The sequence below is a fragment of the Colius striatus genome, chromosome 1 (genome assembly GCF_028858725.1).
Source record: "Colius striatus isolate bColStr4 chromosome 1, bColStr4.1.hap1, whole genome shotgun sequence".
Lineage (NCBI taxonomy): Eukaryota > Metazoa > Chordata > Aves > Coliiformes > Coliidae > Colius > Colius striatus.
The window spans coordinates 114,002,031-114,145,412 of NC_084759.1; the positions used below are offsets into that span (position 1 = coordinate 114,002,031).

Consider the following 143,382-nt stretch of genomic DNA (forward strand, 5'->3'; position numbering starts at 1 on the left):
TGCTTCAGTCTCCTCCAGGCTGAACAGCTCCAGATTCTGCAGTCTTTCCTCATAAAGATGCTTCAGTCCCCTGATCATCTTGGTGGCCCTGTGCTGGACTCTCTCTAGATATTACTTGTCCTTGAGCTGAGGAGCCCAGAACTGGCCACAGGAATCCAGATGAGACCTCACCAGGGCAGAGTAGAGGAGGAGGCTTCATCTGAAATCCTCAGATTTGTTCACGGGCTGAAACAGAGTTACTTCCTAACTCACCAATTTCCCTTCTTCAGCGTGATGAAATTGGGAACAGTCAGCTAGCTGTAGACCCCAATTTGTTGTCCCCTAATAAGTGTTCTTCATCCAGTCTGCACAAAGTCCATCAGCACACTGAGTCAAGATACTGGTCTTCATTGCTGTTGCGCAGAGCAGGGTGCTGGGCATCTAACTGCAGCTAGTGCACACCACGCATTTCTGACCATTCAATATTTATAGTGATGAGATACAGCTGATTGGTAGCTCTGTCATTCCTCTACCACTCTTTATCACACATACACATCTAATGTTTAAAACATTTAAGGAAGTCCCCTAATTAGCATGCTCATTATTCATGAGGGGGTGTGCATTTCAGTATTGTAAACACCTACATTAGTTGAGAGTATGTTCTTGTCTTCATTCCAAAAGCTGTGCATCTTGTCATCCTATGCCTGGATCAAAGACCGTTGAATGTATGTTGCATTGTTTCACATTTTTCTATTCTTTTTCCAATATCCTGGTTTATATTAGTAAATCTCCCCTGAGGCCAGGTGTTCTTTCCACTTAATCACGGGGTTCAGATGATCTCAGTTGGAACCATGGTAACTTTTTAACCTTATTCTTTTGACAACAGATCCTCTCCTTTGAGCATTATGGGTCTGTTGTCTTCACAGTCACATAAGTCTCATCTTCTTTTTCTCTTAAAATTTTGATAAAGCAATTGTCCCCGATTTTGGTCGTTAGTATCTGTTGTGGGTTTCTCTTCCTAACTGCTTATTTGCATATGTCTATACATAAGGGGAAAAAACACTGAATCATTCAGCAGCTTAATATCAAGATTACCACTATTAGGATAGCTGCTAGGAGTATTTGCTTTAACCAGTATAGGTTGGGTAACCAAGATACTAGTCAAGAGAAGCCTGTCTCTTTCACCAAATTTCAAGGCCAAATCTTTTAATTCTTGTATTTTCTCCTATTCCAATTGACAGTTATCTGCCCAATTAAAGCATTGCATTCCCTCAAATTTCTCACATCCATAATTATGTCTGAAGAGCAAGTAGTCAATTGCAGCTCGTTTTTCTAATGTAGCTTCTCTAATTTGTGCCATTTCTTCACTCAAGCTTGCTAAAGCCTGAGAGGTATAATTTATGTTTTCTCACTAGCGCACGTGCAATCGTCTTCATTGTATAATAGTTCATAGCTACTCCTACTCCTCGAGCTAGAACTGCTGTAGCTGTCATTTCACTTGGACTCCGAAGAGTTACTTGTGAATCACAGTCTTCTGGCAAGGTACGGATTTGTCTTTTTGTTCTCTTTCCTTCTTTTGCTCGACTTTAACATCTGTTCTGTCAGGGAATAGGGCTGTTAGTTGTCCTTCAGAAGAAAGTAATCTTGTGACATTAGCAGGAATATAGGTGTAAGCCTTCTTCCCACATTTATTCTGTCTTATTATATCTCCAGGAGGATTTGAAATAAATCAAGTTTTCCCATTTTATGGACAAGGTGAAATTTATAAACTCCACACAATTTTCTGTGGGGAAACGTTCCTTTGACCATAATTCTAAGGGTTCCTTTCTTCTTTAGTGGAGTAGTTTCTCCCCAGTTATACATACTGCTGTAAGTTACACATGTGTCTATGAACTGTAGCAGGGTATCATTTTTCAAATGAGATGCTGGGGTTGGTACTCCTATCAAACACAAGGTAAAAAATTCTCCAAAGGTTCCCCCAGCTAGACAGAAGAGGTATTTACAATATTTTTGACCAAATTTTTCCATACAATTTTTGACTGATCCCATTTTTAAAGAAACTAGTTGATCTTACAGTCTGGAAAATAAAAAAAAAAAGTATACACCTTGATTTTATAGCATGATTTATGTGATGGTATGTAGTCTTTAATGATCCTGCTAAGACAGCCCTCCACTTGTCTTCCAGTTCTGGCAGAAGGGTTGGTTTGACTTGCGTGTAGTGAATCCAAGAGCTCATTCCTTCCACCTTCATGGCTGTAGAGGTGGTCAGCAAAATAATGTTGGGTCTCTTCCACTTTTAGTGGCTCATATTCACAGGTGGAAAGATAAACTTTAGTCTCCAGGCTGAAAGTCATGCACTGACAAAGCCAGGGGCAAAGGAGCTCACTAGTTGAGATACCTGTGTAAGGATAATAGGAATGAAAGAGATAGCAAATAATTTCTTAATATTCCTTCCCCTTTAGCATGCATTTGATCACTTTGAATTGCCAGGCTTTTAGTTGGATATAGTCTTCCATATAGTATTTCAGAAGGGCTTCTCTGACTTGTGGAGTGATTCAAATTCTCTTTGAGGCAATTGGCACAACTTCTGCCTGTTTAATCTGAGTTTCCTGACACAGTTTTGAGAGTTACCTTTTAAGGAGTTGATTCATTCTTTCTATTTTCCTGCTAGACTGGGGCCTCCAAGGGGTATGCAAATTTAAATTGGAGAAATGTTAGTACTCCTTTGACTACTTTTGAAATTTTGTTAAAGCTTTACAACATCTCTAGCCCAATTGGTGCAGCAAGGGAAAGCTTCCAGCCACCCTGTGTAAAAATGGCTGCAAAGTTCTCTTTCCCTTTGCCCCAACAGCTGGTATTGCAGTTCTACTTAGGGGCCCTTTACAACTAGTCATTACTGAGGAGTAGGTTCACTCTTTCTTAAGAAATCTGTTGCTTTGTTCCCCAGCCTTATTGAAACCAAGGAATCTGTTGGGAATGCTTTAATGTTCTTCCCTGCTCCTCTTTATTTTCTGAATACTCCAGCAAAAGATTGACGTCTCCTGTTCGATTCTTTACTACAGGGACATTCATTTTCCCCATGCCCTTCCTGACTACAAATGGCATGTTGGTTTAGACCCACAGGAGAATCTCTTTGTGCTCTGTATCCTGGTCTTGCCCTGGGATTACTTCCCCTGCAACCTCCTCTTTACACCTCTTCTGTCTACAATTGCTGCAACTAAACAAGAGGTTTGTAACTTCATTTTTGCGTGTTCCTTCTTTTACACCTATATTTTTGCATACCTTACAAGCAATTTCAGTCAACTGAGAAACAGACATCCCCTTCACTCCATTCAGTTTCTGTAACTTTGTGATGATTGGCTGAAGTGCTGAGGCCTGAGCTACAGGCACCAAACCAAAGCTGACCTCTAGATGAACCTCCCAACCAAACACTATGTACAAGTAGTAGCTGATCATTAGTGAAATATGCATGATCATTAGCAAAAGATGTAGCTTAGATAAAATATAATCGTTAGCAAGGATGAAGTTTCCAATTGTCAGTGAAGGATGTAGTTAAAGATGTCTATGAATATGTATTTATCACTTTGATGTATCTGTTTCTGTGTGTACAGGGAGGCTGATGTTCAAGGCTGAGAGTCCAGATGTTTGGTCTTGGTTGGAAGTGCAGGAAGGAAGAACCAAGTAGATAAGGAAACTCCCTTGGTTACTCCTGGAGCCTTGGCCAAGCTTCAGGTGCTGTCTCAACAGAGAGTGAAACCAGATATTCTGCCGATGAAGTTGTGTTGTTCATTCAACAATATATAAAGCTGGACCCTCTTGCAGCAACTTTGAAGACCTCACCTTTGGGTGGATGCACCACGCAGGAGCTCCCAGTTGCTGGGACAGATTCTCCAAGTCCTCACTGCAGCCGAGGCTCCCCAGCAACTGCTGATCTGGATGATGGTAAAGTAGTAGAGTGATTGGTGATGTATATTTCTTAATCACTATCGCCATTCTCATGTAGTAATGATTAGGTGCATTACCTTGCTTATGCTCTTTGTTGCTTAGAAATAGTGTCACAGACTTATATTGTAACTGAATGCATTATCTCATTTGCTGTAATATTTTAAAGTAGGTAGTAAACTAAAGAGAATCTTTTCATTGGTGTCCGTGTCCTTACCATCGCCCCTATTGTTTGACTAAACACTGACCTATAAATAGCATGTTAAACACTTTCATATTTGCCGCCTCTTCTGTACTTAAGGCAGTCCACTTTTTTAGCTACTTCACTGGCTTTCAGCAAGCCTTGTCTAACTTCATATATTTTAGACAGACTATTTTGATTTTGGGACCCCATGCCATATTCTATACATTAATAGCTACTGGTATTGTTTCAGTTAGGTGGTCCTAGCCCAGCATTCAGGTCCCACTCTCAATCTTCTCTCAAAGGCAAACACTGACTAGGATTTCTGCTTATCCCTTCTTCCTCCCTCTTCTTTCTCATCTGTAATGCCATCCTCCTTTCCTCTTCAATAAAAAGGATATTCAGTAGAACCTATATGTCTCCCCAGTTAGGGCTGTGAGTCAGCATGATAGTTTCTAAAAACTAATGCATTCCCTCAGAGTTCTGTCACTACATTCTAACAGACTGTTTCCAGTTTAACAGGTCAGAAGTGGTAAATGGGACATGCACAAAAATTGGTATAGTGTCTACCTTTCCCACTTGCTTCAAGGGCACCTGTAGCACCAATTGGGAGTGTCCCAGAGTCCTACTTGAGATGAGACTAAATTTCTCATTTCCCATCTGCCCTTTCTCCCTGATTCTCTCACTCTTTATCTACTCCCATCCAGGTGTTACGTAGGGGTGAGGAAGAGAGAGCTAGCAATTTTACATTATCCTGTTTGTCCCCTGCGCAGCGTACAGATACATATATTTTTTCTCCTTTATCACATGGCATTAATGTCTGTCCTTCTAACTCACTTTTTGTTTTCTGAGTATTTATATATCTGTGTAAAGGCATCAACATCAGGGACTTCATCAAAACAATATAAATTGTAATGTAGTATTAAATTGCAAAGTCTTGTTTTCCAACTACTGTTTGCTGTAATCCAGTTTGTGATTTGGCCATCACTTGTTATAATGTCTCTTAATTTTATCTTTAGTCATCAGATCTCCCTCAAACTTATTCCAGTTCTTTAATATACAACCAGGAGAACTACAGGGATAAAATGTGGATTTGTTCAATCCTATTTCAACCTCTACCCTTTATTCACACTTGGCTTTGAATTTTTCAGCAAAGGTAAGCTATTTTTCCCCCTCATTGAGCATCTATGTGTGAGAGAATTTTAATATTCTGTGTAAGAACTAAAATTAGTTCTCACCAATTCAGGTGTTCTCCCCCCTTACGCCCTCAACACAAATATCTCTTGAGCATTGCACCTTTGGGTTGCTCACTGCCCTGATGCCAGAGGGGATCTGGACAAGTTCCCAATCATCTGATTGGTGTTCACTGGAGCCTGGTCTGTTCAGTTTCTGTGCTGCTGGGGAGGGCAGGACAATCCAGGTAATCCCATCTGGGTCATCAAAAATGTTGTCCCTAAATAAAGGTTCTTCATCTGGTCTGCAAAAAGCCAATCAACACACTGAGTCAAGACATTGGTCTTTATTGTTGTTCTGCAGAGTAGGGTGCTGGGCATCTAACAGCAGCCAACACACACTACATGTTTATAACCCTATTCATAGAATCGTAGAATGGTAGAGGTTGGAAGGGACCTTTTAGAGATCATCTAGTCCAACCCCACTGCAGAAGCAGGTAACCTCCCTGAGGATGTGTGCATTTTAGTATTATAATCACCTACAGTTAGTTGAGGGTACACTCTTAAGCTTACTTTGTTCCAAATGCTGCACATCTTGTCATCCCATGCCAGTTCAATTGTTTCCCATCCTTTCATATTAATAAATCTTCTTTCATATAAATAAATCTCCTTAGGCCAAATGTTCTTTCCACTTGATCTTGGAATTCAGATGATTGGAAGCTTGGTAACTTTGAAACCTTATTCTTTCAAGATCACATTCACATCTACCTCGGTCCTATCTAATTGATTACTTTCCTAGGAGTACATAGAAATGAGGGATAATTAGTGAGGCTGAATCATGCTATACTGAAAACTCCTATAGCTGTTGATGAAAATATCCTGCTAGTCCCAGACAGTGCCTGAGGGCCAGGGCCCGGTGCTTTCCTGCCTTCTGAATGGTAGTCTGGATTGTTCTGGTCACTGCTGGAAAAGTTAGGCACTTTTAATAAAGAAGGCATCCATTTCAGAATGGGAAACAAGGTAGTATGCTCCTCATTTTTATGTCCAGCTTCTGTTTGGATCTGTTATGCCTGAGGTCTTCATGTTAAACTCTTCCTAGGGAACAACTTCATGTCCCTGATGACGTGTTGCTCTTTAACTTGGGATTAACTGATGGTCTTGGATGAAGAGCTGGTGGTCAGCTGAAATATCTTGTATTGTTATGAATGATTATTGTGAATTAGAACCACAGAATCAAAATGACTGGAAAAGACCTTTTAAGATCATAGAGTCCAACCGCTGACCTAACACTGCTAGCCCAATGCTGAACTAAACCATAATTAAATTAGTTGGTTTTAAGAATGGTTCTTGGAATTAGCAAGAAGTCAGCTGGATCTATGCATATGTTTCACACTGACCATGGGTATCCTGTGTATGTGAATTAGAAACTGTCTCCTCTTACACCTGTGTGGCTTTCTAAGAGAATGTGTATGAGCATGACAGCGTGCTGCATTTTTTTTTTCTACTGGTATGTTCTCATCTAAACAAAAAGTTTGTGGAGAAAACACTGAAATGGGAAAACCATGTAACAAAACTAGTGGGGCAACTTTCTCTTTTGGCTTTAGATATTCTCAATGTCAACTAGGGAAACAAACAAACAAGATGGTGTTGGGCATAAAGCACCTAGCAGGGAGGAAAGAACTCTGGGTTCAACTGCTTTAGTCTTGCAGTGCAGTTTCTGGCTTATCTTTAAAAATGGACTGCACAGACAAAATTCGCCACAAAATTGGCAAGAAGTCTTAATGGCAACAGGAAGCATTTGGCCTGTTTGTATTGAATATGCATAGTGTTACGCTTGTAAAACTGAATTGAAAGCTGTTGTGCAAAGGCTCAGCTACCAGCATAACCTTGGGGAAAGCACGTATGAAAAATTTTTAATGTATGGAGGCAAGAAGGAAGAAGGTACAAAAGGACCTTGAAGTGTGTCTTGGAATGACCTGAAATATCTTCTCAGTCAGTACCCAATCCAAGTCCTGAAAGCAGCACGCGACGTGTGTGTGTATGATACAAACCTCTAGTCCTCATAAAGGAGAGCCAAAAGCGAGGACAGCATACGTCACTCAGGAGAGGGCATCGTAGCTCTTGTTGCTTAGATGGATGTTGAAAACACTGCTTGCTTGCTGGGCTTTAAAACACCTTTTCTTTCTAAAAAATGGAGTTCTAAGAAATGAACTCCAGTGTTTGAGAAACATGATGAAGGTGGCTTACACATTCTTTGTTGCAACACGGGAAGCCCATGCACACAGCCAGTACATTTGTTTCTTTTTCTTAAGATGTTACCACCACTGCTTATGCTCTGAGATAACAAAGGGAGAAAGCATAGGGAAAGTGGGGGACAATTAACACCAGATCCTAGAGACATTGATAGGCAAGGAAAAGTCCCATATTTCCTTGGCTAAGCTACTATAGTGTAATAGCTCAGTGTAGTTTGCTTTTAATGTGATTGGCTTGTGATTCAGAGCCTCTTAGTCCAGCCTATGAGCTGTCACTTAATATATGCTGATGAAATTCTGTAGGATCCTGTTCCTTTGGGTCAAAGCACATATTTGAAAAGGTTAACTCTGCACAGAAAACAAGCACCTCATAGTGCTGAGATCTCCCACACAGCAGAGATGGCTGCCCCTTGATTTAGCAGTACATACCTAAGCCTTTACATGAGACAGCAAATACTGTATTAGTAAAGTTTGTCTTCAGATCAGCTGAGCTAGCAATCCGTTTTATGGGTTTGCACTGCATTAAGTTATTAAGAAGTAATTTTGTAAGTAAGCAGCTGTTGTTTTGGCTCAGTTTTATTTCAGAATAATCTATCTGGGTGTATTATTTGCTCATATTGATACTCAAGTATTGCATTTCAGCTGTGTTTTACAGACAGAATGTCCTCCGACCTTTGACGGAAATATAAAGCTATTGTAATTTTAAAATCCAGAGGCTTCTGATAAGCCCAGGAAAAAAAAAATCTAATACTTCTCAATTACAAGGTATTTTGTTTAATCTTGGTTGGAGGGTGGGGGCTGCAGTCAGGAGCCATTTCTGCTTGTGTGTCTCATATCGAGTCCCTTAATTGTTTCTCTTTTTATCTTTTGAGGACAAAGCTTAGTAAAATCTCTCTGGTTTATTTTTATTGTTTATCTAGCATTTGGGAAGTGAATCTAGTTTTAAAAAATAGCCTTTGATTTTTCTTCCTTATGTTTAGGATGAAGTGAATCAATACAGCTTCTTTGTTACGGCTTTCCAAGTCAGCGGGAAATCTTGGAGAGCTATTGTGTTCATTTCAGTATCAGTTTAACAGTTTGCTTCACAAAAAACCTCCTCAGAATATACTTCAAGGTATTGTGCTGTTGCCTTGCTTGTGTCTGCAAAGACCAAGTAAATACCTCTACACCTTTCGCTGTCAAGAGCAGAAGTGGGTTTTATTGTGGAGGTGATGGGGAGTCTGTTTTTTTGTGTGTATGTGCATGTGTGTATGTGTGTGTGTGTGTTAATTATGTTGGAGAACAGCATCCTCTCCGCATATAAGACTATTGTCTGTCCTTCACTTGTTTAATGTCTTTGTGGCTGAAGTGCTGTATATTTTTAGTCATGGTGTGCTTACAGAGCACAGTCTTTGCGCTGGCTGATGCATACTACCCTCCAAGGTGACCGCTCCCCTGGAGAGGTTAACGGGCTACTCAATTCTGTGAAGTGCCAGAGGTTGCTCCTGCCTGTCTCTGCATGAGCAGAACATGACTGCAGCTTGTAACTGCTCCAACACGTGCTGCTTCTTAGACTATGCTTGGACACTTGTGTATATGTGAAGAACATTTCCCCATATGTAGCTATTAAGCAGATGAAGATGAAATATCTAACTTGCAGCCTTTCTCATTCCTTTTCTTTGTGGTACTTGCCATTCTGACACCTACATACAATTACCTTCACATTACTGACAGAAAATCAAGATGCAAATTGAGGTACTGAGTCTTAAAACCATCTTTCTTTTCCCACTTCTGACTCATAGAGAAGGCAGCTTGTGCGTTAGAGTGAAAAGGGGCATGCAGACAGCAGTGTCTCCCTCACCACCTGACTCTGCCTTCTCCATGCAGGCCGATCTCATGTGCAGAATGAGGCAGAGCCCCTGGGGGAAAAATAGCATCTAATCACATCACTGGAAGCAGAGCATTTATGCAGGCAGGTGCTGAAGCGAGGTCACACAGCCTCCAATTTTAGTTCTATTTCTGAAGCCTGGAGTATTCAAATTACATTTTTCCTTCCCCCTTTTTTTCCCCTCCTGCTCCCAAGCATTGTTTATTACAAATCTAACTACTCAAGCCTGATGATACTTTCATGTTTATTCATAAGCTGGCGAGAAGAAAGGATAGAAGATAGACCTAAAGTGCAGATAGAGTTTTATTAGCATACTGAGTCTGTACAGAAGGGTGAAAATCCTTTTGTCTGAGCCCAAGTGAGTGCAAGTCCTGAGGTACAGTTCTCCAGGAGATTACTTCACTGTTTGATGGGGAGTATACTTGTTAAGTTTCCACTACCTTTTTTTAATATCCTGTTGAGATAAAACTGATGTTTTATGTTAATAAGTCTCAGGGTAGGGGGAAAAGGTTTAAACTGACAGTTTGAATTCGGTCTTTTACCATCATGTGTGATGTGTGCAATGTAAAAATTATTATGCTAGAGCCACGGATACCCAGGACATAGGTGTGGGTTTTGCCTCACAAGCTGAGAGACATGGATTGGCTTTCGTTACAGAAATTGGAGTGTCTCCTCCAACATTACCTCCCCAAAATTCTTCTATTTCTCAGAACTTAAGATAGAAAATGATTAGGAGAGAGGTAGGAGGAGCAGTGCTAATCTTTGGGAAGTATTTTCCATTTGTTTCAGTGTGATAAAAAATTTAAATCAGGTAGCTGAAGTCTGGTATTAGTCTCTGTCTGTTGTTCAGTGATAACATTTTCCTGGATTTCTCCCAGACCCATTAAACGTTGTCAGTCCCAGTCAAATCTCACAAGGACATGTGCTTGGGTGACAACTCTGCTGGACTGAAATATTAAGCAATGACCATTCATATCACTGATAAAACTGGTCATTTTTTTTGTTGAATAGCTGTAATGATGCCTCACAATTTAGGGATAAGGGACTCAGTGGACTACTGATGCCAGCTGGGCTCTAGCAACTTCTGCACTTGAGCATAGCCCACTGTAAAGTCAAGCTCAGCAATATAGGCCTAACCTGGTTTACTGCTGACTAAAGTAAGTTGCTTTCCACAGTTCTTGCACATGGCCAGCTTCCCTTTCATTCAGTTAAGGGTCTGTGTAACTATTAAAAATATTGCAATAGCTTTACATGTTATTCCACTACACAAAGGTCTCTCTAATCTCTTCAGTGCTTTCTAGGGAGGGAGGCAGGATTTTGCCTTCTTCCAGGAAAAAGTCAGTAGTCTAAGCTGCCATCCAAACCCTTAATTTTATATATAAACACCACTATTTACTATAAAGAGCTCAACAACTAAAGAAGTACTTGCTGCATGTCCTTTTGGGGTAATAGTTGCTGATTGGCTCGGTTCTTCCCAGTACACATGTACTTCCTTCTTTGCAATGTTTTCGTTTCCATAAAGGGTAAGAAGGGATGTGTTTATTTTTACCCATTTAGAAAGGGATAAAGTTTAGATCAGATCTGAGTCCTGAGTTCAACACTTGGGTAGCAGCACTTACAAAGGCTGATCTAGGAAAGTGAAATTGGATTTTTGTTATCTTGTGTAAAAGGCTCTGGCATGCTTGTATCTTTAAAACATTAAAAAGTAAATGTCCTCAGATTTAAGATCCTTTAGACAGGCAAAATGCTGACATGAATGCTAGCTACGAACCTATTTTGCTGAACTCTTTGAAAATGGTTTTTCAACACCTTAAAATTATTAAAACCTTGACTGGGGAATTTGCTTGGAGATATTACTGCACATCAATGTTGCATTTTTAATAACCCTGTATAGCAAAGAGAATATTGGCTGGTTTATATAGACTCAAGTGGGTCGATAAGTGGGTAACAGATGCGTGTGACATGCTGGAAAACCACTTACAGAATGATAGTCAAGGTCACTCCATGTCATTTCTGCAGCGTGTGGCAGAACTGCGGAGCTAGGTCTCCCTCACCTACTCTTCCAACCAGGAGAAATGTAAACTCCTCTTTACAGATCCATGTATATATAGATTGACTACAGAAGAGAAGGAATACTCGGTGGCAGGAGCTGGTTACTATGGCTATATGCATTACTCACTCTAAATAGAGAAATCAAGCCAACAATCGCTGTATATATTAACTATATTTGTATATGAAGGGAGCTCATTGCCAGCAGCTGTGTGAAGGTGTCATGCTGAAAATCCAACTTTGTTCATGCCAGTCAAGGACTTGGTGACTTTCATGCATTTGGAGCAGTGCATTCTGAAAGCAGCAAAACTTAAACACTATGAGATCAGCTTGTTTGTCCTGCTTAAGCCCTTGTTTTGCTCTATGCAAAAGGGACCTCTGTGCCCATAATGATCATAGAACAGCCCAGGTGGTAAGTGACTATGAAACAATATCTGATCAACCTTTTATGTGTGGAAAAGGGAGCTTAGATGATATTATTCAGCAAATAATAAAGCAACATCTTCATCCTAGAACACTTCAGTGAGGGTGGCTCTGCTATGTCCTTGGGGATGTCGTTCCACAGTGTTGGAAACAGCGTGTCATGATGGTGGCTTGGAAATTACAGAGGTGCTAGCTGAGCCAGGGTCTGGTGCAGAGAAAATTTGAAAAAAAACCACTTCTGCCCATGTTGGCTTCAGAGTCCAACTTCTAGCCAGATACTGACTTGTAGAACTGTTACTGGAGCCATTTTCCCTTTTTCATATGTCACTGGAATCAATTAGTGAGGACAAAAGTAACAGAGTGGGGAGAGGCCTCTAGTATAACCACAGCCTTCTTTTTGTTGGTTACAAATTTAAATGTTTTATATTTCCTCCTTGAAGTTATCCACTGTGAGCTACTGTTTCTGAGAGGTACCTAGTAAATGCAGTTCCCTTATTTTGTTGCAGGGTGGCTGTCAGAGCTAGGCCTTGGTCTTTTGCTTTATGCAGTGCTGCACAAACAGGTAAATGTTGGGTAAGTGAGGGGGACTAAACCAAGGCCCTTACAACCAAAAACTCTGGCTAAAGCTCTGGATCCCGTTTCCAGTGCACAGATTTTCATGTAAGTGGGAGCAGTGGATGTAGCTTAGAACCCGAACTGATGGAGCACTTCTGTTACGTGCTGTCAGTTGTAATTCCACTGTTTAGGCTGAAGAGGTTTTTGCACTCAAAATAGAGACTGAATCTTTGATGTGAACAGAAAATAGAGCCTATTTGCTGTGAAGGCTTGCCTTTTGGAAATGGACTAGATTGTTGCAATCTGCAAATCTTTTAATTAGCCCAAGTTCAAATTAATTAAAAACTGTCATTTAAAGAATTAAGCATTTGTGGGTTTTACTGAGTTCTGAATAATCTTAATGGAGTAAAACAGATGCTTGGAACTTTCCATTTAATTAAAAATAATTGAAATCTTCTACTTGCATGTATCTGGAAAAAATCTGCTAATAATTAAGCCAAATTATTAGCAATGGCTGCATTTATTGTTACAGAGTACAACCAAGTTAAAAATTCATAAATAGGTCAACCATGATATCACAGATAATACAATTTGTTGCCAGTCTTCTGCAGTGGCTGCCACTCATATGGAGGAGACAGGACACACACAGACTTTCTCTGCTGAATTAAATGTGTTAATTAGCTTTAAAGGTTAAATGGCTGAATGATTGAGTCGTTTGCATGTTTCTTCTCAAAATATCCCCCATACCACCAAAATATTGGCTGCTGTTGGGAATGAGAGAGAACCACAGGGAACACCAGAAGTTTGCTCCTGGCAGGACTCAAGAGAATTGGATTTTCACACCAATTCTTTGTATGTGTGGTTCCTTTTAAAATAAATTCCTAAGCCCATTTTTCTACTGCAAATTAAAAGCCAAACCTGTGTGTGGAACAGGCTGCTTTGTGAGGCTCCAGTCATGCAAAATAGGTGGGAGCCTCTTTAGAGAACTGGTGACCACTAGTTGTCTTATCCTTCTCCAGTAGCTCTGCCCTTAAAATAGCACTCTGCTGTTTGGCCGTCTGCTCCTCCAGAAGGGCAGAAATCTTGTGCAGGAGCCCCAGCTGGTGCTCGTCATTCAGTCCCCACATAGTCATTTTGAAATGGAAACTTCCTGAAGGGGAGAAAAATAAAAAAGCCCTATTAAAATGAATGAATGCTAGTGATTACTCATTCAACGAATTCAGAAAGGTGGAATTAGCTTTAAAAACGCTTGTAGGAATACAAATAGTCATATGCCTTAGTCACAGTCTGCCTTCACTATACAGCAACATTAAGGCTTTTAAGAATTCCCTAACTATATGCTTCTTATTTCAATGTAGTTGGGTTTCTTTTTATCTGATATCTTAATTTCCTGAATCAGTGATGCTTGCTTCGAGATTGATGGCAGCATCGTTGTCATATTCTTAACTGTAATTCTGTCTTTAATTTGTATTTTTTTTCAAGTTGAATACATAAATACTGGCCTGGATTTTCTTAGACTGACTCATCAGAAATACTGTTGGTGTAGGAGGATGGTATAGCCACAGTGTATTTGCATTATTAATACTAGTGATCCGTTCCTATTGCCAGTTCATACAGAATTTTCATCTTTTTAAACTTTTATTTAAGGGCTCTAATCTTTATCATAGAATCATAGAATGGTAGGGTTGGAAAGGACCTCCAGAGATCATCTAGTCCCACTCCCCTGCAGAAGCAAGTCAACCTAGATCAGGTCGCATAGGAACATGTCCAGGTGAGTCTTGAAGACCTCCAAGGAAGGAGACTCCACAACCCCTCTGGGCAGCCTGTGCCAGGGCTCCCTCACCTGAACAGTGAAATATTTTTTTCTTATGTTTAAATGGAACTTTTTGTGTTCCAGCTTCATCCCATTGCCCCTTGTCCTGTCGCTAGATACAATAGGAAAAAAGGGATGCCCCAGCCTCCTGACACCCACCATTTAGATATTTGTAAATGTTAATAAGATCTCCCCTCAGTCTCCTCTTCTCTAGACTAAACAGCTCCAGTTCCCGCAGCCTTTCCTGGTATGAAAGATGCTCCAGTCCTCTGATCATCTTGGTGGCCCTGCACTGGACTCTATATCCAGAAGTTCTCTGTCCCTCTTGAACTGGACACAGGACTCCAGATGAGGCCTTAACAAATGCTGTATTCATTTTTTAGTATTACAGATCTCTAAAGAAATTCTTGAGAATGATAAATTAGATGTCAATCTTTAATATGTTTTTTCAGTTTGTAAAAGTATCCAACACGATGTGCCCATCATCTTGTCACAATGAGGGGTTTGGGTTTATTTGAGGGGAGGAAGATAGTCTTTGAAGATAGTAAGGAATAAAGGAGTGAGATTGAAAAGATATCTGATAATTAATCTTTCTTGGCCACATATGCTTGTCTTGTTTTGCAGATGCAGAGCCACAAGCAATGAGCTGTACTGGTACTCTCCTGCCATGTGCTTCCGCCAAGTCCAAGATGAAAATAGTGTGAAGGGAGATTTCGGGCCAGTTGCTAGATCATCTTGTCCTTAGGTGAGCATAAGGAGAGAAAGGAAGTGATACCGAGGAAAACTAGATCATATGAATACATTAAGACATGGCTGAACAACTGTCATTTGGCTGGGTCTTTGAGTACGTGCCGTCACAAGCAGCCTTCACGGCTGGCTGCAGTCCTTACTTGTGCCCTTGCACACACATGCTCTCCTCTCTAGGCCCAGTGGAAGTCAGACACAAACCCTATCCAGTGAAAGGGCACTGTGCAAAAATGTCTTTCCCTTGCTAATACCTTTTCACTTCTAGTTCTGATAATGGTGGTAGGAGGCCCTTAAAGGAGATAACTGGATTAAGGCAGGTGTTGCTGACTCCCAGAGCCTGGCTGTTGTGAAAGGACTTGGATGGCCCTTTTTTTTCCATGTTATGGCTTTATCAGTGACTTAGTGTGAGAGGTCTGGAGCTCAACTCAGCAGAGCCCTGTGTGACATGTCACATGCTTTTACTGCTAAGAAGTAGGCTGCAGTATGAGGACTAGAAAGAGAGTGGAAGATTTTGTTTCCTTAGTCCTTTTGGAACCTCCTTTCTAGAAGCTGTACAAAAGCACTATTCATACTTGCAGTTTTTTAATGCTCATTAAAGCACATCTTGAAGCTGTAGTCTGAAAGACTCTGTCCTTTCTGGTTAAGGGAGTATTTGGGCAGGGGTTTTTTTTCTCCTTTGAACTTTGTTTGGACATTGTGATCAAATCAGTAAAATTCATCTGCATTGCATGGGTATGGGATAAAATTGGTGCCCACCGTTGACCTCAGTCTTAAACAATGTTTGGTTTACTGTTTCTGGGGAGTGGATATGTACATCTGATTTCTGATTCTTCCTCGTATTGAAATAAATTCTACTGATTTGTCTCATCCTCCAATTTGCCTGCTTTTTGTTATGCTAAGGCACAGGCACCCTGTGTGGCAATAGGAAACATAAGTGGATCGGGTGTATTCAGGATAGTTTTATGATTACTGCAAGTAGCTAAAATTCAAATCTGTGTTTCCAATGAAGAGTGAAGCAAATTTCCTGGAGATGTAACTTGAAACATAGTGGACATTGCTATTATCTTTGAATGTACCCATCTACTGTCTTTTAAACAATAGACTCACTTAGTGCTTTTGTTCCTTATACTTTCAGTATCTGAACTCTGCCACTTTTTTTCTGGATCCAGAACAAACTGCTCAGGCAAGAACCACTTGCCATTAGTTTTTACACAGGTAAGCTTCCTACTTTTTAAACCAAGTAAGTGTGAAAGAGATGACTCAACTGTTGAGAAGCCTGTTTCCCCAGGGAGAAGAGTGAGACTTGCTTTGAGGGCTCTATCAGATTCTTACAGATCTATTGTCTGGTGTTTTATCCCAATCCAACACTGTGATCATGAACAGATTGCTTGGTCTCTCTCCTTTGGAGGTAATCAGCTTTGTAACTCCACACAGTAAAAGCAGTGGGAATGCCTCATTTTTTTTGTATGGTTACAGTCCTACCTCTGCCTCAATCAGCTTCCCTTTCCTAGAAGGATGTAAGTAATTTTTGTATCAGAATGATTATTTTAAATTTTTGTGTGAGGATAGACAGATTGCAAATCTTGAGGTATGAAGGTGTGTCAGTAATGGATCAATGCAGGTACCTAGACCATGCTGGCAATGCAATGGAAATCTTCGGCATTTCAGCTCTGCAATTCCTTCTCTGGTTCTGGTGCACATCTGAATGAGGATGGGAGGGGAAATTTGTCTCCCTGTCCTCTCCTGTTCATCAAATACAACATAACAAGGACCATATTTTCCACCAGGACCAGTATATCTTGACAGGCATGAGGCAGAATAATGCAACTTAAAAAATACATCTTCCTTTTTTTTTTTTTGTCCTCATAGTATATTTTCATACTCTGAAATACCCCATACTTTTGGTAAAGTTCTATGTTAAATTTTGCAGCTCAGCCTTCTGCTGGAAATTTGCATTCTCTGAAAAACACCAGTCATTATTAAAAAAAAAAAATCTGTACTACTTTCTATAGCTAAATAAATATATTGTTTTGTTGCCCTGCAGGAATTATTGTTAGGATTCCAGTTCTCTCCTCTAGCAGAGGCAAGGCACAGGCGCCAGACCTGCAGAACAGCATCTAGAAAGGTGAGAAACCATCTGCATCCAAAGAGCAGTACAACAACAGCTCTTCAAGCAAGACTATTTCAAAATGCTCTTTTCGTGAATAGGTTTGAAGAGATGGAGCTGCTGGTGAGACATTTCTGTAAGAAAGGCTGGATAAATCAAAACCTGAGGTTTTCTGTTGAGTGAGTTTTGGATGAAAATTTTACAAGTTATTCAACTGGGCTGGTGATCATGTCAAATGAACTGTTTGGTGTCTTCATGACACTGAGCTGCTGGTATTTAAATTGAACTCAGAAGCCCAGCAAGGCAGGCCACATTTCCCATTTTTGCTCAGTGTTTTTACAGCAATCTAGTTTTGACTCATCGTACAAGATGCATTATTTCATTTCTTCTTTCCCTTTTTTAGATCATTTTGTGAGACCTAAAAATATTTATGTGGTGCAAACTTCGGCTTTGTGCAATATGCTTTGTGTAAGCATATAATTCTATTTTCTTCTTCATCATCCTCATTTTTTTCCCTATAAAGACAAAAATGTATATTTCAATTACAAAAAAAAAATTACAATCAATTCTGTTATGACAGGATTAGCTGTTGCTAATCACTAGGGAGACAATGTGATTCTAAAGGGAGTTAGGCCTGTAGCCTCACTGAATCTCTGTTGCTGCTCACTGTTGTGGCAAAGGCAATCCTCCTCCACAAAGGCAATGCCTCAGTGATGATCTCTCAGTGGGTTTTAATCTAGACACGTGGCACAGCCTTTCCCCAAAGCGCTCAATGGGTTTCTCTGGTTGGTCCAGCATGACCTTTTCTCACCACGGCCTCCCCAACCCTCTCTCCTGTAGTTCTTGGGAGTCTCATCACTCCCTGAACAGTGATGAAGCAGCGTGAGTCCTCAGCAGCACCCGATGTGCTGCAGTTCACCCCTTTCTCATATCACCCTGCTGTGCCTTTTAGAAACTAATCTAGGGTTAGACATGATGTGCTCATCTAGCAAAACAGAAGTGCCCTGTGCAGAAAAGAGACTGAGCCTAAAGCGCTCCGGGCAGATTTTGCTGGTGTCAAGAAGTTAGCTCTAGCATCAGCCTCTCATGAGTGCTAGGCCTGGGTAGCAGGCACAGTGGAATGGTGCAGTGGGTGAGGGAGCACTAGAACAGGCTGCCCAGGAAGGTTGTGGAATCTCCTTCCTTGGAGATCAAGACCTGCCTAGACCTGTTCCAGTGCACCCTGATCTAGGTGACCCTGCTTCTGCAGAGGGGCTGGACTAGATGATCTCTAGAGGTCCCTTCCAACCCCTACCATTCTGTGATTCTGTGAATAGTGGAATGTGGCTGTGGTGGAGTCTGCTGTGCCAGTTCTAAGGATTAGTTCAGCAGGCCTGCAAAGAAAAGGTTTGTTTTATCTAGTATTAAGTGTAAGTGTTGGAGCTGGCAAGGGAGAGGTTAGAAAATAAATTTGGTTTCGCATTTATAAATATATCACTCTCTATATATGAAATGTATGGTTTTGATGGTGTTTAAATTTGATTGACATGAAACATCAAGCCACTACACTAGATGAGAAGCACAAACTTGTGCTTTTTCGAGCTGGTGGCAGAAAGTAATACCTCTGGAAATAGGGGGGCTTTTCTTCAAATACTGGCCTTATTTTTACAAGGGGCTTTGCTGACTGAGTTTTCCTGGTGGAGGTGGCCAGTTCATCATAGCTGTGCTTGGAAGGAAACGATGACTTGTCTTTGCTTACAGAAGTAAACGCTGAAAAACTCAGTCTGCTTCCTACAGTGTCTTCTTGCTCTTCAGAGTCATGCCAATCACATTGCTGGCGTTTGAAATGCTAATAAAGTAACTCCCATGGCAATTGCTTCACCAATTAAACTGTTGACACATTTTTTTAGTATAGTTTGCACTTGGCATAAAGTAAACACAAGATAACAAATAATTCTCAGCAGAAAAGTTGATGTATGGCACACAGAACCAAAAAATATGAAAAATCACTTGTGTCTAAAAAAATAATGGATGTTTTCCTTTCTCCTTCACCTCCTCTGAAAAATGGACCTTCAGAGCAGCAAAATCATGTGATCAGCAAGGACTGCACCTACCTCTGCCCACACCTGAAAGGCAGGCTCTCAATCCTTCAAGCTGAAATGTATTAAAAAGGCAAAGAAATACAAGTTGTCTTGCAGGAGCTTGGCACCTGAAGCTAGAGTATATCTGAAGGCCTAGGAGTATTTTAGGGCAGTGCTGCCTATTGAAATGGAAATGTGGTTTTCAGGCTGCTTGAGCAGAGAGAGTGCATCATAGTCACAGGCTGTTGCAGGGGTAATGAAGTACCCTGTCTTTGAAGTCAGATTGCATAATACAAACCCTAGAGAGACGTTTATTGAATTCATTTTTCCCCCTCCTGCATTGATCAAGGCTAAAATAGTTCTGACTATTAGCTTCAGAAAGGCATAATTGAATTGGTGAATGGGCTACAGTAATTCCAATGACGTGCTGTGAAAATAAATGCTTAGTTAACGAATACTGAAAAGATTAACCTGAACTACTTACATCCGTTATTAAGGCTTTTAACTCCCTGCCTTCTCCCAGTGGTTATGGATAACTGGAGTAGTTGAAAGTGGGGGGAAAGCCCCAAAACTGGCTAATGGCAATTAGGATATGTGAAGGCTGGGAAAAGGATGCACAGCAATTCTGAAAACATGCTCTTACCTACTGTGTGACCTGATGGACAGGAGAGGATGTTCAAGATCATTGGAGACAGAAAAATTTTCACAGAGGGGATGAAGCAATGTCAGCTTTTGGAGAGAGTGAGACTAGACATGACAAAATCTTTCTTTCCCTTCCCCAGTACATCTCGGGAGTCAAAGAACTGATACTAGTTATTTAATTGGGCTCACTCTTTACTGTTTTTGCCTTCCTATTTTTCTTAGGGCTGTGAGTTAGTTTGAGATTGGTTTATCAACACTGTTAATCTGCTCTCAAAGCACTGTCAGTCTCACTGCCAGAAGCTGAGCTCTCCCATTAAAACCCTGACCTATTTAAACGTTCTTAAGATACCATAATGATCGGATGTCAGCAGGGGAGAGGCAGCAATGACAGTTCTGAAATGTTTATTATCCTAGCTGGGGTTAGGAGGGGAGCGTGCCAGCACAGGCCAGAGCTGGCTGCTTGGCAGGGGATGAGAAGCAGGGGCCTGCTGGCAGCACAGTCAGGACGGATGCTGCTGTGCACCACCAACCTAAAAAGACCGGCTGCTCTCCTCTTGTGGTTTCAGGCACTAATTCTCTGCTTTCAGTGACGATTTCAAGCAGTTCAAAGCAGGAAGAGGTGTTCTGTTTTGAGGATCTGCATACTGATAGCAATAGATCATGGATTTCGGTGGCTTAAAAGGCACTTAAAACATCTTTGGTGGCTTAGAATTTTTTTTTCCCCAGGCATCTTTGCCTGAAAGCAGATACTTGTCACAGAGAAATGTAAATTTCCTTTATACTGCCACAGCAGTAGCTATCAGCAAAGAAATAGTTGGAGCAAACGATTTAAAATCATTATTATGAAAGGAGTGTGAAGAGAAGCTCTCCGTAGCTCTTTGGGTGGCAGAGGCTGTGCCTGGTGCCTGGCATGTGCACTGCAGCAGGGGGAGCACAGAGGCTTGCAGAAACACAAAGATCTCCTGTTCTAATAGCACAAATCTAGCTGTCATAAACACACTTTAAATGTACTGTTTAGTGCCAATTTTCTCATCCTTTAGAGACATAGCAGAGTGCAACTATTTTGAAAGCTGAGCTTCTCTCCCTCCTCCAATTTCTCTTTGGGCAGCAACGACTTGAGGAATTAAACCATAGCTCTTTACAAGAGAAAATGAATCTACTTGTACAGAATGGGCCTGGATTTGGTGCTGGGTATGATATTCACACTTTTTTTTCCCCACTGAAACTATTCCCACAGCAATGACCTTTCTCTTTCAAAGTGACTGACTAGGTCATTTTGGCTTTTTCTTATTTGTCATTTAAACAGAGACTGCAACAGTAGCAGGGACCAGTGACCAAAAAAACCACTCAAGGTAAAGAAGAGATGTAGATACCGTCACTTAGATGCATGTCATGGGGGATAGTCTTTCCACTTGCTTATGGTGCAGTCCAGATGATTCTGACTTGGATGACACTTTCTCCAATCATCTATATCATGCCCAACTCTGAAGCCTCTACCATAAGAAGGACATGGACCTGTCGGCATAAGTCCCAGGGAAGACCATGAAGAAGATCAAAGGTTGGAGCACCTCTCCTGTGAAGACAGACAGAGAGCTGAGGCTGTTCAGCCTGGAGAAGAGAAGGCTGCAGAGAGACCTTCCAGTACCTAAAGGGGCCAGAGAGGGACTTTTACAAGGGCATGTAGTGATAGTACAAGGGATCACGGCTTTAAACTGTAAGAGGGTAGGTTTAGATTACACTTTAGGAACAAGTTCTCTGCTATGAGGGTGATGAGGCACTGGCACAGGTTGCCCAAAGGGACTGTGGATGCCCCATCCCTGGAAGTGTCCAAGGGCAGGTTGCATGCGGCTTTGAACATCCTGGTCTAGTGGAAAGTGTCCTTGCCCATGGCAGGGAGGGTGAAATCAGATGATCTCTAATGTCCCTTGCAGCCCAAAACGTTCCATGATTCTACTGTATCTTGAACTAGTGTCCTTTTATCTCATTGATCTTGCATTTCAGAAGTGCCAGGTTATTAAGAGTGCACATTTTATTAAGAGTAGTCTAAAGGCCAGCTTTTGTCAACACACAACTGGCTGGTCAATCTTTTTTTCTAAAAAATAAGAGAGGGTTCATAACTGGGCTTTTACAGGTCCCAGATGCCAACTTTTCTATATAAGACCACAATATTGACACTATCTGTGTCTAGGGCTGATAAACGTTATTGCATTCCTTTCCAGTATGTAATGTTATTAAAAATAGATTAGCCACAAGGGCTTCTTATCAAAGTCCCTTGTTTCCCTAGAAACAGCGACCAGCATTAACCTTTCTAAAAGTAGCCCCTGCAACGGACAAATGTCTTTGGTTGTCACTGTTACAAATTTAATCTAGGAGAAACGTGCTGCAAATTCTGGTTCATATTAAAAGAAAGCAAATAAGCTCCAGAAAGGCAGGAATAACATGTGCAGTATCAATTCACATCAGGCCAGTAACGAAAATAAATTGACGGTGTTTGAACTAGTGCTGGCTGTATTCCTTTCTAAGTGACACAAGCATTGAAATTGCAAGACATCAGCTATGGAAACAGTTGTTTGCAGCCCCCAAAAGTAAAGGGAGACGTGGGAGTGAGATTGTAGTGTTCATGCAGGACTGATGAAAGCTGAATATTTGCAGAACAGAAAAAAATGTCAGTGATAACAGTGTATTTGTAAAAAGATACCTTCTTCTCAGTAAAGTAGGTGGTAATGGGAATATTCTGTTTAGAAGTAAAGCTACTGGCAATGTAAGAGAGGAGCAGCAGGGAGAAAGTATCAGTGTGTTTATATCTCCATGCTTTTAAATAATCATATTCTCAGTCTTCACAGCAGATTAAGAGCACCCATAAATCTTGGTGATGCATGCACTTTACCTTCTTTCAAACTACATGGTCGGGAGCATCTACTTGAGCTTTGCACACTCACTGTTCACCTAAGCAGCTGAGAGCACTAGCTCTATTTTGTTTTTCACCACATATAATGGAAAAAGATGGTGATTTTGATCCGAAATGAACATACATCCACACTGCAAGGCACAAAGCACCTCATAAAGCAGCAGACAGGGAGTGATGGGAAGCAATTTTCTGGTTTAAGGAAATAAGAAGAGCAGTGATCACTGGGCTGTCACACGTGCCTCTGGTTTTCAGTTCAAACACAGGTTCTTTTCACAGATATATTCAGGCCAGGACCAAAAGCTTCACCTCTAGCTTTAGTAGAGAGCACTCTCCTCAAAAGAAGTCTGGCTCGAGGTGGACATGTCTCTAGCAAAGCACTAGTGATTCTCTGTCTCTTGGTTACATTCCCCAAATGCTAAAAATAACAGGTTACTAAAGCACTCAGATCCTCAGACCTGCCACATCAATCCCATATCTTTGAGTCTACCACTTCCATAAATTCCTTTGTTTCTTACAAATACTTTGTACTTTGTGCAACTTGTCATTGTCCAGTCATCAGGACAACAGCTTTAAAAATAGAAGACTCGGCATGCAAACATTTTCTTTTTTGCCTGGTCACAAACCAAACCATTTGCTCCTGTGGGTATCTAAGAATTCAATGAAGCTATGGATAAACTCCCTCCCTACTCCTCCTTGCTTCCTTGGGATTGAATTTTCTAAAGCCCTAATATATTGTCTTCCCTTGTAGTCTAGAAACATCCCAATATTTCTTTTCTTTTGTGCTTTTATATTCAATTTATACTGAACCAAAGGAAACATATATAGAGATAGATATAGATATACTTGTGCTAGTAAAAGCAAATCAGTTTGGATGTGTCAGTTGTTTTGCTATTTATATACTGAAATGAAATGAGACCTGAGTTACTTATGGAGCTTGTTTTACAGGAAAAATGAGTTTATGATAAGAAGGCCAGACATTGCCTAAACTGTCCCATAAATGAGCCTCCTGAAGCAAAGCACTCACTAAAATTGATGCCTACTTTATTCATCGTCTATGATTTACTTTCCAGACAGAATCATTATGTTCTTAAATTTCTTCACTACCTTACCTTGTTCATAAATAGGAATACCAGTGTGTCCCAAACCTGAGCCTACAGGCTTGGCTTTTAACCTCTGCGTCCCAAGAATGTGATTTCAAGTGCTAGACTAGGATGTGAGAACTCACACCCCAGCTTTGTTGCTTGAAGGCAGTCTGGCTCATGTAACCAGGTCCACTTTATAATCACTTGCCCCTTGTGCAAGAAGCTTTGATTTTTTTAACCTAGGAGAGTTACATCTAAACAGTCTTCATTTCCACTGCACCTCCCCCAAGCCCACGGTAATTAAGTTGGGAAAGCAATACTTGCCCCTGTGGAAACACAGAAGCAGGAAAACCTTCTTCAATGAAGTCATGGAGCAAGAATGGTGTGGCGAGGGGTGACTGGTGATGAGTGTGCCGCTCCCCCCTGACATTCCTGCCCCCCCCATCACCAGGGTGCAGACACATGTGTCCCCTCCTCGGGTATTGTCTCCTCACCCAGGATCCGGTGGACAAATATAGGCATGGAGGAAAACTGCTGATCCTTTAAACAGCTATCACCAGTGACCTTGAGATAGGGGCATATAAAGCCTGGGTGAGGCAGAGTCGTGACACTGTCTGTGTGCTCTCCAGGGTGAGTACCAACCTCTGTCGCTTCTAAATGTCAGTGGCCAGCTGTGCTCTAACACCATTCTGTGGTTTTGGTGTGACTAAGGTTTTCATGTGCCTTAAGGCTTTAGCAGTAATATCACTAAACATGTAGCCTATATTAGTCATCCTAGGGTGCTGCTTGAATGCTAGGGTGGCAAATGCATGTTTCTCTTCTCTAACATCAGTGCATCCATTTAGCCAGTTAGAATATAGCCGCTTAGAGAACTGTCATGTCCCTTCTAATTGTGCATCTGGGTGGACTGATTAACCAGTATCTGCAAGTCATGTTTTCTGTCATCTCTGTCAGCTGCAAGAGCTGATGGCTTATGCAGTTTGCAAATCTAAGCAGCTTGTTGGTCCAAGGAGTTCTTTAATCCAACCAGAGTTACAACCTTGGAGAATGACTAGGTTCCCTTTCCAAGACAAGCGATGCCTGCAGGATGAGTCTGACTGGTGTCACTGCAGTAGCTCTTCCAGCAGCCTCAGCAAAGAAGATGAGATCCCTCCTTCCCAAGCCTGAACACACCACCAAATTGTTGGTGGTCCTGAGCACGCTACTTAACTTTGTTTCATAATATTTGCTTTCTACAGGGAGTAAGTGTTTTCAAGGATCTTCCAAAGTTTGTGTACGAGGTCTGGCTGTTTTTATTGTTAGCTAGAACAGACTGAAGGGAAAGCAAATGTCTTCAGCTTTGCCATGTCTTTCCCAACTACAATGCCTTTCAAAAGTAATTATATGATCATAAACTAAACAACACTTCCAGCTTCTCGTATCTGGCAGTGGAAACAACATTTCCAGTTTCTCATGTCTGGCAATGGATTTGCCTCACTGAGTTGTCTGCAGCCACAAAGTGCACGCTGCCTGGGCTCTGACCTCTGTTGCAGCTCCAAGCATACGAGACTGATGAAGAAAAAGGGATTCTGCCCCAGCCTCTATACTTCTACTTTACACAATGACATGCTTACTGTAATGGTTCACCCTATATATATATATATATATATATATATATATATATATATATATATATATAACAGTATAATGAGATAAGAAGGTGATAGATGAGTGACGGTCCCTAAGAGGTCTGCAAATTGAGTTAGGTCACACAGAAGTGGTTTAGAGTACTTTAGTGTGTACTGGGACTCGTGCATCTACTCTGAGTCCTAGAGATTAACATTGGACTGGTTCCACTGGCATTGACACAGTTAATGTGAAATGACACTTACATGCTCTAATGCCATTCTGTTTAAATGTATGAACTGATGTAATTTCATTGCTTCACCAGAGCTAAGGCACGGTGCCTGCAGGACAGAGATCTTGCCATGCTAGTTTTGAGTTATGTCTCCAGCTGGGAATTTTGGTCAGCTCAGACTATGTTAAAATAATTGGCAATAGTTGTGTTTATGTAGGCTTTTAATCTTTAAAAGGGAAAGAAGTTAAGGCTACTTCTGAGGAAGAAGAAAGCTTTTACTCTATAGGAAGAAGACAGAAGGTCTCTCTCAAGCTTGTACTGCAGCAGCAGGAAAGGCCTGAATGTGAAATGCTTGGCAGCTCTGCTGTCTTAGGGCTTTACATTCCCCCAGAGGAATGTGTTGAAAAAAATCTGCCTTCATTGATGAAGGGTTTTTATCCTTACCAAGACTTTGTTAGAAATAAATGTAATTAATTTTTTAAAGAGTACAGTGTCTGTTTTGATAAGTGAAGGGGTTTTATCCATGCCAGGGCTTTGTTAGAAAGAAATGGAATGGAGTGTCTGGCTGCTCTTGAAAATTTGTCCAGCTGCTCTGGATATCGCACAGTAAACAAAATAAGGGGTGGGGTAATATCTGAGGGTCACTTGTACAGCTTCTGATAGTAATCAAATGATGTCTTGGCTTTAAAGAAATTTGTCTGCTTGTGTGTGCACACACCTTTATAGCAGGGGAACGTCTTTCAGATGTTCCTGGGTAGTATCCTGAGTATTTTACATATGCATGTGTATGTGTGAGTATTTTTATATGCATGTGTATCAAAAAACAAAACCCCCAAAAAATGCCCAGATCTGTAGGAAAACTTTAGAGAGTGCATAAAAATCAAATCAATTACTTGTCAGTACAAACCAAACAAATCAGTCTCACTTATACCCATGTCCCTTGCCCCTTCTTTCATGATAAAAGGCTCCTAAACACTATGGCCTTGTCATCTGAGAAAACAAAGGTAGGTATTAAGCTGGACTAATAAGAGTCAAAACCATCTAAACTAATGAAGCCCTTGCACTGATATTGCAGATAAACTTGCCTTCTGCTGTACTTTGCTGCAGAGAATACCCAAGCTGCTGAAGTCAGAGGTACCAGCAACTTGAGAAGCCTCACCAGTGCAGCACTCTCCCAAGACTATTAGTCCTGATTTTTTTAACACAAGAATTTGTGTGATAAGAGGAGTGTGCCTCAGGTAACAGAGCTGTTATCAGCTCCAGTGCTGGCTCTTTCTGGCACAAGCGTGGGCAGAGATCCCTGAAGGCGCACCAAGGGTGTAAGGCACGCCCTTGCAGCAGTTCTCAGTTTGCAGCAGCCAAGGCTTGCTCCCTGATTCCCAGAAAATGCCTGCCTAAGATGATGCTTGAAGTGACTGAGAGGTATGGCCCCACGGAGATTTGCTGGAGAGCATACCCTACTCCAAGTGAATTTGAAAGGTGCCAGAACAGGCTCCCCACTAAGTGGCTTTTAAAGTCACAGCTTCAAGTGGTCTGTTTTATCTCTTGCTCTTAAGCGTCATTTCTGCCACAAAGAAGAGATTAAATTCTCCCAAGGAGATAACGCTCTGACCCATGTTGAGGTTTTGAACCACATAAAATCTGTCTGACTTTAAATAAGATGAGCCAGAGAAAGGTTTGACTAAGGGCACAGAATAGCCCAAAATCTGTATTAGGTACTCAAATTAATCACTGCTTTATCATCCACCTGATACATTGTGCCGAGTGTTTTATATTACCTCAGACCCTCTACAATATAGACTATTTCTTCCCCCCCACCTTTCTTTAGCAGACTAGATCCCTTTCTTTTTCTGCTTTGAGCTGTGCCACCGTGAACTCTTGCCAAGATGATGGACATGTCGGAATTCGGGGAGGCTGCTCCCTTCCTCCGAAAGAGCGAGAAGGAGCTGATGATGGCACAGACGGTTGCCTTCGATGGTGAGTTGCAGTACCCTTTATGTTGCCAGTGGCTGGTTAAGAGACATAAAGGTTATGTCCAAGTGTAGTTGTGGGAATGTAGAGCAAAGCAGGATACAAAGCCTCTGTTGTCGGTGCTGTGCTGCTGTTTGAGGTAGCTGGTTTAACCAGGTTCTGGTTGCTCTATTCTTCAAATCTATTAAAAACCTCCAGAGAGTAATAAATAAAAATAATCTATCAATTTATGGTAAATAAGTTATAAACAAGGTTTAGAAACAAGATGTGTTTTTACTGCTCTGCCCAGGGAAGCATCACCTTGTCTGTTTGGAAGAAAAAAGCCTCATGTTAATGTTCTACTAACGAGAAAGATCCTGTGGCCAAACTAGATGTCTCATTATGTTGTACCTGTACATTTGTTTGATTAGCATGCTGTGTGACAATCTGATGTTAGCTTTTAGTTTACCATAATTTATTTTTCATGGAATGGATTTATATGAGCACTGTAGTAAGTATAAATACACCAATAAGCACAGATTTTCCTATTTCGAATAGCTGCTGTAACTAAAGACCTAAAGTCTAGTGCAGTTTCTTCAAGTTCTAAAAAGCCACATACATATCTCTACGTGAGTTATTAATATTGCTATTTTTCAAGAAAACCTCGGAAGGATGTGCAGGAATAAGGTTAAATCTGATAGCTAGCAGGCAAATAATGTGGGCTGAATTTCTCGCTCAGATTGCAATTTTCTGTGTGACTTTAGAGCAAACGCCTTAATTTGGGCTTGGATCTCAGTTCCTCCATCTGCATGCTGGTGATAATGATTATGGATTTCCTGTGGAGGCTGAAGCTTAGCCAGCATTTGTGAAATATTTTGACACCTTGTGCTGGAAGAAGCTAGAGGAAGAAAGTGGTGGCTTCAAAGGCAAGACAGCAATTGGGAGCCCTACATCTTCTGCTTTGGCAGGCAGCTCTTCAGCACTGTTGATTTGCTGCCATCCCAGAGGTTTTGTGTTGCTTGTGTGAAAAAAGTAGCCCAGTAATCTTGCTTAGCTAGGCATGGTGTTACTGTTTGACATAAAGCTGTGAACTTTTGGTCTTCTTAATTTCACAGGGAAGAAGAAATGTTGGGTTCCTGATGACAAAAAAGCTTATGTTGAAGCTGAAATTACAGAAACCAGTGGTGGCAAAGTGACTGTGCAGACAACAGATGGAAGGGTAGGCAAATGCTTTTGTCTGATCTGTGACTAAGAAGGCTGGAGCACCAAGGTCCAGAAATTACCTGTCCTGCTTTAAGTTCAGTTGCCTGTTTCACAAAATGTGCTGTGGAATAGGAAGCCCCAGTAACTGATCCCATATCAGAATGGCACGTGAAAAACCACCAAGGGAAAGCCAGCAATGCGGTGGTGGGTTAAATGAGCATCAGCCATGGAGGTTTGTGAGCAGGGGTATGCAACCAGACAGCTCTGGTTTGGCCCCAAAATTAAAAGCCCAGGCTGTAACTAAATCCCATGGCTCCTTTTACAACCATACCACCACACTCCTTACTTTTATAATCTCTGCCTCCCCTAGTTCTTCTGATAGCTGTGAAAATAAACAGTTATGTACATCAGGTGCGTTTGAGGGGAAGGCCTTCCCTCTGCAGGGTGGGGGAAAAAAAAAATGTGTTCTCCTACAAGGTGTGTGAAAACCCCAGTGATTTATAGTGTTGTTGTGTTTATTTGTCTTTGCAGACCATGACTATAAAAGAAGATGATGTGCAATCAATGAACCCTCCCAAATTTGACATGATCGAGGACATGGCTATGCTGACCCATCTGAATGAGGCATCAGTGTTGTACAATCTGAGAAAGCGCTACAGCAACTGGATGATCTATGTAAGAGTCCTTACAAGAGTGTATTTCAAAATCCACATTTCAAATTCACATTTGAATCCGTGTTTTTCATATTCAGTCTACAGCTTCTGATAAGTCACAAAACTGAGGGTCTTGCTCATCTTTTCAGGAAAGAAGTTGTGTGGAGCTGGCTTGTGTCTGAACATAGACAAAACTGAATGAATAAGATGCCTAGTTCTTTGGTTTTGCTTTCCTAGGAGAGGGGTGTGTCATGGGACATATTTTCAGCAATCGAGGCGTTGGGGATGTCAATACCAGTGATGGAGATTTATTTTTCAAGAAAAAATGTCTCAAGCTTAGAGCATACACATAATTTATTTTAGTTCTTTAGTTCAGTAATTTTATTCCCTTAATTTTCAGTACTGACATTGGTCTTGTTTTGTTCTGCTTTTTTCCCTTGCTCTGTATGTTCCTCATGACATCATTAACATAACTTCTGTCAGCACTAGAGCAAGCTTCAGTAGCATCAAATTTTATGAGGCCAAGCTTTTACTCTTGGTTTGCTGAGTTCAATTGTGTCTGGCATCACTCAGTGAGATCTATAGATGTTCTAGCCAATCCCTGGTCTAGCTTTTGATCTTCATCAGAGGAGCAAATCCAACCTTTTCCCATTGTTAAATTGTTAAACTTCGAATTGTTAAACCTTTTCTGCAATTCTCTAATGGCCCTTGTATGGACATGTGTGCCCTAAAGCATCATCTTGCTTGCAGATCAGTAGAGGTAGAAAATTAAATTTGTCATCTTGATTTAATCCATTTACTAGTTGGGGTTTTTGTTTTCTTTGGAGAAAATAAGTCTGCTGACTCATGGCCGGGCCATTCTGGAGAGGGTCCTAATGTTATTTGTTGGAGAAGACACCTGGATTTCACCTGAAACTTTTCGAATGTAATTGAAATCATTACTCTATGTGCACATAGTGCTCGTGCCCGCAAAATAACTGGGTTACTTTAAACATTTTTACTTCAGTCTGGACTAAGTACCTGAGAAGTTACCAACTAACACCAGTTCTCTGGGGTTACATCTGAGAATGATTCTTCCTCAAACAACCAGGCCCTAACCAACTGATGTAGATAATGAAAAAAGGAATTGTAAAGATAGATTTTTACCAACTGTGCTTCTCCAAAAACTAAAGAAAGCTCCACAGCTTTGGGAAATAACACTGTGAAGTTGATTCCTCTTTGAACACCCACCAGATGTTGCCCTAAGGTGCTCCCATCAAATGAATAATGGGATATTGTTTCTCCTCATAAGAATAGAGTTTGAACAGGAAAGCTATAACTTTTATTTCCTTCATAATGTTTCCTTTGAAGGAATGTTTTGAAAAGAACATAGCTCTTACAAGGTAGCAGGGCAGAAAATCAGGCATGGGTCTATATTCACAGCTCCTTTGTTTTGCTGGAGGGGCTGTTTCTGGTTGTCCAGTTCTTTTCCTCTCCTTTGGAAAATGGTTTAATATCTGTAGTTTTGATATTAATTGCCAATAGGAAGTCACTTAGCAGACCACTAGCTTTAGAAAGTCAGGTCAAAGGCTGAAATTCAAGTCAGAATTCAAACTCAAATCAGAAGCTGGCAACACCAAGTCCTGCTTGGTTAATGAATGCTTTTTTCTTGTTCCTTGAGTGGTTTGGGTTGTTTTTTTTTTCCATTCTTGTTTTGTGTTCCTCTCTAGACCTATTCTGGTTTATTCTGTGTGACTATAAACCCCTACAAGTGGTTGCCTGTCTACAAGTCGGAGGTGGTTGCTGCATACAAAGGCAAGCGGCGCTCGGAGGCTCCTCCCCACATCTTCTCCATTGCCGATAACGCGTACCATGACATGCTGCGTAGTAAGTGTCACTCTTCTCTCTCAGAGAGTTGGCTTTGCTTTATTTAGCTCACATGATTGGTACCAAGTGTGATTGGAAGTGATTGGAAGTGTGTGAGACCTTTTACAAGTTTAAATTTCTTAAGAAGTGTTATTTTTACTTTTATTTTAAACTCCCCTGACTGTCCCTGTGATACTTCTGACACCAGTAAGCTCTCTGTGTGGATTATCTATAAGGTGCACATATCTAAATAAACTAGGTGAATCTATCAACTTAGAAATGGATCCATGCCCCAAAACCCTGTAAATATTTTCCTAACCTCAAAAATAAACTTACTGTCAGTTTATGCTCAGTATTCTAATGCTTATGAGATGTATGCATTCAAAACTTAGGAAGCCCACCTATCTTGGGTGCTGTGTGCACATCACTCATATGAGCTTGCTGTAAGTCAGTGCCACGCTGTCTGTCATGAATCTGGGCACCAACCCTACAGCAATGAAATCCTGATTTTCCTGTGAGTTTTTCTTGCCCTGACCCTCAAATTACTGGGGAAAAAATAAAAAGTTTATCAGCAGAGGGCAGCAGTGATGTGTTCACACCAGGTCCTTCCAGACTGCAGGGTAAATCCCAAAAAGACTTGGTGGGAACACATCCTTCTGTCATCTGGTTTAAATACAATGGAAAGTGCCACAGCTGTGAGGAATCGGAAGGCCTGGGCAAGAGAGGATGTGTATGTAGCTGCAGAGAGATCCTCTTTTATCAGGCAAGGGTGAAATGTGTCCAGGCTGCCCAATATGGAACCTGTTGTGATGACAAATTAAAAAACAAAAGAGGCATTTAGGCTCAATGGCTTGGAAAGCTACATTGATTTAACATTTGCTGAACTCGGTTAATAATATATTAAGGAAAGTTGCAAAGTGTTCTAATAAATGCCTGTTTGTGATCAGGCCATTAACAGCGGTGACACTATCAAACTTCATTCCAGCAGCATGGCCAACTAAGTAAGAGTATGTATGTGTAGTACAGAACAGCCTGTGAACCAACAGCAACATACTTGGATTGGTCTTGTGTTACAGGAGCAGAGTCAAACATGAGCAAAGATGTACTCAGGAGTATGAAAAGAAACCTTTTGATGATGGAAAATTATATTATTATCATTTCCAAGACACAGGGAGAATGGCATGACTGACAGATCTTTAATACCAATTTGGACAAAACATAAGAGGATTTAGGGCAGGCCAAGAACTTGCACTGCTGGAGGTCAGACTAGGTGATATTAGTTTTCATCTTTCCATCTCTGCTTCATGTGATTCTCTCTTGTCCTTGCAGGACTGATTCTGGAATGGTCATTACTCATTTGCAATTATAACAAGCAATTTGTACAGTTCACTAAATCAATCTCTCTTTTTTTCTGTCTGTCCACAGATCGGGAGAATCAGTCTATGCTGATCACGTAAGTGCTTCTTCTTGGACCAATCTGAGACTCTGTAGCTGTTGAAAAACTTAGAAGAAAAAAATCCTACTGAATTACAAGTTGACCCTTGAAAGCTCAGCTAAATTGTCTGAAACTTGATCCAAATTGCCAAATAACTGGCATCTGATGGCTGTCTTGAGCCTCATGGGAAAGATTTGATGGAAGCTGGCCCATATCTGATCCCTGTCTGGTGTTCATTCTGAGTAGGCATGAAAACAGCTCAGCAGGCAGTCAAAGAAGCTTTTTTCAGGGTTAACCTTGCTGTGGCTGCCTTCTCTGGATACAGAAGACTTCCTCTTTTCAAGGTGGTTGCTCTTGCTGCAAATGATATTTAAGAATGTCGTGTAGACATCTAAAGGGAGGGAGATGACCAAGTCAGAAAAGAAGAGGCCTGTCATTTACCAACAAGCATGGAAGATGGAGAATGGGGGCTGTCTCTACACAGTTCACACATGTGCCCGGATAACACAGGCAAATTACTGCAGCTTTTCCATATGTTTTCTAACTCATTAGCTGTATGTAGGTATACCTCACATCCTCATTTTGGACGTTAGTGATAAAACTTCATGCCCCTAAAGGAAGTGTAGTGTGAGTTTGTACTAGATTTCTGAGCTTAGTCATATGTAGAATTAGTTGCTGCTGTTACTGGCACTCACGTGATTTCCGCTGAAATGGCTGAAAAAGAAGCTGCGGAAATCAGAGTCAGAGAATCTGAGAACAGTGTGTGTGCAGGGAGGAGCTGGTAGGGCAGGGTGATGAAAGGATGAGTTACAGCTGGTTGAGAAATGACTCTGTTACCTTCCTCCTTCCTTTAGGGGAGAATCCGGTGCTGGCAAGACTGTCAACACAAAACGTGTCATCCAGTACTTTGCCACAGTGGCAGCCCTGGGCGAACCTGGTAAAAAGAGTGTAAGTTGCTGGTGACTATTTTGTTTCAGACTCCCAAAGCTTTTCTGTTTTGTACAACTAACCCCACAAGTCTGCACTGTGGACAGTGGGCCACGTGCTAGACCTCAACTGGCGTGGTTAAGAGGAGAAATTGTTGGGAAAAAATACTGATGCTTCTATACAACGTTTCTGAGAGCTTGCAGTTCTGAAGGTAGAAAAGCAATGCTTGCTTGAACATGCCACACTCCATGTGGAGCAGCAAAACCACTCCTGGTTGTGAACAATCGCTTGATGCTGCTGCTTTTTTTTCTAGGAGTTTTAGCTTCTGTGTATGTTAAATATGTTTCTGAGCCTATTAAAGCTGGTGAAAAGATGGTGAGACTGTAAAGATTAAGAAATATTTTATTTTCCATGGAAAACAGTCTTCAAAAGGACTAGGATTGTCATTTCTCATAAAAATGTCCTTTTGTCGAAAGGTTTTTTTGTCCACAAAAAACCAATGTTTTGACAAAAGATTTTTTTTCAATCAGCTTTTCTGTATTTCTCTTTAGATAAGTGCTGTTCTGCTTATAAGTGCTCTCAAAGGTTACAGTGAATACTGTATTCATGATGGCTTTTATCTTGCATTGCTATGATCTTATTCACTATGAGCTGCATTGTACTTGAAGCCTTAATTTATGGTGAATTAACTGATTCATGTGAACTGTATTTATAAGGCCAAAATTTCAGCTAGACTTAGATTCTGTATATATAACTCACATCACTAAAATCTAATATACACTCATTTGAGCCCTGCAAGGCTCTCCTTAATAAATGATTCAGTGGTCCAGAGCCAGCTTTCCGCATGCAATGACGTTGGTGTTCATAATGGTGTCTGAAACCTGGTGTCCTCAGAGTACAATTGCGCAAATAACAGACACAGCAGCTGGAAGATACGCCATGTCATTTTTCAGCTCAGGTTGCATTCTATTTTCATAATCATTACTTCTTTTTTCAAATAATCCATGAGTTCAAGTACAGCATGCTCTAATTGTCTAAAACTTGTCTGTCTGCATATACATCCTTTTATTCTTACCACCTGGCATCAATCTCTTTTCTCTGTCCTGCTAGTTAGTCTTTTGGTTCCTTGTAGAACATCTGCAGAGCAAAACCAGATAGATGTTTGGAGCAGGGGTTAAAACAACAGGCTGGGTAGAACAACACTTGGTTATTTTGTGATGTACAGTGAATGCAAAGATACACTCATGCATGCCTTTTGAAGGAAGGCTTCAGAAAAGTCCTATTGGTGTGTTGGTGGCCACTAGACATCTAACCTTGCTTAATTTTTGTCTTGTGATGTCCTTCATGTTAGTACTCATGTTCTCTCTTTTTTTTTTCCCCCTCTATTGTGTTCCTCTTTGACAGCAACCAGCCACCAAAACTGGGGTAAGTTATCAGTTCTGCTATTTTATCTTTTCCATGTGAAAACGCTACTGGGCTCTGCCAGTTCATGTCACAAACCTCAACACTTCACTTTGTGTGGTTTCCCCAGTGAAGGATCCCTGGACCCCAGGCAGTTAAAGTATCTTGTTTCAGCAAACTGAGGTTTGGGCGAGTGGCAGTTAATGCTCTTCTCATCTCCAATAATCACAAATATTACAAGCTTTGAGTGCTTTCAGTTATAAAGCATTTTAGTGCTTGTCACTGTCTTCAATAGCCCTTCTCCTACACACATTCACTTGGATGTCCTCACATGCTTCACAGTATGTGGGAAGATATGGTGATTTCTTTTATATGCAGATGGCACAAAATAGCAAATCTACAAAATAAAAAAAATGGTAGAGAGAAGAATGTTTGAGGCCTTTTAAGCACTCATAATATGCTGACAATTTGCTGTTATACCATTCATGCTGTGACACCCCTAGAGTGGAGCTTAATCACTTTGCTTCTCTCTGTAAGTGATTGCACAGGTATAGCAGACAGATGAGTTTGTGGCCTGCAGGTTTCTCAATAGCATCTCAACCTTGATTTCTAGGGAACCTTGGAGGATCAAATCATTCAAGCAAACCCAGCCCTAGAAGCTTTTGGAAATGCCAAAACCCTGAGAAATGACAACTCCTCACGCTTTGTAAGTCTGTAACATGACATAATGATGTCTTCCTCAACAATGGCCAGTTAAATATCCTTTTATAATAATCCCTTCTTAAGTTACTTCTCATTTTTTCCACTAAAATGGTTTGATTTCCACACAGTAGAAGAATAATAAAGTAGGATCTAACCAGGAAAAACTACTGAAAGGATTAAAGATAAAAGGAAGCAAAGAAAGATCTAGCCTTGCTAAATGTTTAAACTGTACATGATCAGAAATAAAGCAAAGCTTCTATGAAGCCTTTTGAACAGCAATGGCAGATTTTCTCCAGCAATGACTCTGCTGCATATCCTCATTTTCCTTCTGTGTTTCCCACTAGCCTAAGCCATTCTGTCTTGCTATAATAACTCTACTTTGTCACCAAGTGTCAGAAATACACCACAGTCCCTGCTTCCTCCCACATCTTCCCCCTCTGCAGACCCACCATACAGCAGTACTGCTGCCTTTGATCCATAGTCTCTAAGTTTTTAGCTGAGCAAGCTCTCCCTGCTTATTCCTCAGTGCTGACATGGCCTTGGGCCTCCCCTCACTTCCATTAGGCTTACATGAGAGCAATCCTCTGAGGAGCTCTGCCTCTGGCACATCTGGTTGACGTCAGCTCAGAGGTCCAAAAGGAGAGGCATAAAGCTCACAGCCTGAGTTGTAGCCTAAGCTTCCCTAACAAATCCAGTTAAAAATGAAAGTGGAAGAGTTGGAGAAGGTCAGAGGTTGTAAGCATCTGTGGAAAGCTACACAATTTTGTAAGGAGTTTGTCAGCTGGAATGGAAATTAATTACTTTAAAGAGTCGATGTGTTTGAATGCAATCAATTACAGGAAAAATACTCAATGTTAATAAAATTTGGGGGGATGAATACGCAAATGTAATGGTCAAAGCAGTGTAAAATCACAGCTCCTTTCTGACAAAAGCAGTTGCATATGTTAGGACTGAAAATGAGGAGTCAAAAAAGGAGCCTGTGTGTTTCATGCCCTGGCTTATTACTCCAAGTCCTGCATCGTGAAACTGGAACCTATGTGCATTTCCATATCTTAGCTTGGCATTTAAGTACACTGTTATCCTTTTTCCACAAGCTGATTACATAGCTGTATGTATAGATTTACACTTGGGAATGTGTAATATCATTGTTTGATATTTCTCATTGAAGATCTGCCTGTGCAAAGTCAAGGAGTTAGCATAAACTGATTCTTTGGGCCAAATGATTGCCTTCAAGCAGCATCCTTTGTTTCCCCTTTATGTATACTACATGCACTAATTAGAATATTCTTCTGTGTGAATTAGGGTAAATTTATTCGAATCCATTTTGGAACCACAGGCAAGCTGTCATCTGCTGATATTGAGATTTGTAAGCAGAAAACTCTCTCCTTTTTAAAAAAATACAATTGCTCATCTGAAAGCTTGGAGAGCCTTTCTCACTGATTTTTTCTTTGTGCAACTAGATTTATTAGAGAAATCTCGAGTGATTTTCCAGCAACCAGGCGAAAGAGACTATCACATCTTCTATCAAATCCTGTCAGGAAAGAAACCAGAGCTTCTGGGTAAGCATTACACAGATCTTCAGCTTTTAAGAAACAACCTTCAGCTTAATAAACAGTGACTGAGAAAGGGAAAGGGGCAAACCTGTGTTTAGAAAGGCCCTTATGCTTCCACTTGAGAAAACAACTCAAATACACTCTTTTGAAGATGAATATTTTCCATGATAGGCTGATGCAGCTACCCTGTAAAATGAGGTGACATTACAGATCAGACTAAGGGAATGAGACTGAAACAGCACTTTTAAAACACGACATTATAAAAGCAAAAAAGGTCACTGAATTTGTGTAATCCAAGGTCTTGAAACATCTGGAAAATGCTCCACCTGCCAAAGCATTTGTGGTAATGAAAACTTAATTATCCAAGCTCTTGCATACGTTATTTTTTTATAGGTCCATGAAGAAAAGCTAGCTCCCTTTTCCTGCCCCAAGTGCCAGAACTGGAATCCTAGCTCATTCTACAGCAAGGGAGAATCTACAAAGCTGCCTGACATTGATTGAGTGGCAATTACCTATTTAAAGTTTTCCCTGGCTGAATGTGGTCCTGTTGGCCTGCTGGAGAAAAGCAAGGAGCAGATGAGGTCTCTCTGCTCCTATCTCCTCATGCTTTGAGTAAAACCTTCACTAGTTTTTTTAAAGTGATGTGGTTTGCTGATTTTAATTTGTGCTCTGAAGAAGCACATTTTACAAAATACATTGAAGAGTCACTTTATTGCTGCACTAAACTCCTACTAAGCCTACAATCATAATCTGTTTTGAAGACTTATTATCCTGACAGTGTGTGGTCAAGTCCCTAACCCTCTTAGCTTTTATGTGGCCTAAATAATGAAGATTACGAGCAAGATTTCACTGAAATGTTGCACTGAAATTCCTGTGTGAATCCCTGTGCTGGGAAATTACGTTCTTTCTCATAAACCGTCTGTATACTCTACAACAGCACACACCTTTCTGGCTGGCAGGAGCATGTCTGCAGGCTCTTAAAGAGGCTGAAACCAATGGGGATTTTTGTTTTGTAGACAAGAAATGTATGTGTTTGTATACAAACACATACATATTTAAATATAGATAAGTATAAAGATAGAACAATATAAATGTAGATAAACAAATGCATAAAATGGTGACTACATAGCAAAGTAAGGCAGATCTTCAGAGAATATGATTTCATATACATATACATTGTTAGACATACGTATATTTATATATACACATGTTTAGACACATAGGTATGTGTATATGTAAATAAAAGATCGAAATCTAGACCAAGCTTTGGTTTGATGAATGTGAGTGAAACTTTCTGTTGATTTAGAGAAGGAGCCAGCTAGCTTTCTAGAAAACAACTACCTAGGGGGGGTGGGGAGTTATGAAAAGCAAAAAGAAAGAGGAGAAAAAGAGTGACATATTCAGACTTCCGTCCATCAGGGGCTAAAGCGTCCTCTGCAAAGAGTCTTAGAAGTCACTGTTTCCTGAGTCTGTTACAAAAGAAGGGAAACTATGCCTATTTTCACTGTTTTAAGTTATACTAAAATTTTCTTTCCTGTATTTAGATAGGATTTTCACTCATAGAGGCATGCAAGGCAGAAAATAAGGCTATCTGGAAATGATGAGTTCAGTGTACTGCAAATCATGCTCAATAGATGTGTGTGCAGTATTCCATATTCTTTTTATTCATGGTATTTCTAAATCTCAATCTTCAGACTGAAAGAGTAGAGTTGGGTGCAGCCCTGCAGTTGTAAAAAAAAAAAGCAAACAGAAAACAATTTTATGCAGTTGTGTAGATACAAATGTATGTCAGATTCTGTCGGTCAATCTCCATTTTTTGTGGATATCCTGAATGAATGGTGGTTTTGACTTTGGTAGTTCTTTTACAGATATGCTACTGGTATCTACCAATCCGTACGACTACCACTTTTGCTCACAGGGAGTAGTTACAGTGGACAACTTGGATGATGGAGAAGAACTGCTGGCAACAGACGTAAGCCTGTGTTGGTTTGACTTTGTGCTTCATAGATTAGGTGCATGTGCGGAGGCAAAGTGCTGGAAGGAGACTAACTTCTGTCGCTGAAACTATTGGACCAAAGTGAAAGCATAAATGGGCCTTGATTTCATTCATACGATGAAGCACGAGGCCTGATAAACTACTATCATTTTGAATCTGGCCTTGCTCCATGTATTGCCCATAGGCCCAATCTTCTCATAATTATGATACATAAAATGCTAGAAAAGGAGAATGTTCGAATGTTCTTCCTGCTACCCAGCCACTGCTGAATCTTCAAGATATTCCAGTGTCTACTTTCCGAGCTAACACCCATTGGCAGCTTAGTAATATCCACCACACAAAGATAGATTGCAGGGCTGCAAAATGCTGTTGCTTTTGAATAGAGAAGTGACAAAATGTCTGTGTTTCCTGTTCACAGCAAGCCATGGACATCTTGGGATTTGTGCCCGATGAGAAGTCTGGTTCCTACAAGCTCACAGGTGCTATCATGCACTTCGGGAACATGAAATTCAAACAAAGACCCAGAGAAGAACAGGCAGAGGCTGATGGCACTGAAAGTAAGAATAACACCTAAAATTAGTCCTTGCCTTAAAAAATCTGGCATGTATCATGCACTGTGTTGAGGAAGAAGTGTCTGTTTGCTTTGATCTTGCACAGTGTACCTCCCACTCAGACAAGAGTGCAGTGCTTTATTTCTTGCAGTGACTCATTCAGTGGTGAGTAACCTTTGCAGAAGGTGAACAGACACAGTCAGAGTAACCCAGTGAAATTCCATTTTTGTGGCTATTTGAACAAAATGGTTGTAAAAAGTTGTTGCCTTAGCTTTTTCTTGCTTCAGGTCTTGCTTCTTAATTTCCTCTCATACTTGAAATTGTCTACAACTGATGTGGAGATATGTTCTTTTCCCTATATCTGAAGAGTTTCTCAAGTGTGATTCTTGCAGCAATTGGGGTCTAAAGTAGCTAGATGACCTCTTCTACCACAACAAAGAGTACAGACACACCTAACACAAGTAATTAAAAAAGCAAAGCATCCATTTTCTATTTGAAAGTGGATGTACTTAATATTTTTTTCTTGGCTAGGCATGATTCCATGTAGAAGTTCAAAGCCAATTGAAACCTCTTTTCTCTTGATCAGGTGCTGACAAAGCTGCCTACCTGATGGGAATCAATTCCTCTGATTTGATTAAGGGTTTATTGCACCCTAGGGTAAAAGTTGGCAATGAGTATGTGACCAAAGGTCAAAGCGTTGAACAGGTAAGGAGAAGCTTTCTGGATATCTGCATACCTCTCCAACGATCCTTGAGGGTTAATCTATAACATCTGAGAGAGACAGACAGCTGCTAGAAATGCTAACATGTACCTCTAGTACCTGTTCTTGTTTTATAGCCCCAAACTTGGGGAATAAATAGTGAAAGTGCAGGGAAACTGGTAAAGAGATTGACAAGGGAATAGTGGCTGGTACTGCCTTTGAAAGAATTGGTTTTCTGATGTTGAGCAGTCACTTAATGAAACCAGGTGCAGTAAAACCACATGGGGATTGACATCTAATTCTGGATGAGTATAGTTACCTAGAAGAGTTGAGCCATGGATTATTTATTCACTCATTACTCATTCATTATTCATGCAATTTTAAGCTCTGTGTGACCTCAATCAGTTAAAGGCAATATCCACTTAAAGGTATCTCTTAATTTAAGAAACAAAGTCCTTGGGTTAGCACTGCTGCGTCTGTAGCAGTATTGTAGGAGATTTTGCAGCATTTTGGTTACAATGAAAATTGTTGTTTGAAGACAGGCTGTGGTACAGGCTCAGAAACCAGAAAACTGATGGAGAGAGGTCTATCAGTGCAATCAAAATCTTCTGTCAGGCTTTTTCCTATTGCTTGCTTATGCCTTAGCATCCATCAAAAATTAGAAAATGTCAATGAGCAACTTGAACACAGACTTCCTCTATTCCAGCAGTAGGTCTGCGTGTCATGGCTGGCATACCTAACTACCTACCTATCACTTTATGTACACGTTAGTATACATACATATACATAACAGCAATTTAAAGTCAGCATAGATAATGGTAGAGGCTGTGTGTTGTATGATGTATGTCATGGTGATTATAAGAACAGCTGTGAAATTTAATTTCAACCATAAGTAGGGGTTGAAATAGGCTACTGTACTGAAATCTTTGTATTCCACCGTGAAATCTGTTCCACACAGTGGTATTTTGAAACATGTATTTTAGGTTTTGTATGCTGTTGGAGCCTTATCTAAGGCAGTATACGATCGAATGTTCAAATGGCTGGTGGTCCGTATCAACAAGACCTTGGACACTAAGCTGCCGAGACAGTTCTTCATTGGAGTCCTGGATATTGCTGGGTTTGAAATCTTTGATGTGAGTATTAATGTGTGAGGATTTGGTGGAAGGACATCAAAGGTACCAAATGATAAGTCTTGTGTGGCTATTTCTTTTTCTACATGAACAGAAGACAAAGTACTGAGAAAGTTGTAAGCAAATAGTGTATATGATATTACAAGGTTTTTCCACAAACAGATGAAGAAGATACTCAGCATTTAGCACAGCTGGACATGGTGATAGTTCCTGAGGAGGAAGAGAGTGGTATTAGCAAAGACATCTCACATGCTTTTGGCTGTTTTTTAGGAGAGTGCATTGTGTCTCATTTTCTCTTTGAGAAAAAGTATATTTTGTAGGACATGATATTTATTCATCTTTGTATCTCAATGTAAGAGATATATTTTCATTTTGATGAAAAGGATTTTTTTACAGTGAGAACAATCATTTGGTAGAATAACCTCCCCAAGAACTTGGTAGAGACCCCATCACTGGAGATTTTCAAGATGTGATTGGGCAGAGTGCTAGACAATCTCATCTAGGCTTCCTCTCCCACAAAAGGTTACACCAGATGATCTTTTGAGATCTCTTCCAACCTGGGCTGTTCTGTGATTCTGTCATCATTGTAAAAAAGCCTATATAAGAAAAGCATGTCACAATCTCTGTTGCTCAGCGTCCATTCTTGAAGATAAGTGCATAATGATGTTACTACTACATGTTGCTCTCTGTATGCAACAGAACAAAGAGCATCTTGTCTCTGCTTTATAGGACTGATGTGGCCAGCTGCTGAAAGAAAGGGATATGTATCTGGAAAGACACCATATATCCTGAGAAAAATGAACAAAACTGGGTGTCCTCACTCTCTAGAGGACAGCACATGAGGCAGCCAACAGGCTGCTACTGAACTCTCTCCTCCTTTGCCTTCAGTGTTACTCTCAGTAGTTTCTCCACCAGTTACTGTTTAGGAGGTTCTGGATGCAAACAGTTTCCTTTCAGTTCTACCAAGCCCTTACCTGTGGTGCAAATTCTTCTTTTTATCTCTTTCTGCAGTTTAACAGCTTCGAGCAACTCTGCATCAATTACACTAACGAGAAACTGCAACAGTTTTTCAATCATCACATGTTTGTCCTGGAGCAAGAAGAGTACAAGAAAGAAGGCATTGATTGGGTATTCATTGATTTTGGCATGGACCTGCAGGCCTGCATTGATCTAATTGAGAAGGTATGTACAGGAGTGCTAAGGTTTATTTACTGAATTGGTTTCATTCATGATGCTCCCTTGAAGGTGTCATCAAGTCCCAGTGAACAGAGTAGGATAAATAGCAGGATGAGTTTCGTGCCTTTCTACAGAATCAAAGGAAAGTCAACATTTGTGGCATTCATGGCTACTTGGCTTGAGCTCTGTAAGTTTGCCTTACAGAGCCAACAGTAACCACAAGCTGTAACTGTTAAGTTGAATGTCTGTGTAATCTTCCTTGGTTTTTACTCTTGTCTTTCTCTATCCCTGCTGTTCTTCCATTTACTCTGTGCTACTTATACTTAACATCAAACTTACTTGTCAGCTTTTCAGTGCAACTGTTTCAGTCACATGCACTGTACCTCTCCCTGTGAGGCTCCTGTTTCTCGCATTACATTACATGTTGATGTGCAAAGTACTTTGTAGCCTTCCTAGCCTGGAACTATTGCTTCTTTCTCACCACTTTCCCAACATGGGAGGAAATGCTTTTCATTTTCTCTTCTTTGTGAGTATAATGGGGTCCTGGTGGGGACAGCTGTCCCTTGATCTCTTTCCGCCGTGTCTTATGGCATGGCATCTAACCCTGCTGATCTGTGAGGAAAAATGAAATATTGAGTCTTGCATCAAGACATTTCGAACAGATGGAGTAGAAAGGCTGATTATTAAGTACCTTTCTACTTGACGACTTTCTTCTCCAAGGACGGGATATCTGCGCATGATCCTAATCCCTCAAACCATCTGTCCAGTGCTAGGAAGTTCATTCATGTTTTCCTGAGACACGAATGGTAAAATGCTAGTTGGTTCAACTGCCCTGTAAGGTAAATCAAACTCTTTCCAGAAGTCTTCATAAAGCCTCCTAAGGCAGAAGTGACATACTGAATAGTCAAAAGTGTGGTTTCTGTTTTAACAGAATAGTCAGGGGCTTCCTCCTCAGAATGAGAAGAAATTTTGCAGGCTTCAAATTCCATCAGATCAGACTTCAAGGCTGCACAGCTACTGAACACAAGCAGCCTAGGCATTTTTCAACAAACATATTCTTAAATCCACAGCCACTGGGAATCCTGTCTATCCTTGAAGAGGAATGCATGTTCCCCAAAGCTACAGATATGACGTTCAAAGCCAAACTCTATGACAATCATCTTGGAAAGTCACCTAACTTACAGAAGCCCAGGCCTGATAAGAAAAGGAAATATGAGGCTCACTTTGAACTACTCCATTATGCTGGTGCAGTAAGTTCCTCTACTGGTGCGTAGACATCGTCTTAGTCTTCCAGGTGGCGTTTGACCCATAGCACACAACAAAGAAGGGAGGATGGGAGGATGAAGAGTGAGGAGAAAGGAACAGTGAGGAGTAAAAGTAGACATCTACTCTCTCTCTTCACAAGTATTGAAGTACAGCATGATGCCACCAGACTCCAGGACATCTGGTTCTTGGATATACAAATAAAACACAACAAATTGAGGAAGGCTACTAGTGCTTTTGCTGAAAATATACCTTACCTTTGTCACTTTTCCTATAATCAGATTCAGACTACTGATTAAACAGCAGCAGCAGCACCTGACTTTCCATCTTGGTTCCCTGTACAAATCAACTAATTTTGCATTAACTTCAGGGATGTTTAAATAAAAAAAGAGCAAAATATTTTACATCATTTTTTATTTACAATAAGATCTGTGCATCAAGGTAGCCATGGGAAATGTGACTAATTTTGCCATGAAGATTGAATTAACAGGTCTGATGGTGATGGGGTGAATGGGAATTCAACTCAGTGCTGTGACACCTGAGCCAAAACTTGGAGTTTCAAAGCTCTGTTTTCAGACCAGATGGGCAGAAAGAAGTTGAGAGGGACACAGGAAATTTTTTTATTAAACTGGAGTTGATATGAAGCCTCAGCATAGCAGAGCTAGAACCCACTTGATGCGGTTAATTTCAAATTATAATTGAACTTTAAAGCTAACTTTGTATTTGTTAAGAGAAATAATGCCTATTTTGCTCTTTATCTGTAGCTGTTAATGTATTCAGCATTAGTAATTGTCATTAGAATTTCTATCCCCTTGTGGTAATAATAATGGAATATATTTTCCCACTAAACGGAGCTGAGGCAAAGCCCAGGGGTTAGATTTTTAATCATTAAGATTTCCATCAGAAAATCTTGATTATTCCAGTGTACATGCTGTTATGAAGTGAAATCATTATTTGTACACTTTTAAGTTCGGTACTTGTTAGTAGAGTTCCTGGGACACTGCTGACATGCGGTATCTCTACAGCCAACCTCATGGAATCTCTGAGAAGATGTAGGGATCAGTGAGTTTGGAAGAGATGTGTGGGATTTAAATGGTAATTATTAGGGAGAGAAGTTTGTGAATTAGGAAGCAGAGAATTGGAGGGCAAGTGATGGAAAGCTGGGTGGCTAGTACTGTTCTGAGAGCAACACCTCACAAAACATCACTGGCTTCAAGCCAAACCATAAAGAACTACTGACTGCAACCTCTGTTTTGTTTTCAATGCTTTGCTGTAGGTTCCCTATAACATTATTGGGTGGCTTGAGAAGAACAAAGACCCACTTAATGAAACTGTGGTAGGTATTTTCCAAAAATCATCCAACAAACTCCTGGCAAGCTTGTTTGAAAGCTACATTGGCGCAGACAGTGGTAAGTGGAATTAGCTCAAATGGGTTTTCTTTCTTTCCTGGGAAGTATGCTTGGGAATGAATTTAAGAAAAAAACAAGGAAAAAGTCTCTCAGCTGCAACTGACTCAATGCTAAATGAGGCAGTGACTAATTATTTAGATGCACAAAGTGTTTGTAGGAGTTTGCCAGTTATACTAAGGAGGCTATTAAGTCAGCTAGTTTGAATACATGATACTCTGAGCAATTTTGGCAAGGAATCTGTCTGTTGTGTGAGTGCTTCAGTGGGAATTTGAGCATCCAGGTGTTCAGATATGCAGGCAAATGTTGCCCAAAAAGCTTTTGTACGTAAATGCTTAGGAACAAGTACAGCTCTTGTGTTCCATACTGTAGTCCTCCTTGCTAGCCAACCTGAATTAAGTAAGAAATACAAAGCTTAGGAAAAGCTTCGCGACCTGGGGCTGTTTAGCCTATAAAAGAGAAGACTGAGGGAGGACCTCATTAACACCTACAAGTACTTAAAGGGTGGATGTCAGGAGGATAGGGCAACATGTTTTTCTGTTGCCTCCAGTGACAGGACAAGGAGTAATGGACAAAACCTGGAGCACAAAAAGTTCCATTTGAACATGATGAACTTCTTTCCTGTGAGGGTGAGGGTGCCCTGGCACAGGCTGCCCAGGGAGGGTGTAGAGTCTCCTTCTCTGTAGGTTTTCAAAACCCACCTGGACACTTTCCTGTGTGACCTGATCGAGGTGAACCTGCTTTAGCAAGTGATTGGACTGGATGATCTCTAGAGATCACTTCCAACCCCCACCATTCTATGATTTTGTGATTCAAAGAGTGTTTTGGAAAATTTTGTTGGATTAGTAGCAAGCAGGCACTGAAGGTACTTGAGCAACATTACACATTGGCCAAAGTAGATGATTTTGTCAATACCTCTTCCTTTTGGTTGCTGTTAGTTTTTTGTTTGACAAGAGAAATGTATGTCGGAGAACATATTTAAGCTGTATGCAATGGACAGAACTGTTTTATTTATGAGAAGACAAGTAGCAAGCACCTAGAAAATTGATCTTAAGTAAGTAAGACTGGCATTCATTACAAAGATATAGCTCTTATGTCCTGAAGTTGCAATCACTTACAGTCTACTTATTAGTAACCTCATTTCTATAGATTTTGTTGTCATGAATCATAACATACTTTCTGAGGCTGCAGACTTCATAATGTGAATAAGAGATGGAGCTGCATGTAAATAACAAAAATGCTGCTACTAGCAAATTCTTGCAAGTTACTAACTGCCTGTTTGCCTGTGGACGTTCCTGTCTGTCAGAACACTACTGTGCCTTTCTTCAGTGTCAGAAGAAAATAGCAGCCTGTTCAGATTAGCCTCTTCCAGTCTCGACAGTGTCACTTTCAGAAGGGGGAAAGATTGGATAATTGCATCAAGCACATTACACTCTTCACATCTCCTTTTATGTTGACTATTGTTGACAGGTGACAGAATGCCAGACCTTCTGGGAATGATCTAATAGTCCAGTGTTTAGAAAGCTGCAGCAATTGCTGTAAATTTGTAGGTCAGGCTTGGCTCTTGTGAAACTTCGTAAAGGTCATGTCAGAAACTTGCATTCCTTTGGGTGATCTGAGTGATTTTGACTCTGAAGCTTTAAGCAAAATTTAAGGAATGCAAAGCTACTATATCTGAAATTTCAAAGCAAGTATTAATTTTCCTTTATTCTGGACAAATGTTACTTGCACAAATTCATTGTCTGCATAGCAGACACATGAGAATCAATGTCTATACAGTACAATGTGAAGCATAAATTTTCCCTAAGCATTACCTTTCTGCATCATCTCACCCTGTGGGCTTTTTAATGAACTACAAAGGACACTATTTTGATAAAAGTTACTCTTCTGCCTTATTCATATTTATGGGCTTTCTGTATAACAAGTGAGACTGTGTACATCTGAAATGCAAACGCCATTCAGTGGTCTTTGACAAAAATTCTAAGTATGGACAGAGAGCTGTAAACTTATGATATATTACCTATTCAGAATATTTTGTATAATGTTTGAGCAATCAGAGACATAAAGTCATTAGCTATGCCTTTCATTCGAAGGGAGTTGCACTTTTAGAAAGATTTGTTTGTCTCCCATGCCCTGCCTGCACCCCTTACTGAGATACAGATTGTAATTTTTGTTTATTTATTTTCATTTTTATTTCTTAGCTGACCAGGGTGGAGAAAAGAAACGCAAGAAAGGTGCTTCTTTTCAAACAGTGTCCTCGTTGCACAAGGTTTGTTTACTTCTCCCACTTGATGTTTTGAGTTAAGACAATGCATAGAAAAGGAATGTTAAAGATTGTAATGGACAAAGAAATTGAAATGCAACACTGGAATTTTATTTAGGGCTTGGGTTATTGACTTTGGCTAAGTCGATACTCTGTTATGTATGAGGGCCTAGTCCATTTTATCTTCTTTGAGGATTCAGGAGACTGGCTGTAAGTGTATTTGAGAAAGTATCACAAAATATCGCAAACAATCTTTACCTTTTATTTTTGTTGCCTACAGATTCATACATGTCTTTCAAACAGGAACTGATTACAAGTAATTTGCTTGTCTCTACCTGGTTACTGTTTCTAATTGGATCCTAGCATTAGAGCAGTCATAGGAAACAAAAGTTGTTGAATGGAGTGGTATATGGCTTCTTTTTTCCCGAGTAACTCCCTTCTGCTGAGGCCGATGTGTGGTCTTGGTGGGAGCCTTCACTAGGATCATGCCTGGGGAAAAATGCAGCCTGTAATTTACCATTAGTACCATTTCTAATAAGTAACATTGAGGAATGTAGTGTCGGTAAAGCTCAGGTAGTGAAGGAAGTAGTTATCTCCCACTAGTCATGTAATTTTATCTTCTTTGGTGGTTCTCATGAAGAGAAATCACAGGAAATCAATGTCTGTATCTTACCAACTGAAGAAGTGTAAAGATAGCTGAAGGATCACTCAGTACTTTAACAATCCACAAATAGAAGCCCACTTTCCAGCACACAAGAAGTTGCTAAGTACCCAGCTCAGGTTGTCTTATTTGTCATCCTGACTGGCATGTGAGAAATTTTCTATTTGAACAGTTGTACTGATGACATTATATTCCACCTCTAATGGTCTCTATCTTCTGCTTACAAGACAAAACATGTTCCACACAGCTTGGTGATAACTGGTAGGCATTGAATGTCTGGTTTCTTCCAAACTGTCTTGAGAGATGTCTGATTAAGATCAATAAAGGGAAAATGTTTGACCAGGAGGACAAAAAGACAGCTTTTATAAGGAAGAGATGGGAAAGGTGAACTATCATCACTGAGTGGGGAAGTGACTAGTGTCTTGGTTTTGTCTGGGATAGAGTTAATTTTTTCCTAGTAGCTGCTACAAGGCTGTGTTTTGGATTTGTGCTGAAAAACAGTGTTGATAACCCATGAAATTTCTAGTTATTGCCAAGTGCTTGCACAGCGTCAAGGCCTTTTCTGCTTACCACCTTATTCTGACAGCGAGTGGGCTGGGGGTGTGCAAGAAGCCAGGAAGGAGCATGGCCAGGACAGCTGACCCAAACTAGACATAGGGATATTCCAAACCACAGGATGTCATGCCCAGTATACAAACTGGGGGGAGATGGATGGGAGGGGCAAATCGCTGCTTGAGCATCAGTCAGCAGGTACTGAGCAACTGCTTTGGGCAACACTAGTTTGGGGGTTTATTTCTCTTTTTTTGTTACATTCCTTTTCACTACAATTATTAGTAAATTTTTTAACTATTATTTTTATTATTATATTTTAGCTTAGTTAAGTTGGTAAGCTGTTCATATCCCAACCCACAAGTTTCAAATGTTTCTTTCCTGATCCTTCTCCCCATCCCACTGGGGGAGCAGTGTGAGTCACTGAGTTGCCAACTGGGCTTAAACCAGGACACTAGGCAAAAGTGCAGTTGGCTTTACAGAAGTGCTCTACAGGATGATACTGCATCTTGCACACTGTTCATCTTCATTCTGACATTTCTGGGATCGTAAGTAAAACATGTGTCTTCTTAAGACTTTGCTAAAACTGATGTGCATTCCTATAATAAAGTTAATTTGTACTTTGGTTTATTTGAACACATTTCACTGTAATAATCCTGGTAAGCTTATAATTTTGTTTGGGACTATTTAGAGAGACGATGTCAACAAAATTAGCAACCAACAAGCCAAAGAAATAAGTGATTGGAATTCCACCAAACCACTAAAGCTAATTGTGTTTTTAACCATTCTGTTCTAGGAAAATTTAAATAAGCTGATGACTAACCTAAAATCTACAGCTCCTCACTTTGTACGATGCATTATCCCCAATGAATCCAAAACTCCAGGTATGGCAAACACAACAGTCTGAAAATGTTAGTATATTTGAACTATGTCATTCCAGTACTTCATTCCAAGCCACCAGATTGTATTTAAATACTGTCTGTGTTTTTCACTCTTAACCAGTGGTGTTGCTCTTTCAGGAGTGACACCACACATTTTCCAGTTCCCTCAGTTAAATGAAGATTAATCTCTAGGCAGAAACTCCGTTTAATTTAGCCTTGTTTTTATCCCTGAAGGTGAAATGGATGCGTTCCTTGTCTTGCATCAGCTCCGCTGTAATGGTGTCCTTGAAGGCATCCGCATTTGCCGTAAGGGTTTCCCAAACAGGGTGCTTTATGCTGACTTTAAACAAAGGTAATGCAGAGCTGTGTTGTCTCATGTCCTAACTCATCAGTCAAAATAAGCAAAGCGTGTCTTCTTATTTTTGTTTGAGTTTACTTTCTACTCAATTTGTGTGAACATGGAAGGCAGAATTCTGCTTTTGTTTGTATCTGTGTAGATGCTAAGTAGGAAACTATCCTAGGTGATTTTTTTTTTAAGTTTTGGGGGAAGAGAGGGGGAAAAAAAAGCAGAATCTAGGCCAGTTTTACTCACTCTTCATCTGTTATTAACAGGTACCGCATTCTGAATCCTGGTGCAATCCCAGAGGATAAATTTGTGGATAGCAGAAAAGCTGCTGAAAAACTGCTGGCATCTTTAGATGTTGACCATAACCAATATCGGTTTGGACACACTAAGGTAACCAGAAAAGACCATCACTGTTCATGTAAAGCAGAAAGTGATGGATCTAATATTTATTTTGCAGAATAGGACATTATTAAATTTCTAGTGGTGACAACAAACAAAGAATTAATAAAATAAGAAACCAGAAATATAGCAGCAAAGTGATGTTAATTTTTAAGCTATGATAGAGGAATTTTGTTTCTCTGGCTCACGCTCCCACAAAGCTTTTATTACAGCAGCACTACAGCAGCAGATGATGCTCCATGCCTCCCAGTAAAACAATAACTTATTTAATATAATGTAGGTACACTCAGACATAGACGGACCACAAGATCAGCTGCAGCCTTTGAAATGAGGCCATGTGCAATTATGACGTGATCCCATTATCAAGGATCTATGAGAGCTGAGAGTTGTGGTTCAGCTAACCTGCTTTGAACCCTGCTACAGCTGAAAAAAGTGCTCTGGCAATGAAAATGTGGCAATAAAATAGTCAGGCCTATTCAAAATTGAGGAGGTGAGGCCCAATTTTAAAACAAATTCGGAAGTGTACAGTGCATTCCCTGATGCAAATAATCTTGGGCTCTCTATGCCCTTTTACTTCATAATGTGTCAATAGAAATACCATTCTTCTGAATGATTTCAATAAGTTCTGTATAACTGTGGAATAAAGTAAGTTGTTATGGTGAAATTACATCTGTGTATGTACCAGGTGTTCTTCAAGGCTGGTCTCCTGGGCCATCTGGAAGAAATGAGGGATGAGAGACTTGCAAAAATCTTAACGATGATCCAGGCAAGAGCACGTGGCAGATTGATGCGGATTGAGTTTCAGAAGATAGTGGAGCGCAGGTATGAAAGAACTCCCTTAAATCTGTGTGGGTAATAGTCATTATCATTTAATTATATGTGGAATAGAGACATTATTACAGTCCCTAAAGCCATAGCTAACTTAAATTACTGGTTTAAAGTGGATGGATGATAAAAATAACAGCATGTAGATTAGTTGCCTGCAGCTCCAGTAAGAATCAGATATGGAGGGAGTTCCTTCCGTATCTTGGAACCTAGTTCTTAATATTACTGAGAACAAAGCCATAAAACTGACTGAAAATTACAAAAATCTCACTTTTTAAAATCAGACTAAGATTTAGGGAATTTTATTTTCTTCTTAAACCAGGGATGCCCTTCTTGTAATTCAGTGGAACATCCGTGCTTTTATGGCTGTGAAGAACTGGCCCTGGATGAAGCTTTTCTTTAAGATCAAACCTCTTCTGAAGTCTGCAGAAACTGAAAAGGAGATGGCAAATATGAAGGAAGAGTTCTTGAAACTGAAGGAGGCCCTGGAAAAATCTGAAACCAGGAGGAAGGAACTTGAAGAAAAGCAAGTCTCTTTAGTTCAGGAAAAGAATGATTTGCTTCTCCAGCTCCAAGCTGTGAGTAGACACATATATTCATATATTTACTAGTTATTCGTTGAAACTCAAAGGATTACAGACCAGGGTGTTAAGTAAGCTGTTGGTCTTGTCAGAGTCTTGCCCAAAAATTAAAGCAGATAGAGATCCTCATGTTCTAGCGTAACTAGGTGGGCTAGCAATGCACATCTTCACAGGTTCTGTCCAAGGCAATGTCCATGGCAGTTAGATATGAAAGTGATCTTATATGTGACTAGTAAAGCTCACTACTGTCTCATCCTTCTCTGTTAATTATTTGTTGGTCTTATCTTCTGAAATCAGGAGTAGGAAATTTTCCTTATGCTGCTCTATAGAATTGGATCAGGTTTGCTGAGCACTTACAGGATAGGGGACAAATGAGGAAGAAAACAGGCCAGGAATTCATTGCTTTCCTCTTCCTTGTGCCCCACCAGGAGCAAGACACTCTGGCAGATGCAGAGGAACGATGCGACTTGTTGATTAAATCCAAGATTCAGCTAGAGGCCAAAGTCAAAGAACTGACAGAGCGGGTTGAGGATGAGGAAGAGATGAATTCTGAGCTGACTTCTAAGAAGAGAAAATTGGAAGATGAGTGCTCCGAGCTCAAGAAAGATATTGATGATCTGGAAATAACACTTGCAAAAGTGGAGAAAGAGAAGCATGCTACTGAAAACAAGGTACATTTAGAACTTCACCACGTCTTCAAAAGAAGTTGGGCAGAGATTACCTTGAAGACGAGAGTTACTGGTCTTCTGATGGATTTGCACTGTCTGTTATACAGGCCACACTGAAGGATCAGAGTATACAGTTATTTGATCTTATGAGGGAAAATTTTTAACGCTGAGTCTCCCTTTTTCTGAAGTGTGTTTTGCTGCGATTCAGCTAAAGAATTATGTTTAGTTTGGGAATTTTTAAGCAAACAATGTTCTGCCATAACCACAAGTTCTTCCAGCTCTTCTTCTTAGATCATGTAAATGTAAAGTTCATCTCCTATTCCTCCCAGATATAGTCAGAAGCTGCAGACCACCACAATGAGAGTGACAGTGGAAAGAATTTAGTACATGTGAAAGAATGTACTAAACCCACAACAAGAACTGTCACACATTGGCTCCCTTGGTGGCAATTTCATTCAAAAAGCCATAAAAGGCTGGGGGGGAGGAGAAATCCCTTTCTTTCCATTTTCTTCCTGCATGCAAGTTCAGTACAGACAGTCATTTAAGACAGGTTATTATAATCACTTCATTCCAAGTCTTACAAATACTTCTTCCTTACTCACACAGGTCAAAAATCTGACAGAAGAAATGGCTACTCTCGACGAGAATATCAGCAAACTTACTAAAGAGAAAAAGTCTTTGCAGGAAGCTCATCAGCAAGTTCTGGATGACCTACAAGCAGAGGAGGACAAGGTCAACACACTGAGCAAAGCTAAAGTGAAGCTGGAACAGCAAGTGGATGATGTAAGCTGGCTCTGCCTTCATGTTCCCCTGCGCGTCCACCACTTAGAGTTTTCAAGAGTTTGAAATGTTGCAATGCTTTGAAATATATTCCTGTCCTTTGAGGATTTAGAAATACAGTCCTTGTTCTATCTGTAAAATGTATAATTACAGGAATGCTATAAAAACTCACCTGTTTAGTGCAGGCTTTGAAAGGGATGTGATAAGGACATTTGCATTTGCAGTGTAACTGGCATGAAATCAAACAGAGCTTTGCTACTAAGCTGTAACACTTGTAAAAATGTAAAGCGTGGACTAACCCTTATGTTGTATTTCTTTAGCCCATATGCCCACTGGCTGCTAGAAACCAAAAAACCTAAAATAGGATTCTTGTACTTAAGTACTTCTGCTTCACCACTTGGTAGAGCTCAGCACAAAGCTGGGCTCAGCATACATCTGATTTGTGAACCATCTGTGTTCAATATATTTAACGAGTGACTTTGGTCCTAAAGCTTGAGGGCTCACTCGAACAAGAGAAGAAAGTGAGGATGGATCTAGAAAGGGCAAAACGCAAACTGGAAGGGGATTTGAAGCTGACCCAAGAGAGTGTCATGGACTTGGAGAATGATAAGCTCCAGATGGAAGAAAAGCTAAAAAAGTAAGAGACTTACTCTGTTGTACAAAATAAAGCGGCACAGTTACTACCATCATTTCAGAGCCTTCAAGCGTGTCATCCTGCTCTGGTGGTGGCTAAAAGAAAATTTCATGAGGAGAGAGTGTGTAGCCAAGGAAGGAAGGAAAATCACTCTTACTTGTGCATGGTATACCAGAAACATTAGAATTCATTATGCTTTCTAGCACCTTCAAAGCGTTAATTATGTTTTTCATTGCTTAGAGGGGAAAGCTGAAGGAAGTCTTTAAAAAGTTGTTCATCCTAATGAGCTATGATAGTATTGTTGAAAGACCTGACTCTGTTAAATACATTTTTCCAATGGGTCTGAAAATAACTTTACTTTTGTATGACACAACCAGAAATATAATTGCACAAATGCATGCAGAGTCTTGACTTGCTCAGAGGAAGATGGGTTTTCATGCAAATAGCAAGACACGAGGATTGCTTTCATTTTTAGATACATTAGAAGTTTTATTGAACAACTCTGTAAGAATTACAAAAGCCTAACTTGAAGCTACAGGGAAAATTGTCACAGTAGGATTTTCCTTTCTGTGGCAGGAAAGAATTTGAAATGAGCCAGCTGAATTCCAAGATAGAAGATGAACAAGCTATAGTGATGCAGCTGCAAAAGAAGATCAAGGAGCTTCAGGTCAGCTTGCTTCTCTCTCATGTGTCTTAGGATGAGTATATCTTTGTGCCTCACTGAAGGGCTTTGCAGAAATTTCTCTGCAGCTTGATTTTGAGATCCAAAGTTGGTGTAACTCCATAGCTCCCAGAAATACTGTTTTTCTCCTCAGGATGCTTGTTCTGTAGTGCTTCCTTCCCTGTAGCAGGACCTACAACCATGGAATATGAGTGGCTTCAGGCCAGGCAGAAAGGCTCTGGTGTTTTATTTTAAGCAAATAATATTGTTCCAACCGTGGAGCTGGGGATAGGTTCAGCAGTGATAAACATGGATTTGAATTTTAGGGGAAGGGCTTGAACGTGCAGGACAATATCAACAGGATGAAAAGGCCAAAGAAAATCAACACAGTCTAAACAAAATGTCTTGACACAAAGTATCTGCTCTGCTTTTTTGTAAATAAAGAACATTTGCATAACTTGGACTGAAGCATAGTTTGGTCAAAACAATCGTTTCACAAAAGACTGCTCCCAAGGAAAATTCATTATTCATGCAATTTTACACACTGTTACATTTAAAATCTTGTCTTAATAGTTCTAGAGAAAATTGGCTTCAGTCACAGAGCTCTTAAATTGGGAACAAAGAGCCCCTTCAATGACAATTTGTTGCTGCTACTCCTACTATCAAGTAATTCTCTCATGTACTTCAGACGAGTGTCAAGTGACATACAAGGCCAATGCATTGACTTAAATGTCTTGAACTAGAGCTTATAGAGCTATCTACTGTGAGAAAGATGTGACTCATCATCCTTACTCTAGCTCAAGATCTGATTTACTGCCACAAATGGGCAAGTTCTTTAACAGCTGTGTTTCCACCTGTGTTGTAAAGTGTGGGCTGACTTCATGGTCTTCTCATGGCAGTCATCATGAAGGTGACCCAAAGATGCTCGTGTCTTTTTGATAGGCTCGTATAGAAGAACTAGAAGAGGAGCTGGAGGCAGAAAGAGCTGCTCGAGCCAAGGTAGAAAAGCAGAGATCAGATTTGGCCCGAGAGCTGGAGGAATTAAGTGAGCGACTTGAGGAGGCTGGAGGAGCTACAGCTGCCCAACTGGAGATGAACAAGAAACGTGAGGCAGAGTTCCTGAAATTGCGGCGGGACCTTGAAGAGGCCACACTGCACTACGAAGCCACAGCCGCCACCCTGAGAAAGAAGCATGCAGACAGCGTGGCTGAGATGGGGGAGCAATTAGACAACCTGCAGCGAGTCAAGCAGAAACTGGAAAAGGAGAAAAGTGAGCTGAAGATGGAAGTGGATGATCTGTCATCCAACATGGAGCAGATGGTTAAGGGAAAGGTAAGGGTCCTGAGGCGTCTCAAACCCCTAAAGGTCATGTGTAGCTAAGGCTGGTCTGAAAATTTCCCAGGACACCTGATAGGGCTGGCATGTTTTAGAAGGTGGTGTCTTGTAATCCAAGGGTGCTTCTGTACAGTCTACCTCCTTCCCCAGCTGGTGTGTAACCTTTCTTACTCGGAGATGGGACAACAACTGAGACGGTCTGTTGAAAACAGGTAGTGCTTCCCTAGTCCCAGGAATAATTTTTTTATCCGTGTATCTCAGAGCTCAAAACTGTGTCACTTAAATTATGCTCCTCCAGGCTGGCAATGACTAGGGTGATGCCATCCAAGGCAGGATATCCCTCATCCTAAGCAGAGTCCTCTCAGATCTTGCCCTTGCTTCACAGTTTTGACCTGTGTTAGCAAGGAGTGCAAAGCAAAGGCTTGCATGACTGCCATGTGTATTTTTCCTTCCAATGGCTAAATTGTAGATTTATCTCCTGAATAGATAATCTTGGTCGCTTTCAGAGCACTCTAAGGAGTTCTTTCAGTGTAAGTGAAGAAAAGCAATTTCAGTATTCTGAGAGTTAGAAAGCTGTCATCAAACTCAGTTTATGATAAATGGCAATTAAAGCAGAATCAGTAGAGCAATTTTCATTGGAGGTGATTTTCCTATCTAGCAATTACGAGGAGACTATGCCTGAACTTCATAGGCAAGTGATTGCTCTTCAAGTTCTTGCAGAGGCTTTTTGCACTGATGCTTCTGTTCAGAGCGCAGTTCAGGGAAAACAAATTGGGAAACTGGTGTGAGGAGGAGTCCCCTGGCCTGGGACTGTGGACACAGGGCTGCTATTCCTCACTTTACTACTGGGGTATTTGTGTTTCAGAAAAATGGTAGATAGCAAAGACTGACAAGAAAAAAAAAATGGATACATTTGGAAGGCTACAGCTTGCTTTGTCTTTACTCCCATTTCCTGTTAGGCTAATGCAGAGAAACTTTGTCGAACTTATGAAGACCACCTGAATGAGACAAAAACCAAACTGGAGGAAATGACTCGCCTCATGAATGACCTCACTACACAGAAGGCAAAACTCCAGAGTGAGAATGGTATGTGAATGTCCAGCCGAAATAGATTGTTTCCCAGTAACTTATTAGGTGTGTCTCAGCACTACATTGGTGAGATGTACTGTGCGATAAAATCTGCTCTGAAGGTCGCTAAATTAGGGTTGCTGAAACAGAGCAGTAGCTTTGTGGTTTTTGACATTCCTGTCTTCATTATTTTTGTAACCTTGGTGGGAGGACCTTGCCTCTGACTGGCTTTTAAAAAAAACCTATAACTATATTTACCAGCATATGGTGATACCATCTCATGAGCTGAAATGGATGTGTTGGCTAGGTACCCAGATTCAGGAACAAGGACATGTACATCTATTTTGCAATACTAGAGGGAAGGTAAAGGAGTTGGCATACTGCTGCTGTCTCTGTGAATACCATCTTCCTCAGCATGACCTTGGACATTGCACTCTAGAAGATGCTCATACCCAACTAAAAATATCACATATCCTCCAAGTGCTTGCTACCTTTTAAGCCAGAGTAGCACTCTTGAATCTTATCAGATACCATGTCTTCTCAAAGACATAATTTTAATTTCCAGTGTGTTTTCTTGTTAGTTCTATGTACTCCTACAAGGCTGCATTTCCCATCCTGCAGTGACTTCCCTCTTGTGATAAATGAAGTTTTCCGTATGTATCCCTCTGCTCTGCACATTGGTCACTGTGAGGTTCTCATGGTGCTTCGCAGCCCTCTGAAAAGAAGCATGTGGAAAAGCGATGTCAAGTAGTGAAGAAAAGTCTAAATAACACCAGCTATAACTGCACATGAAAGTAAGCACCAGTCTAGTCTGATCCATGAGCTAAACTAAAATTAATGAATCAAGGTATTGGCAGTACAAAGAAAAAACCAAACCAAACAAAAACTCTCCACAAAATAAAAAATCAAACCCCACCAAAAAAAAATCCACAAACAAACAAAAACATGAGAAAAAGTGTCCTGGTGAAGTGTCTGATGGTACAACTTTGTCTTCTTCCAAAATGTCAACCACAATCACTACCAATTCTTTTCCTCAACAGAATTGGACAGGTGAGACTTTGTCATTTCATCATCTTACTTTTCTGGTTGTTGTTAAATCCTGTGACAGGCGAATTTACAAGACAACTTGAAGAGAAGGAGTCACTGATAAGCCAGCTGTCTCGAGGGAAAACATCATTTACACAACAGATTGAGGAACTCAGGAGACAGCTGGAAGAGGAAACCAAGGTAATGCTTTGATATGTCTCATCCATTGGAATAGAATGGGCAAAACTGCTCATGCGCACTTGAAGCCTGGATAAAAGTTGAAATGAGACACGTGAATGAGAATGTTTCCTGGTAATTGTACTGATATAAATTCCTGCCCCTGGCTGAGGCAAAACACAAGAGAAGAGTTTGAGAAAATAATCAGCATCCATAATTGTTAAATAAAACGTACCCAGTAGGGTAGCCAAAATCTCAGATATCGCATCTTAAAAGTTTGGATGTTTCCCCAAAGGTGTTAGATTATCTTCAGTCTTGATAGCTTCCTCAGCATGTTACCAGTTAGAGATGACTTCAAACACTCTCACCTCACTTGACCTGGACTGTCAAGGCAAAAGGCAAAAAGAAGAAAAACGGTTTAAGCCTTCATTTGAATTTCTAAGTGCTGTCTGTTTAGGTTTGGCTGTAGGTAACCTGCAATGCTGTGACCTTTCTATCCCTGCAGTCCAAAAATGCCCTGGCTCATGCTCTGCAAGCAGCCAGGCACGACTGCGATCTCTTGAGGGAGCAGTATGAGGAGGAGCAGGAAGCCAAGGCAGAGCTGCAGCGGGCTCTTTCCAAGGGAAATGCAGAAGTGGCACAGTGGAGAACAAAGTATGAGACTGATGCCATTCAGAGAACTGAGGAGCTGGAAGATGCCAAGTAAGTGGATTATGTGGGCTTCATCATGCCCTTTGCTGGCAGGACTGTTCTCCCTGGGGCTTGTGACAGAGCTAAGGAAATAGGGCAACCTGGGTGGAAAAATCCTTCTGGCTCTTTGCTGTCATTTGTGCTTGACCTTCTTTGGTTCTTCCATTGCTTAAGTAATTAATGTTTCTGTTGAGTCCTTGTCCATGGGGTAGTGGATGTGGATACTGGAGTTTAAGAACAAATGGGATTAGGTTATCCTATTTGTTTATCTTGCACACTCATTCGTTTTGCCCCAGTTCAGTGTTACGTTCCTTTGATCCTGACTTCCCTTCCCAGCAGGAAGATGATGGCTGCCCTGGAAAGGTAGGGCAGACAGTTGTGTTGACTCATGCTATTGAGCTGCTCCCAGTTACCACTCTCAGGCATTACAGGGCAAGACCTCTAAGTGTCTCCAGCATCTGCCTCCACACATCTCTGATCTGCAGGATCTTCCCTTGCTTCCAGTCTATTTTCTTCATCTAGTGTCTTCACATTCTTTCTGGGCCCTGTTTTGGTTTTTTTTTTTTTTTCTGGGATCTCTTCTTGCTGGGACTCCCATTCACCTGCTTTCCCAATCTAAATAGTCTATGAGCAAAAGCCCAAGGTGTGACCAACTCCTCAGTTGGTGTTTCTGTCTCATATCTCTCTATTGGAGGAACACAACACTTTCATTTAGGCTAGCTCTTATAAAAATTTGCAACCAGCCCATACTGATTACAGCCAGGAAGTGTCAGGCTGTTGCTTGACAGTTCAAAAGTTCAAATATTCACACATGTTCACACTCGCACAAAATTATCTGCCACATGTCAGCATTCATAATTTCAGATGATTTTTTGCCTGTTGTAGTCTGTTCTCTCTTGATTTCCTCCTCCCTTCTCCTTGCCCCCCTCCCCTGTTTTCCCTTGCAAAACTGATGTATTGCAATACTACTTTGGTGTTAGTTCTTCTGGATAACATGGCAGTGCTAGCACCCAGTTATTTCACCGTATCTTTCTACCTGGCTTCTAGGAAGAAGCTTGCTGCTCGCCTGCAAGAAGCTGAGGAAGCCATTGAGGCAGCCAATGCCAAGTGCTCTTCTCTGGAAAAGACAAAGCACAGGCTGCAGAATGAGCTGGAAGATATGATGATTGACCTGGAGAAGGCCAACTCGGCAGCTGCCTCCCTGGACAAGAAGCAGCGTGGGTTTGACAAGATAATCAATGACTGGAAGCAAAAGTACGAAGAGTCACAGGCTGAGCTGGAGGCTGCCCAGAAGGAGGCCCGTGGCCTTAGCACTGAGCTCTTCAAGCTGAAGAATGCTTATGAGGAGACACTGGACCATCTGGAGACATTGAAAAGGGAAAACAAGAACCTCCAAGGTAGGCTTCATTCAGGCTCCTTGTCCAGTGCAAGAACCACACTAGTGCGCAGCTGGGGTGTGTAGGTGCCCCACAGCAACTGTAGAGAAAGGTGTTTATCTCATCCTTGAGGCAAGCTTTCTGATGTGTTTTGAGACACTAAGTTATGCTGGCAATTAAGGTTTTAAATGTAAAAACCTTACAGAAATTGTCATGTCCAAGGGAGAGCAGGCTTCCCTTTGGTCACTTGTCAATGAAGTTCACTGGCAGAAGTGCCAGTCTCAGAGGAGGAACAAGAAAGATGGCAGAGGTGCAGTGGATAAAGCCTAGACAGCTCACAAAGCAGAGCAGCACGGCATTGCTGGCCTGCAGATCACAGATAAAAACTAAACCACTTCAAAAAGTGTTTACTAGAAAGGCTCTAACTTCATGTTGGTCAGGTGAAAAAAGTTGCTGTAATTGAAAGCAAGGAAGCACTTGTGTACAGGCAAGCCCTTGAGGAAGCAGTTTGAAGCACAGGTCCTGCATTCATGCTCCGTGAATTGCAGGATGTTTGGGACACTCTAATTGCTAAATCCATCTGCTCTTTTTTGTTTCAGAGGAGATTTCTGATCTGACCAATCAGATTAGTGAAGGAAACAAAACCCTGCACGAAATAGAAAAAGTCAAGAAACAGGTTGAACAAGAGAAGTCAGAAGTTCAGCTGGCTCTGGAGGAAGCAGAGGTGAGGAAGTAAAGCTCAAAGGAAGAGGAAAGGGTGTTTTTATCAAGATATTCCTTCCTTTTTTGTCCTGTCAGCAACAAAGACAATGGGTTCATTGTTAGCAAGTGCAACCTCTCTGCATCCATCTTCTCTGTCCTTGCTAGCCAGCATTTTCAAGAGTGACTGCTGACTTTTGGAGATGTCAGCTCTAAGATCATCAGTAGAGACCCTTTCAAAGCAGGTGCCTTGTAGTTTTAGGGTTTTTTATTATCGGTTTAGGGTTTTTTTCGCTTTCAGGAAGTTCAGAAATCTTCTGCCCACCTCCTTAAAACCCAGTCCTTGCTCTCTTCAGCATGGAATATTTCATCCTGTCAGGAAACAGGAACTGCTGAGAATTATGGTCTTATACTATTTTATCAGATATTTCTAGTGTCTAGTTTCCAGCTGCAAACACACCACTTCCTGTTTTTGAGAATAGCAAAACAAACCTCCTGATGACTTCAAGTTTTATAAGGACTCAGATACTGTATTGGATACTGCAGTCTGCTTAAAAAAAAAGGTAGCCATCTCAGAAACCAAATTTAAGCAGGACATTTAGAAAAATCTTTCACTTCCAACAGGAGCTTGATAAAGACACCACTGCATTAATTTCTACAGTGACAAGTATGCACATACCCAAGGGGGATACGTCATCCCAGTTTCCAGAAACAAACCAACAATGTGGAACAAGCCCACTAGAAATCGTGGCTATTCACTTCAAGGGCTCGGTTGTCAGGCTTTTTTGAAAGTTGGCTGCATTGCTAAGCTAAGAAGGGACATAGACGTTGCTGGCTAGAAGCAGTACAGAACGTAGCAAGGAATTTTTAGTGAAGGATGCATTTATTTTGAACTGCACTCTAATATCTGCTAAAATGAACATCACCCAGTACTAGGGATTGGTTAGTACCTTAAATGCTGTGCAACTTCTTTTGTCTGTTACAGGATGCTTTATACTTTGCAGGGATTTCACGGCCAAACAAACAGGTGTCACAATCAGAGCAGAGGAAAGAGCATGCCTTTCTTCCATAGCTCTGAGATGTGGAGAGTGATTATATGCTCTGTCAATATACTTCTCTTGCTAGAAAAAAAATACATCAGTTCTTGAGGGATCTAAGGGAGACACTTTACTTTCTCAGACTGTGTGGAATGGCTTCCTCAAGCTTAGCAATATTAGGAACTAAGAAAAGTAAAGTGATGATGTATCTTACTTAATTGTAAAATGCAGATTTCCTCCCTTCCTTCTGAATTTGGGTCTCTGGCAGTCACTACTGGTGACACAGCACTTTGTGACTTTGTGTGCTCTTCCCATTAATACATTGCAGCTTCTTGACATGAAGCATGTGTTTGACTGACCTCTGGCTGCTGCATGATAGCCAGAGATTAGCAAGGAATTTCTACAGCTTTGCCTTCAGAACCTCTATTCTGTTTCCATTATCTCTTGAGGGAAGCAGAGCTAAACCTGTGCAATTCTACCCTTTAGAGAGCACTTCCAAAATATATATGGGGTTCAATTCTCTTTCCCTTCCCTGTTTGACGCTAGCAGCAAGGAGTCAGAATGTCACTGAGCTTAGATTATGCAAGACCTGGAAGTCAGAGGCCCTGTTATTTCACTATGGGCTGTTGTCAGCTTAGTTGTCGACTTCCATAGGAGAGAAATATAAGAACAAAGACATAGGAACAAATGTCTCTTGTTTCATAGAGTTGTCCTCATTAATGTTAATTATTAATTAACATTAATAATGTTAATTGGAAAGAGTGGACAGGATATTTTTGCGTTTTTTCATACAGAGCTGATGATTATAATTTCTTTCCTTAAAGTCATATTGCCTAATGTGATTGTATAAATGAGAGAATTTCAATACATCATGATTTGGTGAGATCTTTGTTTGCTGGGGGCTGTGTAGACCTCTTCACCCTTCCAAAAACGATCTTGCTTTAGCTTCTGCCTATTCCTTAGAAGTCCCTGAATTTCTGGAGGGTGTCTGTGCAAGGGTGCAGGGCAGGGAACATCTGTTGATATCAAAGCTGTGCAGGCAAGACCTAAGGTGTATTTTTTTGTGAGCCATGTCCTGTTTGACAATTTGTCCTCTGAGGAGTTTGCTGTTCAGTTTTCCAGCTGCCATGTTGCATTAGAAGGCAAACAAATGCATCGTTTTGCCATGTAAGCTCATGTCCTCGCCTAGAGAGAGGTAGGGAGGAAACAGTGCTATTGGGAAGGGGAAGAACAGTGTGAAAGGATCATCTTTGTGCAGCATTTTGTTATTTATTTATTTATTTCTAAAAAAAAGCAACTCCTGGCCTTGATGCTTTCTATTTCAGGGAGCTTTGGAGCATGAAGAAAGTAAGACCCTTCGTTTTCAGCTTGAGCTTTCTCAGCTTAAAGCGGAGTTTGAAAGGAAACTGGCAGAAAAGGATGAAGAAATGGAAAATATAAGGTATTATGCAGGAAGAAGCATGTTTCTTAGGGGAAAAATCTCAAAAGACCAGAAATATTCCCAAGACCTAAAACAGTCAAATGCATTACAGGTAGTTATGACAGCACAAGCAAATACTGTCCGTACTAGAAAACAAACCAGCTCTGATTATTTGCCAAAGGGTAGTCCTACCACAGTACTGTTTCTCAGTTCAAATATTCCTGTCAGTTCAGGCTCTGCCAACACAAATGTTAAGCCACTCACACACATCACGTAGCAGCCATAACACAATTGACTGGTACAACCAAAGTCACAGCAGACCAAGGGCCGCTGAGCCTGTGAGTTTACAGTGTGGGGACAAGCAGGTCTAGAGAGCTGTCTTCCAATCCTCTAGGACAGTTGCAACCCAAAGGAAACTAAAGGCAAAAATCAGCACTACTACCTCAGTGGTGCTCAAACCTCTGTTATCTGAGGGCAGCCTTTACCTCTGCATTGTGTTAATTTATGCAGTTTTAGCTGCATTGATTGTAGGAGGATGTGAGGAGCTTACCATTATGTGTACACCATTTGAGTAAGTGGTAACAATTGCAAAGGCACAGAAAGCATGAACATAAAAGGAGAGGAACTTGCAGGTGAAAGGGATAAACAATGGAATGCAATTAGATGACAGGAGGGTGATGTCTTCGATGTCTCCCCTCCCACCTAGCATAAACATTGGTGTGAAGAGTTACGTTCTTAAAGTGATGCCAGATTTTGACCAATCGCTACATGTGCAGATGTTCAGAAAAATCTGACCTTGAATTAGTGTTGCAGTGCTATTAAACCAGGAAACGTGCCATTGTTTGTTGGTAGGCTAAAGGGTAGGTAAGGGGAAGGCCAAGGCCCACATTGGCCAGCGTAGATACAGGTGCTGATATGTTAATTCTTTCAAAAACAAGAGTATTTCAGCCCTTTCACATAATATCTAGTGATGTCTTGCAGATGTCTGGATTACAGAGATCTCAGGATAAGCTCTCATAATCAGTGCTTTCTGTTTCAGCTTTGTTATCAATGTTTTGCTGCAAAGTTGCACGGCAGACATGCTATGTTGTTCCCTGGGTGTCTGGGGCATAGTTCAGTATCTCGCTGAAACAATAAGGCCGTCAAGGTTTTCCTTATTGGCTCTGATTTCCCGGAACTCACATGCTTGCAGCAAAACTTACCCAGCAGCAAGGTATATGTTTCCTTGTGTGAGTCATACTCTGCACTTTAAGTTACTTTCTGGTCATAAGAAAGCAAAACTTTCATTGTAGGACTTGATTGTTGCAGAGTCAATAAAATTAAGCACCTATTTGCATCTGCTTTGCCAGCTTTAAATTGGTACTAAGCTGCATTTCATAGCAGGAGCAGGCTGTTAGTTAGGGTGGGTTTAATCTCAGTTTAATCTCTTCTAAATTTAGATATCCATATCACAGATTTCTAGTCCTGAATTATTCCACTTATAATTGAGCATAAGAAATGTGTTTCAATACCTATTTTAAGACATAATACATTGTAGCTTACACATGCTGTTTATTATAAAGAGTACCTAGAATAATTAGCTTAGAATGTAGTTGCCTACCATCAGTTTAATTAATCCCTTCCACTAATTGCCTTCATAAGAAGGCTGAGATGTAAAACATCTCAGTAAATGATTCAGTAAATATCTTGGTGAGTGACTACCAAGCTTGAAGTGCTTCTTATTAGATTCAGATTTGTACTTGCTTGAGTTTACAAGAGATCTGAGATAACTCCTTGATCCAATATTGCCAAAGGAAACATGGCAGAAGGATGCTATAGGTACTTACAGATCAGGAGTTAGTTGAAGGTGTGAAGGACACCAACCAGTTAGATGGCAGTGAAGCACTAAAAAACTGTGCTATAGATGTCATTCATAAATACACTATTTCTGGAAATTAGATACTTTCATAAAGTTGCATGTTCTACACTCCTGCCCAGAGAGGAAGTTTACTCCATTCACTCTTCATGTGCTTTCACATTATTCCACAATCAGGAGAAATCAGCAACGTGCCATTGATTCACTGCAGTCTACTCTTGATTCTGAAGCCCGGAGCAGAAATGAGGCCATCCGGCTCAAGAAGAAGATGGAAGGGGACCTCAATGAGATGGAAATCCAGCTCAGCCATGCTAATAGGCATGCTGCAGAAGCAACAAAGTCAGCACGTGTCTTGCAGACACAAATAAAGGTACTTAGAGCTGCCAGCAGTAGGTGTGGGCTACGCTTCATTAACACAGAGCAAAACAGCAATGGTGATGGTAATTAAGATAGAAGCTGCTCTATCAAGATAGAAGAAGATAGAGGATGTGAAAGGAAAGCCCTTAGTGATTACATCTGATGTAAGAGAATGCTGGAATATGTTTTTCTTCCAGACTTGATAAAAGCTGGATAAGATCCAATCATAAACCCCCTTGCTGGCTACCACCTTCTGCCAGGGCAGAAAGCTACAGCTTGAGGATCTGAAAATCTACGATTTTCTTGTGAGCTTGCAAGGCCTGTAGAAGCAGGCTGCATATTGGTTGGCTGGAATACAGGCAGTGTGTATATATTCAGTTTTGTTGTTTGTTTTAACATAACAGCTTAAAAAAAAACCAACCAAACAACAAACTGTTTTGCTAAGACACCTCTTAAGTCATCACCTCTCCCGTGCCTAAGCAGGTAGTTCTGCCTTGATCAGAACTTCGAGCTCTCACTGATTCAAACACACAGGTTTTTTCCCCTATTGCATCACATAGCAGAAAAGCTATTCAGCTTAGAGTATGGAGGAAGCCTTTCTTCAATAAAGTACTGCAATTATTGAGCTGGGCCCTGTGCAGCCTCTGCAATCCAGGGTCCTTATGGGAGCACAGCAGGTTGAAATGGAGCTGCACTGGTGGAAAAACAAACTTCTCTCTTGTTACAGGAGATTCAAGTGCAGCTGGATGACTCTGGACACGTGAATGAAGATCTGAAGGAGCAGCTGGCAGTCTCTGACAGAAGGAACAACCTTCTCCAGTCAGAGCTGGATGAGCTGAGAGCTTTGCTGGACCAGACTGAGAGGGCAAGGAAGCTGGCAGAACATGAACTGCTGGAAGCCACAGAACGTGTGAACCTGCTTCACACTCAGGTTGGCTTTTTCTGTGCTCTCTCCCTCACTGTGCTAAGCTGAGCCTTGTGTATTAAGCACTGACACTGTCCATGGTCATCATAAGTCAGACAAACCTTGCTGTCCTTCAAGGGAAAAAATGAAGGAGGAAGTCAGTCACTTATGTAGATATGCGAACTCACTACAAGTTAGCTGGAACTGATGACTCAGACAGCTGCTTTAAACAGCTGCCAGGAAAAGCAATGACAGAAGATAATAAGAGTAAATTTTATTCCTGTCTTCCTTCTGTGCTGTAAAACCGGTTCCCTCCTTTAGTTAGGCCATGGTTGGGATGGTGTAGGCAGTTCTTTGGAAAAGCAATGCTTCAAGAGCACTGATGTTACTCAGCAATGAAAACTGCATAGGTTGGGTTCTAACAATAGGTGGTGTTGTGCAGGGCAGGAAACCACCCCAGAGCAAAGTGCTCCCTACCTTGTCACAGGCCTTTGTTAACATAGGTAGGCCTTCGGACTTTGTCACAACTGACACTGCAGTTTTTCCAGGGACGTGAAAGGGCGTGACCTGACCACCAGCATTCTTGCTACAAAACCAAATCGTCTCTTCACCAAATAATTAATGATCAGAAGGAAATGAAAACGTGCTATAGGCTGGCCATGTTTTGCAATCTTTCCTCTGGGCCATGATGCCGTGGGGCTTCTGTTTTAATCACCTCATTGGCTGACTGATTATGGATTGTTACTTTTCAAAAATGAACTGACTTATTCTTCTATTTCAGCCTCTTGCTTATTAGTTTATTTAAATCAAAACTTGAACGTTTTACAGCTTTGAGAGTGTTTTTAAGATTTTCTCAGTCTGAAGCTGAGCTATGTAGTAAAGGCCAGCCTTCACCATGTGTACGAGTCTCCCTTCCCAAATTTTACTCTCTTCAATCCAGGAGTTGCAAAAATCAGTAAGCCTCGGTGTGCTGTGATACTAAGTGAAGTCATGTCTCTAAACGTCACTTTTCCTCCCTTTCCACTCTTCTTTTGGGGAAAACGTAATAAAAGAACACAAGCCTGATCAACCAAAAGAAGAAGCTGGAGGGTGACATTTCCCAAATGCAGAATGAAGTGGAGGAATCAATGCAGGAGTGCCGGAATGCAGAGGAAAAAGCCAAGAAAGCAATCACAGATGTAAGTAGGCTGTTTCCTTGCTCACTTATTTTCAGTACCACAATGTCTTAGGACAACCACGGAAGTATATTTCCCAGGTCACCATTTCTGTGCTCGTTAACAAAGCTCATACATCCAAAGCACTCCACAGTTATCTGGAGGTGACTGATGAAACTACAAAATGAAACTACAAAACAAAAGACTTTTTACAAAGTAAAAAGGGAGGAAGGCCTTCTTCCTGATATTTAGGGTTTGCTTTGGGCTGTTTTGTTGGTTTTTGAGGTTTTCTTCCACAGGAATGCACTTTCCACACCTCAAAGTTTCAGGTCATGTCACCTTTGAATCAGGTAAATCACATACCTGGAATAGGCTAAACCAGTTCAGACTGAACTAGTGCTAACAGGTCTCCTGGTGTGCATAGAATCTGATGTGAGAAACAAAATTACTGAATCTCAAACTAGATACCCTGGAACTAGGTCTTTATTGAAAAAACGTGAGGTCCCGGGAGGAGACTGAGTGCATTCTTTCCTCTAGGAAACACCTAATTTGGGCAGGTGTTGTTTCATTTCCCACAGACCTGGAGAAATCCATGTCTTCATGAGTTCAGCTGATGTATCCCATTGTATACTTAAAATGAAAGCTAGAACTGGAATTTTCTAGGAGTTATGTGTCTGGAGTGCCTCGACAAAGCTATTCTACAGTCTTTACTGCATCTCAGCTGAGAGCATTATTACTGCTGCCAGCGAGAGGATGCTGATAGTCCCTGATTCAGCTCCAGCCTGGATTGCAATGACTGCTCTCTTCTAATGACTGCTCATTAATAGGTACAAAATCTGTAAATGGCTCTTGGTGGCAGGCACAAACACCAAAGCAGGAATGAGCTAATTGTCACCCTCATTACAGTGTCTTACAGAATACCCTGGGTCTATGCAGAAAGTGAGCTTCCTATCCCAGCACAGACTGCAGAAACTGCTCTGCTGTTACAGTCACTCTGACAGCTCTCATCTATGGCTGTGCAGGGAAAACTTTCTGCCAGTATTTTAATCTACTACCTTTCAAGAGCTCCAAGCACCTAGATTATATTTTGAATAAGTTCTAGGTTAAATGTCTGTAGTGAATGGCACAGGCTTACTTGCAGACAATATAAGTGGGACCGTTATATAGCACAGATATTAAAAGGGGGGAAAAAAAAAGTAAGGGGAAAATCGTAATTCACAGCATGAGAATCTGGGAGGAAATAAAGGCCTCTAAGTCCATTCTATGTTTTCTCTGTCATGGCAAAATATGCGCACACAAGACATTCTCTGAAGCTTTGGTGAATGATCTGAGTTGGGGATAATCCAAGATCGATCTCCCACCATTTTTTCTGAGACAAAATTCAATAGCATAAGAGAGCTTCTGTAAAATGTGGCTGTTTTTCAGGCAGCAATGATGGCTGAGGAGCTTAAAAAGGAGCAGGATACTAGTGCTCACTTGGAGAGAATGAAGAAAAACATGGAGCAGACCATTAAAGACCTCCAGAAGCGTCTGGACGAAGCAGAACAAATAGCCCTGAAAGGTGGCAAGAAGCAGATCCAGAAACTGGAATCCAGGGTAAGTTAGTGACCCAACTTCGGACCACTGTCTCCTGCTCACAGAAGAGGGACCAGGTAGGTGCCGTAGCACTGCCTGGTAGGTTCAGCAAGGCCAATAAGAGATACTCTGAACGCTTTCTCTTTTTCACAAAATGCAGATGAGTAGTTCTTGGAGGCATGCTTCCCTGTCATCGTCCGGCTACAGTGAGCTGTTGTAGCACAGCAGATGACCAGGCCCTTGATTAAAAAAATAATTCTAAAAACCCCAACCTCTAAAACCAGGAAAAGCCTCTTCATTGCTTTCTTCAGCTAAAGGTTTTTAGCCTTTGCATGGGTCTGTACCTTTGCTAGTGCAGTTTAAGTACATTTACAAAAAAGCAGAATGCAAAGGTGATATTTTGACCTGTTCCTGAAATTCGCCTCTATGAAGATGCTGAGAAAATGAGCATTTCTTGAACTGTGAACCAAATTATCTCCTGTTTTATATACACAGCATAATGGCAAGAGATTTTTCTTTTCATTTTTTTTTGTGCAGGTTCGTGAGCTGGAGAATGAACTTGAGACTGAGCTCCGTCGCAATTCAGATGCCCAGAAAGGAGCCCGCAAGTTTGAGAGGCGCATAAAAGAGTTGACTTACCAGGTATATTGAGGACTGTAGTAACCACCCTGGAGAGAAAAGTGTTCTCCCAGTGTCATGAGTTGCCTCAGTGTTTCAGATAAAGGATGAAGAACAGCATTACCCAGGGCTTTCTGACTGCAGGAAGCTTTAGGGATAGGAGGAACACCTCCCTAGGGCTGCCATCATCTTGCTTGACTCATTGTGACTAATGTTAGAAATCATCTGTTGCTGAGATTTGGACAGTTTTAGTATGGTATTAAACATGGAGCAGGCTTAGATGACTATTCAAACTGCAAGAGAAGAAAGAGCCCAATTGTCTCTCAGCTGTACTGACGTTGCAAAAAAATGGCCAGAAGGATTTAGTTGACTCTAATGCATCACTCAGTGTAGGGTTGCCCAGTCCCAGGGCTCTGTCACCTATTGCTGAGCAGAAAGGTCTGGTTGTGAGTCTCCCACAGCTTTGCTAACAGCTGTGGTTGCTGTGAAAAGGTCTTCAGAAAAGGTCTTCAGCACAGAGCACTAATCCTTTTGCTTTAAGCAGCATTCTTAAGAAGGTAATCCCATTCATCTGCTTTAGGAGATTATGTAGCCTCCTACCTGTTGCTTGACTTTTGTATGTAGAGGCTGAAGGTTGTTTTCTTAGAATACAGTGCTCTGGCACAGGCAGATAGAATTAGTTGATCCTTCTGCTTATAAACTGTGACAACTTAAACCCAGCTCCTTTTACCAGAAATGCCTGCAAACAAGGCTTTTAAATATGGAAATTACAGGCATTTTTAGGCCCACTCACTAAAAAATTACACACTCCATAATGACAAGCATGCTCCTCATTCCTGAACAAGGAACTCTCTCTGTTCTTTCATGTATACTTCTGAAACAGTGTGCATATATATGTATGTGTATATGTATACATATTTACATGTATATATAAATGAGAAGGGTAGCATCTTTTAGTCCTCAGCCTCCAGGCTTACAAACATCTTCAGTCAACCTATAGAAATTTGTTTCAGCTATACACAGAATGACCACGATGTGGCTTGTTTGTATTTTGAACTGTGTGTTCTAAAATCATATATCTGTCAGCCATACCCATTGCACTCCGGGAGATGCTTTAAGCCTTTTTACACTGCAACCCAATTAATGGTGTTTTGATGCAGTCAGAAGAAGATAAGAAGAATCTGGCCAGGATGCAGGATCTGATTGACAAGCTGCAATTAAAAGTGAAGAGCTACAAGCATCAGGCAGAGGAAGCTGTAAGTAAACTATTTGGGCCCCTTAACTTTTGAGGAATTTTCCGTCCTAAACTCACAATCTTTAATCCACAGAAGCTTTTAGTACAAATACACATTTTGAATGTGTATTTATATTTCTACTTATATTCATATAAACCTTGAATGTATAAATGCATTTGTAATATATATAAAATAAAATATGTAGCACATGCATTGATTATATTTGAGAAGAGGCATCAAAATTGTCTTAAAATTGCAGTACAATTTGCAAGGGAAAGGGAAAAGGGAAGGAATGGGAAAGACTTTTTTCCTCCTAGTCCCTCAGAAGGCATGTCATCCCTCATGAACCTCGCAGTTCAGTTAACATGGAGAGTGGCAGTGGAAACATCAACTGTATAAAATAACAATCTTAGTTCTTCAGGAGGAAAGTGGTTCCCATCCAGCTGTTGCCTAGTTGTGCTAAGCACTTTCCATCCCGCTTGACATTGAAAGCTTTGTCTCACGTGAACAAGAGAAGGAAATCAGCTGCACTATTTTCTCTTACCAGGAAGCTCAAGCCAATCTGTACCTTTCGAAGTATAGAAAACAGCAACACGATCTGGATGATGCTGAAGAAAGGGCTGAAATAGCTGAATCTCAAGTGAATAAGCTGAGGAGCAAGTCAAGAGATATTGGCATGAAAAAGGTATGGTTATACCGTATGGGGTAAATGTGCCTGTTTAATACACAGTAGCAGATGCTACGTATGCAGGAAGATCTGCTACGTCTCTTAAAGTGGCATTGGACTAGAGTAAATTCTTGTGCACTATTTTTGTTTTTAGTTTCAGTCTAACCTTTATTTCAACATTAAGGCAAGCCTTTAGGACACACAGCTGATGCTTAGGCAAAACGAATTCTCTGTCCTCTTGATGTTGTCATTTAACCTCTGTGCTCAGTAGCCAGAAGTTTCCAAAACTTGCAGTTTTGGGTTTGGAGTTTTTTTCAAGGGATATTAAAAAGCTTCATCTTTTTCTCCCTCTGATGATACAGATTTCTATGTATGTAATACAGCCTGGGGATTACTGCACTATCAGATTGCCAGATATTTTAACATTGCTCTTTCAGTGAACTTGTATTGATTTGAAGAGCTGGATGAAAATGAACTATTAGCGACTAGTCAGTGCTGGGAAGTCATTAGTAGTTAGAAATATATTTGTGGTGTTTTGTTCTTGAGCAGAATCGTAATAGAATAATATTGATGAAACTAAAAGATGCCTAAGAACTTGGTCTGGAACTGAAAGCAAACCTTCACTTGTCTACACTCACCTTGCAGCAACCAGGGCAAGTAAAAACGGGGTTGTTACTTCAAGGAATGATAGAGATAGGAGCTGGGTCACTGCTTTATTCATTTCATTTGCAAGTGAAACATAAACTGCAATGCTTAATGTCATGGAAGTTTTATGGTGGTGACAGCTCCTAAGTTCAGAAATAGGAGAAAAAAAATCCCTTTCTGGATATTTCTAGTATTTTTATCACAATCCAAATGGCTTCCTTCTCTCTTTTGTATCCACCATTCTGTGTGAGAAAACACTCCCATTTCTGCTTTTATATTGGACTAATAAAGTCACCTTTGACTGATATAAATGACTGCAGCATCCAGCATCTAGAGCGGAGCTACATTCAAACTCCATGAATATCTGCTCCCTTACATATTTACCTATGATGGAAGCAGTACTGTAACTAAACCTCGAAAGAGATTTTGCAGCTTTTAAGAGTAAAAAAAACTCCACATTTTTATTTTAAATATTTCAGTCCTACAAAAAAAAATGAATGTTCATGTAAGTTCACAAAGCTGTGGCATCACACAGACACTGAAACAGGTAAACTATGAGAGTCAATTATTTAAAAAATACTGTTAAGAGTTCTTTTTATTCCCTGTATCTTACTAGTATTGCCTTAAATATGCAAAAGTCACAGAATCACAGAAGAGCAGGGGTTGGAAGGGACCTTTAGACATCATCTAGTCCAACCCCCCTGCTGCCAATGAAGCAGGTTCACCTCACTCAGTCATAGAAAAGCCAGTGGCCCTGTTTTTATTAGTCAGATGCTAGACTTCTAACAGCAGTCCCAGCTTAAAGGAGAGTATTGTTCTGTCAAAAGGTGAGCTTGATGGTACACACAGAGGTGTCATCTCCACAAGAAGGGACTTGTGGCATCAGTGGCAGTAGCTGGCAATGGAATGGTGGGAGACATGTACAGGCAGCGAGTGCTGTCCTCAAGTCATGACACGACTCCTTTGGGAAGAAAAAGGCACCAAAGGGACTATTTCAGTTGTGTAGCATTAGAAATACCTTGTCTACTGCAACTAATACCCATGTTCCCGGAAACTCTGGGAAGTGTGTTTGATTCAGAATCTATTGAAACAGGGTTGTAGAAAAGTCATCGGCTATCAAAGGGATATATACTCTAGCATGAGGACAAGAAACCTGTACTGTGAGCTGAAGTAAAACAGCAAGAGTTGGCTAGACTGGAGCTTGTTTATTCCAGATACAAACCGGTAATATCAGGGAGCAGAAGTATTACTGAATTGAAGCTTTTGTCATTTTTTCATGAACTTACTCTAAAATCCCCTCAACACTTCAATTTTTAACAGTTGTATATTATCTCAATTGCATTTCAGGTTCATGAAGAGGAATAAGTACAGTCCGAGTTGACAGATATGAGAAGATGCTTGACATAATTAGGCATAACTGAAAGCAGATGTAGAGAAAAATAAGCACTTACAGAAATAAACATCAAGTGAAAATCCAAAGAGACTGTATAGTGTATTCCATCAATTTTTTTGTGTTTCTATTTTGCCAAGCCTCGAGGATCAATAAAAGATCACATCTTGCCAACAGCCCACTTCATTATGTTGGAACAAATCCTAATTGGCAGATCTCTGACAAAATCAAAAGCAAGGGCAAATCCAGTCATGCGTCACAGCTCCATGTATTTCATCTGTAGATCATTAAAGCGGTACAGATGAAACCCGTGCAGGAGGACAGCCTTTAATGTTGGGATAACCCCAGCTTTAAGTCTGTCCCGCCAGTGAGAGTTCCTTTAAGTTTTGGAGGAGGGTAGAAAGCAAACTTTTGCATACAAACAGTCAGTTTAGAAGTTTCCACTGCGATCAGCCAAAGGAATTTGTCCGCCAGCTGCAGGAGACACATGGGAGAGGCTCTGAATTGACACGTCCATCAGGACTGCCTGTGCCTCAGAAATGGGAAAACAGCAAAACCACTAAAAATACATTTTAAATCCCTCAAAATGGAATCTTCTCCCATGGAAACTTTTTCGTTGTCCCTTTATGGTATCCAAATTCCAAGTTTTCGTGCTGACTCCTCACAGGCAGGTGTGCATTGGCTTATTTTTTCCTACCAGTTCAGTCCTTTGTTACTGTTGCTCAGATAATCATGTGATGAAGCCACATTAACCATGTGGCTCTCAGTGTAACTCAATAGGGAAGGCGAAGAAACTCTTTGTTCTTTTTGGCAGCAGTCTCAGTAGAATCTGTGCGTGCATGCAGATGAGTTCTTCCAGTATGTCAAAGCCTCCATTTACGTTTCTAGCCAAAATAAAAATGTTTGTAAGAACTACTGATGTGTAAAATTAATCCTTTAGTGAGAACACAAGAAGTAGTCACTATAAAGATAAGTCAATATTTTCCATTTTAACATTAGCTGAGTAAAACAAGCATCCCTGTAACAGTGGAGAAACATTCCCGTTTCTTCCATCTAGACCACTGTTAATGTAACTGGAGCTGAGTTAACCTGTAAACTGTTCTCCTTTCTCTAATTATAATACGTTAAAGGTTACAACAGGTCCCAAGATAGATGAATCTTGCTTTAATAAGTTAAATTAAATAGCTGCATCTCAAAAGTATATTATCACCTCTAATGCATGTTAGCATTAAAAATAACTAATAAGAAGCACACAAGGGAAGGCTGAGACTCCGTCAGTGTTGTCTTTCTGCTGTGCTCTTGTCAAACTTGATGGTAACTGTCATAACCACCTGAAGCTTGCCAAATACAGGCTGTGACAAAATCTCGAGTCTAAAAGAATATCTCTCCAACAGCAGAAAGTATTTGTGAATAATAAACAACTTTTTATCTTCATATTTATAGAGCACAATAGGCCAAGGTGTCGTGCTTTTGCCCAGCCAGCACAGAAGCACCATGACAGTCTCTCACTCGGTGCCCCCCATCCACCCCCACCCTCCTTAGGATGGCAGAGGCCCCGGCAAAATGGGTAGAAAAAAAGACAATCAAGGGTGTTGTGGATTAAGACAAGGTCAGGGAGGGCTCGCTGCCAATTATGATTCCGGGCAAAACAGACTCGACTTAGAGAGGAAAGTAGGAAAGTTTATTCTACTATCTACAAGAAACAGAACGGAATAAAAAGCAAAATGAGAAAATTCCAACCAGCACTTTAAGATCTCCCTCCCCCATCCCTCCTTTCTTCCCTGGCCCAGCTCACTGCTCCCAATATCTCTACCTCCTCCTCCCTCAATGGTTCAGGGGGGCAGGGAATGGGGGATGTGGTCAGTCTCTCACAGATGGGCTCTGCTGCCAGGACGACTCCTGGCATTCTTCCCCGCTCCAATATGAGGTACCTCCCACAGGACATGGTCTCTGGACATAATTATAATAAACTTCTTTGGCATGGGTTCTTCCCCACACTTACAGCTTCTGTGAAGATGAGGTCCCTCACATGGGACACGGCCTCCTCTGGCCATAGTCACTGCCCCTGATGCCGGGTCTTTTAACAAAGAGAATCACTGCCCCTGATGCAGGGTTTAAACAAAGTGAGTCTCTGCCCCTGGTGCAGGGTTTAAACAAAGTGAGTCTCTGCCCCTGATGCAGGGTCTTTAATGAACTGCAAACAATTCTCTTCTTCACCAGTCCTCTCCACACAATGCAGGGGGATCTCTGCTCCTGCACACCTCCTCCTCTCTTCCCTCATTGGCTTTGAGATCTGCAACTGTCTCCCAACTAAGGAGTACAAGGGCACTACCAGCTGGAAAAGAAGAAAGGACAGAACAAAAAAGGAACAGGAAGAAGCTTCCTCTTCTGGCTTCTTCTTAAAAAGGGATTGTGGAGGCATCTAATTGGTTCAGCCCCAGAAGTGGGTCTGGCTTAGAGCTCGGGAGAGTTTTCAGCAACTTCTTACAGGAGCCATCTTTATGGGCCCTTCCCCATTAATAGAAATGGCTTCATGTCAAACCATGACACAAGGTAAGGGCATATTAACATTGTTAGAGTCAAAGTACTATTGCATAGATGTACCAAAGAGGGCCTTGTGAACACAGAAAATAGGAGGATGAGGACAATTTATTTACGCTGAGACTTATCATTCTACATTTTAAGACTTTTATTGCATGCTTTAATCCACAAAAATAAGATTTCTATTTTGGTCAAATATTCAAGGTCTGGAAGTAAGCTTAATAGTATCTTTAAAAGTGAAAGTAATATTTGTACATACCTTGTAGCAACACCAGACACAGAGTCCCACTACCACTGGAGCAGCCACCACTCCTAGCACAATTCCCACAGTGTTACCTGAATGCTCTTTAGAAATGCAAATTTAAAAAAGTTCATCAGAAGTGCTTATATCCCAAGTTCATGCTCACCATTGCTCAGTAAGTATATCAAAGCTATACTTTTCCTCTCATACATAATCTAAAAGCTATGATTTGGAGAGAATGCTTCAGTTTCTTTTTAATGTTACTAATACAGCAACATTCAAATTTCTTGACTTTTAACATGATACTTCAGTAACTTAAGTGTGAATAGCTGAAAGTAGATTATTTTACTTAATTGTGCTGAAAAATTCTGTCTATGCTCATGTAACATCATTTGAGGACTTCTTAATACAGGTCCCACGTAAAAGCAATCAGCTGCCCAGTATGGCAAACACTGCTTCCAGATACCGTGCTTGATGGCATTAACGGTACTGATAATTTTTAGTAGAACAACTCAGTAAGCATTATCCAGCCTGGAGGTGCCCTATATTAGTTCTCAGTCTTTTAGGTGGTTTTATTTAACTGCATAAAAGGCCTCTGTGTTACTGTTTGAATGGGGTGTTTTCTCCTCATTTTGGTCTGAGATTTAGAGCAGCTGCATCCCAAACAGCACACTGTTTTTTAACACAGATTTCATGATTTCTGTTGTGAAATCTTTGCAACTTTTATCTAAAACATTTTCCAGCTTCATGATGCAACCATGCAATCCAGATGGGCACAAGATGCAACAGATCCTGAGGTGGGTGGTTAACAACGGGTTCCATGGGAGGTAAGAACCCGTCTAACAGAAACCTCTGCATGGTGCCAAGCATCTCATTACTCCAGCCAATTTCAGTGTGAGAACACTCAGTTGCAGAGGACTCATTCTTTCAAGTATGGTTCTTCTACTTTAGGCTTCCTTTCCACTGCTGCACCTTGTCTAAAGAATTTGAAAATTCACTCCTCTGGAAACTCCTTATGAGTGTCTGGCAAATAGTTAAAAAATGTGAACTGACAAAACAGAGCATTTAATCTAGCCATTGCCTTTAGCTTGGCTCTGTCCCTACATGCAGACCTGTGCTTCTATCTTGATGGTTCCTTTGTCAGAGGAGCTTTAAGGTGCGACCTTTCTTTACACAGGAGGAGGCCTCTGAAATTATTGTAAATTCATCTGGGTTTTCCCCTTAAAGGTCTTCTCTTCAGTGGCACTTGGAAATCTCTCTGATGGTTGAGCAGCTGCCGTGCTACGACTGCTATCCAACACACTCATCTAGCATGTTCCCTTATGTCCTACAGTCTCTATCTGCTTATCTGCTTTCAGCCCATGCTGCCAGAAAGATGCTAATCTCTGATGTCTTTTCTGTCCTATGTAATAGATATAGGAAAGTTCTGAGTGCAGCATAGTAGTTTAGCCACTAAAGAGGGACTTTGTATCACCTATGGATATTTTAAGATCCACCCACAGACAGTACCAAGAGAAAGACATTGGTAGAGGATGATCCAGATCATAATTGGACTGAACTGAGCGTGTGTCTGCAGTAAATATACAGGGAGTCTGATGGACTTGTGCTCACAAGTTAGGAGCATCAGTTAAACGTGTAACTCCTTGGAGTTGTTCAGTGCTGGACTCTTTTCTTTAATCTAACTCTTCTCCTTTAGCTTGCATGTAGCCAGTGCCATTTAAAACAGCCTACATCAAGATTTTAGGCTGAACCTAAGCTATCATGGAGGAGAAGGGAGAAAGGAAGACAAAAATATGCAGCTATCATCACTTATTCTAGCCATTTTCTGCTATGTTAGCTCTGATTTTGACATTCTATTGGCTTGTTTCGAGTTTTCTTCTTTCTTAAAAAAAACCCCAATAACTGAAGTGTCCTCTGTTAGTTCTCAGTCTTTTAGGTGATCATATTTAACTGCATAAAATGCCTATCTGTTACTATTCGAATCAGGGTTTTTCTCCTCACATTGGTCTGAGATTTAAGGAGGCTGCGCCCCAAATAGCATATTATTTTTTAACAAATCTGTAATTGGTGTGCAATATAATTTTAGAAAGCTGGTTTACATTTTTTTTAACCTCTGGTAGGAGTTTTCACTAAATAGATGTGTTAATCCTAATCCTTGAAACTGGAGACAGTGAAATAACTGTAATTAAGACTTCACAGCTAGAAATTTATTGCAGTTCCTAAGAATGTAGACAAGGCATATAAACATTTATATCCCCAGGTCTAAAAAAGGCCTGCTATGTAGAATTAAAGCTTGGAAAACAACAACCTTGTCTTCTCCTCAAAAAGGTTTCTTCTGCAGGTAAATTTATACCACATCTTCGGGCTTTTCTTCATCTTCCTTCCATCTTTAAAGATGATACTTTATATTAGCAGAGCATTTAGGACATGATTATGAGAGTTGCCCTGTGCCCTCAGCTCTGACAGCAGTCAGTGGCAACTGAAGGTAGCGATCAATTTTGAGACCTTTGCCACAACAAGCTGCTGATTAAAAAATAGAAGCTGCTCTTGTCTTCAAATAAATACATTTTAGGTTTTGGGATTTTTTTTCCTGGGACAATGGTAAAACATCTCTACCTATCTGTACTAATTCCTCAAGATGACTGTTCTCAATATTTACAGATTTCTGATTGACCCTTTAGCTCTGCATTCCCCTTACATGTCCCCATCCTCTGAAATGCAAAGAGAGGCAACTTACCAACTTGCAAAGTTGTCATGGTAAGATGTGTGTAGAAAGGTGTTGAAATGTTGCACAGATATTCTCCACTGTCACTTCCAGTAAGATCATGCAGCACTAGTGAAAAGTCTTTTTGGTTAATCTGAACTCGGGGTTGGTAAGAGTGAGCTGTACCATTGAAGGAGGCCAGGACTGAAACCACTGCGTTTCTGTTTAATGTCCAGACAACTCTGAAGCCATCGGTGTTTGCAGTGTTATTGTTGTACTCACAAGGAATTGTAGTGCTATTTCCTTCCACGTTAGACAGTTGGTCTGAAACAGATAATTGAAGAACTCTCTGCAATTTTTTTTTTCAATACTGTGAAGATTATTTAGATATTTTCTGATTTTTTCTGAAGTCTGATACTAACGTGGGCAAATATAAAAACATACTATTTTGACATCATATGGAAACATCAGTGCGCTTCTAGAAGCATCTAAGCTTTTAAAAACAAACCTACCTTACTTTTTTAAAAATCTAATTGGTATTATCTATACTTATGAAAATTATTTTGTTTCCATTTGCCTATTTCTCCTCTAATTGAGGGGTCTCACTAATAAAGGTTATTCAGTCTAGTCCAAGTTACTGTGTAAAACAGCATGAAATTCCACATGTTGAGAGCAGAGAGAAAATGCAATTAATCGATACCTGTACAGTTAAAGCAAAGGGATAAAGCTGTTAAGACATAACAATTAAAAGAATAAAAAGATTGTATTTAGTTAGAAATAAATTTCAGCTAAAGTAGTCTTAAGTACTTTACCTGTTCGTGAGGAACACTTAGAATCAATGAACAGCTTTAATAAAATGGGGAGGAAGGAGCAGCTAGGTGTAATTAATGATTAATGTATAAAATGCTAATATAAGACAAATTAATATAACAGCATACCTATCAATTTGACAGAGTAAGGAGCATAGGCATCTATAGAAGCAGGTAAACTTTCACCTCCTTCATACAACCCACAGGTTCACTGAAGTTTCCATGTATTTTGTCCAAGTTGATTATTTTCTTGATAGAGTGTAAAGTCTGATTATTAGTTACGCCTTGAAACCTCAAACTGATATGGAAGAAATGTTCAGAGTAAAGCTAACTTACAGAAGTGTGAGCTACCCCCTCTCATCCCTACTTCTTGGACATATGCTGTCTTCTGATTGTAACAGATGAGTTGCAAAGGAAGGCGCATCCTTTCACACCATCCCATATCTGTGTTGCTCCACTGCAGAAATAATGTATTTAATTTGGCTCTGAAACAAGCTGTGACATTCAGTAGTGATGCAGGAAGAGATTTCCATTCATTCCTACCTTGCATCTTCCATTTAGCAGCCCACTCTTCATGGGGAAGATGAATACGACAGTAATAAGGATCCGCTGTGTTTATAATGTTTTGGTCACTTCTTACAGAATAGAGAACTCCGTCCCTGGTTTCCTCCCGATCTGTTTCTTGGATAGATGTATTGCCTTGTTCCCAAGATATATTTGGTGCTGGGTAAGTGAGAAAGGCATAGCACTTCAAAATCCTTCCTGTGTCTGTTTTTTGGTATTCCAGTGCATAAAAAGAGGAAACTGTAGATTTAAAAAAAATAATAATTTAAAAAAAAAGTCTATCCTACTACTTTCAAAATCCTTTATAACTTCAAGTGACTGGTCTTTTGAAATAAGATTGGGGAAATAAACGTAACTGAGAAGAAAAAATAATCTATTTGGTTTCAGAAGAAAGCATAGCACTACTTACTGTTTGTTAGTGCTTGAATCTCTACTGTTCTGAGAAGCCACATAATATTTTAAAACTTAAGTATACTATTGTCTTGGTTTTGGCTGGGATAGAGTCAATTTTCTTCCTAGTAGCTGGTACAGTACTGTGTTTTGGATTTGGTGTGAGAACAGTTTTAATAATACATTGATGTTTTCATCGTTGTTAAGTAGCACTTATCCTAAGTGAAGGATTTTTCAGTTTCCCATGCTCTGCCAGCAAGGAGGGGCACAATTTGCTAGGAGGGAACATGGCTAGGACAGGTGACTCCAATTAGCCCAAGGGCTATTCCATACTATAGAACATCATGCCCACTACATAAACCATGAGGAGTTGGCTGGGAGGGGTGGATCGCTGCTTGGGCATTGGTCAGCAGGTGCTGAGCAATTGCTTTGGGAAACACCTGTCTTTCCTTGGGTTTTATTTATCTTTTTGTTATATTCCTTTTCATTACCATTAGAGGTATATATTGTTTTTATTGTGGTTGTTACTACTTTATCTAATTTCATTTTAGTTATTAAGCTGCTGTTAACCCGTGAGTTTTACTATTTTTCCAGTTCTCCTCCCCATCTCACTGGGAGGAGTGAGCGAGCTGCTGCGTGGTGCTTAGTTGCTGTCTGGGGTTAAATCATGACAACTACCTAATTAACCCTTAGAAATCACAGTGCAGTACATTATGAGAACAAGTGCTGCACTGTAATTTTTCAAATCACCTTAACAACGTTTCACCAGTGAAAATTAATTGCTCAAAAGGTGCTCTGTTGGGTTGAAGGATTTTGATTCCATATGAGAAATAACATCAGAAAATCTGTTGGCATAATCCCATTTCCACTGGCATGATCCAATCACTTTCGATATCATACTGACCTCTTATGTGCAGGAAGACTTCCATTTCCGTTTTGGTTTGCTTTGTTCCCACGTAGCACTTGTAAGCTCCCTCATCAGTCAAGGTCAGGTTACTAAGTTTCAAGGAGGCATTTCCATTAGGAATGTCCTCATGGAAAAGATATGTTCTGTGTCTGTAACCTGGGTCTTGCCTTTCCAGCTGATCCCTCTTGTAGTAGTAGCTGTGCACAGTTTTGTCCTCGTTCTTCCAGTAAATTACCTCATCGTCCCCCGGTGGGAAGGAACAAGGGAGGATGCAGTCTTTGGAAAACAGCCCCGTTACTGTTTCCTGTTCTGTAAAACCTGAAGACCATAAGTATAAATGATTAATTTCAATCTAGTCTACAAGCATATTTCTGCCCCTCCTTATGCCTGACAGTCGAATGCTCTGGAAGGCAGTACGTTCCTACCAAGAGTGCCAGTGGCTCTCTCACAGATTTACTTGTAGCATGAGTCTCTGGGACAGCAAGGGTCTTAATTCAGTTTCATCAGTATTACCACACAGAGCTCTAGTTTGAACTTATAAACAGTTTAAGTAGATACCTGAGTAAGCATCTATGTATTCAAATCAGCACACTACCATCTTAGCATCTGAGCTTTGAATGTGTTTCCAAAAGCATCACCTTCAACCTCAAAACCTTTTGAGCTGTAGCTTGCTGATCACTCAAACTTTCATAGTGCCATGCTGCAATGACAGAGGTTGCCAATAACCCTCACAAGTGCCAAGCAGTTGTAACATCATGGGGAAAAAGGGACGGTGCAACTGACAGGAAGAACAGAACTTCTTGAAACAGCTTCATCACCATTGACAGTATCAGGGAGGTCCATCCCAGGCCCCAGATGTAATTAAGGTGCGCATTCCTCATAAGTAATTCACACAAGTGGTAGAATCTGATTGCTGCTAACATTTAATTTAGGTCTTGCTGGCACAAAAGAACAATTTTAAATTAATCTTTAAAAAAAACAACTGCACTAACTTGGCATCATCATATGGACCTTCTTGGCCATGGTTAGACAACCTATTAGGCTGATAGCAAGCATTTGGCTGCAGCTGTCCTATAACAATTTTTTATGCCCTCTCCAGCTCATCTGCCAGGGCAATCCATATGACATTTCCTCAGCCTCTTCAGTGTAAAGCCAACCAATGTACTGCAAATCGCTTTCTCTACAAACTGACAGCTACTTCCCACTGAGCAGCCAGATGACACACTCCGCTAGCTGGCTGTGGGGCTGAAATGTTGGCAGCTGACAGTATGGATGCTCAGCATGCTCAGTGGCCACAGCCATCCACACAGCCATGTTCCAAACAGTCGTCTTTTGCTTTGGGAGTGTTTTACATTATGCCAAATTGATTCTTTACAACTAGTAAAGAGTGTTTCAATTAATTCATTCCCTCCCTGTTAAAAGATGAGTAAAAATTGTCACCTTTGTTACTTTTCATAAATAATACAGCAAAAACCTACCCCAAAGTGTAGCACTTATATGAAATAAATAGATGAGAAGAGATGTTATTTTCTGTCCCTTCATGTCTTCTTTGGTTCATAACAGATTCATGTAAGACTGACAACATAAAAGGAAGGGAGAAAACATGTTTAAACAAAGGTAAAGACACACTCTAATTACATAATTTCCTTTGTACGGCTTAATAAGGATTTTAGGCCTGTTTGCAACAGTCTTGGACCAGATTTTTGGCCCTAAGGTCATTATGGAATACGATACATTTCATAATGGCCAAGGCCCTCTTGTCACCACATAATCCCTTGCAGATGGATACTTGCTGGGTTTTTTTTGTAATAAACCAAACGCATTTATCCTCAGTGTTCGTTACTACACTACACATGATACTACACATGATATTAGCCAAAAGGCAGAGAAGCGACCCAGTTCTAGGCTCCTCAGCTCAAGAGGGACAGGGAAGTGCTGGAGAGAGTCCAGCTCAGGGCCACCAAGATGATCAGAGGACTGGAACATCTTTCATATGAGGAAAGGCTGCAGGAACTGGGGCTGTTTAATCTAGAGAAGAGGAGACTGAGGGGAGATCTTATTAACATTTATAAATATCTAAAGGGTGGGTGTCAGGAGGTTGGGGCATCCCTCTTTTCTATGGTATCTAGAGACAGGACAAGGGGTAATGGGATGAAGCTGGAACACAAAAAGTTCCACTTAAATATAAGAAAAAACTATTTCACCATGAGGGTGAGAGAGCATCAGCACAGGCTGCCCAGAGGGGTTGTGGAGTCTCCTTCCTTGGAGGTCTTCAAGACCCGCCTGGACACGTTCTTATGTGACCTGATCTAGGTGAACCTGCTTCTGCAGGGACGTTGGACTGGATGATCTCTAAAGGTCCCTTCCAACCCCTACCATTCTATGGGAGAAAAATTATAACCATGGAGGGCTCACTGCCAATTATGGTTCTGGGTAAAACAGACTCAACTACTTAACTTAGAGGGGAAAGTAAGAACAATTTATTCTACTACCTACTAGAAATAGAACAGAAAGAGAGCAAGAAACAGAGCAGGATGATGAGAATACAACCAGCACTTTAAGATCTCCTTCCCTCACCCTTCTTCCCAGACTCAACTGCTCACTCTCAATATCTCTATCTTCTCCCCGCTTCAGTAGCACAGTGGGGCAGGAAATTAGGGATGTGGTCACTTCCTCACAGATGGGCTCTGCCGCTTCTCTCTTCTCAGAGAAGGACGACTCCTCACATTTTTCCCCTGCTCCAATAAACGGTCCCTCCCACAGGACACAATCCTAAACGAACCTCTCCAGCGTAAGTCCTTCCTGAGGAACCCTCCTCTTCTGGCTGCTTCTTCTTAAACAGCGATCATGGAGATGCAGAGTTGGCTCAGCCCCGGAAGTGGATCTGACTCGGATGGGGAAAGTTTAAAGCAGCTTCCTACAGGAGCCATCTTTACAGTCCCGGCCCTTACCTTTAAAAAAACTGCTCCACACAAACCTATGACAAATGGTCAAGAATGATTTTGAAATGGATGTAAGACATCCCATGTCAAGGCAGATTTTTCTGCTTTCAAAAATATGTTGCCGATTACTGCAATATTTGAATTTCTAGGATGAGAAATCTGTATTTGCAGATACTGCAGATAAAAAAAGCTTTTCACAGTTTACTTTTCCCCACGTCAAAAGGGCATCAGCTGAACTTCCAAAAATTGTGTATATGACAATCTAGAGTAGGAATGAACAGGAGGAGGTTCTCCCATCATATCTTCTGGTTTATCAGTTAAACAACAATGAACTGGGAGCTCTCATGCAACAAAAAGAATACTCTTATTCTAACCGATAGATTGCACTCCTTCTCCACCCAGGCACGTTATGCTAAAATGCAGCATATCACAGTGGAGAAATTACCTCATGAATCAAACAGCTTGAAAAGAGATAAAAGAGCTTCCCCTCGTCCTTTCTTTCTTCCCAAAGGACAGCTGTCATTACCAGTCCTAATTTACAAAGGGCACAAGTTTAGCCAGGCTTGCCAGACAGTTCTTTTAACACTTAGAGACAATTTTGACCAGTATGTGGGACTGTATTTGTGGTGGATATGAATCATGGAATCACAGAATCTTAAGGGTTGGAAGAGACCTCAAAAGATCATCTAGTCCAACCCCCCCACCATGGCAGGACCACCTAGAGGAGGTCACACAGGAACTTGTCCAGGTGGGTTTTTAGTGTCTTCAGAGGAGGAGACTCCACAACCCATTTGGGCAGCCCGTTCCAGTGCTCCATCACTCTCACAGTGAAGAAGTTTTTCTCTATGTTTCTTTGGAACCTCTGATGTTCCAGCTTGTATCTGTTGCCCCTTGTCCTATCATTGAACATCACTGAGAACAGGCTGGCTGCATCCTCCTGACACCCGTCCTTTACCTATTTGTAAACATTAGTGAGAACATCACTCAGTTTTGCGTGTTATTTTTTTTCTTAAAGCTACTGTGATTATGTTATATATTCTCACTTGTCTATTAGGGGGAAAAAAATCATAAGGCATCAAAATATTAAGCCTGAGATAGAGATGATGCACGAGTAAAGTAACCACTCATGATGCATAATTTTGTTCCACGTTAGCAACAATTGCCAGTATCTACCTTTTTTTTTTCCTTGCATTGGTAAGTGGTATATATGAAGTTTTACTGGATTTTTTGCTCATTTGACCATCATTTCCAACTTTATTGATATAATAAATCAAAGACATTGAGGTGCTGGAGCATGTCCAGATGTAGGGAAATGAGGCGGGTGAAGGGTCTGGAGCAGAAGTCTGATGAGGAGTGGCTGAGGGAGCTGGAGTTGTTTAGCCTGGAGGAGGCTGAGAGGAGATATGATTATTCTCTACAACTACCTCAAAGGAGGTCATAGTGAGGTGGGGGTCAGTCTCTTCTCCCCAGTAATGAATGATAGAACAAGAGGAAATGGCCTCACATTGCACCAGGGGACGTTTAGGTTGGAGATTAGGAAGAACTTTTCCATCAAGAGGATTATTAGGCATTGGAACAGGCTGCCCAGGATGGTGGTGGAGTCACTATCCATAGAGGTATTTAAAAGAAGCATAGATGAGGTGCTGAAGGATATGTTTTAGTGGTGAGCTTGGCAGCGTTAGGTTGGACTTGATGATCTTAGAGGTCTTTTCCAACTGAAATGATTCCATGATTCTATGAATATATTGTGCTTGATGTTTGAATTTCAGAAATTGCAATCAACTTTAAATTTCCCTTAGTGAGTGATGTGCCACGTTTAGTACACGAGCAATGTCCTGACAGTAACACCGTCCAACCTCTGCAATACCTTTGGAGGCTGCATCAAGGAGTGTAGCCTGGACAGCTCAGGCTGCCTCACATCTTCTAGCTGTATTCCATGACACTGTACTCAGATACAAAACTGTAACTAGTCAGATGAAAACCTTCACATTCAGCACAAATTTTAGCTTTGGATCTTCCCATCAGAGTGTGTTGAGAAAAATCTGTATTGGTCTGGGGGAAAATCTGATGCATGTAGGCTCTGGCCAGCCTTCTTTCCAGTAGGTCTGAGGGTCTTACAGGCATCAACTGCGCTGATAGAGCCACGTTACAAAGTATTGAAGTGTGTTTTTCCTGTTTGTTACAGACCTAAACCACACAACTGAGAAATCATACCCTAAGGCTTTGTAGTGAAATATGAACATGAAATTATTTATACAGACAACATACAACTAGAATTAAGATCACTTGGTCACTTCGGTTACTGATGCCCTAGTTTTCAGGAGATTTATTTCATACAGAACTGCCACAGGCTCAACTGGGTCACCAGGCCTTCTGAGAGCAAAGCAAGGCACTAAAACGCATTTTCCATGACACAGAGTGAAGCCAAGCACTGAGCAATTCAGATAGTGGCCAAAGCAAGTGCAGTGTTGCCCCAACAGCTAAAGGAAACATATTAAAAAAAAAAAAAAAGTGTGTGCCACTTGGTAAGTCAGTGATTAAACCATGTGTCATACACCTTAGATAATCTTTGAATTCTGATTTCAGTCTGAACCCTGGTCAGAGCCTTACCCTAGCATACGAGCTGGCATTGGGATCAATCTCTGATCATTGAACTTTCCTCTGGGACTCACTTTGAGAGCAGACGTATACATTGCAACAGTCTCTCAAATCTAATAAATGGAAGTTAATTATTACTTAGTAACTTACTTAGAATTCTGATTTCAAGCACACACACGTACTTATGAGGACTGTAGTTGCCTGAGGATTGCAAGTGTTGCAAACCAGAAAAACTAATGAGTCAATTTCTAAAAAAATCTCCAAGTTAATCTTACATTGCTAAAATCTTGTGCTAGCTACAATGATAGTAGCTTTCCAGAATTTCCCCACTGAATCTTCAGGAGGTATTTTCTATCACAGAGAAGATAAATAATTTCTCTGCTTTCTCTCAGTGAAATCCTTGTGACTTAAACGTTAATTCCATACTTCTGTTGTTGAGAGATGCTCCCAAAGGAAAATACTAAACATCCAAAGTTGTCTTAAGAAGTAGACCAAAACCCCTGTGTTTTACTTCAGTAGACACGTACCATATTCCCCACCTTCCCCATCCTGTACACTTAAAACCCCACAGAGCTCTTACAAGAATTTTGAGGGTTTTAACCTCTTCTGATTTCACAAGGTTGTAAAAAAAAAATCAGAATCATCTTGTTTCAGGTGTTTCTTGTAGGCTAGGCTTATATATACATCGAAAAATAAAGTGAATATACAGCTCTCCATAAGCTGTGGAACTTTGCTGCATCTCTGCTCCTTTCACAACCACAACTATACATCAGAGGACTATTTAACACGCAAGTTGATTCCTGTCCCACAAATCAGAGCAGTTGTTTCTGTAACATGAACCATATTTCCACACCCTTTGCATTATTCTTTTTTATTCCTTTGGGCTTAAAAATGTCCTCTTAACCACCCCCCCTTGCCTATCTTCATTGAACAAATTCCTGCATGCTGTAGCTAGTGGAAGAAATTATTTCCTCTGATGACAGTGCTTACGAATTGTGCTCAGGGATGTGCACCACAGCTGCAGTAGAGACCAGCAATTCTGTTACTAAGGCAGATCATTGGAACTCAATGCCAAGTAGGTTCTGTATGGGGACAGGGCAAAAAGAACATAAAATACAATTGTCCTGACACTCTTCTCAGCAAGCTGGTAATCTGAAACAAGATCAGTAGGTGCCTCAGGCTGTCTGCAGGGTTAAGTATTTTTCAACAATATTTCACTAGTGCTTCGTTTTCTCTGGATAACTGAAGCTTCGTGTGTGCTGTTTCCCGTAGAAGAAACTGCTATGAAGGACTCCAGTCTTTTAGGGAAGAGGGCTTATTAAAAAGGAAAAAAAAAAAACCAACAAAACCCAAACCCCCAAAAGAAATTGCAAGAAAAAGCAAAGGGAAGCCGTGTCTGTCCTCCAAGATCCCAGGCTGTTAGCAGTAGGCAGGCGAGGGGTGAGTGTCTCCTGTACTCATGAGAGAAGCAGCTTTCCTCCCCCTCCCTCTTTCCCACCTTCTCGCAGCAGCTCCAGCCGGCAATAGCAGCTATCTCCAGCCGCGGCTCCTTTGCTCGCAAGACTTACTTTTCCACACATTCCGCACAGCCCAAGGCCACGAGCTTTGCTATCCGCACGTACAGCTGCTGCTTCCTCTCAGCCTGCACGGCGTTAACGTGTTCACACCTGAAGCGGGGCAAGCCTTTAACCGGGGAACGGACGCGGAAGCCCCGTTCCTACAGCCTCTAGCCGTCAGGCAGAGGAGTAAAGCTTTAAAACAGAACGCCTTCACGGGCCAGGTCCCACTCCCGCTCCCAGCAGCGTTGACAAGCGCCCTCCCGGCCTCGCCTATGCCCAAGCCTGAGGCAACATACAGGCAACGCTCTCTGCCGTGGCGTGGCGTCTCTATGGTTACTGAGTGGCAGCCACGAAGCGCACATATGCTTTTGCATCCCCTTTCCCGCGGCGGCGTTTGTACGGGGAGCTGTGAGGTGAGACAAGGCCTGCGCCTGCGCTCCCCGCCCCGGAGCACTCCTGAGCTGCTGGGCGCGGCGTGACGCGCCGCCATTATTGGCTCGCGCTGCACAGGCTCGTCTTGTGATTGGCTTGGTCGGGAGAGGTAGGGATTGGTAGGGCTGGTTGCCTCGGTTACGGGCGGCGGCGCTGCTGCAAGATGGCGGAGGAGGCGGCGGCCGCGGGGGGCGGTGGGGTCCGGCGCGGGGCGGGGGAGCGGGACGAGGAGGGCGTGGCGGCGGAGCGGGGCCCGGGAGCTGCGTATCACATGTTCGTGCTGATGGAGGACCTGCTGGATAAGCTGAAACTGCTGAGCTATGAGGAGGACGCTCTACGGCGCCACAACATGCGGCCGCTCTCCAGGTGCCCCGTGGCCGCGCCGCCGGGAGCGCAGGGGGCTGCGGCAGGGCGGCTGCGGCCTCGCCTGGAAACTGTTGGCGCGGGTGCGGGCCGGGGGTCGCGCCGCGGGGTTCAGAACTCTGCGCGGTAGGGTCCGCAGCTGCCACGGCTGCAGCGGGAGGCGTCAGGCGTGTGGGCGGGTTTGGGCCCGTCGCTGCAAGGAAGGCGTTGAGGCGCTGGAGTGTGTGCGGACATGGGCAGTGAAGCTGGTGAAGGGTCTGGAGAACAAGTGTAAGATTTGAGGAGCAGCTGAGGGAGCTGGGTTTGTTTAGCCTGGAGAAGAGGAGGCTGAGGGGGGACTTGCTCACTCTCCAAGGGAGTTGTAGTGAGGTGCAGGTTGGTCTCTTCTCCCCAGTAATAAATGATAAGGCTTTACCTTGCACCAAGGGAGATTCAGATTGGAGATCAGGAAGAACTTCACTGAGAGCGTTGTCCGATAAGCGGATTTGTTACCCAGTGTGCAACTCACCAACAATAACACACTCGGGAGAGACATTGCTTATGCACAAACCCAGTGCAATCACAGTGGTGATTCCACAAATCAAGTACACCCTACACGTTTCTGTGCCGTGTTTCATAGATTCACAGAATGGCAGGGGTTGGAAGTGACCTCTAGAGATCATCTAGTCCAAAGCCCATATCAAGCAGGTTCTCCTCAATCAGGTCACACGGGAACAGTGTCCAGGTGGGTTTTGAAAACCTCCGGAGAAGGAGACTCCACACCCTCCCTCGGCAGCCTGTGCCAGGGCTCCCTCACCCTTACAGTGAAGTATTTATACACAAAGTTACAAGGTTATGCAATCCCATTCATGATGGTTTGTTAGTAATTCACATACAATTATAATATTGACGTGTCATGCTAAACATCCACTACTCATGCTCTAAAAGGGTCTTCAGTGGCTTCTGGTGATCCTTCATCAGTCAGTGGTTGCCATCTCCCCCTGCCTGAATTGCCATCCAGCTAGTCTCTTCATCATTTGGCAGGCATAGGCATATCACAGAAACAAAGAATGTTAAGGGTAGGAAGGGACCTCGAAAGATCATCTAGTCCAACCCCACTGCCAGAGCAGGACCACCTAGAGTAGATCACACAGGAACTTCTCCAGGTGAGTGTCTCTCGACTCCTCATTAATCCTACCCAGGTTTCTGCTTTTGACACGCATATATAATTGTGAATTGTTTCAAGCTTAATCATTGTTCTCACAGTATTCCAAACAAAGTTGTCCTCGTTGACATTTCAACATCAGTTGGGTTGTTAAACACTGGAATAGATCAGCACAGAGAAGTGGTAAAGTCCCTGCCTTTGGAGATATTTAAAACATATGTAGGTGGGGTGCTGAGTAACACAGTTTAGTGGTGGGCTTCGCAGTGTTAGGTTAGTGGTTTGACTGGATGACCTTAAAGGTGTTTTCCAGCCAAAACGATTCTGTGATTCACAGCACATGTGTGCAGTTCGAGGGGCAAACCTGGAGTGCTGGCCACCATGATACGGGGTTATGGAAGGAAAGCTGGCACTCAGATGATGAGATGCCTGGGTCAAATATGAAACAACCAACTTCACAGCTTCCTGTATGATTCTGAAGGTTTCAAAACGGGAAGTCGCTCTAACAGCAGAGATGTGATCCTTGCCCCTAGTGAGTATTTGCATGCCACTGTATCAATGCAAAAGATAATTCTACCTTAAATGAATTTCTTGTCTTCAGCCTAACTATTTTGGGGTACATATATTTGTAAGGAGGTTTGAACCTGTTTGGTTTAGGTCTGTTTTTTAAATATCTGATGTATATTTGTTTCATATGTAAATTTTTGAATAATTATGATGGGAGACAGGAAACTGGGAAAGTGTGACAGCTGTGCTCCCAACATCCACTGGCCCAAATAACTTTCAGATCCGTCAGTCAGGCTCCACAGCAGCGTGGCATCCAGTTAAGCTTTATATAAGCAATGGTGTGATTGATAGGGGAAAAAAAAAACCATAGTCAAAATTATTCTCTTGTTGGGAGGGAGGCCCAGGTATGAGCTATAAGCTGGTGTTAGCCAACTCTCTGACCATCAGTATATTTGGAACAAGGAAGCAAACCTTTGTCCACCGTAGCAAGCAGCCCTGTCTGTCAGGGGAAGAGTTTAGTTCCAAGTATCTGTTGTGCACACAGTTTATGTTTTGGAGAGACTGTGATGTGATTTTTATGGACTAAATTCTTGGTAAGACCACATCTTTCAATGTAGTGTGATCCAAAATAGATCTAGTTTGTGTACCTTGCTCTCTAAAGTGACCCAGAGTACAGTAGGTGAGGATGGGTGGAAGGATCCTTTCAAAGACACGCTCTTGATATGAGCTCATGCACTGATGTAGGTACACCAGCCTCTTGCCACTCTTGAGGAATATGGGAAAGGGAAGAGACTGGGGAACTTTGGACCAAAAGGAACTGGATGTATTGCTTTTATCAGTAAGAGTGTTTGGGGATTTTAAGGGAACACGAGCTGAGGTTACTGTGGTATAATGGCATGGTGGAGGCCAATATGCAGAAGGAAGACACATGACTTTAGGAAGTAAGGCTTCAGTAAATTTGTTCTCCCTTCCTCAAGGAAGTGCCTCAATTCATGTAGTTACTCAGTGCAAAATTTATTGTTTTTAAAGAGTCATAGTCATATACCCAAGTACAGTTACCCACATTTGTACTGTTTGTCTGAACTCTAACTGAGAGCATTATCCACTTCTAAGCATTTTTCATTGTGTTTTAAAGTAGATAAAAGATGAGGCAAATCCACTCTGGTTTCCAGCATCCGGGGTTAAGGGTATAAAGCTTTAGCAATGGATCACTTTAATTTTGGTTTTGAAGTAGGTTGGTTTCTGTATGATGTTGACAGTAATTATCACTTTTGCTACTCTGTTGAGAGGATGTTTTCCAATTTGAGTTTTGTCTTGCACCTGTCACTTAGCCTGTGAAAAATGCTTGAGATTTTGCAAAATCTTACCTCATTTATGACCTTCAAGTTATTGGCAATTGCAGATCCTTGATTTTAGATTCTTTTGATCTTGTAAATATTTCATGTTATGCAAGGGCCATTTGAATGAGTCCATTTCATAGGCTCTTAATTTGTTAGTGTTGGTACTTTATGAAATGATGGGATGGATTCTGTATCCCAAAAATTAAATGGTAACAGAATTGAGATCATCATGATTTGTGACTGCTCAGGTAAATAACAGGAGTAACTTGGGTTTATGCAGAAATGTTATTTTGATGGTGTTTAGCTGAAGCTGGATAATCCTGCAGGGGAGATAAGCACCCAGTTTCCACTTGATTCCTTGGAAGTCTAATGTCAATAGCTTACTCAAAGTGGGAAACAGATGAGCTGCATGTAGAAAACGTGGTCAGCTGTGTTTATGTGTGAAACTGGATGACTTGAATTCAGTTCCAATGTTTCACTCTTTGAGCGAGTCAGTTGAAACCGTTTTCTAGCCTGTGCTGGCCTATAATGCTATAATACCCCGGGACTAGGGGTAATGGACATAAGCTGGAATACAAAAAGTTCCACTTAAACACAAGGAGAAACTTCTTTCCTGTGAGGGAGCCCTGGCAAAAGCTGCCCAGGGAGGGTGTGGAGTCTCCTTCTCTGGAGATTTTCAAAACCCACCTGTGTGACCTGATCTGCGTGGACCTGCTTCTGCAGGGAGGTTGAACTAGAGGTCGTTCCAACCATTCTGTGATTGATACGATAATAATGCTGTCAAAGATTCAGGAGCTGAAAATATTTACCCTTTTTTTTCTTCTTTTTAAACAGACACTACTTTGCACTGCCCACTAATCCAGGCGAGCAATTTTTTATGTTTTGCACGCTGGCTGCTTGGCTGATCACTAAAGCAGGACATCCCTTCGAACAGCCACAAGAATATGACGACCCCAATGCCATCATATCAAATGTACTCTCAGAACTGCGATCATTTGTAAGTGTTGAAACGTGATGGTTTAGCCCTCACTGGGTGGCAGGGGCCCACCAAGTCATAATATGTCTTCCCCTTCTTAAACTGGACAGGGGAGAGAGAAATATAAGGAGAGGTTTGTGAGTCAAGATAAGGACAGGGAGATCACTTCGCAATTAGCATCAGGGGCAAAACAGACTCAACTTGGGGACAAAGGGGTTTGATTTGTTAATAAACTATAAGAACAGGGAGATGAAAAATAAAACCAAATCTTAAAACACCTCTCTCCACCCATCACTCTTCCCAGGACTCTCCTTCCTTTTCCCCCAGGCAGTGCAGGGGATGGGGCTTGCAGTCAGTTCATTACAAATGGCCTTTGCCACTGCTGCTTCTCAAGGGGAGGCCTCATCACACTTCCTCCTGCTATAGTGTGGGGTCCCTCCCACGGGAGACAGTCCCTCATGAACGTCTCCAATGTGGGTCCTTCCCATGGGCTGCAGTTCCTCATGAACTGCTCTGGCATGGGGCCTCCCACGGGGGCAGCTCCTCACACCCTACCCCAACGTGGATCATCCACGGGGAGAACAGTCCTTCAGGTACTGACTGCTCCAGCCTGAGTCCCTCACAGGATCACAAGTCCTGACAGCAAACCTGCTCTGGTGTGGGCTTCTCTCTCCTGATGGACTTCTAGGTCCTGCCAGGAACTTGTTTCCTCTCCTGTCTGGTTACATTGCTAAGGACTGAACAGGTTTTTCCTAGCTGTAAGTTCATGTTATGCTAATTAGTTAATTGCAAGTTTATATGTTCTATACCCACTTGCTAGGTTTTTTGCACTACAAAAATGACCTTACAATAATATATGTGATTCCAATTAGCTTTGTTCCACAATCTGTAACAGGGATTAAATCAGACTGGCTTCTTGTAGTGTCATATATGTTGCTCATTTGTAGTAGATTTTATCTGGAAAGTTTACGTGGTGGTTGAGATCCTGCCAAAGTCAATGGTAGAATTAATGGTTAAGGAAAGGGTTTAGAATTGTGTTCACATTTTGTTCTTTTTTTATTGTTGTTATTTAAAGAGTTAAAGTTTGCATAATCTGCCAGGAATTAATGTGGTTTTCTTATTTTTCAATATTAAAAACTAAACAATGGAAGGTCAGGAGAGTGTATCCACTTAAGGGAAGTGCGATCTTGTGGAAAGTTAAACTGTGGTACAGGTGTGAATGATGTTCAGAACACTGTTCCCTAAAGATGTTCAGCCATAACAAACTAAGATGTTTATTCTGCAGGAGAGCAATAAATACAATCTGGAACAAACAAGGCAATGTGGGCAAAGCTGGTGGTTATGTCTCAGTGCCTGAGTTTCTCCATAGCTGTTTTTGTCTTGCTAGCTTGTTCACTGGTGTTCTTGACCATCTAGGTCCCCTGTGGCTTCTGACTCTTCTGCTCCCTATGAGTATCCTTCGTACTGGGTGCTTTAAGATCTCTACGCTGCATCTGTTCCTTGGGTTGTTCTGTTTTCCTTTTGTTGCCTGACTGAAGCTGCAAGGGGGAAGAATATGAATTAACATTGGCAAAATCTTCATACACAATGGGCACTTTTATTTTAGTGTAAAAAATCTTGTTACCTCCCTGAGAGGAAGCTTGGACTGATGGATAGTCATTAGTAAACAGCATATCTCTATTTTAGGGAAGGCCTGTGGATTTTCCTCCCTCAAAATTAAAGGCAGGCCACGGAGAACAAGTGTGCTATGTTCTTGATTGTTTAGCTGAAGAAGCCTTGAAGTACACTGGCTTTAGCTGGAAAAGGTATAGTACATTTTTGAGCATCCCCCCTTATCCATTGCTTTCCAGCAAAGAAGTATAAAGACAAAACATGCTAGCGATAGGTTTATTTGATGTTTCATGAGATGCAGAATTCAGCTAGGCTTGAAGCCTAGTAGAAAGCCTTTTAGGGAGAACTTTTTCACTGAGAGGGTTATTAAGCACTGGAATGGGCTGTCCAGGGAGGTGGTGGAGTCACCATTCCTAGAGATATTCAAAAGACACATAGATGAAGTACTGAGGGATATGGTTTAGTTTAGTGATGGGCTTGGCAGCATGAGGTTAGTGGCTGGATTTGATCTTAAAGATCTTTTCCAAGCATTATGATTCTATGAAGCATTGGAACCAATTAATTCCTATTGCAGTTTCACACAATTTAGTCTATTAATTGATATTGGGACATTAATAGACTTAGCTAATTAATAAAATTTGACTGATAACCTTTTTTTGGTCATTTTCCTACGCATAACAGCTTATTAATCTGACAGTTCAGTTGAAACATTTAATGTCCTTTTAGGTCCTACCAATCAACAGTTAATTTCTCCACCTCTTCTGTTGGAGGTATACACAGTATGTGATCACATTACAAGTAGGCAGCAGTAACTTTGAATATTTAATCAGAAAGTAATCTTAGGAGAAATTGGATGACAGATCATTTCAAGTATACGTGTATGAAAATTTCTTTTGAAAGTTTTTTTTTGTTTCATTCCTTCCCTCTGATGGGTTTTGAAATAGATATAGGAAAGTAATTTCTACTTTGGAAATATTTTGCTGTTACTTTTGTTTATTACACAACTTCCACTGTAGGCTGAAAATAAGTGTGTGATGACTTGCACTTGACTTTCAACAAACTCTTATTTTTAAGACAAACCAAGATAGACAAAGACTTTTAAGGCTGAGTGTTAATTTTGTTTAAATATGTGAGATAGTAATCACTGTCTAGTCATATTCCGCATCATCCCTATTTCTCATGAAATGTTTTGTTCACGAAGGAGTAATTTACAAAGGTATTTCCAATTTACTATGTTTAAAAGCTCTGCTCTTCTTTGAACTATTTTCAGGCCAACATATCCAACAGAAGAGCTAGAAGAAGAAGAAATAACAGAAGATGATGCCGAGTTAACACTTAATAAACTGGAAGAGGATGTTGTGGTAGGTTTGCCTGACTGATTTTGATTAATATTAGTATTGGTCAACTATGAGGAAATCATTACTCACTGTTCATTTTGTTTGACTTTGTTTAAGAAGTCTTTTCTATTGGCTGTTCAGTCACTTTTTTTTCCTGCACCTTTATCCCTGCAACATTAGCTTCTCTGTAGAGTTTTTATTTCTTTTCAGATAAGGTTGTTAACTCTTTGTGACAGAGCATATGTTCTATGTGAACTTATAGTTAACATCAAGTGAAGTGGGACCTAACCATACGTTAAAATTACATAGGTTCAGAATTCCTTTGTTTTCTCCTGATACAAGCTGTTGATGTGAAGAAAAATTCAATGCTCCTTTACAGAACAGTCTAATATTTGCTTAAAATTTGTCCAGTGATTAATAGAGTGCTTAGTATCGTAACTCAGATTTCACTGCAACTAGGAAGCAGTAACTTGGTACTTGGTCTGAAGATTTGGGAACAGAGTAGATTGAAAAGAAGAACTAGAAACAGAGAAAGACCTGAAAAAAGGTTGCAGATTTTTTTTTTCTGTAGTCAAAGGTCATGGCAGCTCATTATATTCCTGTTACGGAATGGTATCCATCATCCGTTCTGACTGCAGATTTAAGTGTTTTTTTGTGCTTTGAAATACCTTTTACCAACAAGATGCCAATATTTGAAGATCAACTCTTTTTATTCATTCCTACTCTTTAACTATTACAGTGAAGTTGGCCTGTTTATGAAAAAGCCTATGAAATACACCTGTATGCTTTTACAACTTACTGATAGATGCATGTCGGACAGACATCTTTTCGTGCTGATTGACTTTCTCAGGAGATTATTTTTGTGAGAGTTGGAGTCTAACTGTAAACTGGTAGCATAATGGGATCACGATACATTTTCATTTTCACAGGCCTCTGTCAGTCTCCTCAAAGTGAGTCTTTTTAGTGCTGACTTAAAGGAGACCTTTCTGGAGAGGGAAGTTAATTGAAAACGATTAAAGTTAAAATTACAAAGATAAGTTAGTTTCTCATCTAATTTCTGCAAAAGCTGATGATTTTTGTACAAAATAAATGTAGATCAAAGCCAAAATATTGAAGACTGTGAGTCTGGAAGTGCTCACTTTTGTGTCAGTAAATGACTTGAGAAGAAATTGATTTTTTGGAGTGTTAAGTAAGGCCAAGCAATACTGGATCAAAAATGCCACAACTATCTCATTTTTTTGTTCATATTTTTCTAATGCTTGAGAAAAATTAAAGGTCATAAAAGTTGGAAATGGAGTGCCAGTAATGCTATCAAATGGTTCTGATTATAGTCCCTATTTATGTACCACAATAGTATACAAGAATGTAACAGTGGAAGAGTTTGCTTCTCTTCTCATGGTTTTCCTAAATATTGTATTACTGTTTTTATTAGCCAAGAAAACAAATCCAAACTTCTGTTCTTAAACTTCATATTATATGCAAGTATTTTTATATAGATGTCTTGTTATCAACTTTGAAGTCTCCACAGAAGAAGTCTTAAATAATTCTGAGAAGCGACGTTCTGTATTGCATGTTTGACCAGGCCTCAGAAATGTAAGCTGTCAGCTAAAAGCTGTAATTATGAAAGCAGTCGTCTGTCTGCTCTTTTATATGTCTCATTAAGGCCTAAGCTATTGAAATTGGGAAGCAGGGATGAAACAATTAACTAAAGCACAGTTGAAACCCTTCAAATAACCTCTGGAGTTGCTCCCAGGTAGTATCTTAGGCCATGATTTTTCACAACTGAGATATTCTGTCAGTTTGTCCGAGTTTATGTGTTAATAAACCCATTGAGATAGGTTTATACCAAGTGGAAAATTGCTTTTTAGAGCCTCTAATGGTTCTACAGGGATGAATTGTACTCTGATGTTTTGAGGCTTTTTCCCCCACTGTATTGTTGCTGCCAATGTATCAATATGTCCTGGTTGTATTAGTTGTATCTATAATTGAATTTAGCAGTACTTCCAGTAGTTGAATGCTAATGATGAGGTTCAGTGATTGCTTTTCTAGGTTTGATTCTCCTGAATAACATTGATGAGACAGACAGAGACAAGCCTACTTCTGTAAACCTTGGGGAACTGAGTAGCTCATATTAGGTAGCCAACAGTAGCCAGGAAGGTGGGATATGCAAGGGAATCTGCACCGTTTAGTTTCTCAGTTCTGATAGCTAGTCTTATTGTTGTGGTAGTTTTGTAATACATTGTTCGAAATGCTGCACATATACATATTGTCCATTTCTTGCAAGTATTCTGAGGACTTAGGGGCCAAACATGCCAGAAGAAAATAAAGTGGTCCGTTAGTTAAAAATTAGGGATGATTTTCACTAACAAAGTCTTGAAAGGTTCTACACTAAGACCTGTGTAATTGCAGCATTCATGATTTACCTAGAAAGGAAGTGGATAATGAAATGTTTGTTTGGTGGAAAAGATGACTAACAGAAGAGCTTCAGAAGGATAAGGTGTATAAGGATGAAGTGCATGGGTGGTAAGATGGCAGGTGAAGTTCAGTGAGGAAAAATGGAGATTAACACACAGAAAAAGCATTTTTGGCTTTACTTACACAGCGATGGGCTCTAAACTGACCATAGCCACTGAGGAATGCAGTTTTGAGGCCAATGTGCAGTGTCATTGGCAAGAAAACAAATAGATTCCCCTAATTTTATTTGTTTCATTCCGCACACTTAAAATGTAGCTTCGTTCTGCAACTCCAACTATGTAGAACAAACAAGATCTTGGAAACTATGTTCACATCTGATTGTTGTTTGGCTTTTTATTTGTTTTTTTGGTTGGGTTTTATTTTTAATGCAAACCTTTAGGAAACCCATATGAAAAAACAGTTACCATACAATTTTTTATAATAGTCCCCTTGATGTGAGAAGCCTTTGGTTTGGGGGTTTTGTTGGTTGGTTGGTTGGTTTAGTTTTTAAATACTGTGGCACCCTGAGGGAAACATGGGGTAGCTTTCATCTTTCAGCCTGCCCCAGATATTGTGTCTCCTCAGAAGATTTTAAGTAAGTACAAGCTCCATTATCATAAACTCTTCATGTCTTCTTTTGTTCAGAAATATAGAATTTAATATTCCTTGTCCCGTACCCCTGCAAAGTAAATTTACAGAGAATGATTGTGCCATACTTACTGAAATCTTACTTTGCAATTTTCCTTAAGGAAGAAGAGTCGGACAATGAAGAAAATTTTATTGACCTGAATGTCCTAAAGGCACAAACGTACAGATCGGTAAGTTGTTACCCATCAGTCCTCTCATGAGAGATTTTTACATTTGTAGCGGCAGTTTATTTCTGGTGGATTTAAGTCTGAAAATCCTTGTATAAACTTGAAAAAGTATTCCAATTGAAATGAACCAGCATGTTTAAAAAAAAAAATGTAGCCACTTTCTAAACTGGTGTCACTGCAAAGTTGCTGCAAACATTTGCAAGGAACTTTTGCAGAGACTTATAGAAAAATATGGTATTAGTTTCTTGAATGTATGTTAATACCTGCCCCATCCCCCTGCTATTTCTGGAATGTATTTTAATTTCTTATTGTATACATTTCATTCTTTTCAATTTTAAATATGATGAGAAGATATCATTAGTTTAACTCCTAATCTTTAAGAATTCAAAGGAAACCATTAATCTGTTACATCTGTAGTCTAGATAATTCTGGATATAAGGTTTTTTCTGAATATGAACACTGTAAGCCATTGTAACATGATTACTAACAGTTCTCACTGTTCATATCAGTGGTATTTTGTGTATAAACTTTGTGATTTTTGCACAGGACATGAATGACACCACAAAACAAGAAGAGATTTTGCAGTCCACAACAGATGCAGCAGAGTGGAATCTGGAAGTGGAACGAGTGCTTCCACAGCTGAAAGTTACAGTCAGGACTGACAATAAGGTATGTGAGAATGGATTTGTGTCTGTGTGTGTGTGTGTGTGTGTGTGTGTGCGCACGTATGGTGAATAAAGTGTGGTTTCAATCAACGTTGTTTACTTACCATTTGCTTTTTTTTTCTTTTGTTGTGACAAAAATCATGAATAATGGGCACTCTGGTGCTATATTGTTGGAACCTTTGCCACTTACTTTGACCCTAGACGCAATAAGAGTAAATATTTGCTATTTCCAAGGCATCTTCTTTCTATATATTTATTTACATGCATTTATTCAGTGGAAACTTCTTAAATTGTCAAACATATCCAATGTATTCACACTTCTAAAATATTATACCCTCAGTTTAGCAGATATTAAAACATCTTCCTGCAAGAGAGCTGATGAACTTCTTATCTTTCAACTGTTTCATTTGTCAACCAGATGAGAGGTTGATTGTATGAAATTCATCTTGTTGAACTTTACATGACAATAAAATAGGTCTGTACCTCTGATCTCGTCATCATGGGGCTTTCCTTATGTTTAGCAAAAAGTAGTATTTTTTTTACATATTTCACTTATCCAGATAACTACCTTAAGATGAAATTCATAATTTCTTAGAAGTGTGTCTTTGTCTCCATAATCTATTTCAAGGAATGTAGAATGAGCAGCTTGGAAGCAGACATCTGTCTTTGATAAGTCCAGACCTAGGACCTACTCCTGGCATTGCCATAAGCATTCTTGCTAGGAGCTTGGGTAGAACACACAGATCAACGCAGTATTGAAATTGCTCATTTGTAGTGACCTAACAAGTTAGGCTGTTGGAGCATTCTACAGCAGTGATACAGAAATCAGTGAAAGATAATTATCTTGCCAAAAATAGGCTCAGCTCTCATCTGTCTGCTAAATTGCTTGCCTGTCTTACACTGTACTGCATTCTTCTATGTGAAAAATTGAGCCACCTTTCTGTCATCCTCAGCAAGCCCATCTGTTACAGAGAACAGGATGCTTGATTCTCACAGTAGGAAATTAAAACTTGATAAACACATACATTGAAAATTAAAGCCACTGTAGGAACTGAGGTTTGCTAGCTTCAAGTTTAATGCACTATCTCTTAGCTTCAGGGAATATGACCAAATGGACATTAAAAGAGGAATCTTCTTTTTCTAGCTCCTGTGCTTTCAGAAATAACAGAAGTGTTTGGCACTTTTTCAGTCTACAAAAAAAGCATCATGTTCTATTTCGTAAGCTGTGCATGTAAACATTAATGGTTAACAGTTAATGTTAAATGTTAAGGGTTAATGGTTTAATCAATAGCATTAGAAACTAGAATTTGTTTGTAAAGTACTCGGCACTCGGGTTTTGTTGTTTTTCTTTAAACTCCTAAGTTTGACAAATTGTGAACAATTGTCACCAGACCAACAAAAGATCTTGAGTGTGCTGCAGACTTGAAACCCAACATCAGCACATTTTCTCTACTGGTTTTTGTTCCATTCCGGAAGAGGATATTGGGCAGCAGCACAATTGCAGGCAGGGGGTGAACCTCATGGGCTCAACAGCTGTTGGAGATGCTCCACTGTGCTCTTCTGAGACAGTGAGACAGAAGCACTCAGGCCTTTGGTAGTTGTGTGTATGTCCTCTGCAGGGGAATGACCTCACTTCAGATCAGTGGAACTGTCTGAGGTTGAAGAATGGCAGATGTTTAAGTGTGCAGCTGTTTTAAGCCAGAATTTGTTTTGTATCTGTACACTGTAAGTGACTGTATCCTCCAGGAGCTCCAGGACTGTGCATTCCTCTTGCTCAGGTTCTGCAGCCCAGCCCATGTGCCTGGCGAGCTGTGGGTCCTCATCCCAAACTGATGGATGCAGCTGCTGCTTCTTTTCTGTTTGCAGGTGCAACCAGTAGTGAAGTTACACTTGTATCACACAGACCCACAAAGGACATTGATGTGGCCAACTACACAAAATGCCATACACAAGACCCTGTCTTCCACAGCACTTGTGAAAGGACTCCCATGAAATAGAAGTAGAGACAACCAGGCCCCCTTCCTCTTCTCCAGCTAACTCAAAGTTCAGTAGTAGAAGCATACACCCTGTTCTCTTTAGTTTGATGAGCACATGCACGTTCATGGATCCCTCAGCTATTAGCATTGTCCTTCTGTCTGTCTGATTCTCCCTGCCTGAATCCTGTCCCCTCTTAACTGTTTCAATGCTCTTCTGCTTCCCAGGTAGTCCGGCTTGATGCTTGCCAGCAAACAGATGCACACACTCATGTGCTTATCTTAAGGACACTTTACATTTGTGAGTCCCCCTGAATACCCCTCTGCCTGCCTCACACCGAGGCCTGTAGCTAGGGCCTACTACTTGACAGCTCTTCAGTTTTAAGTCTGCTGTTGTAATTTACACAAGCATTACTCACAGTACTTGTAAAACAAGAAAGTCTTCTAAGGTTTGGTTTCAAATGATATATATTTATTTATATTATATATGTTTATATATATATAAATTTAATATATTTATTTATATATATTTATGTTTATTAACATCACTTGTTTTTTTTAGCACTTAGACCAATACAGTGCCAAAAGCGTAAAAATCTTTAAAATGTTTTTTAGCATGTTCAGAAACACAATACTGAAGTAGCAGGAGTTCTGCAGTGCTGCTACTCTTCTTCAGTTTGGACTCACAGTCTGTCTGCAGTTATACAGGTCTGGAAGATGTAAAAGGTTTGCATTGATAAGGAAAAGTTTGTGATAAAACTTTGGAACAGGAATTGATTTCTAACTAAAAGATGCAAACCTATCAAGTTAAAATGACATGTTTTCTCATCCCCTATTCCTGAGTCCGTGTATGTTTCCTGTAACCTAAATGCTGCAAATAACTTCCTCCCTTCTAATTTTGTCCCACAATCAAAAACAAGTTTGAATATTTCTGCCTCCTTCATTTCTTTCTCTTGTTCTCCTGAGAATAATAAGGGCTAAGTGGAAATGGAAGATCTGTTAGACTGGAACCGGTAGATATTGAGCATTTGCACCACTTATTTTGTCTAAGAATAAGCTGAACTAGTGCAGCTATAATCGATACTTTTAGTATTTGTGCCCAGAGAGGTTTCTAGCAGAAATAGCTCCATGAAGATCAGAGTCTAAAAAGCATAGCTACTATGGTATCAGTGAGAATGTCAGTGTTTGTTTATGGATCCGAGTGTCACATGTGACATTTAGGAGATTTATAAATTGTGTCACATTAAGCAAGTGCCTCTGGATATGAACCTGGCAGCGGCAGAATGATACACAGCAATAATATAAAAGAATTGACCTTGGCTTGCATACCAACCTTTCTTTAATAAACAGAGAAAGGTCAGAGTTTTATTTACCTATGTTTTACTTTCTGGCATCTTTTATAGGATTGGAGGATTCATGTAGATCAAATGCATCAGCATAAGGATGGAATCGAATCTTCTTTGAAAGAAACTAGGGTAGGTCGTGTATGTGCAGAATATTTCATTGATCTGTCAGCATTTTTATTTTCTCTTTGATATATGTTAAGAACTAAATTGATTTTTTCCCCTTCATTTTATTTGTGCCAGTGCTGTAAAACTGAAAAGGGAGATGTGATAATGGTGATTTGGGACAATGGGACTGGCAAAATATCTTGTAGCAAAGAGTTGTGTGTGTGAGGATTAACAGGGATATTAGGGTTGATTAACATAAGTGTGTGGAGTTGGACTAGATGATCTTTCGAGGTCCCTTCCAACCATTAAGATTCTGTGATTACCATAAGTACATCCTGACTACAGAGGGCAGAATAGAATAATCCAATCTGAAATTAAGTGCTGATAAAAAACTCAAAATACTGTGAAATGCTATTGTTAAGAGTAACTTATTGACATTGGCAGTTGCAGTTAATCAAGTGAGGGAAAAGTGATGCAAGCAATAAAGCTTCAAATATGTGTTTTGGAGGTAGGCAAATGAGAACACATTGGAAATATTTTTTTTGTTGGCCAAAGACAGCATTTCTGTATTTTTTTTCTCCCTCATTTGTAGGCTTCCATATCCTTTCTTAATTACAGCACCATTTTAATACTTTTTGCATACTATCTGTACACTGTCAACTCACAGAATGTGATTTTCTAGGGTTACCTTGACAAACTCCAGAATGAAATCAGCAAAACTTTGGAAAAGATCAATAGCAGAGAAAAGTATATCAACAGTCAGTTGGAGCACTTGGTTCAAGAGTACCGTTCAGCACAAGCCATGCTGAGTGAGGTAATGCACTGATCTCTTGTTCTTGCCTTCTCTGGTATTAACTTTCTATTAAGTGAGGGTGAAGGCAAAGAAGACTTGAAGGAGTTATCTGTGAATTCTGCTGTTGGATATGAAGTAGTGGAAATGTTGGCTGGCTGTTAAATTATGTAGTTTTTAAGCTAAACTGGCAATTTTTGTTCAGCCATTCTCCAGGGGAAAGTAAATGTTTCGTATTTGGGGTTTTTTCCTGAGTATTATGTAAATCTGTTGCCAATCTTGAACAGCTAGTAAATTGCTAGTTCTGCTTTCCCTGTGAAGTTCATACATCTGTGATGAGTGGAAAAACTACAGTCTCACTCCAGCAGTCATCTCTATTATTGATTACTTGTGCTAACGTGCACAAAGCACTCTGATTACTTCTTCATTTAGTTTTTATGCCAACAGAGTGCTGTTTGAGAAGCTTTTTGATCCCCTAGTGAGGAGGCTCTGTATAAGCTGCCACTTGGCCAGCCCTCCTATTTGTGGGCATGACATTAAAATAAGACTAACAAGATTTGACCTCTGTGCTTTCAGACTACCTAACTATTAAACGTTAAGAAATTTCAAGATAATAACTTACTGTTGATGAAGAAATATTCTGGGTTTCAGGATTGAATTCTGTGTCTGCATTCTGACAAATTTTCTGTCTGCCTTCTGACAAATTTTCTGTATGTTTTCTTCCTTACGTAAATGATTAGAAAATATCTTTTTGTGTATTAGGGCTATTATAATTTTTAAAACTGCTTTAGAGTTTTGAATGATAGTCATTACAGAGGCTGATGTTTCAAGCCTGTCCTCGTATGTACAGCACTGTAAACGTCATTGAGACTTTGGGGAGAGTTTCTGGAATTGGGACGTGTGAGAGCAAGTTTTGGTGTTCTCTCTGAGCTATCTGCATACATCTTTTCAGCATTGTCATTACAGCAAAAATATGTTTCTTTCCAGGCTAAAGAAAAGTACCAGGAGGGAAGTGGAGGAGTAACTGAAAGGATTAGAGTGCTTTCTGAGGTAAAACACATCTTCATATTAATTTGTTTTGCTCGCTTTAAAACGATCTTCAGAGAGTTTCATTTAGTGCTTGCAGTTGTATGAACCCAGTTCTTTCTGAGTTAAAGATTAATCTGTTTGCTTAGTGCAGGAGACCAAGTCCAGTCTCTTAAGTTTTAAAAAACAACAGCAGTCTGGGTTTAACTTGTGAATTCGTGCAAATTATTGTGAGCTTTAGCTTTCCCCAGTGTGTAAAAGAGGATAAATGTTCTGTGTTTTAAAACCTCTACGCTAGAGCTATTGAGGATTAATCAAGTCATGTCCATAAATTCTTTGGAAAAAAAAAAGCTTAACTCTTACTTCTAGTAGAAAATTTCTAATTGTTAATTTTATCTTCAAAGCGCTTAAAAGCAACATTTGACTAAATGGTAACTTTTCCATACCTATGAAATTACCTTAATACCTGAAACTGCTTTTCTAATTTGTTTTGTTTTGGATTTTTTTTTTTAAATCAATGCTCTGACAAATTCAAAGAAAAAACCCCAGACTCCTAACTATCACAACTTGTTGAGTGTTTCTTGGCATTTCATTTAGGATTACTGCCTCATTTCTGATTTTTCAACCTTTTGTCTGATTCAGGAAACTTTTTTAATGATTCTGTTGTTTAGGTTTGAAGAAACCCACTTTATTTGTTAGATGATAAAAGTGTCTGGAAGGGTCACATAAAATAGATCATGCCATCAGAATGTGCTGGAAATTGTAAACGAGATTTGAGGCTTTTTAGAATAGAATAGTTCAGTTGGAAGGGACCAAAACAATCATCTAGTCCCACTGCACTAAGTAACAAATACAGCAGTTGAGTGAGAGTTTTCAAGCCAAGATTTCTGAGTGCATGGATTCTGTGGGATTAGAGCTTCTTTCTATTTCACTCTCAAGGAAGCAAGATTAAAAAAGAGAGTATTTTACAATGACTTCAGAGTTATAACACTCTTGTGCTTTGGAAATTATTGACTGATTAGTAATGATGAATGTGTTACTAGCTGGCAGCGTTCCAACTCTGTAGACGCAGTGGTGCATATCTGAAATAGACACATTGAATATTACTACTGATCTGCTTTCAGGCACGCAATCAAATCCCAGCACTTGGTGAGACCAGTACCACTGTAGGTATGCATTAGCAATGCAGTGATGTTTCTTTTTGGTTACTGAAAAGGCTTATTGAAGCCTTAATGAAGGGCTATTTTTATACTATAGACAAAATATTATATTATTACTTAGACTGTACCTTAGAATCATATACTTGCTTTTTCCTCATTGTCTACAAAGACAAATTGGTCAATAGAAAGTCAGTGCTGAAGAACGCTGTTTTCCTTCATGCGTGCATTTGACTTACCTGTGCCAGCAGACTTGACTGCTGCACCATCTTTGGCTGCAGAGCTGTTTCTCGCGTTTCCAGCGTCACCTGCTCAAATCCTGACACTTCCAGAAGGGCAGCTGGCATTGTCTTTTGGTGAATCATGGTCTGTGGACATATTGGTTCCTGTCTTCCATCCAGCATCATACTGCAACAATTAGACTCTTTTTTTAATTGGTTTGGGATGCGCAGACTCTCAGTAATGTTGTGCTGTTTGGCCAGCGTGTTGGTAAATAAACCAACATTGGTTTATTTATAAAGTTAAATTAAAATTTAATTAAAGTTTGGGGAAAAAAAAGTTCTTCTATAAATTAACTAAGGTAGATTAGTTCTGTTTTGGTTGTTTGGTTTGTGTTTTTAAGTTGACAACTCTTTTAATTAAGAAAAAAATATCTATTTTAAGATTACAGAAGTACTAGAGAGAGTAAAGCAAGAAACGGATGAGAAAGGGAGCAGTATGACTGATGGTGGTAAGTATGGTTTTACCTCAAACCAAACATGTGTTTTCTCAGTGATAGGAACATAATTTGTCCTTTATTAATGAAAAATAAAACAGACCAGAATGAGTGACTAGTCTGAAATATGGATATTAAAATTCTAAAAGGTGTCTAAGAAAATCTGTTTGAAAAGGTTACATAAGTCCACAGAAGACAGAGGGTCTAGGGTTTCTCTCCTTTGTAAATTACTTGTAAAAATTTTAAAAAAATGCGTTTTATGTCTGCATTGAATAGTTATCAGCTCACTGGAAGAAATTCACACATTACAGGTTCGAGCCCTTTTTAGTGTGAAACGGTTGCTGGCAGTAGCTGTTAGATTCTTTAACTAAAGCTGGCTGGAGTCAATGAGAAAATCCATGTCGGTGTTTTGATGTTTGGACTCTTTTAGTATTTTAAACTATGTACCTATTTGAATTAGTTTATCTCGGGATCAGATTTGGTTGTTTAAGATTTTTCCTGATAAACTCATTCTGTTGTGAACGTTTAAGGAATATGAATGAAGAAATAAATTGATGCATGTTACAGTTAAGCTAAATATGGAAGCTATATCCATATTGAACTGTAACCATTACAGCTATTTTTCTTAAGTAGTTCTAAGGGTTATTGTACAAGGAAATTTTGTGCACTCTCACTTCACTGTGAAGGAGCTCTGCATTTGCCTCACAACACCTTTTCTGTATTATGGCATGGCCAAGGGTCAGGATAAAATCTCGAGCCCCAACTTACAAGGATCAATATGATGCAGCAGCAGCATCCCTAGGGTGATGTTAATGGGAAGGGAGGAGTTAGAAACAAAGTATGGAGCGCAAAACATTTTAACAGCCTTCTGTTGAAGGTACATCTAGTTTGCTACCAAACCCCAAGTCAGCGATTGGGATGAGGCCTTCAGCTAAGCAAAACACATCACTGACAAAACTAGCTTAATGTTGCTGCATGTCTTTGTGCAGATCTTAGATGTGAAGACGACAGCAAAATTGTTATTGCCTATTTCTGTCTTTAATGTGTCTTGCATATTAAAAATGATGTGTCAGTACAATCATGTCTTTAGAGTAGAACGCCCTTTTGTTCATTCAACTCTTGAATTTTAAGGAATGAACTATAGAAAATAGTGCTTTTTCTGTTAAGTAGCTGACACAGAGTTACACTGTTTGTCTTTTTTTAACAGCTCCTCTAGTGAAGATTAAACAGGCCTTAACAAAACTGAAGCAAGAAACCATTCAAATGGACATACAAATTGGTGTAATGGAACACACATTACTCCAGTCAAAGCTGAAAGAGAAATCCAATATGACTAGAGATATGCATGCAACAGTGATTCCAGAAACCACAGTACGTGCCTATTAACATCGTTTGAAACTGATTTGGTTTGCCCAAAATACTGTTTTCTACCATTTGCTTTTTTATTAGTTTAGAAGATTCCTGTTTGGGGGGGGGAGTAATTATTTTTTCTCTTTTATTTGAAAAAAAGATGCTTGTCATGCACTTCTAAGAAGTAATACGCACACATTGGACTCAACATGAAGCCATGTTTTGTTTTGTGCCATAAAGATTTACTGCAGATCCTCTCCAAAGAGACTAATAAATTCTTCCTAATGAACATGTCTCTACTTCATTGGAGAATGTTATATAGTATGAAAGTCTATGATGAATGATACTGAAAGCCTGTAATCTTGTTATTCTGCGGCGCTGAAAGAAAATTGCTTGCGAAGGACTTGAAAGGAATGTAAAATGTCTGTTATTGCCATTTACATACATTCAGTATAAAGTATTTAATTGAAGATGTTGAAATAATACAGCATTACCCTTTCTAAAAGACTCCGTCAAATTGGTGTCAGCTGCAAGTAAAAGTAAATTGTTGCTTTGAATTTAAGTTTATGAATTAAGCAACAAACTAATATTTCAAGAATATTGGCACGCTCCTAGGGCAGCCCTACACAAATCTGTAAATGGACAAGCACCCTGTTCCTCATGGTTTTTTGGATGCTTTTTTTTTTCTTTGGAGTGGTCCTTTAGACAGACTGGTATGGACATGGTTTGTAACTGCTTTTAATTTTACATTGCCTCTGTTAGAAGCAATAATAACAAAATTTCTACTAGACTAAAGACTGTGGAAAGTACAGTCTGGAAATTACTGTTGGCTTTCTAAATTTTTTACCACGTGTCATCACTCTTTCAGAGTCACTTTATATTAGTACTGGGTCAAATGCTGCTTTCATTGATAGTATGTAGTAGAGCTCCATGGACATTATTTGGATTATTTGTATTTTCTGTCCTTGTGTCAGGACACCTCATTTGGATCTCTGTTAAGGAAAAATGTTGCCAAATCTAGTTGTATAATATGGAATGAGAAGAAAAGCGTAGGAGGAAGGGGTTGGAAAGGTAATGGCAATGGGGAGCTCCCTTTGTCTTGGTAGATGTGTAGGTAGGGAGTGATTCTAGATGTTATTTATAATGCAGGAAGGTGGAACAAGAAATAACCTTATTAAAGTTCTAGTACATTGTTTCAGTTACCATTGTTTGTAAGCCATGGACAGCATTGGTAGAACTCCAGTGATATTAAAATGCTCCCCTAACTTCCATAGGCAACTCCATTCATCTTGCAATTAATTTCACTTAAAGGTGAGCAGTGTTTTGCAGAATCAGTGGACACAGTGAGTACCATGTGGCATTTTCTTAACTTTATTGTGCTCCAATATTTAATTTGCAAAAAAAGGAAAAGCCCTAAACCCATCAGATTTTCATAAGTGAAAATCTATATGTAAATGTCAACTATTACAATTCACCTGTGCAAGCAACTGCTGAAAATCTATGAATCACACTGGAAATCAGTTTCCAACTTCTTTTGCTGCCTACCTATATCCTCCCACATTCAGCTTAAATTAGAAAAGTTATTATTCATCTTCCCTTTGTTAAGTGGTGTTGCTACTGCATATTTACTTTAACAGTGGGTTTACTTCAACTTGAGATAAAGCAACCCCCTTCTGCATTGCCTGCAAAGCAGGTCACTGGTGCTTTTGGATTGCAAATATGCTGTATAAATGCTGTTTATGTAAATACTTTCCCCAAAAAACTTCTCCTTCATGCTAATATAACAAACACAATTAATCAAAACCCTTCCCTTATGAATTGAGCCTCTTATTCTATTAGGAGTGAATCTGTTGAGACAAGCATGGCCAAAACCTCTCTAATGTAGCAGAGAAATCTCCAGAAGAAAAGCTGACCTCCTTTATGCCAAAGTAGTTTGAAAATAGTGCACTAATTATGTGTAATTAATCTACAGTAGTTTTCATGGTGCTGTCTGAAATTGCATGAATCTAAGAAGGACACTTCTGTTATCTCAAGAGTGATATGTGGCCCATAATTGTATGGCAGAGAATGGCATTTTCCCATTTAGATGATAAAACCACTTGACTCTGCTTTGAAAGTGGCCACACCACCATCCTTAAAAGCATGAGGAGAGTGATGAGGTCTGTCACAAACAGCCTGAAAGGCTACTCTAAAAAAAGCAATTATCTGTGTAATTATTCCATTGATGGATCAATGCAAGGAAGCAGAAGCTACATTAATACCAAATCCCTTGATTCACATTCTTTCCTATATTGCCTATTTTCTAACACAATGTCAGAACCAAAGTCCAACAAAATTAAGGTGTTTCCAAGTCAGCAGGGTGCATGTGAAACTGTGCTGTGCTACAAAACAGTCACTCTTTTTCTAAGGAAAGCTTGGGGCAAAAGGACTGCTCATAAGAGTTAACTTTCATATACAGCTCTCCTCTTCCAAGGTCTCTTAACATTTTCAGTCGTCTGAAAAACATCCACATGGAAGCACAGCATCAGTGTTACATGTCATCTAGAAGCCAAGTAGAACCTAGCTGCAGGCAGATCCAAAAGTAGCACAGAGAGAGGCTCTGTGGACTAGTCTCTTTGAAACACGTGGCTGAGGAAGGCTCATCAGTAGCCAGCTCACTCTCCTAGATACTCCTCAAAGCTCCAGAAAAGTAGCATTGGCAACATATTACTTCTTCGGGTTTCTGCAGCTCTGAGACTCCTCTGAATCTTGTAATGTGACTCAAGGTCTTGTTTCCCTTGGCTATGTTACTTCTAGGCTAGGATGTAACAGATTCAAGTGCCCTGCTAGGAAATGGAAACACCCTTACTGCTCAGTAGCCTGTTAGGGATGCCATTTACAGGCTATTTGGGATGTTTGAGAATGATATTGCATGCAGTATCATCCTACTTAAATATACATATTCTAATCCCCATTCTCTTTTAATGTGAGCAGACTGCATGATCTACTGAATATTATTTGCTCTGGTGGTAAAAAGTGCAAGGTAAGGGCTGGATTTTTACCTCAGTCCAATTCTCACATAGAGAACCTTCTATGTAGTTAGGGACTTGCTGTTGAAATTGCAAGTGTTTTATTAAACACTTTATTAGTGGCTTTAAGTCACATGCCAAGAATTCAGTATTTTGGTAATTTCATAAGTTAATAATTTGAACTTGCATCAGGTAGTGCTGTGCAGGAAGGTGAACTTGAAGTTCCCATGAACTTGAGAAATTGTCAGCTGTTAGACAGCTCCCAGATCTGATAGAAATATGATCACTCTTTTCTGCTGATGGCATTAAAGGTCTTCCCCTCTTCCTCCATCTGAAGGAGATGAACTTGGGAGAACATTCATTCTTGAAAAGGAAAAAGAATAGCCACCCTTTTTTTTTGAGTAGCTCTGCTATGTACATACAAAAAGAAATGGCTGTATTGCTAATTGTAAGTTACAGTAAGAGCAATGAAGCCATCTCTGCATGACCTATAAAAAAAGACTAGGCATAAATGAAGAGCCTCTGTGTGAACATTTCCAGCTTCTGAGCTCTTTGAATTTTGTGTCCAAATTTTGCATCCTGGGCTTCTCTCCAAGTTTGACAAGTGTTAATTTAAAAGGAAAAAAAAAAAAAAAAAAAAACAACACGAAAAAAAAGGAAGCAAAGAGTGTGCTGCAGTTTCTGTTGCCGCTGCCGGGATGTCAACGCTGCGGTGTGCTCCCGCACGGCACCTGCACACGCGCCGGCCACATGCTGCGCTGGAACCAGCGGTCGGCTTCCGCGGCAGAACCACCCCAGTCTCGCTGCTCCCTGCTTTCTCGTTGATGATTTAATGCTTTAAGGAAACTGTTGAGTCTGATAAAGGCTTGAACTAAAACTCGGGAAAGTCCCACCCTATGACATCAGCACCTGTGAACTCAAGTAAACAAGAGGATACAAGTACCCCCATTTGTGCATGAGGAGTTTCTACTGGGAGTTTCCACAGGTGGCTCTGAGATTGCAAAAGCTACTTTTGTCTGTCATTTCCTCCTCTCAGTGTATTTCTCTCACCGGCAAACAGCTTTATCAGCTTTCTCAGGCATTAGTAGCTCCAGGGCTTGGTGTTACTGGAAATTTCTGTCAGCCCTACTGTTTTCCAAACAGTTATTCCCAGGCAACACTGCTTTTATTGAGATTAAAAGACAATTCAGACAGTTCTGGTCTTTCATTTACCGGCTAGTTTTACTCTGTTTTTTTTCGTTCCTGATCTTAAAAGTGGTAGTATCTGAGTACTCCATCCTGGAAGTGGCTGAGACATACTAGTCACATGTCTCAGCTACCTGCTCTAAAAATCAACAAAGCTGAATATTTTAAGGACAGAAGTACAGAAGAATTATTTCTAAGAATATTTCTCTCAATGATTCTCTACTTGCAATTGTTCATTCGAAATATTTTCTTGTTTCTGTGCTTCCAAAGGGTAGCAATACTTCAAATGACATCTTTGTTAATCAGTAGAAACATGAAGAATTAAATTCTGGATTGGAGGCATCCCCTGGACCAAAAGTTCTCCATCCCTTCTCCAGTTTTAGGGCTGAAGTTTCTCACTGCACCTTGGGCAGGGAGGGGGCTCTCGTAAGGTTTTCAGGAGTTCTCTCTATCCTGCTGTTAGCGTTGTTGATTCATGATCATTTTACCTCCTTTCAAAGAATTCATTTTGGAAATAATACAAGCCAGTAGTGAGACCAAGGGACATAGACCGTTTGTGAAATTTTGCCAGTGATAACATTGGTGCAGAAGGTTTCAAGAGGTTTAACAGCATCTGTTGGTCATTGTTTCCTTTGTTAGAGGAAGTGCACAAGTTCCCAGTATGATGGCAGGAGCGATTTCTGCTGAGTTTAACAAATGTTGTTCAACAACAGTAAAAACAATGAAAACTCTGTGACCTTAAGGAGTGTCATTCATGACTTTTGTACTAATCTGTCAAGCAGCCATTTCATGACAGCCTTCTGTAGAATGCCCATATTATAAGCTCAAGTAAAACATGCTTGAAGATTTTCATCACCTTCAGCTATATTGTACTGTCAATAAAAAAATACTGTTCTGAGAAGACTTTGTTCCTGGGGCAGAAAGCTATACTTTAGGTATGGCAGGCTGGGAGAGTGTTTTTTTGCTTTAAATACTCTGACATAATATACTTAATACTATGTTTGAATTTGAGAGATCTCTATTGAAAAGCAGAATTGTATGTAACTATATTAGAGAAGATAAGACAAGTGAAAGTCTAATTTTCTCTCAATTGTGGACAGGATTAATATACAGGTAACAAATTCAAATGAATAGAATGAAAAAGCTTCCTTTAAAAATCTCTTCCATGTTACCTTTGCTTAAATATCGAAAACATGCCTTCACTTAGTTATATTCCTTCATAACTTCTAGTTGATCCTCATCCTTCTCAGGTGCACAGTGTACTCCTCTGTGATAACATTCCCACCAAATACTTGAGTTTGAGAACATGACCTGTATATTAGTGATGATATATTAGTCTGTCTGAGCTTCTGCTCATCTGGGTGGAAACTATCTAGAAACTACCTGGTGTGTCTTCTGTAGAGTCCTAGTCTAAGCAGCCACTGCCTGGAGACCTGCTGATACCAACTCAGTGTAGGTGTCAAGAGGAGCACAGATGCAGGAAGCTGGCCCTACCTATCCTGTCATATGAACCTCTCTACAGAGTGTTTAAGAAAATTCTGTAGGAGACTGTAGAAGGCCAGGCAGACTGAATTTGCTATTACAGCTCTATACAGGAGGAAAGCGAACGCCATGGTGTTTGTCACACTTCTGCCAGAACCAGCTTATCAAAACTCACTGTCTCATTGATTGCTCTAATCAGGGGGAGAACAAAGTGATGATGAAGCTAGGTGGTAACTTCTGTGCCCTGAATGAATCCAAGGAAAAGCATAATATAAAACACACAAACTACTTGCAAATTCAAGTCTTTTACTGGTAGATGCGGTCTCTTGGCTTGTTTTTGAGCTTTCCTACCTTACTCATTTTCTTCAGATCTTCACCACCTCTTCTCCTTTATGCCTAAAGCCTCAGAACTCTGGATGGATCTGCTTATCTTTTTGTCTGGCAGAGAGACATGTTTGTGTTGCAGCTTTTAAAACCCTGTTATTTTTCAAACACCTGCTTCTGCAAAGAAATGTCCTTCCTATGTGCACCTTGGAGAGCTGTATTGATACCCAGAGTTTCAAAGCAGCTCAGTTTGACCTCCATCAGTGTAAAGTTTGGCTAGGAGGAGGGAACCTTTCATTTGAAAAAAAAAAAAAAAGATGTTCTGTCCAGAGGTGGAAGAAAAGGAGAAATGTGAGAAAAATATGGATAAGAGATGTAGCCTTTAGAAAGCTATAATATTCCCTGTAGGATCCCAGATTTTTATCCCATGTCCACATGTTGTGAGCTGTCTCTGAACACTTAAATGTGCCATTCCTGATTCTAGCAGAGTGACCCCCGACATAAAGCTTCAATATAGAAATAAACGGAACCCACAGCATACAGAAAGAACTCTTGCTCCACAACAGTAAACTAAGTCTGCACATGGCACTTATTTTTCGCTCAGAATACAAAATACTAGTTTGTCATAGTGAGGGACCTTCTGACAAGCCAAAGATGGAACTTTGCTGCAATGTAGAAAATGCATCAACGGTAAAGGGCTATGAAGTCTTTTTATGACACTCCATTTTATGTTTTGTTGTGGAGAATGCTGCTACCTCCTTTACACTCTCTTAAGTGTGCTAGCCCCATTTTACAGATCCTCATCTTTAAACCATGCTTTGGCAAATGTATCCTTTGTGGCACTTCTGTGATCGATTATGCTTTACTCAGTGCCATAATTGTTTACAACACGCCCCAGTCTTCCACTGGGTGAAGACACATTTATTACAGACAATGGTGCCAGTGCTGATCTGTTCTTATTAGCCATTTGAAAACAAAAGCCAGACAAAAAGGCATCTGTTTTCAGTGGCTGGTCAGGTTAGTACTGGAAGTCACTTCTTGGTGCTTTTCATCCTGTGCTGGAATCCAGCTGCCAGCACTCTGGGTCCCCTTTCATTCAGGACTGCGTCCCTAGAAGATGTGTCATGGTGCACTTGGTTTGGGGCTAATTTTGGTACTGACCTCACTTTTTCACAAATTGTGCAGGCAAGTTTTCACACTGAGTCATTAGAGCCCTACAAAGGGTTTATAGAGTTAAACCAGCCAAGAGTGTAAAAATGAGTCATATTTTTCAAGTGACAATTACTATTTTGAGTGACTGCTTTGCATTACGCTTACCAGGACACCCAGGAACCAGCAGTGTTTAAGCTTTGCTGCAGCTCTCTCTTCCCACTACGTGATCAGCCGGGGTGGTTACATCGCTCCTATCACAGAGTCGCACCCTGCTCTCCTTCCAAATCACACTCCTGGGTGTGTGGCAACCCATCAGCAGGAAGTGCCCGTGGGTTTCTATGAAAAGTTGCTTCAGGCAGGGAAGGATGTTGCTCTCAGTGGCCACCCCGAATAAGGCAGACCTCATACACAGTGCCTTTGCCTTTGGAGAGAGCTGAAAATGGAACTGAGACCCTACCAGCGTCTGCAACAGTACCAGCATGCAGTGAGAAAAAGCAAGGTTAAGGGCACAGTACTTGCAAACGTTCCCGTGGAGGATGAACTTGGAGGACAAAAGCAGGGGAAAACAAGGAAACAATTGGACATACCCCTGTAGAGAAACACTCCCAGAAAGGAAACTGTAAGGCTGCAGCATGGGAAAAGTTGTCATTAGCTAGATGAAGCTGTTTCTGTGATGTAAAGGGGCAAAGGGTAGCTGCAATTACAGAGAAAGCCAGCAAGGAAGCAAAAGCACCAGAACAAGAATATTTGCTCTGTGAGTGATGGGCAAGAGAAAAGCACAGGCGAAAGGAAGAAGGTGCAGCTTGCTTAAAGGAAGAGAGAAAAAGAGTTATTGAGGATGAGGAGAACAAACAGATATGAAACTAGAGTTTGCTACAGCCTTAACAGAAATCACTGTACATTTTCCCCAGCATACCAGCACGCACAAACACGCCAAACCAACCAATCAACCTTACATTTACCAGAATTACCTCTGATGTCCAGAAGCCACAAGAAGCAATCAAAGGAAATAAGGAGAGGTGAAAAAATGAGGGCAAGTCAAAAGGTTAGGTGAGGACGGAGGCTAAGCGACTTCATAAACAGACACACAAGCAAAGGAAATGATAAACGGAAGGAGAAGAGGAGGGGGGAGGAGGAGGAAGGCAGAGCCCAGTGAGCTGAATATGCCGGAGTAATGCTGGGTTTTGCATAGACGTCCTTTGTTAGCAGCTCTCCCAGTTCTGTTCTCTGAATAGCTGGAGCTGTTCCAGCCGTTATGTAGAGAGATATTACATTATCTGCTGCAGCCACAAAGAAACAGGCGCAGTGTAAACTGTTGCAGGAGTAAAAGCAAAACCCTACTTGTAACAGCTACAAGTTTATAAAATTGACATTGTTTGGCTCCTACCATGAGGGGAAAGGGTAATAAAATTTTTACGGTAACCCTTTCCAGGGCACTATTTTTTCCTCTTGCTGTTTTATTTCTTGATCCCTCTTTGGACATGAATGGCATCTGTAGTTATTTGGTAGATAAACAGGATTTCATTCTTGACTGTTGTATGCCCACTAAAATTTTTACAAGCAATAGAGAAATTTCAAACAAAACTGAAGTCATTTTACAGTTTTTTCAGTTTACCAGTGGTAACTCCCGTGGAGTTCTTGTTGAACACTTCTGGGCTTTTTTTTTCCTGTTTACAGGATGAACTTTGGTGTCAAAGTGCAGAGCCCACAATTATCACTTCAGGCAGGTTTAAAAGCTGTTACATGTAAATAAAAGTTAGTTGGAAAAACAACTATTGGAAATCTGATCCTTGAGGAGAAACACAAGCTAAATTTCAAGTTGCCTCATACAGCTCAGAAAATAACTTCTTCATTGTTTCTTTGTCCCAACTCCAAACTAAATACTTGTGGTGATCAGCTGGTTGAAAATAACCCCATGTAACCAAAATCAGGTGGAAAAATGCCCACATGATGAGGCCAACATGCTGTTCTTGAAACAAGGTAGTTGTAGAGCTCAAGTCAGGGTTCAGCTGGAGTGCTGCCTGCATCCCTGGCATCCTGCCCCAGAGCCACAGACCAACCATATGTCTCCATGCCCTGGGACTGGGCCAGTCTGCCTGGGAAGACTGCTGGCTTCATGGTGATCCACCAAGCTGGAGATGGCAATAAGGACTCATGGACTGTCTCTGAAAACCTCGTAAGGCCCAGCTTTAACAGCCACTGGGCTGTACAGGTGGCCATTGGGAATGAAGCCTGTCCAGAGATATAACGCTGTGCTGGCAGTCAGAAGGAAAAACCAAACATACGGCTCTGGGACTTGACCTTTACTGCTGCCTTAAGCTGATCTAATGGGAAGTTGTTGTGGGTAGGTTCAGTTGCCTGTGTGTGTTCCTTTATTTGCACTTTTCTACCACTTCCACTGCACAAGTTGCCAGTGTACAGAAGTGTGATGAGCTGGGACAGCTCACAGATCAGGCTGAAAACCAGTCCTGTAGGAGCCCCTTGGGAGGACAGAATGGGATACAGAGGAAAAGAAGACACGGGGGAGCTTTTTGTTGGCAATCCACACTTAAACCAGCCTCAGAGTCTGTGATTCCCTCTTAGCCATTAATGGCTCCTTGCCAGTACCAAAGAGTTTCACCAAGCAGGCAGGCCGACAGTACGTAATAACTAAATCCAAAATACTTTGCTAACTATTCCAGTACTTGGTGTTTCTTACATTTTATTTTGATCTTGAGAAACAAATGATCACATCTCCACATCGCAAAAGCTTTTCATTTCAAGAGAGAATGCATTCCTTGTCCCCTGTTCCCCTCTAGACTCTCTTGAATATAATTTTGAAAAGGACCTTCATGGCTAAATTAAATATTGGACAAGTGAATAGCAGAATGCCAGCCACTTTATCTCATAAGATTATAATAATAAAGATCTCGTATATTATTACTCTTTTATAGTCACTCTAGCCTTTTCCCTGTTGTCTCAGAAAATCTCCTTTGTCATTCATTGATTTTACTCTTAATAATAGCATTACCTTGAAACACAGGCTAGACTTGAGGCTCACACACGTAACCGTACAGGAAGACAGAGAAATCACATTCACCCACGGTAGCTTTCAATGTTGTCTTATGTGGAAGCTACACCTCCTCCCTTTCTCCATTGTGGGCTCTAATATACGCAGAGACCCAGAGCTCGGGAAGCCTGAGCTAAAGTAGACTGGAGGCTGAGGAAGCAAGAAAATAAGAACTAATGTATATGTCTACCCTCTTCCCCAGGCATCCACGTGTGAGCACTGTCCTTACAGGACATAGGGCAAAATTGCTCTTAGGGCACACCCAGGACAGATACGTTTCAAGTATTATACAGGACTTGAATTTCTCTCTGGGAAGTGGTAGCAATTAAAACCTGAATCTCATGGAATTTTTGCCATGGATGGAAGCTTTGTTATTTGGAGGCTACACACCATCACAAATTACATTGCACATTCTCTGGGGAAACATTCCTCACTCGGTTCCATTTCCCTGTTCAAGCAGCTTTATGTGCTATTCATAATGCTGTATTGAAATGGCATACATGACATTACATGCACATAAAAATTCTTTTAAAAAACAAAACACTTGCTATTCTTGGGGGAGCATTGTGCTAAAAGTGGTGTATCCATCAAAAGAAAACCAAATTCCATTTCATGCAAGCTCATCAGGAAAACATACATAATATGAAACCGTTTCACAGCTGCCAAAAGACATCAGTCTAATTTCCTTTTTTAGCTAGAAGGGGAAATCTAACCAAGCAAAGCTGTTGGGAGCTTAAAAAAAAAAAAAAAAAAAAAAAAGAAAGTAGAAACCATCCACCATTTCATCCAAGGGAAGAAGAGTTTGTCAGTGACACGCGTGCACTGGGCTAACTAAAGCAGTTGTGACATTAATGTGGCTGCACGTGAGGCATGTCAGTTGGTGAATTGGTTGTTTGTAATCCTGAGAACTAGAGCTACAGAACACATTTTGTGCAGTTTTGTTTCTGGTATTCCTCTGTCCTTATCTCTCTCGTACTTCCACTTCTGCTCTCTTCTCAGCCCTCCTCTATACAACAACTGGTTACATGCTAACAATATTTTTCTTTGTGCCTGTGCAAATACCATTAGACCCAAGCATATCTCATGGAATTTGAGGCTATCATCTGTTCTCATGACTGAGTAGTCAACAACTTCCACAGGACAACCATTCTCCTCACCCAGTTTTAATTTTCTCAAAAATATCTCAGGAATTCTAAGAATTGTTGAAATGTTTTAAATTAGTACCAAGAGACACTCTCCCGCTCACCTCCCCAAGCTCTCAACCTATGTGCCATCAGAAACCCCGTCAGCCCAAAGAGAGGGGCGTTTGGGGAAAAAAAAGAGTATTTAGACTGTGGGCAGACTGTGGCTGGATTATCCTGCCCTGCTGGATAATTAGAGCTACTGGGCCAAGATGGAGGGAAGACAGGCACTGCCCAGTCCTTGCCCAGGCTCCACAAGAAAGCGCAACAGAGGGGTCACAGGCTCCTCTCAGGGATGGCATGAGAGCTGTAACGCCAAGGATGCTTCCAGGTGACTTTGTGCCTTGGAGATACACCTAGGAATCAAAACTTTTCCACTCTCTGGGAGAGGGCAATTAATTACTTATTCCAAGAATAAGCAATCCAAATGCAAGTACACTTATATTTTTCTGTGTCTGTGGTGCAGTCACTCCTCAGTATGCTTGGGACTGCTTGGGACTTTGGTCACTGCCTCTGAATGGGGTGATACATCCCTAATTAGGTATTCCTCAGATGAAAGAAGTGATATTATAATTACTACAGTACCATTCTGCTGCAAGCGGACTGCTTGTGCTTGGTTACCTACCTCAGATTTAATCCTTGAGCATAACAGTCTGCTCTCTGTGTTCTCACAGCCTGGCCCTTCAGAGGAAGGCTCTTTGTTCTCAACTAGGATGATAAATTGGGTTTAGGTTTATTTTCTCAGAGGGAAGCTTATGTGATAGTGCTGTCTGTCATCTGTCTATGCCGATAAATTTTTAACTGCCACAGCCAATTATAATTATTTCCAAAGAAAAAAATCGCTAGAGGCAGACATCTCCATAATAATTATATTTCTACGGATTTTGTGAAAGACGGCAGCAGACTGGGTTGGGGCTAGGGAGGAGGAAGGAGAGGATGGAGAGCAAGACCACACTGGGAGTATGCCATGTCAAGGAAATCCGGAAGGCCTCAGTTGACCCTCAGGCCATCCTGGCTGAAGGCAGGCAGGCAGCCAGTCAGTCTGCATACACCAGAGAGTCAGTCGGCGTCAGTGTCTCTCCAAAGGGCTCACAGGATATACCACCTCCTTCTCCTGGGTGTTATTTCACAGGGGAAATCACTACAGCTGCAGCTGCTGCAGTGCAGAGGGGGAGCAGGCACAGACCTTCTGATGGCTGTGATGGAGGGAAAAGGTGGTGTTGGTTTGATGCAGGTGCTGGCACTATTTTGCCCTGGGCCTGTACTTGCAGGTTGCAAAACCTGGGTGGCGGATGCTGGGGGTGGGCTGGTAGGTACCTCCAGGGAGGAGGGATAGGCTAAGTGCAAGATATGGATAGAATGTGCTCCATGTTGTAAGGAAGGGAATGTAACAGGTGGATTGGTAACAAGTACTTGTAATATGGGGGACAAGGTGTTCTCTGTGCTTAGAGACCTGCCAACATACTCAATGAAAGCTGCCAAGGCCAGGTTTGGAGATGCATTTAGGTGACTAGGCCAAGACATTTGAAAGCACGTAGAGCCTAATTCTCTCTGACATCAAAAGCGATTTTGACTTACACTGCGTGGGAAGTCATGTATTTAAACAACTTTAAAGCTATGAACCTTTCTTCTTAAATATTTTAGAATCTACTCTCTCTCTGAGAGAATCTTGTCTGAATTTAGAACTGGAACTGCCCTCCAAAACCGAGTAGAAAATGCCATTTTTTGCTAACTGAACCGTTCCCTGGAATAACACATACTGTCTCACCATTACAGAACTTTCTTGGAAGGGGCAAAATGCCTACGGTGAAAGCAGCTCACCATCTTTACCACCTAAATACCATAAGATATAATTTCTTTAAGCTTGTTGATAATCAGATCCATTTCTCCAGGAGTCTCAATCAAGTGGAAGGCAGCTGCAGGCAGTACCCAAGCCAATTGTTCTACCTATCTGTCTTGGGCAGTGGCCCACAGCGTGTTTGGTGGCCTCAACTGCAAATCTCACTGAGATCAAACCCTCATGGCAGGAGAGTGTTTTCAGTGGCCACTAAAGCACTTAAAGGAGTAAGTCATATGGCGAATCCCAGTAGCTACAGTAGCAGGTAAATAGAGAACCAAAAGAAAAATGGAAATGCAAAAAAAAATAAGCATTCAGATACACAACAGGAGCTGAAAGAGAGTGAGGAAAGGGAGGGGTGAGTGTGGAAGAAGCATAATCCATTTCCCTAAAACAATTAGCTTTGAAATGGAAAAAAAAAAAAAAGACTGTATTTTAGCCCTATCAAACAAATGTGAAGGGTTAGCACTTTTTCATAGCATTGCTTTGTTTTTTTACTAGGTCTCCAGCAGCCATTACTCAAAAGTTAATTTGGGCTTTTGAAACTTTTCTAATGTGCTGGTGCTTAGAAGGCCATTAGTATTTATAAGTGTCACTTGAATCCCATTTTTACCCTCTTGCCCTGGCAGGATCTCTTATAAGACGAAAATAGTGTTGCTTTTATTTTCCTTTTTTTAAAATAAAAAAAAAAATCAACCTCTTTTTTCTAGAACTATAGTAAGTTCAGGGTTGAGCCTGATCTAAAAATGTCATATTCTATAAAGCTGTGATGTATAGTTTTGGTAGCCCGCCTCTGCCCCCGAGATGGGTCTGAGAGTTATATCCTAGGCTTGGAGAAATGGGTATGGAGTCTATTCTCAGCTCTGCCACTGGCTAATTATGCAACCTTAGTCAGTTCATTTAACCTCAGCATGCCTTGGTTTCCAGATCAAAAGAGAAAGCAATAACAGGCTCCTCTGTGAGTGCTTTGCGGTGCTTGAAGCAGAACAAAGTTATTACCCATCATATTGCTACTCCATTGTGAAGCTGGGTACAAAAGGTTTCTGTGAGTGTTGTATGTACATCAAGTGAGGCTGGGAACACAGATGGAGGTCTGGTCGTTGCACTTCTCACTCAGGGAGATGGCTCTCACAACGTTTGACAAACCACAGCTACAGATACCCTTCGCTTTAGGCGCACACTGTTTCCTGTACGTTAGCTTGTATATGTGATTTGTGCCTGTTGCAGCTTCACTTGCTGACCCAAACTGTGATCAATGGCACTCCAAAGAGCAGTAAAACAGTACAAAATGGCAGATCAGCACCTAGTAGTGGTAATGAAATAGTTGCTTAATTTAAAGACCAAAAGTGTCATAAAGGAGGGAAGTAATAAATGAGGGACTCGTGCAGAGTTTTGAAAATACATAACTTATTGCTTTTGGAGCATTTAGACCTAAAGATGGAATATGGAAGTCCAAGATGGGTCTTTCCTTCCCATAGCTTGCAAGACATGTTTCTGTGGAAGCTCCTAAAGTGTACGTGCACTGGCTGAAGTGTCCCGCAGTACCGCAGCGCAAAAAGAGAGGGAAATGGTCACAGCGATGTTAGAAAAAGTGGTTAAAAGTATATAGCTCTTCTGTAACAGCAGGGTTTGCTTTGCATACCTAGCTCAGAAGGAAAAGCAGAACTGCCTAACCTTTTTCTTGGTAGGCACTGGTGCTGCACAATCCTGCTTCCTGGAACTATTAGCAAGCAGAGATGTTGCAGACTTTCCTCAATAGCAGAAGGCAGAGCATTACAAGATGAAGCACTGCAGATGCACACCTAGCTGGATGGCACAGCTACCTCCAAAAACGTAAAAGAAATTGCACACACAGAGTTATCTTTCAGGATTTGTGAAACCCGGTTCAGTAGTATAGGACACAGCACCTGACATAGAACAACACTCCCTCAATGCAAGACTCCTGCCTGTGTGAAATTTCCCATGTCTACTGTGTTACTTTTAGGCTAGCGTGGGTGTTACGTGCTACCTTAGCAACGGCGACAAATACGTGCTGCTGCTGTAGCCTTCACTTTGCGGCAGGAGGAGGGCACCTCCGCTTTTCTTACAGGGGGTATGCTGTGCAGCTCCTCGCAGAGCTGGCTTTGAGTCTCCCAACACCTGCCCGTGGCTCTTGGCACACTGGCACTCTGAGGCAATTTTATAATTAAAAAAACCACAAAAAAGAAATCCTAAAGAGAGCTACTTCTTGAGGATAAACGTTTGTTGAAACGTCGCTGAAATAGTTAAACGTGTATGGCTGCAGCCTTGGGAAGGAAGAGAGCATTTATCTTTGCTTTTAATTGAAGGGCATCAACGATCACTTACAAGTTCTTCTGTGTTTGGGGCTATCTGTAAAAACTTAGTGTTTCAGTTGTTGGTAATAACTGTGGTAACACACGGAAAGGCCCAGCGCCGTGCAGCCGTGCGCTGTGAGGAGCGGGACTGCGGCTTCCCGCGCTGCCGCCCCCGGAGCGTGCGGGAGCCGGGGCGGGCAGCGGAGCGCCGCGGCTTTTGACTTCTGCCAGCGGCAAACGTGCCACTGGCGGGGTGAAAGGCTTTCTCAAGGGCTCGTAACGACCGGGATGAACTCGCCTTCTCCCCTGGATTATTTGCTAGTGCAATGTCAGGTGATTAACGAGAAGTGGAGCCGGAAACCGAAAGCGCCCGCCATCCTCTCCTCCCGCGGGGCAGCGGCCCTTCCCTCCCCTTTCCAGGCATGGAGGGGGCGAGGGGGTGGGCCATTTAAGCGCTGCTGGCGGGAGGGGATACCCCCGTAAGCGGGTTTTAGCCACGTTCATAATCATGGAAGCGATCGAGTCGCTTCGGGATGGGGAACGGGAGCCGCCCTGTCAACGCTTCCCCTTTCCCTGGAGCCGGCGCCTTCGTCCTCGCAGCCCCGGCCACCCTGGTCAGCCATTTTATTCAGCCGTTACTGAAACCAGGACCTTCGCCTCTGTGTATACAGATACAACCAAAACAGAACATCCCGGCCCCAGAGCTCAAGCGGTCGCGGCAAACGCGCCCTGGTAATTACTGGGGGGAAAAAAAAAACCCAAACAAACAACCCGACGCCGAGCTTTGTGGCAGTGATCCCGGCGGGCTGCTTCCGCGTCCCCAGGAGAGGGCACGGGAGCGAAGGCAGCCAGTGGCCCGAGACGGCCCGGCCGCGCGCTGCCGGGAACAGCCATGAGGGGCGGGGCGCGTAACGGCCGCCAGCGGGCAGCGTCCTCAGCCGCCGCGCGGCGGGGGTGGGGAGACGGGGCGCGCGTCACCGCCCCCGCGCCAGAGGCCGCAGCCAATCAGTGCCGGCAAGCACGCCCCCTCCTCCCCCGGGCCGCCCCGCCCCCGTGCGCGGAGCTGCTCGCCCAGCCGCTGCGGCGACCAGCTCTGGACGTTGTCGGGCTGCCTGGCTGCGCTTCGCCATGTGGCTGTTGGCCGCTTGGGTGCTGCTCAGCGCTGTGGGCCACGGTGAGTTCTCGCCGCCTTCCCTCTCTCTCTCTCCTTCCTTCCCCCCTCTCTCTCCCTCTGTCGTCGTTTCGATCCCTGCGGCTGGGGCCGCGGCAGCCGGGCCCGAGATGCCTTGCATCCACCCCCGCCTCCAACGGGCCGTGGTGCCGGCGCCCAGCCAGCCCCGGAGGCAGCTCCGGCGAGGCCCCGGGGGCTCGCGGTGGCCGTGGAGGCGTGAGAAGAGGAGAGCGGAGCCGCTCTCCCTGACCCGCCCGCGCAGCCGTTGGGCGGGCGGGTGGGAGAGAGAGAGGTGGTTGTCTCCCTGGAGGCGGGAGGCGGCCGTTCCCGCGGGGCAAGCGGAGAGGCGAGCCCCGCCGCCACCGTTGCGGGAGGGAGCAGCTCTCGGCGCGAAGGCTCGCACGGCCCCTGCCCGGAGCTCCCGGCGGTGACAGCAGGCGCGTCTGGGACTGCGGTCTGCTCGGCCGTAGCTCGGCACCCGCCGGCGCGGGGGTGAGCCCTCAGTTCGCCGCCTCCTTCACCCTCTCCGGGATGCGAGTGGGTTACTTCTTGCAAAAGTTGCAGGGAAGAGGAGGAAGGGACGTCTCTACCATCGCAGAGCTCCTCGCTTTGTCATTCCTGGCAGCATTTAGGGCGGCTTAGCCTGTCGTGTTTTTTTGGAGAAGTCACGATGATCAAACCAGTCGCCTGCTGTACACTTTCTGTGGTTGACGGCATTTCATGGTCTTGGGAAAAAAAATAAAAACACCAAACCGCCCACTTTGGGCGTCACTAATATGTAGACGGCATCCTGCCATCTAACTTCTTATTTTTCCTGTGCCTGAAGAAGAGTCTGATGAGGGGAGGGAGAGTTAAAAAAATACAGCACTTTGACTGAGGTGCAAATAATAGATTGTTCTTATGTCAGTAAGCAGCACATCTAACATCTAAAAAGCATCTAATATCTGCGTGTTTAAAGCTGGTATCTAAATTCACGTGTGGGTTCCAGAACACTGGAAGCAGAAGACTGGCTTAAATGCCTAGTGCCCCAGTGTGTTTTGTGGCGAGAAATGCGTCCATCAGGTGCCACTAGCAAGCTTAGCCAGTTTTTGACGTAATGTGCAGTATTCCCGAATTTGCACTGCATATATGATCTGAAACAGCCTTTCTGTGGCAGCTTCGCGTTCTTCAGAAGCAGCCCTCCCCCCCCCCGCCCCAAACTAGTTAATATAAGCCTTTGAAATTGTCACCTTAATGTGACGCCTCTAAGATGATAATCCGTGGGAAAGTTTGAAAGCCAGCAGCCCACCTAGGATTTGTGAACTATTGCTGAAGGTTTCTGATGACTTAGTTATACGACAAGAAGAATGTGGGAGCTGGATTATCTGTAGTAAGCAGGCAGGTTCCCGTTAATGAGATAGCAGCCACGCAACCCCTTCTAGAGCAGTCAGAATTGCAGAGGACAAAACCGGCAAACGTTTGTCTCTCTGCTTGTGTAGGTGCCTGCCTGCAGCCTGCTTGTTTTTTCCCCAGCGCTCTGCTGGTGGAGCAGTTGATATGAGTTCTTCTTCGGCTTCAGGCAGAATATGCCAACTCTCATAGACTACACAACAGCAAAAGGATGGAACTAGTAATTTACAGCTCCTTGCCATTCCATGCTAATACTTGGGAGATGCAGTTTTCATTCCTTCAAGATGGCTGATTTTTGTTTGCTCTGGTAAATATTTGGAAGTACAGTTGCTTCCTTTAGTTGAAAATCACCTTGCTAGCTGAAGTGGTGCCAGCGGTAAATTCTTCCTAGGAAATGTAATGTGCTAGCTCTAAAGGAGAAAAACAAACAAAGCAAACTGAAGAAGCCCACACTCAGAAACCTTTTATCATGAGGTAGTGTTAAAATAAAACAGTTGTGAAATTTATTTCTTGAAAGACTATTGAAGTACTACAACTTTTAATTGTGTACATTTATTTTTTATTAGAGCACAGTTTGAGGTTTGAGTACAGTTTCCCTTTGTTCTGCTTTTGATACTTTTATTTCTTGAGCTACAATTTAGAAAATGCAACACAGTGAGTGAACAAGGGCAGAATTCTTTCTTCATTGTAAAGTGCTGAATCAGTTTATTATAAGCTTTGGATATTCAGTAGTAATGCAGTGACTTGTGTGAGAATATTACAGCAATGTTTCAAAGATTAGAGCTTTTTAAATGTGCTCTGACTCTTGCTTTGAGAAAAAGATTAAAAAGGGCTACTGCAAATAATAACATAACTTTTATTGTTTTTTTTTTTTTTCCTTGTTCTCCCTTTCCCTGAATTGAGCATAGTCATCAAATGCATTTCACAATTCTCAGCTGGTTTGTATGTGGGAATAGCAGAAGTTCCTCTGAAGTCACAAGCTACTTCAGTTTGTATGTCTGTGTGGAATTAGGAGTTGTGGTCTTGTTTTATAGTACACGTATTTTCCCATATGTGTTTTTATCAAGTGGACATAGACAAGGATTTTGCATGATTAATGCCACTGGGACTTTGGGGAAAAATGACTATCAGGACAACTACTAAACAAAGTTGTTATTTCACACAAATGAGGAAAAACACAGAAAATGAAGGATTGAAAACCTTTGTATTTTTCAATCAATGTAGTCTCTTTTTTCTGCTTCCTGGTGTAATTTAAGTACTGATGTTACAATTTTTTGTGTTATCAAGGACTGATGAATGGATTTTCATTTCTGATAAAATCTCGGCATGAGATGTAGGTCCTTGAAACGATGGTCAGTCAGTACTACTGTTTTAGAAGTCTGATGCAGCATAGGAGAGAAACAGTAAAAAACAGCAGCGATAACGTAATCCTGTGAGATGGAGTGATTTTTCGTTACCTGTATTGAATACTATTGTTAGTAGCATTGATCACATCAATTTATAATACAGATCATTTATTGTTGCAAACTCTCTGTTTTCAGTTCTGTTGTGTGTACACTCAAATACCAAGTAAGAAAGAATCTTATTTAATATATGGTATTGTGTGTGCATCTCCTCCATGGGAAAGGAAAAGAGAATTTGCAAGAAAGAATCTAAACCTATGGGCCTTTGGCTCCACCTTCAGAGACAAGAAGGAACAAATGACAAGCGTTTGTTGACTCAGCTGGCCTGCCTGCCTTCTCTGGGAAGTGCAGAAGTAATTTTTTTCCCCCTCTGTACCTTTACAGACTGTAAAGGATGCTTGTGTGGAGCTGAATGTCTAGGCCTCTCTTTTTGCATACCTGTGGGATCAGCAACAAAAATTTGAACATCACTGGGACAGTCTGTGGTTAATGTCGTGTGTATGCTTTGCAGAGAGCAGGCCTTGATGCAATGTTTCTGCATATGGCATTTTAGGGGAAGTGTTCAAGTAAGTGGTAGGCCAAGTTTTATTGCTTTTTTTTTAAAAAAAAAACCCCACACTATGATAGATTATGGTATCTCTGCATTAAATGGATATGAGAACACCTAAGTCTGTGTAGAGGGGCTGTGGTAGACTTATAATAATGCCTTTTTTCTTGCTTTTGTTACTCCTTTAAAGCATGGTTCTCTTGTGGTTTTGCTGGAGGGTTGATTTATTTTCCCAAGTCACATTTTGTAATTGGGTTTTTTTTTCTTGTATGTTAAGAAATAATTCTGAATGTGTTAATTTTCATTTTTCTTTACAGGTTCTGCCCGGTTGTACTTTCATACGATAAGTTTTGTTGAAAGAACTGCCTGTAATAAAACTGTCATTTTACCTTGCTATGTGTCTAATCTGCAGCTGTTCAGCGTGAAATACATATTTGTTACATGGAAAAAAGAAGGAAACAGAATTTTTGCTTTTGATGGATCAAAAAATGAGTTTTTCAGACATTCAGCGTATCAATCAGCTAGCTTACTGTCTGACGAGGAATTAGCCAAGGGCATTGCCTCTCTAAAGCTTAAGGGTACAGAAGCAGGTGTTGGAAATTACAGTTGTGAAGTAACAGAATCAAACAGAGAAGGAGAAACGACAGTTGAACTTAGAAGCCGCCCAGGTAAGTTACCTGATGTTGTTTTAGAACTTGTGGGGAGAGAAAACAAGTAAAGTCTTATGGGAGTGAGCGAACTGGTGAATGTTACTGTGTTACCTTAAATTGAAAACAGAAAAAATGTAGCACCTGGGCCTTCTAACTTGAATGCTACTCTGGAGTTTGATTAAGTTATAGGGGAGTGCCTCTGTGGGAAAGATCTGAACACATTTTTTCATTCAGTAAAAATATCTGAAGGTCACTTGTCTAACATAGTGAAAACTATGCTTTCTCACATCTTTTAGATTATGTAGTTGGTGGTATTTGCAGCGTTACATCCTGAAACATATTCCTAGTAACTTTGAAATACTGAGAGGTACACATCCATCACAGTGGCTGCAGAGAGATCTTTTCTTTTAAGAATTACATTTTGAAATCTGTAGCTATGCTTCAAAAATTACAGATAGAACTATTAGAAATTCTTTATGAGAGCTTTAAAACTTGATCAGAAGGTATGTGGTTTTCCAGTGAAACTGACAAGGCTGCTACTAAAACAGCAACTTGTAAGGGTTGTCTGCCATTACATGTGGTCTTCAGAACACAGTGTTTAAAGTAATGGTGACTAAAGGGTGAATTTAGTGAGAGCCATTTTACCTTATCCGATGCAGCCCATGTGCCTCACCTGTTGAATAACGGGATCTGTTGCACGTGTGCAGCCTGTCTAGTACTTGGTAGAAGTGGCAGTTTCACTGAACATATGTGTGTGTTTTCTGTCTGATCTGCACAGGAGACTCACTTCTTGCTTCTGGAAAGCTTCCTAGAAGCACTGAGTGTGTTACGTATGGGTAGCACATGCAGTCTTAACCCTTGCACTGTAGAATTGTCCCAGGATGTTTTTGCATTTGTCACTAAAATATTCATGAAGCTCAAACAGATGTTACCTGTGTCCTGCTGCAAACATCTGTGTAATTCACAGTTGGATCCAATTATAGGTTTAACCATATACACTGCAAAACAAACGTGATCCTAAGATGAATTGAGAAGGGCATAGTCACAGCAAGAGTGTGGATGCTTACAAAATTACTCGATTCTTAGAACACCACAAAAACAGGTGAAGAGGTATAGATGATTTCCTTACTTCTCTTGTAGTTTCTTCTGTACTCTGACTTTTGGACTCTTTGCCATTCAGCGTTAAGCTCTATAAGACAAAACAAGGCTTGAAGATGTGATAGAATCAAGTCTTACTTGTAAGCTTTGTTTACTTTGTGTTTAGAATGTTGAAAGCAGTAAAAATACTACAAAGCAGGGAACTGATGCAATTTTTCTAATTTCATTTTCTAGTTGAGTTTTGCGAGGACGATTGTACCCCAGCACCAGAGGAAATAGAGGAGATATGTGGTCGGTGAAGAATTTATAGTTGTGAGGTCACATTAGATTTCAGATTATATGCTAGAAAATGTAAAACTTAGTCTTATGTTTCAGGGCTTAGCTGAATGTAAAAGTCACCGGTTCTCTCTTTTAATGCTTCTGCATAATTTTTTGTGTTCCTCAGTGTCCTAGAGAGACTTCAGAGATAATAAGCTAATAGAAGAAAGTATAGCAAGTGATTTTTGAAAAGAATAAATAATGGAAATCTTCAGTCTCTCATTTCTGAGCAATGATTTCATGCTGTCACTACTGATATGTTCCAATTGATGCTTTTGCAAAGATAGTCTTATAAGAGTCAACTATTCTCCATGTCACTTTGCAGAATTCCTGGACTCACCTAGGAAGTGAGTAGCAGAGTGAGCAAGATTTCTGTGCCAGTGCCCTCATCTTTGGGCATGCTCTTTCCTAATCAGTTATCCTCATAGGAGAGTGACTGTAAAGTTTCCCCTTTTATTTTCCTCTTTTGTCCCCTCTTTTTATTTTTTGCATTTCTTCACTGTCTTGCTCCCTTGTTTTATTTTGCTTTTCCCTCTTCTCTCTTCTCCTCCCTGCATCCCCTGCCCCAATATCTGGAAGCCTCGCGTGTTAGTTTGGAAATAACTTAATTATATTGGCCCTTAAAATAATACTTTTCAACAGGAGTTTACTTTGTTGCTATGAAACAGCAAAATAGGGGAAATTTATTACTGGGAAAATGTGTTCAGCTGTTTCTCTTATTTGCACATTGCATGCAACTAGTACTACAAGCATTTCCACACAGTAAGTGCTTTTAGACTCTCAGACTGGACCATACGTGGGTCCATGTTGCTTGCTGAAGTTCTAGCAGATAGCATGCTCTATGGCTGCTGGGTTTTTTTTTGTTTGTAATACCTGGTAGTGTCATCTGGAAATGCTATGGGAAAGGGGAAGCTGCTTTAGAGTCTCTGCTTAGAGGCTCTTTTCAGTTCATCAGTAATTCTCAGTTCTGTGGAACAGCAACAGCACCGCTGGGATTTGCCTTTAGAATCTAGAGAATGGTAACTGTGCGCTGAAGTTGCTGTTCCCTATTGGTCGTTTTTTTTTTTTTAAATGCAAATGAAGCAAAAAGCCTTCCTTTGCACAATTCATTAGGCTTCTTTTGGTGAAGTTGTCAGGTATTCTGCCGTTTCTCTGCCTTCTGTATGTTTTGTGATTGCTTCGTATTTATGTTGTAACAGCAGCGTCTTCTTCTGTGACCCCTTGCAGGAGGAGGGGAGGGGAAAGAGGGGAACTTGTAGATTTCAAACTGACCCCGAGGTATTTACTTGACGCTGAAAGCTATGAGGTATTGCTACCTAATTCGTGTTTCTGGAGCTGCAGATACAGCTTTTAGATACGGAGAGCAAGTGCAAGGAGTATGCATATAAATGATTATAAAGTTCTTCAGAAGCAAGTATGCAGGCAAATGAGTGATGACAAATGTAATGTAAGGAATGGTTACTCTGAATTCCACTGAGTGAGTCTAAATGAAGTTATGAGCAGAGATGCAAGAATCAAATGCATTTTCCAGTTCAGTGGAGATATTTTCTGAATTTTATGTTGGAAGGTGGCTTACAGGGTCTTAGAGCACAAGTCACTGAGCAGCCTTAGGCATCCAAGATGCAGGGGCAAAAAAAGCTTAAATGCATAATGGTGGGAAGACTTAAAAGAAGATGTATGATTTCTGGAATTAACAAAGCAGTGTTTCCTTCTCATTTAGGTCAGCTCCTGTATTCATTTTTGGAATTTGGATCCAAAACACACGTTTGGATTTCATCAGAAAGTATAGCAGTTAGAGGTAGAATAGAATAGCTGAGGGAGCATCAAATTGGACTTCTCATGTCTTCCCTGCTTAACTCTTAAGTACACTTTTTCTGATGTACTGTGCTGTTTATAGTTCCAGAAATGCCAACTGGCTTATACTGCCAGACAGTAGCATCAGCATATCCTCTGTCCCATTGGAGGCTAAGACCTTCAGTTTGAACAGTGTTAAAGTAATCAGAAATACTGAAAAAATAGCTTGTCACATGCAAGATTAGAGTGAAAAGAAGAGGTAAAAGTCATAGCTTTCTTAGACTATTATAACTCTTAATGCTAACTATTACATACAGTATTAAGCAATATAGACCATAGCCTAAAAGAAGCAATAAATATAAAGCTAATAATCTCAGTTGTTTGTTTTCTTCCCACCATTTTTTTCTTTATTCTCTAGGATCATGGTTTCTTCTAATGGAAAGGGCCATCATCATAGCATTGCTGTTCTTAGTTAATGTTTTGTGTTTGGCTCAGTTAAGTGTTATTGGTAAGTATTGACTCTTTAATTCTTTGTAATTATTGATTTGTCCTAAAATCACTCGTGGGCTTGTAAGATGAAAAAATGATGCTTAAATCTAAAAGATCGATGATAGAATTGATCCATATAACACACAGAGAGGTGGTATATCTGTTCTGTCAAGTAACTTGGCATTTGATTTGCTCTGGAATCCTCTCCTGATCATCAACACTGTTACCATCATTTCTGGGTTTGCTTTTGGCTTTCATCAGCTAACATCATGAAAGAGTTAATTCAACATTTGGTTCTCAAGATAGTTCCCAGTAAGCGCTGTTACTTACAGGCTTGGTCAACAAGAGCACACCAAGGTACACTCATATACTACATACTCTACCATTTCTTTTGCAACAAGCCTTACATTCCTTCAGGAGTTATTTCTTTTTTAGCACCAAGCTATGTAAACGCTTGTTTGCCATAGCATTTGCAGAGTTTGGGACCTTTGAACTGAAAACATGATCTCATCAAAAAGAGGTGTGTTTTGTTTTGAGGCTTTAGTGTACCTTATGGTGCCACAGACAGGCCCTGTGGATGCAGGCGCTCTGGTAGGCGATGTAGTCCCTAAGAAGTGCAATCTTGGCCAGTCTATTCTTTGCTTTCTAGAGGTAAGATTTTTAGCAGCTGCATGTCTTCGGAGATCAAGCAAGATGTGACGTGCAGCTTAAAGGGTCTGTGGTGAGAGCTAGTCTGCCACCTGGTGATGTCTGCTGCTGGTACTGTTGCAAATGATGGGGTTTTTTTGCATGTGTGTAATTTTTATGGGGTACAATTGATAAAGTCTACTGTCATTGGTTAGATCAGGGAAGGTTTTCTTCACTGTTGGTTCACCATGACGTTATTGAATCATTAGAAACAGAAACATGGTTCTTTTTATGGTCATAAAGTCAATATTGGAGAAAGATGGTGCTTTCTTCTTAATGTAAAATTGTTCATTAGTCTTTTAGCACCAGCTAAGTTAAAATTTAACACCCTCATCAATGATTTTGTTGAATGATTTTTAGAGGCAATACATTCACCAGTGTCAGACATCCTTTATGTAAAGATGTTCTTTATTCACCAACATCCAACATATATGCAATGTAGAGTGTGCTTTATGTCCTAGTCTTTCAGATGATTCCCTGAGTTGCAATTTGTTACATCAATCTTTGAGAGGTTTTTCAGTCTTTTTTCAATTTATAGATCTATAAAAAGAAAAAAAATCTGCTTAAAGTCCATAACAAATGGAAAGAAATTGCATTCAGAGTGATTTATACATACCTGTTCAACAGCTATCTGTATAGCTTTTCCTTTATTACATTTTCGTGAACCTCTGGAAGTGATATGTGACTCTTCAAAGTCCATCCGTGGTCAGAGGTTGAAAACTAACTTTTTATTTTTTTTAAAAAAGTTGTTTCCATAGTGTTAGATTCCCAATTTTTATTATTGTTTATAAAGGTTTAGGAGTCTCTGGTGTGTTCAGGAATTGTATTTGCCTTGCATTCATAGCAGGACTCTCATATTTTAGTGTTTTGATGTGAAAATAGTACTTGTCCTGAACTATGCCATGGTACATCCATGGACAACACTGTAGTTTTACAAGAGTAAGTTGAACCTGCTTGCTTTTTTTCTTTTTTTTTTTTTTGCATCTCTGCACTTTATTGCAAGGTCTGTGATCTCTGTGAGGAAAAGTAATCATGCTACCTCTAACATAAGAAATGTGGGTTTACTTGGTGTACTTACTGTTTGTTTTTGTTGGGATTTTTTGGTTTGTTTTGTTGGTTTTTTTGTTGTTCTTTTTTTCGTTAATTTGCACTGGTTTAGTTAACCTGTGAATCCAGCAATGCTATACCTTTAAGTAGTTTGTTAAACTGGGCTTCACATTTCTGTGTAACACTTGGGAATAGAAATTTTCTTGGTTTGGAGTTTTATGGGAGTGGTGGTAGGTTTTGGGAGGGGATGGGTTGGTTTGGTTGTAGGGGGGAATTGTTGGGTTTTTTATCCTTAAAGGATTGTTTTTTAGGATTTATAGCATATCTATTACTTATTTTTGCCTCTGTGTCCTGCTTTCCTTATTTAGCATGTTTATAGTATGGAAAAAAAAAGGTGTATTTCCAGTACAGATATGCAGGAAGTTTTTACTATTACTACTATTCCAAATAAGTCTTGGTTTAAATGACAGTAGAACTTGAGAATATGACTGGGGTCCTGGTGTGTCAGGCAATGTGAATATAATGAAAGACAGTTTTAATTACAAGAGTGAGCATTCTGTAACCCTTCCATAGATAAGACAGAATTAAAGATTTTGTCATATGTAACTTCTAGAATATTTAATGTATCCTTGTGATAGTTCTTCTTGTGCTAATGCAGTGGATGTAAGTGGAATGTTAATTCTGTACCTGCTCCTTGTTTTTCCTTTTGAAGTTACTTAAAGTGTGTGTTTGTTCTCAGTTTGTAATTACCAGTTTCAACATACACCAAGGTTGTTAGTATGTTAATTTTCAAGCTTGGAGCAAGAGCTGCGTTTTGTGGTGTCTTAGTTTTATCACTGTATAAGGCAGAAACAAACACGGCTTAGTAGGGTCTATTTGTACTGTTCAGTCATTTCCAAAGACTGCTAAAGTGCTGCTGCTTTGAAACCTTCCTCTAGAATCATTCATTTCTGTGATGGCAGCTATTTAGCAGTGTAGTTTTACTGATGGTAAGTCATGTCTATGGCATCTGAACATGTAAGTCATCCCGTATTTACTTATCCTCAAAGCGTTCTGTTGAGAAGGGATCACCCTAGTCTCCTGGGGACAGGTGACACATCTGAACTCACATGGTGTCACAGGGAAGGGAGTTAAACCTGGAATTTCTAGATCCCTGAGTAACAATTTCACTGTAACATTATTTAAACGTCAGCAGCACACCTACTGGAATTAACCTGTACCATGTCCCAAAGTTGGTAACGTATCACTTGAATTGTATAAAAAGTGGAGTTAAGAATTGGACTAGAACACCCATGCCATGTTTCTTTTATCCAAGTAAGCCACGTTAACTGTATCAAACAATGAAAGCAAATGAAATCTTGGTAATATATAGTTCTAATCTTTTAGGAGTTTGTCCATTTAGGACAAACAATCCTAATCATAAAATCTGCATGTTTTGGAGGAAGAATCTGTATGTCTGATTGTTTTCATCTCTTTGTTTTGTTTTTAAGTATTAAAATATGATACTGTAACTCAGAAGAAAATCGTCATCATTCTAGCAAGTATCATCGTCACTGTTGCTGCTGTTGTAGGCACTGTTCTTTTTGTCCAAGGTAAGTTCATTAAAATTGCTCTCCTATTTAAAGGGAATAAGAGCACTAAGAGATCTCTTCTATGCAGTAGTATGGAAGTTAGTACTACCTATTAATTGCTAGCTGCTAATTTTAAAATGAAAAAAAAATAGCATACAGCAGAAACAGCATTGTGGTTTTCAGGCCCCCAGATAATCACAGGAAGACACAGGCTCTGAATTTATTTCCGTTTTCTGTCCTGCTACCTTGGATGAATGTTAGGGGCTAGGGAGTGACTTCTGGTGCTTCAGTGTGATATTTTCCAGATGCTAAAAAGTTAATTATAGTAATGATTTATTTTTGTTGCTTTGTGCTTTACTTCCATCAAGGATTTCTGTTTTACTAATTTCCATACAAATGTTTACAGAGGGCTATTCTGTGCAGAATCAGACGGGTCTTGGCCTTGTTGTAGTCCCTGCTGTGTTTTTGGTACTGGTTCAGTACTTCATGTTTGGAATTGGTGAGTATTTACTTATTCACTAGCTCAAAAATGTACTGATAGAAAACCTGGACTCCTCTCACTCCCCAGCCCCCATAATCTACATACTATTTTCATTTTTATAAATAAGTGCTATGATAGCATCTGGGATTCCTGACCTTCATAGTGTCTGCAAACAAAATTTTTAACCTATATTTGTCTTGAATTGCTTCAGGGAAGAAGTATAAGTTACCTGCTTGAAAAATGACATTTAGGGTAGGACATCTGAGTGATTCCTGCTCTTCCATCCTGGGTCTTGAGACTGTGTTGAATATACTTCTCTCAGAGTCTCTGTGTTTAATTTTTTCTACTTATGACTCATTTCTAATTATTTTTATATACATACATCTCCACCTCCCCCATCTGTGTGTGTGTGAATACATACAAGAGCCCTGAATGACTTCCAGTGACTTGGTGAGTTTTGATATCACACTGGCTGACCAAACTTGGAATTCAGGAGAATCTGATTTCTAGCATGATGTGAATGATCTTCCTTTTGTGTCTCTGTAGTTGACAATTACAGTTTAGTTTCACTTTCTGTCTTTTCCAGTTTTTGATAGTCCACCACAAGCAACATTTGCTCTGATAGGTTTGCAAATTCTTGGTTATATGATTGCCGTGGTTGGTTTTGCACTGTGTGTTTCAGGTAAGCAAGTTACCTTCTGGAAAAGTGTCTCTTTACCTTTTTTTTTTTTATATAAACCTGATGTTTGTTTATTTCCAACACTGAAATGCTGTCAAAATGGCTTCACTAAGTTTTTAGCAAGAAACTTCTGTAAATCTGCTTTAGGATTACTGTGTTGATGCTCTTTTATCTGGTGAAAGAGGAACAGCCCTAATGTAGCATTACATGTATCAGTTTCATTAGCATGACTGTATCCAGCGTGACTGCATTCTGTGAGCAGTTGCTTTAAGAAAGAGTTATTTAATTTTGCAACAATTACTGCCCTAAAGAGTCACCTAAAACCAACACTGACCTTTATTACTGTTGCTGTTAGAGAGGCCAAGGGTATTTATAAACTAGAGTCATCATAATTTTCTCGTGTTCCGTGAATAAATCAGAACTTTCTTGTTAATCTCCACTTGTATATGACTGATAACAGAGTTACTGGGAAACAACACTGGAACAGCCTAATTTGCAAGTTTTCTGTGCAGAAGGCTGTTTGACTGGGAATGGCTTTCTGTTTCAGCACTGAAAACCAATCATTGTTGTAAAAGAACAGCCCCTGAACACCTTGCCTAGTGATACCCCTTTTTCCTGCTTTTAACCTTCTCTTAGTCCCCTGCCTGCCTTCCCCTATGGCCACCAGAAAACCTTACAGCAGAGAAAAGTATGAATTTAGGACTAGGTGTCCTTGGCAGTGTATTTAGTAGCAGGATGCACACTTAAGTTCATTGGAAGCTCTTTATAACCCCAGTTTATTGTCTGTAGAGACGTTCTTCATTTTAGTTATTTGGTTTGGGATTTAAGAACTTTCTCCTTGAAGTGGTTTCTAAAGGTTGAGTGAATCTGGGCCTTTCAAGTGGAGTTGTGACTTGAGTTTTATGCTTATTGTTTAGTATTTATAGAAGTATTTGTTAGGGGCATCTGAGTGATGTCAAATGTAATAGTGAAATAAACTGATGGGAGATTTCTGATAAAGCACTAATCCTCTGGAGTAACACAAAATGGAGGATGCTTTTTGTTATGCTCTCAAGTGAAAAGTCTCCATAGTTATTCAGGGTAACCTTTTCACAGGTCATATAAAGTAGATGTTACCTGTTTCTCTGGAAGTGACCATTGGCAGTAGAAACAGATTATCCTAGGTTGAGCTTGCAGATAGTTGCAATGACTTCAGGTCCTTGGAAACAAGGATCAGAGAACAAGGAGTTTCTGTAGAGAGCCGTCGTTAGGTTGTGGTAGTCTGTGTCTGCTTTGTGTAATATCCTTTTAAATATGGAGCATTCCTGTTACCTGTGGTGGATTTGTTTCAGAAGTACTTTCATAGTCTGCTCCCTTCTTCCCTTCCCCCTGCAGCCCTGCTTCATTTTATCAGTAGCAGTATCTGTGTTCTGTCATCTTAATGCAATTACATCTTCAATTCCAATTGTTTTGAAATATAAATTTAAATTTAAAACACAATTGATGAAAAAGCGTTGCCAGTTGCAGTGAATGACAGTAGAATAGCTAAACTGTGGTAGAATAGTACAGCTATAATAGTATATATAATAGTATCAGTAAGAGCCTCTGTATTGTTAAAGAATGTGCAGAGAAAAGGGAAGGTGCGGAAGTACTTCTGGGATAGCTTTGAAAGAGAAATTAATCACTCTGTTTATATCAGCCTTATCTGTTTAGTTATCATTCATACCCAAAAATAAGTCTGTACTTTTACTCGTGTCAGATGATACAGTTTCTTTTATCCTGTTTTTAACAGCTTGTCCTCCTTTACATGGGTCTGTTGTGATTGCTGGCTTAGCCATTATGGCTATTGCAACTTTGCTTAGTCTGGCTTACGTGTTTATTATGGGTAAGTAGCACCTTAATACTCTGCGCTTTTTTTGTAGCACTTACACATTCAGAAGAGCAATTTTCTCTATTGTACTTTTCAGAGGTAGGCATAGCTTAGTTGAACATAAGGTGTGATTTCAAAATTACATAGTTTAAAAAAAATTACTGAAGGGTTGTCTGCATCTATTGGCTTTGTTTCATAAAGCCTGTGGGGAATCTTGAGTAAAGAAACTCACAGCTTATGATAAGAAACTGTCTTGAGATCAACACAGCCAGGTTTCTTGAGTAAGAGTGTTTTCACTGTAGGACGGATGTTGCCATTTAAGCTCTGCATTTACACAGTTGGATGCCTGAAGCTTAGAATGAAAAGGATTTCAGTGATTCTATAGAGTGGATTATGGGATGGTGCAGACAAAAGCTTATCAAAATACGAGTTTAAAGCAGCAAAATCTGCCTGGTGATTTCCACTGTTAGGGGCAGGTTAAAGTATGAGCGATTTAAATGCACACCTTTCATTTCAGTCCTATTTTTTTCTTATGCTTAATTTAAAAGCCAAGAGCAATGGATAGCAATACTTTGTTTCAAAAACTGGTCTGTTCACCACATCTCAAAAGATGAAAGATTTAAAGGTATAAAAGCCAGTCAAACCTGCTAAATAAGCAAAAAAACATAGCAATGCTGTGTGATTGGAATGCTGGCACACTACGGGATTACATTATGTAGACTTTACAGCATGGGTCTGAAGGCAGAGTGACTTTATTTGCTTCAAGCTGTGCATGAAGGCTCTTCAAACAGCTTGTTAGTTTGGACGCAGAACCATGCAATTGAGGATTCATTGCTTTCAGACTCAAGCTGATGTGTACACAGTCAGCATAGTCCCTGGTCAACACTGAACTATACAGCCTTCCAAGTTTGGTATGTGCACACCACCATGTGTGGGCATGGTCAGAAACAGTAGACCCTGAAACCGAGTTTCTGTCAAAGAAAAAGTTAAGGCACAGTGTCATATTTTTGACTCATCTTCATGTATCTGAGATATCAAATATTAGGCAAAGTGAGCCTTTTAACAATTCGAGTGATATTGATTGTATTTGGGCTACTAGTATATATGACTTTGCAGTGTGCTAGTAAATTGCATATATACTGCATTTGTAGTTTGATTATGCTGGCTGAGGAACTGGAATGTGACTGTTGGGGTAGATTCCAGCACACCAAAATAAGCACAAAAGATAGCATGTAGCATAATTAATTTTTAGAGTGGAATGCATGAGCGAAACAATTCACAAGAGTGTATGTGACAAGCTTATTCAGTTCCTAAACAGAGGAGTGCTTAAAGGCTTTAAGAATTCACAGGTCATCGTATGAAGTTGTTTTTTATAGGAGAAGCTTCAATTTTATGTGTTGCTTCAATTTTATGTGTTGAACTCTGTTCCAAGTTCAATGGGTACATATTTTTGTTCATTTAATGCCAATTATTCATCTGCCTGGTCACTTTTTTGTAATTATTTTAGGTTCCAGAATGAAAGATCATCCTCGTCCAGGGGTAAGCTTAAAATTAATAAATTTGGGGTGACTAGATGGCTCAGGGGATTGTAGTGAGATACTGAACCTTTCTTCACTAGTTCGAATTCAGACCAGGTTGGTAGCAAGCAAAAGTTCTGGCTGTGTAACAGATGTCTAATGTTGAGTGAGTTGGTGGTCTTCATTGTCCCTATTGAGTGTGTCTATAGTACTGTAATTGCTACCCTACCTAACAGCTGCTCCAACTGTCATGCCCAAATGGATTTTCAAGGGCTGTCACAAGAAGGTGGTGCATGTGAAGGGAAGCTTGGTGTTCTTTCACAATGCAGTCTTTCACGTGGCTTTATAGACACTTTTTGCTCACCTTAGTGAAAACGCTTTTTCATTAAGGTGAGTGCAGAATACCATTGAGTTTTTTCATCTACGTGGCTTAAAACAAAGACTTTAGGGGTTTTTTTCCTACAGTCTTTTACACCAGAATCCTTTAATATTGTCTTGAATTCCCAGCTATACAGATGCTGTAGCCTTTATCTTTTTTTTCTTTTCATATTTTCATAACAATGCACCTTAATTCGATGAGTCCATCTGAAAGAAGAATAACTGTCTTTAGGTAACACAGAACAAATAGAAAAGCACTTTTGTTTTTTTTTAAGAAGGTTTTTCCAATCAGGTTGGGTTTTTTTTTAAATTCTAGACTGATCATTCCTAAACCAGTAATTCTGGTAGACTTATACAGTGCTTTCTAGTGATCCATGAATGTGAACTGCCTGACTTCTGGAGTTTAGCAAAGGCAGGTAAAGAGACGCAAGTACCAGGAAAATTTCCTTGCAGCAGAGCACCATGGCAAGTACTAAGTCATCCCATTTCTTGGCTGAGAGCCATCATTGGAGATACATTTCCAGGTTACAGAATTACACAATCTTAAGGGTTGGAAGGGACCTCGAAAAATCATGAAGTCCAACATCCCTGCCAAAGCAGGACCACCTAGAGTAGGTCACACAGGAACTCGTGGGTTTTCTCTCTCTCCAGAGAAGGAGACTCCACAACACATCTGGACAGCCTGTTCCAGTGCTCCATCAGCCTCACAGTGAAGAAGTTTTTTCTTATATTTATTTGGAACCTCTTATGTTCCAGCATGTACCCATTGCCCCTTGTCCATCATTGAGAGGAGCCTGACTCCATCCTCCTGACACCCACCCTTTATGTATTTGAAAACGTTAATGAGATCAGCCGTCAGTCTCCTCCAAGCTGAAGAGCTGCAGCTCCCTCAGCCTTTCATCATAAGGGAGATGCTCCACTCCATCATCTTTGTGGCCCTGTGCTGAACTGTCTCCAGCAGCTCCCTGTCCTTGAACTGAGGGGCCCAGAACTGGACACAGTATTCCAGATGTGGTCTCTTGAGGGCAGAGTAGGGGGGGAGGTCTTCTCAGTCTACAGCGTGAGACCCAGCTGTTGAAGAAAGATAGTTTCTAACAGTGAGCAGGAGAACTGTCCGCAGCAGGGCAACAGAGATTTTATTTTTTTCCCCCCCCTTTGCTTTTTCTCATCATGTTAATTTTAAGGAATAATATTTCAGAGGATTAGTCTCTTAGAGAAGGAATATTAGTGCATGGAGTTGTTTTTTTTTTAAATTGGAAAAAGAGGTTCACACAGTTCATTATGTTATAAAAATGAGCTGACAATTGTATTACAGAGTATTACAGATACTCTTTCAAAATGTAGTCTTGCCTTTAACGTACTTGTAGAATGGGAGCAAACAGGGCAAGGGGAGACTTTTTCTTTTTTTACATTTAATATTTGATTGTAAATAAGCTTTGA

The 143,382-nt window shown here is 40.8% G+C and overlaps 4 protein-coding genes across 13 annotated transcripts in view; 3 read left to right on the forward strand and 1 right to left on the reverse strand.

The window, feature by feature from the left end:
* Positions 1–27,499: 27,499 nt before the first annotated feature.
* MYH15 (myosin heavy chain 15) lies at positions 27,500–74,041 on the forward strand. The gene is made up of 42 exons (XM_010204695.2): positions 27,500–27,593; positions 28,682–28,785; positions 29,301–29,444; positions 31,132–31,288; positions 32,693–32,720; positions 33,557–33,650; positions 35,034–35,054; positions 35,644–35,736; positions 37,035–37,098; positions 37,193–37,291; positions 39,154–39,257; positions 39,700–39,838; positions 40,419–40,537; positions 41,516–41,665; positions 42,674–42,844; positions 43,909–44,088; positions 45,378–45,510; positions 47,709–47,776; positions 49,777–49,864; positions 50,096–50,213; positions 50,474–50,597; positions 51,292–51,428; positions 51,754–52,009; positions 52,441–52,683; positions 53,287–53,463; positions 53,952–54,097; positions 54,671–54,761; positions 55,698–56,087; positions 57,050–57,176; positions 58,267–58,385; positions 58,867–59,063; positions 60,099–60,448; positions 61,027–61,151; positions 63,489–63,604; positions 65,616–65,808; positions 66,523–66,726; positions 67,752–67,877; positions 69,279–69,449; positions 69,966–70,070; positions 71,207–71,302; positions 71,829–71,966; positions 73,941–74,041. Exons 1-42 carry the CDS (start codon positions 27,503–27,505, stop codon positions 73,956–73,958), a joined length of 5,814 nt encoding a protein of 1,937 aa, XP_010202997.1. The 5' UTR covers positions 27,500–27,502; the 3' UTR covers positions 73,959–74,041.
* HHLA2 (HHLA2 member of B7 family) lies at positions 73,616–89,660 on the reverse strand. 6 transcript variants are annotated; one of them, XM_062003555.1, is made up of 8 exons: positions 89,248–89,660; positions 84,922–85,116; positions 83,618–83,714; positions 82,137–82,457; positions 80,822–81,082; positions 79,503–79,793; positions 76,784–76,869; positions 73,616–74,867 (listed from the first exon to the last, which is right to left on the reverse strand). In XM_062003555.1, exons 3-8 carry the CDS (start codon positions 83,679–83,681, stop codon positions 74,847–74,849), a joined length of 1,044 nt encoding a protein of 347 aa, XP_061859539.1. In that variant the 5' UTR covers positions 83,682–83,714; positions 84,922–85,116; positions 89,248–89,660; the 3' UTR covers positions 73,616–74,846. The 6 variants fall into 6 exon arrangements, with proteins under 6 accessions (XP_061859539.1, XP_061859556.1, XP_061859545.1 ...); XM_062003572.1 differs by having other exon boundaries at positions 84,743–85,116; XM_062003561.1 differs by having other exon boundaries at positions 84,736–85,116.
* A 243-nt stretch (positions 89,661–89,903) lies between these two features.
* IFT57 (intraflagellar transport 57) lies at positions 89,904–109,637 on the forward strand. Of its 2 annotated transcripts, none has more exons than XM_061988699.1 (11): positions 89,904–90,036; positions 93,856–94,018; positions 95,684–95,802; positions 96,879–96,969; positions 100,149–100,217; positions 100,761–100,883; positions 104,256–104,327; positions 104,986–105,117; positions 106,081–106,143; positions 107,940–108,006; positions 109,199–109,637. In XM_061988699.1, exons 1-11 carry the CDS (start codon positions 89,942–89,944, stop codon positions 109,375–109,377), a joined length of 1,173 nt encoding a protein of 390 aa, XP_061844683.1. In that variant the 5' UTR covers positions 89,904–89,941; the 3' UTR covers positions 109,378–109,637. The 2 variants fall into 2 exon arrangements, with proteins under 2 accessions (XP_061844683.1, XP_061844682.1); XM_061988698.1 differs by lacking the exon at positions 89,904–90,036 and adding an exon at positions 91,098–91,178.
* A 16,285-nt stretch (positions 109,638–125,922) lies between these two features.
* The window catches only part of CD47 (CD47 molecule), a 23,986-nt gene continuing 6,526 nt past the window's right edge, over positions 125,923–143,382 (forward strand). For 2 of the 4 annotated variants that reach the window (XM_062003604.1, XM_062003630.1), the window contains exons 1-9: positions 125,923–126,048; positions 129,702–130,052; positions 131,367–131,423; positions 133,663–133,752; positions 136,958–137,059; positions 137,445–137,537; positions 138,106–138,201; positions 139,970–140,062; positions 141,555–141,586. In XM_062003604.1, the coding sequence (XP_061859588.1) occupies positions 126,003–126,048; positions 129,702–130,052; positions 131,367–131,423; positions 133,663–133,752; positions 136,958–137,059; positions 137,445–137,537; positions 138,106–138,201; positions 139,970–140,062; positions 141,555–141,586 (960 nt within the window). In that variant the 5' untranslated portion in view covers positions 125,923–126,002. The remainder of the gene's footprint in view (positions 126,049–129,701; positions 130,053–131,366; positions 131,424–133,662; positions 133,753–136,957; positions 137,060–137,444; positions 137,538–138,105; positions 138,202–139,969; positions 140,063–141,554; positions 141,587–143,382) is intronic. The other 2 variants (XM_062003622.1, XM_062003613.1) reach the window with 2 other exon arrangements.

Bases quoted from the DNA above. Each gene is read 5' to 3' on its own strand.
- MYH15 (XM_010204695.2), top strand. From the start codon at position 27,503: ATGATGGACATGTCGGAATTCGGGGAGGCTGCTCCCTTCCTCCGAAAG. The intron at 51,429-51,753 runs GTATGAAAGAAC...TTCTTAAACCAG, and splicing joins CAGAAGATAGTGGAGCGCAG to GGATGCCCTTCTTGTAATTC. The intron at 63,605-65,615 runs GTATTATGCAGG...TTCCACAATCAG, and splicing joins GAAGAAATGGAAAATATAAG to GAGAAATCAGCAACGTGCCA.
- HHLA2 (XM_062003550.1), bottom strand. From the start codon at position 89,259: ATGTGTGGAAAAGTAAGTCTTGCGAGCAAAGGAGCCGCGGCTGGAGAT. The intron at 82,458-89,177 runs GTGGGAAAGAGG...TATGGTCTTCAG, and splicing joins GCTGGAGCTGCTGCGAGAAG to GTTTTACAGAACAGGAAACA. The intron at 74,868-76,783 runs GTATGTACAAAT...TATTTTGGCTAG, and splicing joins GTGTCTGGTGTTGCTACAAG to AAACGTAAATGGAGGCTTTG.
- IFT57 (XM_061988699.1), top strand. From the start codon at position 89,942: ATGTTCGTGCTGATGGAGGACCTGCTGGATAAGCTGAAACTGCTGAGC. The intron at 96,970-100,148 runs GTAGGTTTGCCT...ATTTTCCTTAAG, and splicing joins AACTGGAAGAGGATGTTGTG to GAAGAAGAGTCGGACAATGA. The intron at 105,118-106,080 runs GTAATGCACTGA...GTTTCTTTCCAG, and splicing joins CACAAGCCATGCTGAGTGAG to GCTAAAGAAAAGTACCAGGA.